General features: G+C 44.5%; 1 protein-coding gene, 10 non-coding genes and 9 pseudogenes across 11 annotated transcripts in view; all 20 read right to left on the bottom strand.

The window, feature by feature from the left end:
• Positions 1–35,523: 35,523 nt before the first annotated feature.
• On the bottom strand, positions 35,524–35,738 carry LOC130110873 (small nucleolar RNA U3). The gene has a single exon (XR_008810087.1). It is a non-coding gene; the product is annotated as a small nucleolar RNA U3 (small nucleolar RNA).
• A 5,092-nt stretch (positions 35,739–40,830) lies between these two features.
• On the bottom strand, positions 40,831–41,006 carry LOC130110898 (small nucleolar RNA U3; annotated as a pseudogene).
• A 935-nt stretch (positions 41,007–41,941) lies between these two features.
• Positions 41,942–42,163, bottom strand: LOC130110892 (small nucleolar RNA U3). The gene has a single exon (XR_008810105.1). It is a non-coding gene; the product is annotated as a small nucleolar RNA U3 (small nucleolar RNA).
• Positions 42,164–44,817: 2,654 nt separating this feature from the next.
• On the bottom strand, positions 44,818–45,035 carry LOC130110874 (small nucleolar RNA U3). Its single transcript, XR_008810088.1, has one exon. It is a non-coding gene; the product is annotated as a small nucleolar RNA U3 (small nucleolar RNA).
• Positions 45,036–54,929: 9,894 nt separating this feature from the next.
• LOC130110902 (small nucleolar RNA U3) lies at positions 54,930–55,141 on the bottom strand. The gene has a single exon (XR_008810111.1). It is a non-coding gene; the product is annotated as a small nucleolar RNA U3 (small nucleolar RNA).
• Positions 55,142–57,467: 2,326 nt separating this feature from the next.
• On the bottom strand, positions 57,468–57,643 carry LOC130110907 (small nucleolar RNA U3; annotated as a pseudogene).
• Positions 57,644–58,661: 1,018 nt separating this feature from the next.
• LOC130110895 (small nucleolar RNA U3) lies at positions 58,662–58,877 on the bottom strand. Its single transcript, XR_008810107.1, has one exon. It is a non-coding gene; the product is annotated as a small nucleolar RNA U3 (small nucleolar RNA).
• A 3,839-nt stretch (positions 58,878–62,716) lies between these two features.
• On the bottom strand, positions 62,717–62,892 carry LOC130110897 (small nucleolar RNA U3; annotated as a pseudogene).
• A 935-nt stretch (positions 62,893–63,827) lies between these two features.
• LOC130110899 (small nucleolar RNA U3) lies at positions 63,828–64,049 on the bottom strand. The gene has a single exon (XR_008810109.1). It is a non-coding gene; the product is annotated as a small nucleolar RNA U3 (small nucleolar RNA).
• A 7,480-nt stretch (positions 64,050–71,529) lies between these two features.
• LOC130110890 (small nucleolar RNA U3) lies at positions 71,530–71,741 on the bottom strand. The gene has a single exon (XR_008810103.1). It is a non-coding gene; the product is annotated as a small nucleolar RNA U3 (small nucleolar RNA).
• Positions 71,742–74,971: 3,230 nt separating this feature from the next.
• On the bottom strand, positions 74,972–75,187 carry LOC130110880 (small nucleolar RNA U3). Its single transcript, XR_008810093.1, has one exon. It is a non-coding gene; the product is annotated as a small nucleolar RNA U3 (small nucleolar RNA).
• Positions 75,188–79,490: 4,303 nt separating this feature from the next.
• On the bottom strand, positions 79,491–79,660 carry LOC130110912 (small nucleolar RNA U3; annotated as a pseudogene).
• A 396-nt stretch (positions 79,661–80,056) lies between these two features.
• Positions 80,057–80,183, bottom strand: LOC130110921 (small nucleolar RNA U3; annotated as a pseudogene).
• A 1,482-nt stretch (positions 80,184–81,665) lies between these two features.
• Positions 81,666–81,835, bottom strand: LOC130110917 (small nucleolar RNA U3; annotated as a pseudogene).
• A 391-nt stretch (positions 81,836–82,226) lies between these two features.
• LOC130110918 (small nucleolar RNA U3) lies at positions 82,227–82,414 on the bottom strand (annotated as a pseudogene).
• Positions 82,415–83,810: 1,396 nt separating this feature from the next.
• LOC130110916 (small nucleolar RNA U3) lies at positions 83,811–83,980 on the bottom strand (annotated as a pseudogene).
• Positions 83,981–84,379: 399 nt separating this feature from the next.
• Positions 84,380–84,585, bottom strand: LOC130110887 (small nucleolar RNA U3). Its single transcript, XR_008810100.1, has one exon. It is a non-coding gene; the product is annotated as a small nucleolar RNA U3 (small nucleolar RNA).
• A 5,781-nt stretch (positions 84,586–90,366) lies between these two features.
• On the bottom strand, positions 90,367–90,536 carry LOC130110914 (small nucleolar RNA U3; annotated as a pseudogene).
• A 397-nt stretch (positions 90,537–90,933) lies between these two features.
• Positions 90,934–91,139, bottom strand: LOC130110891 (small nucleolar RNA U3). The gene has a single exon (XR_008810104.1). It is a non-coding gene; the product is annotated as a small nucleolar RNA U3 (small nucleolar RNA).
• A 35,251-nt stretch (positions 91,140–126,390) lies between these two features.
• The window catches only part of cdc14ab (cell division cycle 14Ab), a 207,255-nt gene continuing 189,466 nt past the window's right edge, over positions 126,391–144,179 (bottom strand). The window contains exon 17 of the mRNA XM_056276949.1: positions 126,391–127,342. Coding sequence (XP_056132924.1) covers positions 127,313–127,342 — 30 coding nt within the window. The 3' untranslated portion in view covers positions 126,391–127,312. The remainder of the gene's footprint in view (positions 127,343–144,179) is intronic.

Below are 144,179 nucleotides of genomic sequence, written 5' to 3'. Positions count from 1 at the left end.
CCTTGCTGCCTGGCCACCCCGGTCCGCGGGCCGCGACACCAGAAATAGACAATCGGCTCCCCACACACCCGCCATCCCCTACCACACCGTTTGCCCGGGTGCTGGGCACACCCCCCCTCCGCCAATCTCCATTCAGACCCACCTGCCACATAGCGAGAGCGCACCTTAAAATAACAGCCTGGCATTTTAAACCCCGTAGACCCATCATTATCCTTGGTGATTCAAACATCAATAGGATCCCCCCTCACCACAACCCCGAAATACAACTCGACAGTTATCCGGGAGCCACGCTGTATACTTTTCTGAAAGTATGCGAAAAGGCACCGATTTACCCGGACACCAAAATCGCGGTATTCTCAATTGGCCTCAACAACAGGGACCGGGACGCAAAACAAACCTCCATAAAACAGCTCAGAGCACTTTATAGACAGGCCAAAATCACCTTCCCAAATGCAGACATTTACTTCCCCATTATAAATTACTCCTCACGGCTCCCGCCAACCCACCGGGACAATTTGAAAATCATTAACAACACCATAGCCACACACCTCCCCTTCCTGGCAGAAATCCCACATGACACCTTCACCACGGAAAAAGATAACCTCCACTGGACAGCGTCCACAGCCCGCAATATCTTCCAACATTGGTGCAAACAATTAAATTTAACGTCGGCCTGAAGCCTAACCGGGCACGGGACGAGCACACCCCAGAACCACGACCGGACACACACCGCAATCGGGACCTGGTCTGGAATTCAGAATCACAAATCTGTAATCTGGCAACATTGTTCACTCCCACCACACCACAACGCCATCTCCTGGAGAGGGGGCTCACCTTCATCCCACGCCCCACCAACTTTGACTGGGAGCAACTTCAAAGGGACCTACACAATTACCACAGACGATTAAAACTCAAAAATTATTTCCATCCCGACTCCCAACAACAACAACGACAACACAAACAATTCAGCCACCCGTCCACCTGGGAACCGGACAACACCACCCTAGACCCGGAAACACAACACCTCATCCTCCAAGATAGACTGACTCTACGCCGCTATCGTCCCCCGGCGGATGTCCCAGACAACCTACCGGGGGCCGAACGCGCAGCGCTCAAACAACTAATCCATCACCCCAACATCATTATCAAACCGGCAGACAAAGGCAGCAAAATTGTAATCATGGACAGACAACAATACTCACTGGAGGCGAACAGACAGCTAAACAACACCACCTACTATAGACCCCTGGACGATACAATACAACCCCAGACCCAAATTCAAATCCGGACCATTATTCAATCGCTACATAACAAAAAATACATTTCGGCCAAACAAAAACACTATCTATTCGGACCACAGAACCCACGACCCCGCTACTTTTATCTCCTACCAAAAATCCACAAAGAGCCACAAACTTGGACCGTTCCCTTTGAGGTTCCTCCCGGCCGCCCTATAGTCTCGGACTGCAATAGCGCCACCTACCACATTAGCCAATACATCGACCACTTCTTGGGCCCTCTCTCCACCCGACACCCCAGCTACATTAAAGACACATACCACTTCCTGGAAATCATCCGCTCCATGGCCGTCCCCGCCAACGCGTATTTATTCACAATTGACGTTGATAGCCTGTATACCAATATTAACACACAACTGGGTTTACAAGTCATCTCATCCGTTTTTTCTCGCAACCCGGACGACACACGACCGGATGCGGAAATCCTTCAACTCCTAGAGTTGTGCCTGAAAAACAACGACTTCCTATTCAATAATCAATATTATCTCCAGGTGACCGGGACGGCCATGGGCCAGAGATTCGCACCATCCTATGCCAACCTCTACATGAGTGAATGGGAGCGAGAGGCCTTGGACAAATGCCCCCTAAAACCCACCCTCTACCTTCGGTTTTTAGACGACATTTTCGGAATCTGGCCACACGACCTGGCACAATTCTCAGACTTTATCCACATTCTCAATAATCATCACCCCTCCATCAAAATCAAACACACCATAGAATCGGAACAAATCAACTTCCTGGACACCACAGTCTATTTCAGGCCACTCAACTCCACACAGAAAACACTCCAGACCAAAGTTTATTTCAAACCAACGGACACACACTCACTATTACACAAATATAGTTACCATCCAAGACACACGTTCAAAGGCATAGTCAAATCACAACTCATCCGTTTCCATCGCATTTGCTCAGACATCTCAGATTTCCACTCAGCCACCCACATTCTGTTCAAAAGCCTCCGTAAACGAGGCTACTCCAAACGCTTCCTCCGCACCATTAAAAGCAACACCTTGGCTCCTCCCGTTCCCATTCGCTCATCACCCCCCCATCGGCCCCAGCCCCCGCCAACCCAGGTTCCCAGATCCGAGCTGCCTCCACCCTCTTCCCCCTACCTGAACCAAGGCCGGGATCCTCTAAACCCCAGCCCTGACACCCCCTCCCACCCTTATCCTGATCTTAACCACCCCCAACCCCATCCTTATCCTAACCATAACCCTAACCATAACCCCAACCCTAACCATAACCCTAACCATAACCCCAACCCTAACCATAACCCCAACCCTAACCCTAAACTTAACCATGACCCTACCCCCGGTCCTTATCCTGAACCTAACTCTTCCCCCTTCCCCAATGAAGGCCTGCATCCCAACCCCCCTGTAGCGAGAGGCAGCTCGGGCCCACAACACACCGCCACAATTAGTTCACACCTCAACCCTACCCCGCCGCGGCACTTCATACCTCTCATCTCCACCTTTTCACACAAAATAACCGGTCTCCACCATGCCATAAAGAACAGTTTCTCCAGTCTACAGTCCCAGCACCCGGCTTTCCACAACAATAAAATCATATCCGCTTACAGAAAAAACAAGAGCCTCCACAACATACTGGTCAAATCACAATTCTCCGATCACAGACCCACACCCCAATTACAATATGCACACCACTACAGAAACAGAAAATACATCCACAACCCACACACCAACACAGCTATGCCCACCTTGGGCTCATTCTCCGTCAACACCACAAACGTCGTTTACATCATCACATGCACCCTCTGCGACAAACACTACATTGGGGAAACCCGACACTCGATACATACACGACTCTCACAACACATACACAACATCATGTTAGGCAAACTTCGTACCCCCCTAATCACACACTTCCAAACGCACCCCTCCTCCCACCTCATCATCTCTGGCCTTGAAAACAACGATCACTGGACCGTGGGGCAGAGGAAGAGAGCGGAAAAACAGTGGATCCACAAGCTCCGGACGACCGCACCGGGAGGCCTCAATGATGACGTTTAATTACGCCGGCCCCTGTTTGCTCATGTCCATGCATCCGCCAACAACCATCTTTATCCATTGGGGGGACTAGTTCAGACACCGTAGGCCAGTGCAAATAAAGTCAATTACCGACACCCCAAACCCCAACCCTAACCCAACCCTAATCCAGCCAGTGCCACGGATCTGGACTCCCCCCTGCAACTCAGATAATCCGGAAACCCTACGTAAAAACGACCTCCACATTCTCTCACCATATCAGATTCCTTCTGTATTCACCCTCTTTCCCCACTCCATTCCACCCCACACACACACACACACGGAAAAAATAAATAAAAAAATAAAAAAAAAAAAAAAAAAAAAAAAAAAAAAAAAAAATTATAATAAAATAAAAAAAATAAATTAATAATGGTTGTGATGTTTGGTTGGTGGGTGGCGCTCCGTTTGCTGCCGCCTGCGGGACTCGATCGCGGCCCGCTGGGCTGACGGGCGGGCGCGCTACCGCCACACCACATGGGCGTGGGAGTTTGCTCACACACATAGCTACACATAGTTACTTTGCCCCTCTGTCCTTCCGGGATCAATGACCAATCAGGGGGCTGCGTCTCCTGCCCCGTCGAGATTCAAAATACGAAGTGGCGTATGGGGTTGGCGCAGCGGTGTTGCCGCCGGGCTGATTGGACGCGTTTGTCCCGGAAGGGGGAGGGGGCTCCCGCGTCCACACACACTATATATACACCTTGGCTTGTCCTTTCTGCCTGTTCACCTCTGATGAAGCAACGTCTAGTTGCGAAACGTTGGGTGTTTGAACTCCAATGCGCTCGGGTATCGCTTCTTCTTTTTTTTAAAAAAATTTTCCGATTAGAGTTGTGCTCCCACTTCTTTGATCGGATGATTGGCTCTCGCAACATTATTAATTTCAAAACGGCGGTGGGGGACTCTTTTCCTCGGCCGCTTGTCCGGCCCGGGGCGTGCTGGGCCGCTCGCCCGGAGGCGTCCGCGTGGTCGGGGACTTCGGCGGGGGCCGGGGGACGTGGTTTCGGCGGCGGCCGGGCCCGGGGCGGCGACCGGGACACCGGGCCGACGCGTGCTGAGGACTCTTTTCCGCGGCCGCTCGCCCGGCCCGGGGCGTGCTGGGCCGCTCGCCCGGAGGCGTCCGCGCGGTCGGAGACTTCGTCGAAGGCCGGGGGACGTGGTTTCGACGGCGGCCGGGCCCGGGGCGGCGGCCGGGACGCCGGGCCGACGCGTGCTGAGGTAAGAGCCCGCCACCAGTCTAATTCTTCTTTTTTTCAGGAGCGGACCGACGCATTGGAGTTAACAGGTATGAACGGACAGCCAACACACAGAGCACACGCACGCGACTTCCATCCACGACCACACATGTCCATCGCCACACACCCAACACATAGATCACGACATGCGCGCGTACACGCGCACACGCACACACCGCCTCACATGCGGACCGGATACCCTTGCACACGCACACAATCTCGGCAGCCACTCACCTACAGACCCATCCAGCCGTCGACCCCAGAAACTAGACACAACAGCAAACGGTATTATAGGCTCATTCAGGCCACATACCACAAACGTGTCATAGATGAGGCCATAGCCACGAAAACATTTCCCCCCGGTATGATGAGACAAGTTAACAAACTCACGGCCTTCATCAAACCGGCAGCTCCCACACAACACACACACAACAGAGTGGCAGAAAACACCATCACCTGGATGGAAAACAACATGGCCATTTTACAGGAACATTACCGGGCCACTATGGCAACCTTCACTGACACACCCAAAGATGCCTTAGCCCTCCGGATTGCTATTGGTTGGGCTAGGAAGAAATATGGCCAAAAACTCAAACAGGACACCATTCACACAGTAGAACACATCTTAGACATTCACCCACACAATCGCACACCAGCCGACCCACAACCCTGCCCCCCCCCTCCTCCCCCTCCTCCTCCTCCCCCTCCCCGCGCTCATCACACACTCACCGCAAATACACAATCTCGGCCACTCATCCAAGGGGGGACAGAAGAAGACTTTCCACCCCTACCGAGGGCAAGGGCCCCATACAAACTATATTCACTTTACCTAGGTCCACGCACTTCCCTCTCCGAAGAAATCGCCCGCCCCACATCAATTGCCCCAACGAACCGACACTCACCACTCACACAGACGACGGCAACCTGCCAAACAGCAGACCAGCCAAAAAAGTCGTCACAGCCCTCCTCAGTCCCACTACCCATCACAACACACACAACACCCCAAGTAACCCCAACACCCACCACCCAACCCCGTAGCGGACCGCTAAAACCACTGACCGCCCTGCGGGACAGCCACGCTCAGGTCCATGCGCCACTCCGGGCAGTAACACCACCACACACCACCCCGGACTTTGCGACCACCACCTTGGACGGACCCCTCAGGGAGTCTAACGTGGCCGTAACGACGGTGGACTCAATTCTTCCCCTCTCTCTATCCCCCACAGATCTCCCCGGCGGGCGGACCGGCTCGGTCGGGCAGCAAACCTCTCCCAGCCATCTCAAAAAAACGCAGGGTGAAAAGGGTGAAACAACCATGATGAGCGGGACGCAGAAGGTCGATATGGCCGCAACAAGAGCCCATTCTGAACCCTCCACCCAACAAGATGGTGGGGCCTTGCTGCCTGGCCACCCCGGTCCGCGGGCCGCGACACCAGAAATAGACAATCGGCTCCCCACACACCCGCCATCCCCTACCACACCGTTTGCCCGGGTGCTGGGCACACCCCCCCTCCGCCAATCTCCATTCAGACCCACCTGCCACATAGCGAGAGCGCACCTTAAAATAACAGCCTGGCATTTTAAACCCCGTAGACCCATCATTATCCTTGGTGATTCAAACATCAATAGGATCCCCCCTCACCACAACCCCGAAATACAACTCGACAGTTATCCGGGAGCCACGCTGTATACTTTTCTGAAAGTATGCGAAAAGGCACCGATTTACCCGGACACCAAAATCGCGGTATTCTCAATTGGCCTCAACAACAGGGACCGGGACGCAAAACAAACCTCCATAAAACAGCTCAGAGCACTTTATAGACAGGCCAAAATCACCTTCCCAAATGCAGACATTTACTTCCCCATTATAAATTACTCCTCACGGCTCCCGCCAACCCACCGGGACAATTTGAAAATCATTAACAACACCATAGCCACACACCTCCCCTTCCTGGCAGAAATCCCACATGACACCTTCACCACGGAAAAAGATAACCTCCACTGGACAGCGTCCACAGCCCGCAATATCTTCCAACATTGGTGCAAACAATTAAATTTAACGTCGGCCTGAAGCCTAACCGGGCACGGGACGAGCACACCCCAGAACCACGACCGGACACACACCGCAATCGGGACCTGGTCTGGAATTCAGAATCACAAATCTGTAATCTGGCAACATTGTTCACTCCCACCACACCACAACGCCATCTCCTGGAGAGGGGGCTCACCTTCATCCCACGCCCCACCAACTTTGACTGGGAGCAACTTCAAAGGGACCTACACAATTACCACAGACGATTAAAACTCAAAAATTATTTCCATCCCGACTCCCAACAACAACAACGACAACACAAACAATTCAGCCACCCGTCCACCTGGGAACCGGACAACACCACCCTAGACCCGGAAACACAACACCTCATCCTCCAAGATAGACTGACTCTACGCCGCTATCGTCCCCCGGCGGATGTCCCAGACAACCTACCGGGGGCCGAACGCGCAGCGCTCAAACAACTAATCCATCACCCCAACATCATTATCAAACCGGCAGACAAAGGCAGCAAAATTGTAATCATGGACAGACAACAATACTCACTGGAGGCGAACAGACAGCTAAACAACACCACCTACTATAGACCCCTGGACGATACAATACAACCCCAGACCCAAATTCAAATCCGGACCATTATTCAATCGCTACATAACAAAAAATACATTTCGGCCAAACAAAAACACTATCTATTCGGACCACAGAACCCACGACCCCGCTACTTTTATCTCCTACCAAAAATCCACAAAGAGCCACAAACTTGGACCGTTCCCTTTGAGGTTCCTCCCGGCCGCCCTATAGTCTCGGACTGCAATAGCGCCACCTACCACATTAGCCAATACATCGACCACTTCTTGGGCCCTCTCTCCACCCGACACCCCAGCTACATTAAAGACACATACCACTTCCTGGAAATCATCCGCTCCATGGCCGTCCCCGCCAACGCGTATTTATTCACAATTGACGTTGATAGCCTGTATACCAATATTAACACACAACTGGGTTTACAAGTCATCTCATCCGTTTTTTCTCGCAACCCGGACGACACACGACCGGATGCGGAAATCCTTCAACTCCTAGAGTTGTGCCTGAAAAACAACGACTTCCTATTCAATAATCAATATTATCTCCAGGTGACCGGGACGGCCATGGGCCAGAGATTCGCACCATCCTATGCCAACCTCTACATGAGTGAATGGGAGCGAGAGGCCTTGGACAAATGCCCCCTAAAACCCACCCTCTACCTTCGGTTTTTAGACGACATTTTCGGAATCTGGCCACACGACCTGGCACAATTCTCAGACTTTATCCACATTCTCAATAATCATCACCCCTCCATCAAAATCAAACACACCATAGAATCGGAACAAATCAACTTCCTGGACACCACAGTCTATTTCAGGCCACTCAACTCCACACAGAAAACACTCCAGACCAAAGTTTATTTCAAACCAACGGACACACACTCACTATTACACAAATATAGTTACCATCCAAGACACACGTTCAAAGGCATAGTCAAATCACAACTCATCCGTTTCCATCGCATTTGCTCAGACATCTCAGATTTCCACTCAGCCACCCACATTCTGTTCAAAAGCCTCCGTAAACGAGGCTACTCCAAACGCTTCCTCCGCACCATTAAAAGCAACACCTTGGCTCCTCCCGTTCCCATTCGCTCATCACCCCCCCATCGGCCCCAGCCCCCGCCAACCCAGGTTCCCAGATCCGAGCTGCCTCCACCCTCTTCCCCCTACCTGAACCAAGGCCGGGATCCTCTAAACCCCAGCCCTGACACCCCCTCCCACCCTTATCCTGATCTTAACCACCCCCAACCCCATCCTTATCCTAACCATAACCCTAACCATAACCCCAACCCTAACCATAACCCTAACCATAACCCCAACCCTAACCATAACCCCAACCCTAACCCTAAACTTAACCATGACCCTACCCCCGGTCCTTATCCTGAACCTAACTCTTCCCCCTTCCCCAATGAAGGCCTGCATCCCAACCCCCCTGTAGCGAGAGGCAGCTCGGGCCCACAACACACCGCCACAATTAGTTCACACCTCAACCCTACCCCGCCGCGGCACTTCATACCTCTCATCTCCACCTTTTCACACAAAATAACCGGTCTCCACCATGCCATAAAGAACAGTTTCTCCAGTCTACAGTCCCAGCACCCGGCTTTCCACAACAATAAAATCATATCCGCTTACAGAAAAAACAAGAGCCTCCACAACATACTGGTCAAATCACAATTCTCCGATCACAGACCCACACCCCAATTACAATATGCACACCACTACAGAAACAGAAAATACATCCACAACCCACACACCAACACAGCTATGCCCACCTTGGGCTCATTCTCCGTCAACACCACAAACGTCGTTTACATCATCACATGCACCCTCTGCGACAAACACTACATTGGGGAAACCCGACACTCGATACATACACGACTCTCACAACACATACACAACATCATGTTAGGCAAACTTCGTACCCCCCTAATCACACACTTCCAAACGCACCCCTCCTCCCACCTCATCATCTCTGGCCTTGAAAACAACGATCACTGGACCGTGGGGCAGAGGAAGAGAGCGGAAAAACAGTGGATCCACAAGCTCCGGACGACCGCACCGGGAGGCCTCAATGATGACGTTTAATTACGCCGGCCCCTGTTTGCTCATGTCCATGCATCCGCCAACAACCATCTTTATCCATTGGGGGGACTAGTTCAGACACCGTAGGCCAGTGCAAATAAAGTCAATTACCGACACCCCAAACCCCAACCCTAACCCAACCCTAACCCTAACCCTAACCCCCTAACCCTAACCCTAACCCTAACCCTAACCCCCTAACCCTAACCCCTAACCCTAACCCTAACCCTAACCCTAACCCCTAACCCCTAACCCTAACCCTAACCCTAACCCTAACCCTAACCCCCTAACCCCCTAACCCCCTAACCCTAACCCTAACCCTAAACCCTAACCCTAACCCTAACCCTAACCCTAACCCTACGCCAACCTCTATATGAGCGAGTGGGAGCGAGAAGCCTTGGCCAAATGCCCCCTACAACCATCCCTTTATCTTAGGTATTTGGACGACATTTTTGGCATTTGGCCCCATGACATTACACAATTTCCTGCCTTCATCAACATTCTTAATAATCATCACCCCTCCATCAAAGTCAAACACACCATAGACCCAGACCACATCAACTTCCTAGACACCACAGTTTTTTTCAGGCCATCCAACACAACACACAAAACCCTACAGACCAAGGTATACTTCAAACCAACAGACACACACGCCCTACTCCATAAATCTAGTTATCACCCCAAACACACCTTTAAGGGCATTATCAAATCACAACTCACCCGCTTCCACCGTATCTGCTCCGACACCACAGACTTTCACGCCGCCACCAAAATATTATTCCACAGCCTCCGCTCCAGAGGCTATTCCAAACGATTTCTCCGTTCCATTAAAAACACCACCCTGGCATCTCTCGCTCCCGCTCGCTCATTGCACCCCCCTTCTCCACTCCGGGTCCCAGGGCCTGGGCCGCCTCAATTTCCTTCCCCCTACCCGAACCTGGGTCTGTATCCCCGGTCCAACCCCGACCCCCACCTCCTCCCCTACCTGAACCAAGGTTTGTATCCCCGACCCCTTGAGGATGGAGGCGACTCGGGCCCACCACCACACACATGCACACATCAGAACCCACCACAACTCATACCCCTGGTTTCTACCTTTTCACATAAGATCACAACACTCCATAGTACTATCAAACACAACTTTGCCATATTACAGTCTCAACACCCGGCTTTTCACAACCATAAAATCATCTCCGCCTATAGAAAAAACAAGAGCCTCCAATCACTACTCACTCGATCGCAATTTACAGACCATAGCCCCACACCCCAATTACAATACGCCCACCACTACAAAAATAGAAAATTTATCCATAATCCACACACCGGCACAGCTTTTCCCACCCTAGGCTCCCTTTCCATCACCACCACCAACGCAGTATACATCATCACATGCACATTCTGCCACAAACATTATATCGGTGAAACCAAGCACTCCATCCACACCCGCCTATCACAACACCTCTACAATATCGGGCAAGGTCGACTCAACACCCCCCTGGTCAAACATTTCCAACTTCACCCCCCCACGCACCTTACAGTTTCCGGTCTAGAGAGTAATGACCGGTGGACCATTGGGCAGAGAAAGAGAGCGGAGAGAATTTGGATCCACAGGCTGGGGACCGCGGTACCGGGAGGTCTCAATAAGGACTGAAGGAAGGCCGATCTGGCCAACCCACTCCTGGTGGGGTGGTCCCTGGACCTACGATCCGGCTGCGCGGATCCCCCTTTCCTAGGATCCCAATCACGTCTTAATCTTGGTGCGAGATGACAACCCCATTATCTATTTATTTTTTTTATTTATTTATTTATTATATGCATTTATTATTTATATTTATTATTATTAACTGTTATTTATTACTTTTACTGAATCTTAGACAATCTTATTAGACTGTTTGGAGGGGACAATTTTTTAATTTTGTTTGCTGTGATTTTACCCAGAGCACTTATTGCATGGTTTTTTGAATTTTTTTACTTGTATTTATGTGTTTTACTATGGCACTTTGTTTTTAATAGCACTTCTTTTATCGTATTTTAGCACTTAGAACTTTATAATTAGCACTTTCTCCTCCTCCAGCTTTTAGATTTTACCTAGATTTAACTCTATTAATTTATTATTTATTTATTTATTTACTTATTTATTATCTATCTTACTAATAATTTCATCTGGGGAGGCCGTCTCGCCCGGGGATCTGGGCAGCCTTCCTTGTTTAAATTAACTCTATTGAGTCGCTCCTCCTCCTCCTGCCCTTGTGCTCTCTCTGGGGATTGAACCCTCGTCCCTGGCGGGAGGGACCGCAGCCTTCTCCACCACACCACCCCTTAGATCAGTAGGCCAGCGCAAAATAAAAATAACTTATAAACCCATAACCCTAACCCAACCCCAAACCTAACCCTAACCCTAACCCCCTAACCCTAACCCTAACCCTAACCCTAACCCTAACCCCCTAACCCTAACCCTAACCCCCTAACCCTAACCCTAACCCTAACCCTAACCCTAACCCCCCCTAACCCCAACCCTAACCCAACCCTAACCCTAACCCACCCTAACCCTAACCCTAACCCCCTAACCCTAACCCTACCCTAACCCTAACCCTAACCCTAACCCCAACCCCCCTAACCCTAACCCTAACCCCTAACCCCTAACCCTAACCCCTAACCCTAACCCTAACCCTAACCCTAACCCCCCCCCAACCCTAACCCTAACCCTAACCCTAACCCCCTAACCCTAACCCTAACCCTAACCCTAACCCCCTAACCCTAACCCTAACCCTAACCCTAACCCTAACCCTAACCCTAACCCCCTAACCCTAACCCTAACCCTAACCCCCTAACCCTAACCCTACCCTAACCCTAACCCTAACCCTAACCCCCCCCCCTAACCCTAACCCCCCTAACCCTAACCCCTAACCCTAACCCTAACCCCCTAACCCCTAACCCTAACCCTAACCCCCTAACCCTAACCCCCCTAACCCCCTAACCCTAACCCCCTAACCCTAACCCTAACCCCCTAACCCTAACCCTAACCCTAACCCCCTAACCCTAACCCTAACCCCCCTAACCCTAACCCCCTAACCCTAACCCTAACCCTAACAGGCCAAAATCACCTTCCCAAATGCAGACATTTACTTCCCCATTATAAATTACTCCTCACGGCTCCCGCCAACCCACCGGGACAATTTGAAAATCATTAACAACACCATAGCCACACACCTCCCCTTCCTGGCAGAAATCCCGCATGACACCTTCACCACGGAGAAAGATAACCTCCACTGGACAGCGTCCACAGCCCGCAATATCTTCCAACATTGGTGCAAACAAATAAATTTAACGTCGGCCTGAAGCCTAACCGGGCACGGGACGAGCACACCCCAGAACCACGACCGGACACACACCGCAATCGGGACCTGGTCTGGAATTCAGAATCACAAATCTGTAATCTGGCAACATTGTTCACTCCCACCACACCACAACGCCATCTCCTGGAGAGGGGGCTCACCTTCATCCCACGCCCCACCAACTTTGACTGGGAGCAACTTCAAAGGGACCTACACAATTACCACAGACGATTAAAACTCAAAAATTATTTCCATCCCGACTCCCAACAACAACGACAACACAAACAATTCAGCCACCCGTCCACCTGGGAACCGGACAACACCACCCTAGACCCGGAAACACAACACCTCATCCTCCAAGATAGACTGACTCTACGCCGCTATCGTCCCCCGGCGGATGTCCCAGACAACCTACCGGGGGCCGAACGCGCAGCGCTCAAACAACTAATCCATCACCCCAACATCATTATCAAACCGGCAGACAAAGGCAGCAAAATTGTAATCATGGACAGACAACAATACTCACTGGAGGCGAACAGACAGCTAAACAACACCACCTACTATAGACCCCTGGACGATACAATACAACCCCAGACCCAAATTCAAATCCGGACCATTATTCAATCGCTACATAACAAAAAATACATTTCGGCCAAACAAAAACACTATCTATTCGGACCACAGAACCCACGACCCCGCTATTTTTATCTCCTACCAAAAATCCACAAAGAGCCACAAACTTGGACCGTTCCCTTTGAGGTTCCTCCCGGCCGCCCTATAGTCTCGGACTGCAATAGCGCCACCTACCACATTAGCCAATACATCGACCACTTCTTGGGCCCTCTCTCCACCCGACACCCCAGCTACATTAAAGACACATACCACTTCCTGGAAATCATCCGCTCCATGGCCGTCCCCGCCAACGCGTATTTATTCACAATTGACGTTGATAGCCTGTATACCAATATTAACACACAACTGGGTTTACAAGTCATCTCATCCGTTTTTTCTCGCAACCCGGACGACACACGACCGGATGCGGAAATCCTTCAACTCCTAGAGTTGTGCCTGAAAAACAACGACTTCCTATTCAATAATCAATATTATCTCCAGGTGACCGGGACGGCCATGGGCCAGAGATTCGCACCATCCTATGCCAACCTCTACATGAGTGAATGGGAGCGAGAGGCCTTGGACAAATGCCCCCTAAAACCCACCCTCTACCTTCGGTTTTTAGACGACATTTTCGGAATCTGGCCACACGACCTGGCACAATTCTCAGACTTTATCCACATTCTCAATAATCATCACCCCTCCATCAAAATCAAACACACCATAGAATCGGAACAAATCAACTTCCTGGACACCACAGTCTATTTCAGGCCACTCAACTCCACACAGAAAACACTCCAGACCAAAGTTTATTTCAAACCAACGGACACACACTCACTATTACACAAATATAGTTACCATCCAAGACACACGTTCAAAGGCATAGTCAAATCACAACTCATCCGTTTCCATCGCATTTGCTCAGACATCTCAGATTTCCACTCAGCCACCCACATTCTGTTCAAAAGCCTCCGTAAACGAGGCTACTCCAAACGCTTCCTCCGCACCATTAAAAGCAACACCTTGGCTCCTCCCGTTCCCATTCGCTCATCACCCCCCCATCGGCCCCAGCCCCCGCCAACCCAGGTTCCCAGATCCGAGCTGCCTCCACCCTCTTCCCCCTACCTGAACCAAGGCCGGGATCCTCTAAACCCCAGCCCTGACACCCCCTCCCACCCTTATCCTGATCTTAACCACCCCCAACCCCATCCTTATCCTAACCATAACCCTAACCATAACCCCAACCCTAACCATAACCCTAACCATAACCCCAACCCTAACCATAACCCCAACCATAACCCCAACCCTAAACTTAACCATGACCCTACCCCCGGTCCTTATCCTGAACCTAACTCCTCCCCCTTCCCCAATGAAGGCCTGCATCCCAACCCCCCTGTAGCGAGAGGCAGCTCGGGCCCACAACACACCGCCACAATTAGTTCACACCTCAACCCTACCCCGCCGCGGCACTTCATACCTCTCATCTCCACCTTTTCACACAAAATAACCGGTCTCCACCATGCCATAAAGAACAGTTTCTCCAGTCTACAGTCCCAGCACCCGGCTTTCCACAACAATAAAATCATATCCGCTTACAGAAAAAACAAGAGCCTCCACAACATACTGGTCAAATCACAATTCTCCGATCACAGACCCACACCCCAATTACAATATGCACACCACTACAGAAACAGAAAATACATCCACAACCCACACACCAACACAGCTATGCCCACCTTGGGCTCATTCTCCGTCAACACCACAAACGTCGTTTACATCATCACATGCACCCTCTGCGACAAACACTACATTGGGGAAACCCGACACTCGATACATACACGACTCTCACAACACATACACAACATCATGGTAGGCAAACTTCGTACCCCCCTAATCACACACTTCCAAACGCACCCCTCCTCCCACCTCATCATCTCTGGCCTTGAAAACAACGATCACTGGACCGTGGGGCAGAGGAAGAGAGCGGAAAAACAGTGGATCCACAAGCTCCGGACGACCGCACCGGGAGGCCTCAATGATGACGTTTAATTACGCCGGCCCCTGTTTGCTCATGTCCATGCATCCGCCAACAACCATCTTTATCCATTGGGGGGACTAGTTCAGACACCGTAGGCCAGTGCAAATAAAGTCAATTACCGACACCCCAAACCCCAACCCTAACCCAACCCTAACCCTAACCCTAACCCTAACCCTACCCTAACCCTAACCCTAACCCCTAACCCTAACCCTAACCCTAACCAGCTCCCACACAACACACACACAACAGAGTGGCAGAAAACACCATCACCTGGATGGAAAACAACATGGCCATTTTACAGGAACATTACCGGGCCACTATGGCAACCTTCACTGACACACCCAAAGATGCCTTAGCCCTCCGGATTGCTATTGGTTGGGCTAGGAAGAAATATGGCCAAAAACTCAAACAGGACACCATTCACACAGTAGAACACATCTTAGACATTCACCCACACAATCGCACACCAGCCGACCCACAACCCTGCCCCCCCCTCCTCCCCCTCCTCCTCCTCCCCCTCCCCGCGCTCATCACACACTCACCGCAAATACACAATCTCGGCCACTCATCCAAGGGGGGACAGAAGAAGACTTTCCACCCCTACCGAGGGCAAGGGCCCCATACAAACTATATTCACTTTACCTAGGTCCACGCACTTCCCTCTCCGAAGAAATCGCCCGCCCCACATCAATTGCCCCAACGAACCGACACTCACCACTCACACAGACGACGGCAACCTGCCAAACAGCAGACCAGCCAAAAAAGTCGTCACAGCCCTCCTCAGTCCCACTACCCATCACAACACACACAACACCCCAAGTAACCCCAACACCCACCACCCAACCCCGTAGCGGACCGCTAAAACCACTGACCGCCCTGCGGTACAGCCACGCTCAGGTCCATGCGCCACTCCGGGCAGTAACACCACCACACACCACCCCGGACTTTGTGACCACCACCTTGGACGGACCCCTCAGGGAGTCTAACGTGGCCGTAACGACGGTGGACTCAATTCTTCCCCTCTCTCTATCCCCCACAGATCTCCCCGGCGGGCGGACCGGCTCGGTTGGGCAGCAAACCTCTCCCAGCCATCTCAAAAAAACGCAGGGTGAAAAGGGTGAAACAACCATGATGAGCGGGACGCAGAAGGTCGATATGGCCGCAACAAGAGCCCATTCTGAACCCTCCACCCAACAAGATGGTGGGGCCTTGCTGCCTGGCCACCCCGGTCCGCGGGCCGCGACACCAGAAATAGACAATCGGCTCCCCACACACCCGCCATCCCCTACCACACCGTTTGCCCGGGTGCTGGGCACACCCCCCCTCCGCCAATCTCCATTCAGACCCACCTGCCACATAGCGAGAGCGCACCTTAAAATAACAGCCTGGCATTTTAAACCCCGTAGACCCATCATTATCCTTGGTGATTCAAACATCAATAGGATCCCCCCTCACCACAACCCCGAAATACAACTCGACAGTTATCCGGGAGCCACGCTGTATACTTTTCTGAAAGTATGCGAAAAGGCACCGATTTACCCGGACACCAAAATCGCGGTATTCTCAATTGGCCTCAACAACAGGGACCGGGACGCAAAACAAACCTCCATAAAACAGCTCAGAGCACTTTATAGACAGGCCAAAATCACCTTCCCAAATGCAGACATTTACTTCCCCATTATAAATTACTCCTCACGGCTCCCGCCAACCCACCAGGACAATTTGAAAATCATTAACAACACCATAGCCACACACCTCCCCTTCCTGGCAGAAATCCCACATGACACCTTCACCACGGAAAAAGATAACCTCCACTGGACAGCGTCCACAGCCCGCAATATCTTCCAACATTGGTGCAAACAATTAAATTTAACGTCGGCCTGAAGCCTAACCGGGCACGGGACGAGCACACCCCAGAACCACGACCGGACACACACCGCAATCGGGACCTGGTCTGGAATTCAGAATCACAAATCTGTAATCTGGCAACATTGTTCACTCCCACCACACCACAACGCCATCTCCTGGAGAGGGGGCTCACCTTCATCCCACGCCCCACCAACTTTGACTGGGAGCAACTTCAAAGGGACCTACACAATTACCACAGACGATTAAAACTCAAAAATTATTTCCATCCCGACTCCCAACAACAACGACAACACAAACAATTCAGCCACCCGTCCACCTGGGAACCGGACAACACCACCCTAGACCCGGAAACACAACACCTCATCCTCCAAGATAGACTGACTCTACGCCGCTATCGTCCCCCGGCGGATGTCCCAGACAACCTACCGGGGGCCGAACGCGCAGCGCTCAAACAACTAATCCATCACCCCAACATCATTATCAAACCGGCAGACAAAGGCAGCAAAATTGTAATCATGGACAGACAACAATACTCACTGGAGGCGAACAGACAGCTAAACAACACCACCTACTATAGACCCCTGGACGATACAATACAACCCCAGACCCAAATTCAAATCCGGACCATTATTCAATCGCTACATAACAAAAAATACATTTCGGCCAAACAAAAACACTATCTATTCGGACCACAGAACCCACGACCCCGCTATTTTTATCTCCTACCAAAAATCCACAAAGAGCCACAAACTTGGACCGTTCCCTTTGAGGTTCCTCCCGGCCGCCCTATAGTCTCGGACTGCAATAGCGCCACCTACCACATTAGCCAATACATCGACCACTTCTTGGGCCCTCTCTCCACCCGACACCCCAGCTACATTAAAGACACATACCACTTCCTGGAAATCATCCGCTCCATGGCCGTCCCCGCCAACGCGTATTTATTCACAATTGACGTTGATAGCCTGTATACCAATATTGACACACAACTGGGTTTACAAGTCATCTCATCCGTTTTTTCTCGCAACCCGGACGACACACGACCGGATGCGGAAATCCTTCAACTCCTAGAGTTGTGCCTGAAAAACAACGACTTCCTATTCAATAATCAATATTATCTCCAGGTGACCGGGACGGCCATGGGCCAGAGATTCGCACCATCCTATGCCAACCTCTACATGAGTGAATGGGAGCGAGAGGCCTTGGACAAATGCCCCCTAAAACCCACCCTCTACCTTCGGTTTTTAGACGACATTTTCGGAATCTGGCCACACGACCTGGCACAATTCTCAGACTTTATCCACATTCTCAATAATCATCACCCCTCCATCAAAATCAAACACACCATAGAATCGGAACAAATCAACTTCCTGGACACCACAGTCTATTTCAGGCCACTCGACTCCACACAGAAAACACTCCAGACCAAAGTTTATTTCAAACCAACGGACACACACTCACTATTACACAAATATAGTTACCATCCAAGACACACGTTCAAAGGCATAGTCAAATCACAACTCATCCGTTTCCATCGCATTTGCTCAGACATCTCAGATTTCCACTCAGCCACCCACATTCTGTTCAAAAGCCTCCGTAAACGAGGCTACTCCAAACGCTTCCTCCGCACCATTAAAAGCAACACCTTGGCTCCTCCCGTTCCCATTCGCTCATCACCCCCCCATCGGCCCCAGCCCCCGCCAACCCAGGTTCCCAGATCCGAGCTGCCTCCACCCTCTTCCCCCTACCTGAACCAAGGCCGGGATCCTCTAAACCCCAGCCCTGACACCCCCTCCCACCCTCATCCTGATCTTAACCACCCCCAACCCCATCCTTATCCTAACCATAACCCTAACCATAACCCCAACCCTAACCATAACCCTAACCATAACCCCAACCCTAACCCTAACCCCAACCCTAATCCTAACCCTAAACTTAACCATGACCCTACCCCCGGTCCTTATCCTGAACCTAACTCCTCCCCCTTCCCCAATGAAGGCCTGCATCCCAACCCCCCTGTAGCGAGAGGCAGCTCGGGCCCACAACACACCGCCACAATTAGTTCACACCTCAACCCTACCCCGCCGCGGCACTTCATACCTCTCATCTCCACCTTTTCACACAAAATAACCGGTCTCCACCATGCCATAAAGAACAGTTTCTCCAGTCTACAGTCCCAGCACCCGGCTTTCCACAACAATAAAATCATATCCGCTTACAGAAAAAACAAGAGCCTCCACAACATACTGGTCAAATCACAATTCTCCGATCACAGACCCACACCCCAATTACAATATGCACACCACTACAGAAACAGAAAATACATCCACAACCCACACACCAACACAGCTATGCCCACCTTGGGCTCATTCTCCGTCAACACCACAAACGTCGTTTACATCATCACATGCACCCTCTGCGACAAACACTACATTGGGGAAACCCGACACTCGATACATACACGACTCTCACAACACATACACAACATCATGTTAGGCAAACTTCGTACCCCCCTAATCACACACTTCCAAACGCACCCCTCCTCCCACCTCATCATCTCTGGCCTTGAAAACAACGATCACTGGACCGTGGGGCAGAGGAAGAGAGCGGAAAAACAGTGGATCCACAAGCTCCGGACGACCGCACCGGGAGGCCTCAATGATGACGTTTAATTACGCCGGCCCCTGTTTGCTCATGTCCATGCATCCGCCAACAACCATCTTTATCCATTGGGGGGACTAGTTCAGACACCGTAGGCCAGTGCAAATAAAGTCAATTACCGACACCCCAAACCCCAACCCTAACCCAACCCTACCCTAACCCTAACCCTAACCCCTAACCCTAACCCCTAACCCTAACCCTAACCCCTAACCCCTAACCCTAACCCTAACCCTAACCCCAACCCTAACCCTAACCCTAAAACCCAACCCCAACCCTAACCCCAACCCTAACCCTAACCCTAACCCCCTAACCCTAACCCCCTAACCCTAACCCTAACCCTGACACCCCCTCCCACCCTCATCCTGATCTTAACCACCCCCAACCCCATCCTTATCCTAACCATAACCCTAACCATAACCCCAACCCTAACCATAACCCTAACCATAACCCCAACCCTAACCATAACCCCAACCCTAATCCTAACCCTAAACTTAACCATGACCCTACCCCCGGTCCTTATCCTGAACCTAACTCCTCCCCCTTCCCCAATGAAGGCCTGCATCCCAACCCCCCTGTAGCGAGAGGCAGCTCGGGCCCACAACACACCGCCACAATTAGTTCACACCTCAACCCTACCCCGCCGCGGCACTTCATACCTCTCATCTCCACCTTTTCACACAAAATAACCGGTCTCCACCATGCCATAAAGAACAGTTTCTCCAGTCTACAGTCCCAGCACCCGGCTTTCCACAACAATAAAATCCTATCCGCTTACAGAAAAAACAAGAGCCTCCACAACATACTGGTCAAATCACAATTCTCCGATCACAGACCCACACCCCAATTACAATATGCACACCACTACAGAAACAGAAAATACATCCACAACCCACACACCAACACAGCTATGCCCACCTTGGGCTCATTCTCCGTCAACACCACAAACGTCGTTTACATCATCACATGCACCCTCTGCGACAAACACTACATTGGGGAAACCCGACACTCGATACATACACGACTCTCACAACACATACACAACATCATGGTAGGCCAACTTCGTACCCCCCTAATCACACACTTCCAAACGCACCCCTCCTCCCACCTCATCATCTCTGGCCTTGAAAACAACGATCACTGGACCGTGGGGCAGAGGAAGAGAGCGGAAAAACAGTGGATCCACAAGCTCCGGACGACCGCACCGGGAGGCCTCAATGATGACGTTTAATTACGCCGGCCCCTGTTTGCTCATGTCCATGCATCCGCCAACAACCATCTTTATCCATTGGGGGGACTAGTTCAGACACCGTAGGCCAGTGCAAATAAAGTCAATTACCGACACCCCAAACCCCAACCCTAACCCTAACCCTAACCCTAACCCTAACCCCTAACCCTAACCCCCAACCCTAACCCCCCAACCCTAAACCCCCCTAACCCTCCTCTTTATTAGTTATTTTTTACTATGCTAGCGAGTCTTCCAATAGCACTTTATTTTTAGCACTTATAATTTAACACTTAGCACTTACTCCTCCTCCAGCTTCTAGAGTTTACCTCAGTATTTAACTTACAAACTTATAACTTAACCCAGGGGACCTTCTCGTCCAGGGATCCATGTAGCCTCCCCTTTTAACCTAACTCTATTAGACCACTCCTTCCTCTGCTCTTGTACTCTTGTCTGGGAATTGAACCTTCGTCCCTAGCAGGAGGGACCGCAGCCTTCTCCATCACACCATCCCTCAGATCAGGAGGCCAGTGCTACATAAATACAAGGTATAACCCACAACCCCAACCCTTAAACCTGCCCAATCCCTCACTTAGAAAATAAATGTCACCCTACCTTAGTGGGAGTGCGGGCAGTGGAAGGAGGCGGATAGTTTCTTATTCATGGGTTTCACATCATTCGAGTGGTGCATCACACCACCATCTTCAGGACCAATGGATACCAGGATGCCTTCGATCTGTGGTGCTGTGGGTTGTGACCACAAGAGGTTACAAACAAATGGATTACAATTTTACAGAATCCCTAAAAACCACGATTGTCTAAATAAACTGATCACAGTAATCAAAAAGGACCACTGGATTCCCACAGAACACTCCAGGCTATGAACGTTAGCTAGCTGACTACCGCGTTAACTTCATGACCTTGTAACAAAACAGTCTTGTGGACGTAAACGTCGTGAAACGGAAAATTAGGAAGATCGATAGTGTCTGAAGTGGGGTTAATTGGTCTTTGGATAGAAGGATCCAATTCTCAAAACTCGATTTTTTTGCAGATAACACTGCATCTCCTCCGTGGTTAAGTGAACGATTCTGGACAGTCTTTCTAAACTTCCCGGGGACCGCGGTCCTCAAGATGGCGGTCATAGCAAAAAAAAACCACGTGATTGAAACCCATGAATAGGGTTGTAGCAGCTGGTTGCAAGCCTTACACAGGCCACTAGGTTGACATCTGTCATTGTGGATCTGTACCATCAAGCTGGCCTGTGTCGTTGCCCTGACGTTTAAGTCCAGCATGTCAGCAAAGTGTCACAGGTCACTGTGTTACAGCCTACTTGACAGCAGTTGGAGCTTGCTATTAAACGCCTTCACTGAGCTGATCATGTTTATCCTTTCCCTATTGTTCTAAATTTAGCTCATTTAGCGTGCTAGTGAGATCGATGAGGAATGCCAAATCCAAAAGCCACTTGTCCTCCAGTTGTGTATTATCGGCATGTTTAGCAAACCTGAGAAAATCTTTGATTTCAGGTAACAACTCATTTAATCTCCCCTAAAATTTGCCTCGGCTCAGCCACCTTACACCCGTGTGCAGTAACAGTCTGTGTTCTGCTACCATCTCCACCATGTGTGCACAAAATAGCCTCCTCGCCCTGAGCACACAATCTTCATAGCTACATCCATTACTTCTTTCATATTTAAGATCTTCCCACACAGCGCTTGTTGGTGAATTATGCAATGATAAAGAATCACTTTGCTTGCACAATTCCACGAACCCATTAGTACAGCCTACCATAGCAGGTGCGCCATCAGTTGCAAGGGAGAGGAGTTTAAAAAAGGGGAAGTATAGTCTGGTTAACGAATTCCATGAATGCTTGAAAAATATATTCGCCTCTAGTCTGCCCTTTAAGCGGCAAAATGGGGAGTAGATCTTTTGCGCTCATGTCGTCAAAGAACATTCTAGTGAAAATGCATAACTGTGCCACAACTACCACATCGGTCAACTCGTCAAACTAGAAGGAAAAACACTCGCATGCATCCATGTCATTCAGTTGCTCGTTAGCATTCTCGGCCATCTCCTCACAGCGCCGTGTAACAGTATTCCGGGATAGTTGAAGGTCTTTCATGGCAGTCAGTGTCCGTTTTATTCTTGAAATCACCTTAGAGTGCATCAGCAGCCACAACAAACGTCTTTTACAATTTCACCATCTTGAACGATTGTATGCTTAACAAGAACGTGGCTGATTGCGATACGATATCATCATTGCAGCCTTACGCTTGGAGTTGTCTCGTAAAAATTACTTGCGCTAATTGAGACTTCAATTCCTGCTATTTTCTGGTTCTTAGAGCCGTTTTCACTGGGAAATCTGTATCATTACTTTTGTGCACCATCTTAAAATGCCGCTCCAAATTACTCTTCGTCGGCACTAGTATTGCAGATCAGACATATGGATTTTGCGTTGGAATAAAAAATAAAAATCTTCCTCCCATTCATTGTGAATGATGTGTTTGATCTTTTGGCTTCTGCCGTTTTTGTTGTCGGTCATCTCCCAACACTCAGAAAATTAAAGACAAGCCAATCTTATTAACATTAGGCACAGCTCTCGTCTCCTCTTCTCCACTTACTCACCGACAGTGAATGTAAGGTTACGCCTTCATTCGTCAGAGCTTGCGAGGGAGATAATTCGCCAATAATATATTGACATTGAATCTGACTAATACAGAACTGATGCAGACCTTGCCACTTAATGGTTAGTCAGACCCATTCTTTCACAAATGTTTGTAAATGCAGGCTGCATGGCTAGCTGCTTAATTTTATACACCTATGGCAATGAATCTGAATGAAACACCTGAATTCAATGATTAGGTGGTGTGTCCCAGTACTTTTGTACATAGCGTATATTCGTTCCGAGGAATCTTCACTGGGATCGAAAAGACAAGACTAATTTATCCCAGGAAGAAATTGAAGCTCTTAAGCAACTTCAAAACAACACACACATTGTTATTGAACCCGCAGATAAAGGTAGTGGGGAGGTTATTTTGGATAGGGAATAATGTGTCAGACAGAATTCAGTAACACCAGACATTACACCAAACTTAGTAGCCCCATTTTCCCATACCAGTAGTACACAAAATATTGGAGGTTTGATTAATACTAAAAAGAACATATATACACACACACATATATATATACATATATATATATATATATATATACACACACACACACACACACACACACATATATATGCATATACATATATATATATATATATATATATATACATACACATATATATATATATACATACACATATATATATATATATATATATACACACATACATACATACATACATATATATTTGAAGGGTAGTGACAATCCCCCCCCCCCAAAAGATTTTATTTATTACCAAGATCCAAAATCCTGGAGTACACCCTATGAAATTCCTCCCGGTTACACAATTGTTTGACTGCAACAGTGATACTTAACAGCAGAATTTACTGAATGTTATCTTAATCCCATGTCTAACAAACATCCAACCTAAATCCAAGATACATAAGATTTCTTGGACAAAATGAAAAATCTTTCAATCCCGACATGCCAACCTGCTTTTCAAAGCCTTGAGGGACTATAAAAATAGATTAACAGAAGATAGGAGAGGAACGTTACATCAATGACGGATTTTTTTCCCCACGTAGCTACTTCAATTTGTTTTTACCATAACACGTCATATAGGCCGGCCTGAATGTCTCTTAAAAACCGAAACGTTGCAACATTCAGCCTGTCTAAGCAGAAAACAAGCCGATAGACGGCGCTCTGGTTTCTGGGCAAAATACCCCCCCCCTCTCTTATTTAGAAAAAGTTAAAAAAAAGTTTTGTTTTTTTTTTTTTTTAAGACAGAGCAACATCTCAATGGCCTGTCTAAACAGAAACCAAGCCAATTGACAACGCTTTGGTTTCTGGACAAAATACTTAAAAACCCCGAATTTATTTATTTTTTACCTTTTATCCGGACGAGTCAATCCACAGCATTATGGCGACCTAGGACAGAAGAAAAAAAAACACTAAGTGGATAAACATCAACTATCGACACGGGCGTCGACAGCAGCAACGACTACGGCTCGCCAGACCAAGACTTCGACGGCCGCGTTGGAAGGGAGTACCAACCACGCAACTACCAACACCGCCTTCACCAATTTAGCTACTTAAATCAGAGACGGAACACGTTTTCCTCAACGACAAACCAACACGGGACCCCCTTACAGACGAGACGCGACTAACCGAAATGAAGGAGCCACCTACACGTATGACAGACCACGTCTTTTCCACCACCGGCAAACCTACACGGAAGCCACCGAGTGGACGACAGTCAACTACCGGCACGGGCGCCCACACCAGCGCAACGGCTATGGCTCACCAGACCGAGACTCCGACGGACTTGTGCTTCGGGGACCAGAGACGGACGCGTTGGAAAGCAAGACCAACCACAAAGCTACCAACACCGCTCCCGCCAACGGAGCCACTTACGCCAACGACGGAACACGTTTTTTGTCGACGGACCAACGCAGGACCCAGGAGCAGACGGGATAGAGCTAGCATAAAGAAGGTGTAGGTGAGAGTATGTGGTCCAGGTGCGACAGCCGTCACCAATGTGTGTTGATCAAACAGAGGAGACAGAACTTCCCTTTACCCGTTTATTGGCAGGTATCAGAGTGGGTCGTCTACAGGAAACAAACGCATGCAAGCGCCATGGAGAATCAGGTTACATGTTGGAAGCATGAAATGTCACCCAAATAACAGTACTAACTTCACATTACCTGCATTCAATGACATACTCTTAACACCAAAGTATTCACTCATTTGATCCACGCAAACATGTAATCCAAGAGGAATTAACTGCCAATTTAACTAGTAAACTTAGCTTCACTTCCCGAGTTTTTCTTCACAAATTAGTTATGGTGCTATATGGTACTACCTACGAGACAAAGGCACATTGCAAATTTGGCAAAAGCGGCATTAGGGCTCATTTAAAAGACTTAAGATCACGGTGCAACCAGCAAACACAAGGTTCGTTGCCTGTCTAGTGTGAAACCCTTTACTGTGCCCATGACAAGCAACCAGAACATCAAAGACGACCAGAAACGCCACGAGCTCAGCATAGCAACGTCTATCGCTCGCCACACTTCTATTAACGCTGTGAACGACTTCTCAGATATACTGCAAGATGAGACCGGAGAATTTAAAACGCACAGAACCAAGTGTAAGACTGTAATCAAATCAGTACTGGCACCGCATTTCAGACAAGAGTTTAGAGAGGACATCGGTGAGTCCCCTTACTTTATCTGAATGAAACCACCAACATTTCTGTAAACAAACTGCTTTGCATTTACGTGAAATGTCGCTCCAAGAAACAACAACTTTGTCAGCAATTACCTCGGCCTGGCTGAACTTTCACGTTCAGATGCCAAAAGGGATTGTGGAAGCTATCATTAGGTTTTTGGAAGATAGCAGTCTAAAAATTAACAACATGGTGGGAATTGCTCCTGACGGAGCCAGGGTCATAGTTGATAAACAACAGTTTACACTACTCATAAAACAAGAACCCGGTTTACAGCCAATTAGCTGTGTGTGCGCCATTTCCTTGACATCGTTGCTCAAGGCGATGCAGCATCTCCCTAACAATCTGGATTACATACGAGTCCTACAACTGGTTCGCTCATTCAGCCAAGCGCCAGTCGAGCTATCTACAAGACCATTAACAATGGGGAATGTCCGCTGAAAATGTTTTCACCAAGTGCTACCCGTTGGTTAGTGACAGCTGACTGCATCGATAGAATACTTGAGCAAGAAAATAAGCTCAAGTTACACTTCACTCAGGCAACAAATGATGAGCACTGCTATGCTGTGCAACTCCTGAGTGAGATGTATAATGACTCGACAAAGTCTTTTCATGCATTTTCTACATCCAATTCTTCAGGAGATCAAAGTTGTGATCAAGTACTTTCAGCTGGAAACAGGAGACAGCTTAGGCGTTTTCAGGGACCTTAACAGGCTGTTCATGTCAACACAGACGAATAATCAAGCAGATCATACGTCGCATGAACACTGATCAACAGATCAGGTAACTGGACCTACAACACCCAAACATTCATTTCACCTCTTTGGAAATGCTGTGGAAACTGGAGCTACTGTGCCCGGCTTTTTTCCATGCTCACTTGAGACCCAGTGGAGAAATATGGCATCAACAAATTTCTCCCATGATCAGCCCATCGATGCCTTTTGGCTGAAGGTGGAAGCCTTTAAAGATGTCGGAGGAAACCAGTGCTTCCAGGATTTAGCACTAGGTGCAATAACATTTCTGACCCTGCCCATCTCAACTGCGCATGTGGAAAGAACATTTCCCAAGTAACACAAGGACGATACCAGAAATTGCATGGAATTACTGCTCCTTTCTGCTCTGATGGATGTGCGCACAGGTCTAACACAGATGTACCTCAGCCATGTTCCAACCTCCCCCACAGCTGTTGGGGAGGTTTGACTCATCCATGTACTACACAGCTGTGTCAAACTGTACATAGTTCTACAAAGTTAACACGTGTTTTTCACCAGTGTGTTCAAGTTGCAACTGACAGCCTGTTCTGCATCTAAAGGCCAGATATCACTCTCTCACACACACACACACACACACACACACACACACACACACGTCTGGAGTAAAAGCTAATATTGATTACTGTGTATGTTCACAGATAAACTCTATTTAAATCTACCCTGTAAAAGTGCAATGCCTGCGTGCGCTTGAGCACACTGACCGCGCTCTGTGCCTCTTTGTGCTTTTGCAAAGAGGGACATAGATTTGATCGCAACATATTGTTGCTGCATTGACATGAAAACGATAATTGTTTGGTTCAGCTCTGTCTGGCTTCCCAAGGAGTAGAGAGATGCGCAGCACCATGGCGAACCCATTTGATGACTCTCATACAGTATTTATATGTTGTCCAGAGGGTGGCAGTAGCACCCAAGATCGATATGCTGTGGTTTGCGGTGCTGTAATTTCTCATTATAAGAGTTAGGCTATTTTGTGCGTGCTTTGGCTGTTAGTGTACATTGTTTTTATGCTGGATAGTATGGCAATTAAATAACATTACTGAACTATATATTGATTTTACATTTTGGGCAGTTTTATGTGCATCCTGGCGGTTTTTGGACAGCTTTTAGGCTGGAAGCTATCAGCTGTATCTGGCAACCACGCATTCTCCACCGCCAAACCTAAGCACAGCCCGGCTACAAACGAGATAAGAATACGTGTGCTGAACAGAGAAATGTTACAAGACAATACAAAAATCAAAGTAAACCAATTTTACCTTCAGTTGCCCTTTCCACTTTTCAGTTTCAGCATTGTGAAGATTTCTCCCAAGTGGCTGAATCAACTGGGTCGCAAAAAAACGTATCATCCAAAGCACTGTCTGGTTGTGTGGTCAGTTCGTTCTCACTATCGGGCTGTCTTTTTTAGTAATGACTGGGGGGCTTTGGCGCTAACTATGGGCAATGCTGGTGTGGATCTGCAGCATTTAACAGAATGATTGAGTTTGCCACAATTATTGCATTGTTTATTGAATGCATAACATTTACTACGGTCAGGAGCGTGTGTTGTCCATTGCAGTTGCCACAGCGAGTTTTCTGAATAGCGTACATATCCGCTTCTTTCTTTAACTCCTTGGAGCTCTTTTCTGACTGTTCATGAAGCACACAGGTGCTTATCGCTAATTCCAGGGTGAGATTCTTTTCACGGAGTAGCTGCTTACAGACAAAGTCCCTTTCTATGCCACTGTGGTGATACACATTTGAGGGTAGATTCACCAGGGGCTGCTGCTCCTTTAAGGCCCTCTACAACAACAAATAGAGCTAAATGAAATTAAAGACAACGGTCTGATGACAGACTTCGGCTTAAAGACGGCGAATTTTCATAAACCGCTCACAGCAAACCATCACTCAAAAACTGCATCGGCCTCACAGCAGCCCCCAACCAACCAGTTAGTCTGGCCAACAATTTGACTACCACCATTAAACCAGCAGTCCTGAACGAAGACACGGAGAAAGATTGAGGACATTGCAAAAAAACTGGGCTGCCACAACCCTGAGAATAGTACAGCAACACTACAAAAACTTGATAAAAGGAGAAATGGATAAATTCACCAACCTATCCACACGGGACTAGGATGGCCCGTTCCAGGTAGCCTCATCCTCAGCAAGGAAAGGCCTGGGCTGCCACTTGCAGGAGGAGACGATTGACGACAGACAATATTCATCTCCAAATTGACAGACTTCGAGGCTGAGGACAGCCAATCGAAGCCACCAAACGCCCAAGTCAGTCACCAATGGCGGGGCCATCTGGTACAACGAAGCTTGTGGTCACCCAAGTCCATGTGCCGCCGAATCGCATCACGGGGGCAGAAAACAGCAAACAACCTCCCCCACGCAAACAATGAGTGATCGCCCACAGCCGTCTACGGCCCCACAGCTGCAACTGAGGACCAGCGAGGCCGCGGAGATCAGGGGAGACTGGTCAGCTGAAAAGCAGGACTATACTCCCCACACCACCACTGCAGGCACCATCCCCAAAAGAACAGAGACAGGGAAGGAACCACACTGGAATACCCACCCAACAGACTGATCCATATGGGAATCCAGACCAAATAAACACTCCTACAGGACGAGGCGGGACCGTCCCAACAACAACTCACCAAGCCTGACTGGTCTGACCCTCACACCAAATCACAAAACAGCTAAACAGAGCTGTCTGGAAGTGGACGCCGGACAAAAAATAAACCTGACCACTATACCCCAGACTATCTGGCAAACAAACAAAACAAATGCCAAGACTAGAGGTTTAACATAAGCACAAGCAAAACTATACTGATAATGGGAGACTCAAATGCTGCCAAATTCCCACCTTTCGACTTGACTAACCTTCAAATTGACAGTTATCCGGGAGCCACATTCAGACATGCGGAGAGCACAACCAACAAAGCCACCCACTCCAACACAATGGAAGAGGTGATTGTGTCCTTTAGGCGAAGTAATAGATCACAAAAACTGAAAAAGACCACCATCAAGCAGCTTCAGGGGGCATCAGAGCAGCAAAAAGCAAATTCCCACGGGCCAATGTGCAGATACCCATGATTAACTACTCCATAAGCCTCCTGCTGGGGGAATAAACAAACCTACAAAAACTGAATGAATACATCAAAGGCAACTCCAACCATGCCACCACTAAATAGGACTCTCTTCGAGACTTATAGAAGGACAACGTGCACTGGACTCCACAGACGGCAATATAATTACTGACAATACTGGTTGGAGTATTTAAATTAAAAGTCCCCGCAAGCCTGCCAATACAGGACGGGAATGAAAATGTAGTACTAGCGAAAAACTTTCTCCTAACTTCCCCACAATTAACCCTACTTAACAGAGGAATAAAATTCATTCCAACTAAGTAACAAAAAGCATAATAGAACAGATCAGAAGGGACATTCAACAATGCCACAGAAGACTGAAACTAGCAGTGTATTACAAGGACAGCACAGATGCAGAGCCCCTGCCATTCACTCCCAAGTCGGAATAGACTCCTAACAGCACGCTGCTGGCGGAACTCGCGACCCTCAGTGGCCAATTTGAATTATTTCGACAAATTCTTCCGCATACAGCATGTAGTAAAACCTAATAGTACAAAAGACAGCCTTATCAGAACTCCTCGATAACAGACGGATCATTAAACCGGCCGACAAGGAGTGCAATTGTCATGGCCAGAGAACAGTATCTGTGGAAAGCATAAAGACGACAATTACTACCTAAAACTGAGGAAACCCCATCTATCTGGACACAGTCCCATTAGTTTGAAGCAAGCAAAATTTTATTTACATCATTTGATTTATATCACTGTTAAACACCGTTACAAAGTGCTTTACATTACATACACAAAATGCGAACAAATACATAAAGTGAATGAAATCTTTTTATATATATATATATAGAACCGGTAGTAACAGACCAAGCTAAAAAAAACAAAACAGAAGTCAAACGTGGGAATCCATTAAAAAGTCATATTTTGTTTTGCAGTTGGAATAAGCAATAGATAAAAGACTGATGCCATCATGTTTAAATAATTTGTAATATTCGTCTACCTTTTCCAAGACCAATGTTGTGATTGAGAGTTCATTTGAACTGCATGTTATGTATATATCATTTCATTTATTACAAGTAATAGTACTATAATTTTGAAGTCTCAGCTTAAGGTTATGTACACATACGTATACATCAGGAAGACTTAAGCAGTACCGGCAAGCAATTATTGTATTACATGCAACTATGATTTGTATTGAGACTTATTTCGACAGCCGATTTTAATGTTGAGGGGCAAATCCTGTTGGGTTTCTTTCACATAAGTTAGATGAAGGGAAGATCTCCGCAAGCAAGCAACTAATAAGACTTCATGTGTAATGAAAGTTTGTCGTATATAGTGAACTTTGAGAAGTTAATATTTACAAACAAGATTTGACGACTTCCCTGTCGTAGCATGCAGCCAACGAGGTGTAACCCCCCTGATTTTAGCTGCCCTAGAAAGAGTTAATGCATGTCCATGCAGTCCCCTGTGGAGGGCGCTAGCAGCCTGTCCAAATGGAAAATTACCAGGCCTTGTCAGATCAGAACGAAAGTAAAAGATTGACTGCAGACCTTTCTTGAGCTGCAGACGAATGAACCAAAGTCCAACTCGCAGAAGCTGGAACAGAGATATAAAATGTATGCCTTTGTTACCCTTACTCATTTAAGTTTACCAGTTTAAATTAATTAATCCCGTTTGGATTGCAGAGGAATGCTTGCTTGGAAACTGGTTTTCTTTATTTGCCCGGATTCTTCAGTGAGTTTCTACACTAGCTAACCATGTGCTAGTTTAGCCATGTTTGTCTTTTTTCTATCCATGCACTGTAGTAGCATAGTAGTGGTCTTATAATGTGTAGGCCTGTTAGGGCTAGAACTGAAGAGAACCTAGAACATTTCATTACAAGAACCAATCAGAGGATTTTCAGATAGCCTATATCCTATAGCTTAATATGAAATTTATACAATTCCGCTGTGATTTGTACTTGTTAGCTGCAAGGACCTTCACTACCTTCGTTTTGTTTCCCAATTCCATTATTTGGGAATGTGAAAGATTGATTCAAATATTCTAGAACTGGTGCTTTAGAGAGTAGAGACTTATTTTCTACCCTGCGGTATGCAGGTTGGTTTTTTTGTGTACTGGATTCCTTCCCCAAGAGAAGGGAGCAGCAAGCCCTGTGACCCACGAGGCGTCGACAGCACGTGGAAGAGTGGCGTCTTGCTTCTCCATTGAGGACGACCAGGAGAGACAGACAAGACCGTTTTGGAGATCTCCATTTTTGTGAATGAACACTACACACACTACCCAGGTAGCTTCAGACTTTTATCTTTTCATATTTTCTCTTTTTGACCAGAGCTCTGAGTCTACACACTGAAAAGACATTACAGACAAACCAAAAGGGGTTTGACCCTTATTCTTTTCCTTATTGACCATTCAAAGTGCACTTATGTTGTTATTAATATGTTTAATAAATGCCGGCCATTTCTCTTTTATAATATTGTTGGTCTGAATAATATTCTTTTCCAATGCCTCCTTAGCCAAACCTATTTTAGATTTAGCCCAGTTTGCTTTCTAACCCATTTTCTGGGTCATAGGCATTTTCTTTGTCTGTATGTTACTTCAATATATGTTACGCAACATGGAGCGTATATCATTTTTTCCATGTGAAGCTATTATGGTCTTCATGGGTCATTAATACTGTCAGTTTTCATGGTGGATTTGGAGGCGAAGACAACTTTCAAATAAACCAGTAGCGAGAAAGCCACTTGTGTCTGTGCTTTGAGGGAAATATAACTGAGGTTTGAGGATCAGAGTGGTCTGAAAGTGAAATGAGAAGATCGCAAATATAACTGGGGGCAAGATCATGCAGTGCTTTAAATGTAATCAATAAACTCAAGATTATTCTGAACTTCACAGGAGGCCAATAAAGAGATGCAAGAATAGGGGTAATATGGGACCTACAACTAGTTCTAGTTAGTTTAGCAACTGCATTTTGAACCAACTGTAGATGATTTAAAGTAGCATAGTTGAGGCCAGAGTAGAGAAAGTTACATTAATCTAGAAGGGAGAAAGTGTGAATTAATTTTTCGATGTCTTTAAAAGGGATTTCTGCAATATTTTGTAGCTGAAGGAAACAGGATTGGACAACCTTAGTAACATGGTGATCAAAAGACACTGGTCAAAGATGACACCAAATTTTTAGCGGTAGGTTTCATGTTTGAATGAAGTGGACCAATAAACTGACTTCATATATGTCTGTATAACATTTTGATTGTAAAATTTCAATAAATAACATTTGTGAAAAAAGTACCGGATCAAACATCTACTGCTCGTCATTTTACTCAGCCATTACCCGAGTCCATCATAACATCTTCTATTACAGTATTACCGTATGGTACAGCAGCACAGACAGTCAAACACGAAAAAACTGCAGCGGATTATCAACAAGGCATCCAAAATCATAGGCAACCCATTCCCCTCAGTTGAATCTCTACATACTAACTGGACTGTAAAGCGAGCAAAGATCACCTGCGACCCCTCACATCCTGCTCATCACCTCTTCCAGCTCCTTCTCTCAGGGAAGCGCTACAGGTCACTGTCAACTAAGACTACACGCTTTGCAAACAGTTTTTTTCTCCCTATCCATCAAGACTCTGAATTCCTCCCTATAGTCCCATCCTCACACACCATTGGCATAAATACCACCATTCACCTGTTATACCGGATATGTTTATTTCTGCTATTGTGTAACTGTATTGTTCATGATTTGTGGAGTGTCTGTTGTTGTACATGTATATATTGTGCTGCAGAATCAAAATGTAGCAAAAACTAATTCCACCGGTTTTGCTCGTGTGGCTAATAAAATTATTTACCAAAAAGCATATCTTCAAATCAACTTGTCTCTGCCATGTTCTCTGCTCTATACTATTATATCCATCGATTATATCTAACTATACTATGTCCTATACTCTAGGTTCTCTGCTCTATACTATCTAATGATTATATTACATCTATACTATGTTCTATACTCTATGTTCTCTGCTCTATACTCTATTATATCTATCAAATACCATGTTGCGCGCGCACACACACACACACACACACACACACACACACACACACACACACACACACACACCCAATACAAGTTCCTCTCACAGCTGGGGAACACAGTTATTAAATAAAGGGGGGCACATCTTTGTTAGGACCTTGGTTTGGTATGGACCCAAGTACAGAAAAAAAATAAATCAGACAGAAACCAGGCTTCAAACAATAATCCAGTCTTTCACTTGACAAACTCACCAGGAACAAACAATAAACCAGTATTTATGACTTGACAAACTAAATCAGGGGAAAAAAAATAATCCAGCCTTTATGACTTGACAAACTAAATCAGGAGCAAATAACCCAGTCTTCATGACTTGAGACCCTAACTCAGGAACATGTGCTTGCACATTGTTTTTAATGACAATAAAACTGAAAATAATCCAGTCTTTATGACCTGACAAACTAAACCAAGTACAAACAATAATCCAGTCTTTATGACTTGAGAAACTAAATCAGGAACAAATAATAATCCAGTCTTTATGACTTGACAAACTAAACCAGGAACAAACAAACCAGTCTTTATGACGAGACAAACTAAATCAGGGACAAAATGTCCCCCCAATGTATTTTTGTTAAAATTTGTTTGGGCACTATTTGGGTATGTGTAGTGAGGGGAGCTTGTTGCTGGTGGGTATACTGTAAAATATCACAACAACAAAGACGAACTCTTAAGCTAACAATGGCAATGACATTTCTGATGGGAAGTACCAAGCTTCTCGGAGTGACAGTTTTGGATAAAGTGTACAGATGGCTCTTTCTATATGTTGCGGTTGAGGTATGTTTTGGGTTATAGTGGAGCGGATAAAAGCCAAACTCGAGTGGAATTGTGCAAATTATGATACAAGCGTGAAATTTGGTGAATTTCTTCTCCACAGGCTTCCAATCAAATCTGTCCGATTGGCCACTTGAAAATCCAAGATGGCCATTTTTCAAGATGGCTGTCAAATTAGCCTCCAAAAATGGCTTTTTTTTTTTAATATATATATTTTGTCGTTTTTTGGCTTGATTGATCTTGGTGTCAATTCCTATGTTTTCAAGCCTGTTGGGTTGGATTTTGGGATTTTTATATAGCAACACATTTTATATACCAAATTAATGAGTGGGTGTGTTTTTTTTTGTTTTTTTTTTTTAATTGTACTTTTCTGCAATTTAATGTTTTTAGGGTTAGGACTAAGGTTTAGATTTGGATAAAATTGACGAATTCTTGCATTTTTTTTCCCTTTTTACCACTCAGAACATGCTCCTTCCCTTGATGCTCCCATAAAATGAACACTGAACGGTCACCAAAAGCACAGAGCTTGTGATTAAACCACTTCTCTGTACCTGCTTCGCACTCAGGAAGAAGCACCCCAGCTCATCATTGTGGGTGGCGGGACTCGCACTTTAGAAAAACATTTCTCAATATGAAAACTAAAGAAATTATCCCCGAAATTAGGATGAGGTGTAGATAAACGTAACGGGTGGCTCTATATCTTTCAGTTAGCGTTGGGATAAGGGTTCTATCTGCTCTGGCAGACAATCCTACAGAGCCACAGCAATACAGACTAACTCGTCGCGATAGCCAAGCTATCCATGGCAATGGCATTTCTAAAGCAAAGAACCGAGCTTTTCAGAGTAAAAGTTTTGCATAAAATTAACAGACAGCGCTTTCTACATGTTTCACTTGAGGTAGGTTTGGGTTAGGGATTATCTGCTCAGTCAGACAATCCCACAAAAAAAATACAACAGAATAACTCTTGACAGTAGCCAAGCTATCCATGACAGTCATTTCTGAGGGAAAGTACTGACCTTTTCTGAGTGAAACATTTGGATAAAATTAAAAGATGGCTCACAGTCATGTTTTTTCTTCTTTTGTTTGTTTTTTCCTCTTTGTTTTCTTCTTTCATTATTTCAGGATGTCTCTCCTATCTTTTATTTATTTTCGGTCTGGTTGTGCTTGTTTCGTTCGTATTCTGATTTAATGTCCATGTTATTTCAAACTGAAATACTTGTTTGTATGTTTTATTATTGTGAAAAAAACTATTAATCATAAAAAAGAAAAAAAAGATGGCTCTTTCTACATCTTTCGGTTAGGGATGAGTTAGGCTAAGAGTTTTATCTGCTCAGGCAGACAATACCTCAGCAACATCGACTAACTCTTCACAGTTGCCAAACTAACCATGGCAAAGACATTTCTGATGGAAAGTACAGAGCTTCATGGAGTGATAGTTTTGGATAAAATTAACAGATGGCTCTTTCTACACGTTTCGGTTGGGTTAGGGTAAGTGTTTTATCGGTTCAGGCAGACCATCCCACAGAGAATACCACAGCAACAGAGATCAACTCTTTGCGAAAGCCAAACCAACCACAACAATGGCATTTCTGACAGAAAGTACTGAGCTTCACGGAGTGAAAAGAGAATAAAATTAACGGATGGCTCTTTCGACATGTTTTGCTTAGGGTAGGGGTTTATCAGCTCAGGCAGACAATCGCACAGAACACCACAGAGACCAACTAAGCAGTAGCCAGGCTATGCACAGCAATGTCATTTCTGATGAAAAGTGCCAAGCTTCTAGGAGTGATAGTTTCTGATAACATTAACGTATGCTTTCTCTACGCATTTCAGTTTGGTTAGGGTGAGGGTTTTACTTACTCAGGCAGAAAATCCCACAGAGAATACCACAGCAAAAGAGACTAACTCTTCATGGTAGCAAAGCTAACTACGGCAATGGCATTTCTGACGGAAGGTACCGAGCTTCTCAGAGTGATAATTTCGGATAAAATTAACATATGCTCTTTGTACATGTTTGGGTTGGGGTAGGGTACGGGTTTTACCTGTTCAGGCAGAAAATCCTACAGAGAATACCACTGCAAGAGAGAATAACTTCGCATACATAAGCCAACCATGGCAGTGGCATTTCAGAGGAAAAGTACAGCACTTCTCGGAGTAAAACTTTTGGATAAAATTAAGGGTTGGCTCTTTCTACATCTTTTGGTTAGGTTTGGGATAGCGTTACGGTAAGGGTTTTATCAGCTCAGGCAAATCGATCCCACAGAAAATACCACAGCAACAGACACCAACTCTTCGTGGTAGCCAAGCTAACCACGGCAATGGCATTTCTGATGAAAAGTACCAAGCTTCTCGGAGTGATAGTTTCAGTTAAAATTAACGGACAACTCTTTCTACAGGTTTCACTTAAGAGTAATGGGTTTTATCTGCTCAGGCCAAAAATCCTACAGAGAATACCACCGCAACAGAGAATAACTTCGCTAGACAAGCTAACCACGTAAATGGCATTTCAGATGGAAAGTACAGAGCTTCTCGGAGGAACAGTTTCAGATAAAATTAACGGACGGCTTTTTCTACATGTTTGTCTTAGTTGTAAGGGTTTTATCTGCTCTAGCAGACGATCCTACAAAGAACAATACAGCAATAGAGACAAACTCTTCGCAGTAGCCAAGCTAACCACGGCAATTGCATTTCTGAAGGAAAGAACCAGCTTTTCAAAGTAAAAGGTTTGCGTAAAATTAACGGACAGCGCTTTCTACATGTTTCGCTTGAGGTAGGGTTTGGGCTCATCTACTCATTCACACCATCTCACAACAAAATACCACAACAACAGAGAACAACTCTTAGCAGTAGCCAGGCTATCTATGGCAAAGTCATTTCTGAAAGAAAGAACCAAGCTTCTTAGAGTGAAAGTTTTGGATAAAATTAATGGAGGACTCTTTCTACATCTTTCGGTTAGGGATGAGTTAGGCTAAGATTTTTGTCTGCTCGGGCAAACAATCCAACACACAATACCACAGCTACAGAGAATAATTCTTCGCAGTAGCATTTCTGAACATGGAACGATAGTTTCAGATAAAACTAATGAATTGCTCTTTCTACATGTTTCGGTTGGGATAGGGTAAGGGTTTTACCTGCTCAGGCAGACAATCACAGCTACAGAGGCTAACTCTTCGCAGTAGCAAAGCTCACCATGGCCATGACATTTCTGATGGAAAGTACCAAGCTTCTTGGAGTGACAGTTTTTCGATCTTATTAATGTATGCACTTTCTACAATGTTTCGGTTTGGTTGACGCAAGGGATTTACCTGCTCAGGCAAACAATCCCACAGCAACAGAGAATTACTTCATCGTAGACAAGCTAACCACAGCAATGGCACTGCTCTTCTCAAGTACCAAGCTTCTGAGTGATACTTTCGGGGCAAAAAATTGACAGAGGCCGTTTCTACATGTTTCACTTAGGGTAAGGGTTTTATCAGCTCAGGCACACAATCGCACAGAGACTACCACAGCAACAGAGACTAACTCTTCGCAGTAGCCAAGCTCATTACGGCAATGGCATTTCTGATGAAAAGTACCAAGCTTCTCGGAGTGAAAGTTTTGGATAACATTAATGGACGGCACTGTCTACATGTTTCACTTATGGTAAGGGTTTCATCTGTTCAGTCGGACAATCCCGCAAAAATACAACAGCAACAGAGAGACTCTTCATGGTAGCCAAGCTAACTACGGCAATGGCATTCCTGATGGAATGTACCAAGCTTCTCGGAGTTAAAGTTTTGGAAAAAATTGCTGGACAGCTCTTTCTACATATTTCGCTTAGTGTAAGGGTTTTATCAGGCAGACAATCGCACAGAAAATACCACAGCAACAGAGACCAACTATTCGTAGTAGCCAAGCTAACTACGGCAATGGCATTCCTGATGGGAAGTATCAAGTTTCTTGCAGTGAAAGTTTTGGATAAAATTAATGGACAGCTATTCTACATATTTCACTTATAGTAAGGGTTTTATCTGTTCAGTCAGACAATCCCGCAGAAATACAATAGCAACAGAGACTAACTCTTCATGGTAGCCAAGCAAACCAGGGCAATGTCATTACGGAGGGTAAGTACCAAGATTCTCGGAGTGAAAGTTTTGGATAAAATTAATGGACGGCTCTTTCTACATGTTTCGCTTAGATCTAAGGGTTTAATCGGCTCAGACACACAATCGCACAGAGAATACCACAGCAACAGAGACTAACTCTTCGCAGTAGCCAAGCTAACTACGGCAACGGCATTTCTAATGGAAAGTACCAAGCTTCTCGGAGTGCAAGTTTTGGATAAAATTACTGGACAGCCATTTCTACATATTTCGCTTAGTGTAAGGATTTTATCAGCTCAGGCAGACAATCACACAGAACATCACAGCAACAGAGTCTAACTCTTCGTAGTAGCCAAGCTAACTACGGCAATGGTATTACTGATTGAAAGTACGAAGCTTCTCAGAGTGAAAGTTTTGGATAAAATTAATGGACGGCTCTTTGTACATGTTTCACTTAGCGTTTTATCAGCTCAGGCAGTCAATCGCACAGAGAACACCACAGCAACAAAGACTAACTCTTCATTGTAGCCAAGCCAACTACGAAAATGGAATTTCTGATGGAAAGTACCAAGCTACTCGTAAAAGTTTTGGATAAAATCGCTGGACGGCTTTTGCTATATATTTCGCTTAGTTGTAAGGGCATTATCTGCTCATGCAGACAAATCGCACAGAGAATACCACAGCAACAGAGACTAACTCTTTGCAGTAGCGAAGCTAACAACTGCAATGGCATTTCTGAAGGAAAGAACTGAGCTTCTCGGACTGAAAATGTTGGATGAAATTAACGGAGTGCTTTCTAAATGTTTCACTTAGAGTAAGGGGTTTATCTGTTTAGGCGGACAATCCCTCAGAAATACAACAGCGACAGAGACTAACTCTTCGTGGTAGCCAAGGTAACCACGGCAATGGCATTTTTGAAGGAAAAACCGAGCATCTTGGAGTGAAAGTTTTGGACAAAATTAACAGATGGCTCTTCTTACATGTTTTGGTTGGGTTAGGGTAAGTGTGTTACCTGTTTAAGCAGATAATCGCACAGAGAATACCATAGCAACAGAGACTAACTTCATTGTAGCCAAACTAACCACGCTAATGGCATTTATGATGGAAAGTAGAGGTACTCGTAGTCAACATTTTGAATAAAATTACCGAACGGCTCTTTCAACATATTTCACTTAGTATAAGGGTTTTATCAGCTCAGGCAGTCAATCGCACAGAGAATATCACAGCAATAGAGACCAACTCTTCGCAGTAGCCAAGCTAACCACGCCAATTGCATTCCTGAAGGAAAGAACCAAGCTTCTCGTAGTAAACGTTTTGGATAAAAATCAACGGATGGTCCTTGCTACATGTTTTGGTTGACGTAGTGTTTGAGTTTAGGGTCAAGTTTTTCTGCTCAGGCGGACAGTGCCCAACCGCTGGCTTAGCGATACCCCAATATAAGAGTTATGGAGAGCTTGATGGGTTCAATTTGGATGTTTTTTTCTGCTTTACAACTGATCTGCCACTGTCCTGTATCTTGATTAGTTTATCCCGTGTTAAACTTGAAAAATTGCTGGTGAGGTTTGGAGCATTATAAGAGTTTTTTTTTTAGTTGAAGTTCACTGCTATTGCAGTTTAATGTTTTTAGGGTTAGGTTTAAAATAAAAGTAATTGATGGCTTTCTCAATTTTTTTCTTTTACCACTCAGAGCACGCTCTTTGCCTCAAAAGGACAGAGCTTGTAATCAAATCACTTCTCTGTACCTGCTTCATGCTCAGGAAGAAGCACCGTAGCTCATCATCGTGGGTGGTGGACTCACACTTAAACATTTTTCAAACCAAGAACGACAGAAATGACCGCTGAAAGTGTAGTCTTCTGAATCTTTTGGATAAAATTAATGGCCGTCTCTTCCTACATCTTTTGGCCAGGGTTGGCGTAGGGTTACAGTGAGGGTTTTTCCTACTCAAAAGTAGTTCCACAAACAATACCACAGCAACAGACAGTCTGCCTGAGCAGATAAAACTCCTACACTAAACCTATCCCAACCCTTACAGAAAGATGTAGAAAGAGCCATCCGTTAATTATATCCAAACCTTAAGCTCCGTGACAGTATTATCCGTCAAATACCATTGCCGTGGTTAGCTTGACTTCTGCTAAGAATTAATCCCACAAAGAATACCATAGCAACAGAGACTGTCTTGGCAGTTGCCAAGCTAACCATTGCAATGGCATTTCTGATGGAAAGTACAGAGCTTCTCGGTGTGAAAGGTTTGGATAAAAATCAACATACGGCTCTTTCAACACGTAAGGGTAGGGTTTGTGTTAAGGTAAAAGTTTTACCTGCTCGGGCAGAAAATCCCACAGCAACAGATTTTCACTCTTCATGTTAGCCACGCCAACCATGGCAATGGCATTTTTGATGGGAGATACTAGGCTTCTCCGAGTGAAAGGTAAGGGTTAGAATTGAATGCCAGAGCCAACACATGTCAACCAGGCGCCTCAACAATGCCCAAATACTGGCTTACAGATACCCCCAGGTTTAGGGTTACGAATTTGGAGAGAGTTTGATGGATTGGGTATAGGATCTATTTGGAGGTTGTTTATTCTTTACACTTGATCCCCCATTGTCTTCCCTCTTGTTTATCCCGTTTTAAACTTGAAAAGTTGTTGGTGGGGTTTGCAGCAATACAAGTGGGTTTCTTTTATTGAATTGCACTTCTACAATCGTCATGTTTTTAGGGTTTGGACTAAGTTTTAGGGGTAGGTTTAAATAAAATTGATGAATTTCTACATTTTTGCCCCTCCTTTTTACCACACCGAACAGGCTCCTTCCTCTTGATAACTCCATAAAAGCAACACTGAACGGTCACCAAAAGCACAGAGTGAGTGATTAAACCACTTCTCTGTACCTGCTTCGCGGTCAGGGAGAAGCACCCCAGGCTCATCATGGTGAGTGGCGGGACTCGCACTTTAGAAAAACATTTCTCAAGATAAAAACTAAAGAAATTATCTCTGAAATTAGTATTAGGCTTTGATAAACTCAATGGATGGCTCTATATCTTTCGGTTACGGTTGGGGTAAGAGTTTTATCTGCTCTGGCAGACAATACCACAGCAATAGAGACCAACTCGTCGCAGTAGCCAAGCTAACCACGGCAATGGTATTTCTGATGGAAAGTAGAGAGCTTCTCAGAGTAAAAGCTTTGCATAAAATTAACGGACAGCGCTTTCTACATATTTCGCTTGAGGTAGGATTTGGGTTAGGGTTTTATCTGCTCAGCCACACAATCCCAAAGAAAACACCACAGTAACAGAGACCAAATCTTCATAGTAGCCAAACTAACCACAGCAAAGTCATTTCTGATGTTAAGTACCGAGCTTCTCGGAGTGATAGTTCCGGATGAAATTAACAAACGACTCTTTCTACATGTTTCACGTAAGAGTAAGGGTTTTATCTGCTCAGCCAGATAATCCCAAAAAATACCACAGCAACAGACAGTCTTGGTGGTAGCCAATGGCATTTCTGATGGAGAGTAGCAAGCTTCTCACAGCGATAGCTTTGGCTAAAATAAACGGATGGCTCTTTCTACATGTTTCAGTTGGTTTAGTGTAAGTGTTTTACCTGCTCAGGCAGACAATCCCACACAAAATAGCACAGCAACAGAGACTAACACTTCACGGTAGCCAAGCTAAACACAGCAAGGAAAATTCAGAAATTAAGTACCGACTTATTCGTACTCGAAATTTTAGATCAAACTAACTGACTTTCTTCATGTTTTGGTTGAGGGTTTTATCAGCTCAGGAAAACTATCTCACAGCAACAGAGACTAACCCTTCGCAGTAGCAAAGCTCGCCACGGCAATGGCATTTCTGATGGAAAGTACCCAGCTTCTCGGAGTGACAGTTTTGGATCTTACTGACGTAAGCTCTTTCTACAACGTTTCGTTTTAGTTAGCATAAGTGTTTTACCTCCTCAGGCAGACAATCCCACAGCAACAGAGACTAACTTCATCGTAACCAAGCTAAATACAGCAATGGCACTGCTCTTCTCAAGTACCGACTTTCTGAGTGACAGTTTCGGAAAAAAATTTCACGGAGGCTGTTTCTACATGTTTCACTTAGCGTAAGGGTTTTATCAGCTCAGGCACACAATCGCACAGAGAATACCACAGCAACAGAGACTAACTCTTCGTAGTAGCCAAGCTAACTACAGCAAATGGCATTACTGATGGAAATTATCAAGCTTCTCGGAGTGAAAGTTTTGGATAACATTAATGGATGGCTCTTTCTAAATGTTTCATTTATAGTAAGGATTCTATCTGTTCAGGCGGACAATCCTGCAGATATTACAATAGCAACAGAGACCAACTCTTCGTGGTAGCCAAGCTAACCACGGCAATGGCATTTCTGATGGAAAGTACCAAACCTCTCAGAGTATACGTTTTAGATAAAATTAATGGACGGCTCTTTCTACATTTTTCGCTTAGTTGTAAGGGTTTTATCAGCCAAACAATCACACAGAGAATACCAGAGCAACAAAGTCAAACTCTTCATTGTAGCCATAGAGTAATAGTTTTGGATGAAATTAATGGACGACTCCGTCTACATATTTCGCTTAATTGTAAGGGTTTTATCAGCTCAGGCAGTCAATTGCACAGAACATACCACAGCAACAGAGAAAAACTCTTTGTAGTAGCCAAGCTAACTACGGCAATGGCATTCCTGATGGAAAGTACCAAGCTTCTCGGAGTGAAAGTTTTGGTTAACATTAATGGACGCGTCTTTCTACATGTTTCACTTATGGTAAGGGTTTTATCTGTTCAGGCGGACAATCTCGCAGAAATACAACAGCAACAGAGACTGTCTGCCTAAGCAGATAAAACCCTTATACTAAACCTATCCCAACCCTTACAAAAACATGTAGAAAGAGCCAGCCGCCTATTATATCCGAACCACAAGCTCCGAAACACTCCATATCTTCCACCAGAAATACCATTGCCGTGGTTAGCTTGGCTCCTGCTAAGAATTAATCCCACAAATAATACCATAGCAACAGAGACTGTCTTGGCGGTTGCCAAACTAAATCACTGCAGTGGCATTTCTGATGCGAAGTACAGAGCTTCTCGGAATGCAAAATTTGGATAAAATTAACAGACGGCTCTTTCAACACGTTTGGGTTGGGGTTTGTATTAGGGTAGAGGTTCTACCTGCTCAGGCAGCAAATCCCACAGAAAACCCCACAGCAAGAGACCAACTCTTCGTGGTAGCCAAGCTAACCACGGCTCCGGCATTTCACACTGAACATACTAGGTTAGCTTTATGGTTAGGGTTGAATGCCAGAGCCAACACATGTCAACTGAGCACCTCCGCCAATGCCCAAGTGCTGGATTAGAAATACCCCCAGGATTCGGGTTAGGGATTTGGATAGAGTTTGATTGGTTAAGTCTGGGGGCAATTTGGGTGTTTATTCATTACAACTGATCTCCCAGTCTTATATCTTGATTACTTTATCCCGTTTTAAACTTGAAAAGTTGTTGGTGGGGTTTGGAACAATACAAGTGTTTGTTTGTTTGTTTTTTTTTTTTTCAAATTGAACTTTTCTGCAATTACAATTTAATGTTTTAAGAGTTAAGAGTAAGGTTTAGGGTTAGGTCAAATTGATGAATTTCTGCACTTTTTTCCTTTTTACCACTCAGAACATGCCCCTTCTCTTGATGCTCCCATAAAAGGAACATTGAACGTCATCTAAAGCACAGAGCTTGTGATTAAACAACTTCTCTGTACCCGCTTAGCGCTCAGGAAGAAGCACCCCAGCTCATCATGGTGGGTGGCGGGACTCGCACATTAGAAAAACCTTTCTCAAGATAAAAACTAAAGAAATTATCCCCGAACTTAGTATTAGATTTTGATAAACTCAATGGATGGCTCCATATCTTTCGGTTACGGTTGGGGTAAGAGTTTTATCTGCTCTGGCAGACAATACCACAGCAATAGAGACCAACTCGTCGCAGTAGCCAAGCTAACCACAGCAATGGTATTTCTGATGGAAAGTAGAGAGCTTCTCAGAGTAAAAGCTTTGCATAAAATTAACGGACAGTGCTTTCTACATGTTTCGCTTGAGGTAGGATTTGGGTTAGGTTAAGGGTTTTATCTGCTCAGCCACACAATCCCAAAGAAAATACCACACCAACAGAGACAAACTCTTCATAGTAGCCAAACTAACCACAGCAAAGTCATGTCTGATGGAAAGTACCGAGCTTCTCGGAGTGATAGTTCCGGATGAAATTAACAGACGACTCTTTCTACATGTTTCACGTAAGAGTAAGGGTTTTATCTGCTCAGCCAGATAATCCCAAAGAAATACCACGGCAACAGACAGTCTTGCTGGTAGCCAAGTCAACCATGGCAATGGCATTTCTGATGGAGAGTAGCAAGCTTCTCGCAGCAATAGTTTTGGGTAAAATAAACGGATGGCTCTTTCTACATGTTTCGCTTAGCGTTTTATCAGCTCAGGCAGTCAATCACACAGAGAACACCACAGCAACAGAGACTAACTCTTCGTAGTAGCCAAGCTAACTACGGCAATGGCATTCCTGATGGAAAGTACCAAGTTTCTTGCAGTGAAAGTTTTGGATACAATTAATGAAAGGCTATTCTACATATTTCACTTATAGTAAGGGTTTTATCTATTCAGTCGGACAATCCCGCAGAAACACAATAGAAACAGAGACTAACTCTTCATGGTAGCGAAGCAAACAAAGGCAATGTCATTACTGAGGGAAGGTACCAAGATTCTCGGAGTGAAAGTTTTGGATAAAATTACTGGACAGTTCTTTCCACATATTTCGCTTAGTGTAAGGGTTATATCAGCTTAGGCAGACAATTACACAGAGAACACCACAGCAACAGAGACTAACTCTTCGTAGTTGCCAAGCTCGACACAGCAATGGCATTACTGATGGAAAGTACCAAGCTTCTCAGAGTCTAAGTTTTGGATAAAATTAATGGACGGCTCTTTCTACATGTTTCGCTTAGCGTAAGGGTTTCATCAGCTCAGGCAGTCAATCGCACAGAGAATACCATAGCAACAGACACCAACTCTTCGCAGTAGCCAAGCTAACCATGGGAATGGCATTTCAGATGGAAAGTACCAAGCTTCTCGGAGTGAAAGTTTTGGATAACATTAATGGACAGCTCTTTGTACATGTTTCGCTTAGCATTAGTGTTTTATCAGCTCAGGCAGTCAATCGCACAGAACACCACAGCAACAGAGACTAAATCTTCGTAGTTGTTAGGGCTCGGTCTGTTGACCAACCTGGCAACCAGCAATGAGAGCGGGGGAAGGGCGCGTCTGAAACACCTGCAGCCTATCTACTCGTTAACCACTCTAGTATAAGTTTGTTTGCTTTCCAGAACTCGTCGCGAGTTCGTCCTGAACAGTCCCGTGAGTAAATTCTTCGTCTCGAGTTTTGTGACATTTCTGTGTCTCCCGGTGGAGTACAGATTGTAGTATTCTCCGTGTTTTTGCTTGTTTGATTATTCCCTTGTGTCAGTTCTCCTTGAGAGCTTGTTCGGAGAAGAACTCTGTGTTTTCCCCATTGGATTTTCCCATCGTGATTTTCTAGTTGAGATCAAGTTTTTGATATTCTAATTTCTCCTCTCTCACTGTGGATCTTATTACTCGGTTGGACTTCTACCTTAAAGGAGCAGTTTGTGTTTTTTCCCTTTCGGACTTTAAAGGAGCAGTTTACGTTTTTTTCCCTTTCGGACTTTAAAGGAGCAGTTTACGTTTTTTTCCCTTTCAGACTTTAAAGGAGCAGTTTACGTTTTTTCCTTTTCGGATTAAGGGGGCAGTTTACGTTTTCCCATTTTTAAGAAGCTATTCTCAAGTTCCGCCTGAAGCGCCTTCCCCTTCTGTCCAGGCCCGGCCGGCTCTCCTCTACGAGTCCTGCCAGGTTGGTGCTTTACTTTGTCTTGTGTTGTCGCTATTGGGTTCGTTCTACAAACCATAACAGTACGAACTCGCGACCACTATGAACCCAGACAACCCAGACGCCAATCCTGTCCAGGCTGCTCTCTATAAGCAGATTCAGCTTACAGCCTCCCACGGCCAGCAACTACAAGAGGCCGCTGTTGCCATGCAGGGCCTCCGGGCTCAGGTGCAACCCCTCCAGGCTTCGGTGGATTCTCTTTCGGCCCAGCAAGCGGCGCTCGCGAGCCAACAAGAGGAGGTTCTTAAGCAGTTGCAAACTCTCACAGCGGCTATCACCATCCAGCCAGCTGTCCCACCAGTTCCGGCCGCCCCTCCTCCAGCAGTGCCCGCAGCCGTTGCCTTAGACAATCCTACCGTTTATGTTTCGGATTTCCGGGAGCCCAGTATCTCCAATCCCAAGCCTTTTGATGGCAACTTTGAGACCTGTGCCACGTTCATCATGCAGTGTGAGCTTGTCTTCGCCCACCATTCCAGGGGGTTCACCACAGATGCTGCAAAAGTTGCTTACGTGACTAACCTACTGACTGGCCGCGCTGCTCAGTGGGCCACTGCTTCCTTGTCCATGGGGGCCAGTTTCTGCTCTTCCTACGATGACTTTGTGGCTGAGCTTCGGAAGGTATTCCATCATCCAGTGTACGGTCAGGATCCGGGTGTCCGATTGAGCAGGATCCAGCAGGGCAGTGGCAGTGTCACTGACTACTCAGTCGAGTTCAGGCTGGCTGCGGCTGAGAGTGGCTGGAACGACCAGTCACTTCGGGTAACCTTCCGTAGGGGCCTCAGTGATGCCGTCAAGGATCAGCTAGCCACCCGGGAGGATCCTACCTCTCTCGACGACCTTATCAGCCTTGCCACCCGCATCGACGGACGTCTCCGCGAGAGAAGGCGCGAGCGAGGTCTACGGGGAACCGTTTCTACCTCTCAGCCATCCAGAGCTTCCGAAGGGGGCTCTTCTTCGTCGCACTCCACTTCCCCTGTGGCAAGCCTCTCCTCCTCCCAGACAGTGACAGAGGAGGAACCTATGCAGCTCGGGCGTACACGACTGACTCCCGCTGAACGTGAGGCCCGGTTCAAGGCAGGTCTCTGTCTTTACTGCGGTCTTAAGGGACACCGGATCAGTGAGGGTCCTACGCGGCCAAAAGATTAGGCTCACTGGGACCCCGGGAGATCCTAGTGAGCCGTCTTTCCTGTTCCCGCCATCCTGCTCCGGCTAACCATCTTGTGAGCGTTACCCTGGCTTGGGCAGACCAGCGGCTCACTGTAGGCGCACTCATCGATTCGGGAGCTGATGGGTGTTTCTTGGACTCTACGTTTGCTGCTCAAGCTAACATTCCATGTGAGGAATTGGAGAGGCCAATAGAGGCCTTTGCTCTGGATGAGCGCCGCCTGGCCAGTGTTACCCGACAGTCCTGTCCCGTGTCTCTCACTATTGCTGGAAACCATGTGGAGAGCCTTCAGTTCTTCATCATCCAGTCTCCCTTAGTTCCTGTGATCTTGGGGCGTCCCTGGTTGGCTCAGCATGAGCCACACATTGCTTGGTCGTCTGGTAACATTTTGGAGTGGAGCTCCTCCTGTCACACCCGGTGTCTTCAGGCCGCACCTGGTCCAGCAGTCCAGACTGTTCCGATTGCCCCTCCTCCCGATCTTTCCTCTGTTCCTCCCGAGTATCATGATCTCGGGGAGGTCTTCAGCAAGACGCGGGCTCAGTCTCTCCCTCCGCATCGGCCATGATTGTGCTATCAACCTCCGTCCTGGGGCCTCTCTCCCTAGCAGTCGTCTTTACAGCCTTTCCATCCCCGAGAAGGCTGCTATGGACGATTACATTTCAGAATCGTTGGCGGCAGGGCTCATCCGACCCTCATCCTCCCAGGTGGCAGCTGGTTTCTTTTTCGTTAAGAAGGATGGTGGTCTCCGACCCTGCATTGATTATCGCCAACTCAACGACATCACCAAGAATAAATACCCCCTGCCTCTGATGAGCTCCACCCTCGAACCCCTGACCCAGGCGACTGTCTTCACTAAGCTGGATCTCCGGAACGCCTACCATCTCGTTCGGATCCGGAAAGGGGACGAGTGGAAGACAGCCTTTAAGACTCCCCGTGGTCATTATGAGTACCTGGTAATGCCGTTCGGCCTCACCAACGCCCCGGCGGTGTTCCAGGCACTCATGAATGACATCCTTCGCGACATGCTCGACCAATTCGTTGTCGTCTACCTTGATGACATCCTCATCTTCTCCAGGTCCCTCGAGGAGCATGTCCAGCACGTGCGGCAGGTTCTCGAACGCCTCCTTCGTAACCGGCTGTTCGTCAAGGCTGAGAAATGCCTGTTCCATTCTGAGTCAGTGGACTACTTAGGTTTTATCGTGGAGGGAGGCAAGACTCGAGCTGATCCTCGCAAGATCAAAGCGGTGGTGGAATGGCCGGATCCTAAGTCACGTAAGGAACTGCAGAGCTTCCTCGGGTTCGCGAACTTTTACAGGAGGTTCGTCTGAAACTACAGCTCTGTAGCAGAACCCCTCACCCGTCTAACCTCCCCCTCTCAGCCGTTCGTCTGGTCCCCAGCTGCTCGCTCTGCATTTCTGTCGCTCAAGGAGAGGTTCACCAGTGCCCCCGTCCTACTCCATCCCGATCCCAAGAGGCAGTTCATAGTTGAGGTGGACGCTTCGGACACCGGATTGGGGGCTGTGCTCTCCCAACGATCAGAGGCCGACCAGAAGGTTCATCCTTGCGCGTTCTTCTCCCGCCGGTTCCTTCCCGCCGAGGAGAACTACGATGTTGGTAATCGGGAGCTTCTCGCTGTAGTGGCTGCACTTGAGGAATGGCGCCATTGGCTGGAGGGGGCAGAGCATCCATTTACCATCTGGACTGATCATAAGAACCTGACGTTCATCCGGGCAACCAAACGTCTCAATGGTCGGCAGGCACGGTGGGCCAGTTTCCTCAGTCGGTTCGACTTCACACTGACTTATCGTCCTGGCTCCCGCAACACCAAGGCAGATGCTCTGTCTCGTCAACACCTTAAGGAACCTGTAACGGTGGAGCCAAGTCCCGTCCTCCCTGAGACCAAGGTCGTTGGCGTGGTGACCTGGGGCCTTGAAACAGTGGTCAAGCGCGCCTTGCGCTCCAGTCCAGCCCCGAGCAACGTGCCGCCTCGCCGACTGTTTGTTCCGGACTCAGTGAGGTCTCGGGTCCTCAAATGGGGCCACACCAGTCAGCTCGCTTGCCACCCTGGAGTCCACCGCACTTTCACAGCTCGACGGTTCTGGTGGCCCACTATGAGGAGGGACGTCGAGGAGTTCGTCATGGCCTGCACCATCTGTGCCCGCAGCAAGGCCTCTCACCAGGCACCGGCTGGTCTGCTGCAGCCCCTTCCTATTCCCAGTCGGCCCTGGTCCCATGTGGCGTTGGATTTTGTCTCTGGACTTCCTCCGTCTCAGGGCAACACAGTGATCCTGACGGTGGTGGATCGCTTCAGCAAGGGTGTTCACCTGGTGGCTTTGCCTAAGCTTCCTTCTGCTTCAGAAACCGCTGACCTCCTGATGAGCCACGTCTTCCGTTTGCATGGACTTCCCAAGGACATTTTGTCAGACAGAGGGCCCCAGTTTGTTTCCCGTGTGTGGCGTGCTTTCTGCAAGGGGTTGGGCGCCTCGGTCAGCCTTTCGTCGGGATATCATCCGCAGACTAACGGACAGACAGAGGATGAACCAGAGTGTGGAATCTGCTCTCCGTTGCGTCGCTGCCAAGAAGCTAACCTCCTGGAGTCAGTTTCTCCCCTGGGTCGAGTATGCGGTCAACTCCTTGGTCAGCTCCGCCATCGGCCTCTCGCCCTTTCAGGCATCCCTGGGTTACCAGCCGCCCGTCTTCTCTGCACAGGAGTCCGAAGTGGAGGTTCCCTCCGTGCAGACTCATCTGGACCGCTGTCGTCGTGTCTGGGAGATCACCAGGGCTGCGCTGCTCCGTGCTACGGAACGTGCCAGACGAGGAGCTAACCGTCGCCGATCCACAGCACCAGCTTACCAACCCGGACAGAGAGTCTGGCTGTCCACCAAGGATCTCGCCCTTCAGTCCTCTGCCAAGAAGCTGAATCCCCGGTTCGTTGGACCCTTCGAGATCCAGGAAGTACCCAGTCCTGCAGTTGTGCGTCTTAAGCTCCCGGCCTCCATGAAGACCCATCCGGTTTTTCATGTGTCCCGAGTAAAGCCTGTCTCCGAGAGCCCCCTTATGCTTCCGGCCCCAGCTCCGCCTCCCCCTGAGATTGTGGATGGGCATCCACAGTGGAAGGTCCGTCGGCTGATGGACGTCCGACGCAGGGGACGGGGGTTCCAGTATTTGGTTGACTGGGAGGGCTATGGGGTGGAGGAATGAAGCTGGGTATCCCGCCAGCTCATCATGGACCCTGGTCTGCTCGCTGAGTTCTATCGCCGTCACCCTGACAAGCCTGGCAGGTCGCCTGGTGGCTCCCGTAGAGGGGGGGGTACTGTTAGGGCTCGGTCTGTTGACCAACCTGGCAACCAGCAATGAGAGCGGGGGAAGGGCGCGTCTGAAACACCTGCAGCCTATCTACTCGTTAACCACTCTAGTATAAGTTTGTTTGCTTTCCAGAACTCGTCGCGAGTTCGTCCTGAACAGTCCCGTGAGTAAATTCTTCGTCTCGAGTTTTGTGACATTTCTGTGTCTCCCGGTGGAGTACAGATTGTAGTATTCTCCGTGTTTTTGCTTGTTTGATTATTCCCTTGTGTCAGTTCTCCTTGAGAGCTTGTTCGGAGAAGAACTCTCTTTGTGTTTTCCCCATTGGATTTTCCCATCGTGATTTTCTAGTTGAGATCAAGTTTTTGATATTCTAATTTCTCCTCTCTCACTGTGGATCTTATTACTCGGTTGGACTTCTACCTTAAAGGAGCAGTTTGTGTTTTTTCCCCTTTCGTACTTTAAAGGAGCAGTTTGTGTTTTTTCCCTTTCGGACTTTAAAGGAGCAGTTTACGTTTTTTCCCTTTCGGACTTTAAAGGAGCAGTTTACGTTTTTTCCTTTTCGGATTAAGGGGGCAGTTTACGTTTTCCCATTTTTAAGAAGCTATTCTCAAGTTCCGCCTGAAGCGCCTTCCCCTTCTGTCCAGGCCCGGCCGGCTCTCCTCTACGAGTCCTGCCAGGTTGGTGCTTTACTTTGTCTTGTGTTGTCGCTATTGGGTTCGTTCTACAAACCATAACAGTAGTAGCCAAGCTTACTACGGAAATGGCATTCCTGATGGGAAGTACCAAGCTTCTCGAAGTGAAAGTTTTGGATAACATTATTGGACGGCTCTTTCTTCATGTTTCACTTATGGTAAGGGTTTTATCTGTTCAGTCGGACAATCGCGCAGAAATACAACAGCAACAGAGACTAACTCTTTGTGGTAGCCAAGCAAACCAGGACAATGGCATTACTGAAGAAAAGTACCAAGATTCTCGGAGTGAAAGCTTTGGATAAAATTACTGGACAGCTCTTTCTACATGTGTCGCATAGTATAAGGGTTTTTATCAGCTCAGACAGACAATCGCACAGAGAACACCACAGCAACAGAGACTAACTCTTCGTAGTAGCCAAGCTAACTACAGCAATGGCATTCCTGATGGAAAGTACCAAGCTTCTCGGAGTGAAAGTTTTGTATAACATTAATGGACGGCTCTTTCTACATGTTTCACTTACGGTAAGGGTTTTATCTGTTCAGGCAGACAAACCCACAGAAATAAAACAACAACAGAGACTAACTCTCTTCGTGGTAGCCAAGCTAACCACAGCAACGGCATTTCTGATGGAAAGTACCAAGCTTTTTGGAGGGAAAAATTTGGGTAAAATTAATGCCCGGCGTTTTTACATATTTCGCTTAGTGTAAGCGTTTTATCCATTTAGGCGGACAATCCCTCAGAAATACAACAGCAACAGAGACCAACTCTTCGTGGTAGCCAAGCTAACCACGGCAATGGAATTTCTGAAGCAAAGAACCGAGCTTCTTGGACTGAATGTTTTGCATAAAATTAACGGACGGCTCTTCCTACATGTTTTGGTTGGGTTAGGGCAGGTATGTTACCTGTGTAAGCAGACAATCGCAGAAATACAACAGCAACAGAGACTAACTCTTCATTGTAGCCAAGCTAACTACGAAAATGGAATTTCTGATGGAAAGTACCAAGCTACTCGTAGTAAAAGTTTTGGATAAAATTACTGGACGGCTTTTTCTATATATTTCGCTTAGTTGTAAGGGCATTATCTGCTCAGGCAGACAATCGCACAGAGAATACCACAGCAACAGAGACCAACTCTTCGCAGTAGCGAAGCTAACCACCGCAATGGCATTTCTGAAGGAAAGAACCGACCTTCGACTGAAAATTTTGGATGAAATAAACGGAGTGCTTTCTATATGTTTCGCTTAGAGTAATGGGTTTATCCGTTTAGGCGGACAATCCCTCAGAAATAGAACAGCGACAGAGACTTAACTCTTCGTGGTAGCCAAGGTAACCATGGCAATGGCATTTTTGAAGGAAAAACCGAGCATCTTGGAGTGAAAGTTTTGGACAAAATTAACGGATGGCTCTTACATGTTTTGGTTGGGTTAGGGCAAGTGTGTTACCTGTTTAAGCAGATAATCGCACAGAGAATACCATAGCAACAGAGACTAACTCTTCATTGTAGCCAAGCTAACCACAGCAATGGCATTTATGATGGAAATTAGAGGTACTCGTAGTAAAAATTTTGAATAAAATTACTGAACGGCTCTCTCAACATATTTCAGTTAGTATAAGGGTTTTATCAGCTCAGGCAGTCAATCACACAGAGAACACCACAGCAACAGAGACTAACTCTTTGTCGTACCCAAGCTAACTACGGCAATGGCATTCCTGATGGAAAGTACCAAGCTTCTCGGAGTGACAGTTTTGGATAACATTAATGGACGGCTCTTTCTAAATGTTTCACTTATGGTAAGGGTTTTATCTGTTCAGGCAGACAATCCCGCAGAAATACAACAGCAATAGAGACTGTCTGCCTAAGCAGATAAAACCCTTATACAAAACCTATCCCAACCCTTACAAAAACATGTAGAAAGAGCCAGCCGCTAATTATGTCTGAACCAAACGCTCCGAAACACTCAGAATATTCCACCAGAAATACCATTGCCGTGGTTAGCTTGGCTCCTGCTAAGAATTAATCCCACAAATAATACCATAGCAACAGAGACTGTCTTGGAGGTTGCCAAGCCAACAATAGCATTTCTGATGGAAAGTACAGAGCTTCTCGGTATGCAAGATTTGGATAAAACTAACAGACGGCTCTTTCAACACATTTGGGTTGGGTTTGTATTAGGGTAAAGGCTTTATCTGCTCAGGCAGCAAATCCCACAGAAAACCCCTCAGCAACAGAGACCAACTCTTGGCAGTAGCCAAGCTAACCACAGCAACAGCATTTCAGATTGAAAATACTAGGTTAACTTTATGGTTAGGATTGAATGCCAGAGCCAACACATGTCAACTGAGCACCTCTGCCAATGCCCAAGTGCTGGATTAGAAATACACCCAGGATTAGGGATATGGATAGATTGGTTAAGTCTAGGAGCAAATTGGGTGTTTATTCGTTATAACTGATCTCCCTTTGTCTTATATCTTGATTACTTTATCCCATTTTAAACTTGAAAAGTTGTTGGTGGGGTTTGAAACAATGCAAGTGTTTTTTTTGTTTTTTTTTAATTGAACTTTTCTGCAATTACAATTTAATGTTTTAAGAGTTAAGACTAAGGTTTAGATCAAATTGATGATTTTCTGCACTTTTTTCCTTTTTACCATTCAGAACATGCCCCTTCTCTTGATGCTCCCATGAAAGGAACATTGAACATCATCTAAAGCACAGAGCTTGTGACTAAACCACGTCTCTGTACCCGCTTAGCGCTCAGGAAGAAGTACCCCAGCTCATCGTCGTGGGTGGCGGGACTCACTTTAGAAAAACATTTCTCACGATAAAACTAAAGAACCTATCCCTGAAAATAGGATTAGGTTTGGCTAAACGTAACGGATGGCTCTATATCTTTGGGTTAGGGTAAGGGTTTCATCTGCTCTGGCACACAATCCTACAGAGAATACCACAGGAAGACACCAACTCGTCGCAGTAGCCAAGCTAACCATGGCAATGGCATTTCTGAGCTTTTCAGAGTAAAAGATTTGCATAAAATGAACAAAGAGAGCTTTCTACATGTTTCACTTGAGATAAGGTTTGGGTTAGGGCTTATCTGCTCAGTCAGACAATCCCACAAAAAAATACGACAACAGAGAATAACTCTTAGCAGTAGCCAAGCTATCCATGACAGTCATTTCTGATGGAAATACTGAGATTTTCCAACTGAAAGGTTTGGATAAAATTAACAGATTGCCCTTTCTACATCTTTCGTTTAGGGATGAGTTAGGCTAAGAGTATTGTCTGCTCAGGCAAACAATACAACAGACAATACCACATCAACAGCGACTACCTCTTCGCAGTAGCATTTCTGAACATGGAGTGATAGTTTCAGATAAAATTAATGGATTGCTCTTTCTAGATGTTTCGGTTGGGATAGGGTTAGGGTTTCACCTGCTAAAGCAGAAAATCTTAGAGAATACCACTGCAACAGAGAATAACTTCGATAGACAAGCTAACCACGGTAATGGTATTTCTGATGGAATGTAACAAGCTGCTCAGAATAAAATCTTGTGATAAAATTAATGGACGGCTCCTTCTACATGTTTCGCTTAGGGTAAGTGTTTTATCAGCTCAGGTAGACAATCAAACAGAGAATACCACAGCAACAGAGTCTAACTCTTCATAGTAGCCAAACTAACCACAACAAAGTCATTTCTGATGTAAAGTACCGAGCTTCTCGGAGTGATAGTTCCGGATGAAATTAACAGATGACTCTTTCTACATGTTTCACTTAAGAGAAAGGGTTTTATCTGCTCAGCCGGATAATCCCATAGAAGTACCACAGTACCAGACAGTGTTGGTGGTAGCCAAGCCAACCACGGCAATGGCATTTCTGACGGAGAGCAGCGAGCTTGTCGCAGCGATAGTTTTGGGTAAAATAAACGGATGGTTCTTTCTACATACATGTTTGGGTTGGGTTAGGGTCAGTGTTTTACCTGCTCAGGCAGACAATCCCACACCGACAGAGACTACCACTTCGCAGTAGCCAAGCTAAACACAGAAATGACAATTTTGAAATAAAGTACCGAATTCTCGTAGTCAATTTTGGATCAAATTAACTGATGACTTTCTTCATGTTTTGGTTGACGTAGGGTTTGGGATTGGTTAAGGGTTTTATCTACTCAGGCAAACAATCTCAGAGCAACAGAGACTAACTCTTCGCAGTAGCCAGGCTAACCACGGCAATCGGATTTCTGATGGAAAGTACCAAGCTTCTCGGAGTGAAAGTCTTGGATAAAATTAACGGACGGCTCCTTCCATGTTTCGCTTAGTTTAAGGGTTTTATCAGCTCAGGCAGACAATCGCACAGAGAATACCACAGCAACAGAGACTAACTCTTCGCAGTAGCCAAGGTAACCACGGCAATGGCATTTCTGACAGAAAGTACCAAGCTTCTCGGAGTGAAAGTCTTGGATAAAATTAACTGACAGCTCTTTCTATATCTTTCGCTTAGTGTAAGGGTTTTATCAGCTCAGGCAGACAATCGCACAGAGAATACCACAGCAATACAGACTAACTCTTCGCAGTAGCCAAGCTAACCACGCCAATTGCATTCCTGAAGGAAAGAACCAAGCTTCTCGTAGTAAAAGTTTTGGAAATAAATCAACGGATGGTCCTTGCTACATGTTTCGGTTGACATAGTGTTTGAGTTTAGTGTCAAGTGTTTCTGCTCAGGCGGACAGTGCCCAAGCACTGGCTCAGCGATACCCCAATATGAGAGTTATGGAGAGATTGATGGGTTCAATTTGGATATTTTTTGTTCTTTACAACTGATCTGCCACTGTCCTGTATTTTGATTAGTTTATCCTGTGTTAAACTTGAAAAATTGCTGGTGAGGTTTGGAGCATTATAAATCTTTTTTTTTTTTTAAATTGAAGTTCTCTGCTATGGCAGTTTGTTGTTAGAGTTATGTTTCAATAGATAGATTTCTCCATTTTACCAATCAGAGGATGCATCTTGCCTCAAAAGCACACAGCTTGAAATTATCCACCGTTTATCCTGATTTAAACTTGAAAAGTTGTTGATGGGGTTTGGAGCATAAGTGATTTTTTTTTTTAATTGAAATTCACTGCTATTGCAGGTTAATGTTTTTAGAGTTAGGTTTAAAATAAAAGTAATTGATGGCTTTCTCAATTTTTTTCTTTTACCACTCAGAGCACACTCTGCCTCAAAAGCACAGAGCTTGTAATCAAATCACTTCGCTGTACCTGCTTCATGCTCGGGAAGAAGCACCGCAGCTCATCATCGTGGGTGGCGGACTCACACTTAGAAACATTTTTCAAGCCAAGAACGACAGAAATGACCGCTGAAAGTGTAGTCTTCTGAATCTTTTGGTTAGGATTAGGTTGGCATAATTTGATGGAAATGGCATTTCTGATGGAAAGTACCGAGCTTCTCAAAATGAAAGTTTTGGATAAAATTAATGGAGGTCTCTTTCTACATCTTTTGGCCAGGGTTGGCGTAGGGTTACAATGAGGGTTTTTCCTACTCAAAAGTAGTTCCACAAACAATACCACAGCAACAGACAGTCTGCCTGAGCAGATAAAACTCTTATACTAAACCTATCCCAACCCTTACAGAAAGATGTAGAAAGAGCCATCCGTTAATTATATCCAAACCTTAAGCTCCGTGACAGTATTTTCCGTCAAATACAATTGCCGTGGTTAGCTTGACTTCTGCTAAGAATTAATCCCACAAAGAATACCATAGCAACAGAGACTGTCTTGGCAGTTGCCAAGCTAACCATTGCAATGGCATTTCTGATGGAAAGTACAGAGCTTCTCAGTGTGAAAGGTTTGGATAAAAATCAACATACGGCTCTTTCAACACGTAAGGGTAGGGTTTGTGTTAAGGTAAAGGTTTTACCTGCTCGGGCAGAAAATCCCACAGCAACAGAGATTAACTCTTCATGTTAGCCACGCCAACCATGGCAATGGCATTTTTGATGGGAGATACTAGGCTTCTCCGAGTGAAAGGTAAGGGTTAGAATTGAATGCCAGAGCCAACACATGTCAACCACGCGCCTCAACAATGCCCAAATACTGGCTTACAGATACCCCCAGGTTTAGGGTTACGAATTTGGAGAGCGTTTGATGGATTGGGTATAGAATCTATTTGGAGGTTGTTTATTCTTTACACTTGATCCCCCATTGTCTTCCCTCTTGATTAGTTTATCCCGTTTTAAACTTGAAAAGTTGTTGGTGGGGTTTGCAGCAATACAAGTGGTTTTTTTTTATTGAATTGCACTTCTACAATCGTCATGTTTTTAGGGTTTGGACTAAGTTTTAGGGGTAGGTTTAGATAAAATTGATGAATTTCTACATTTTGCCCCTCCTTTTTACCACACCGAACAGGCTCCTTCCTCTTGATAACTCCTTAAAAGCAACACTGAACGGTCACCAAAAGCCCAGAGTGAGTGATTAAACCACTTCTCTGTACCTGCTTCGCGGTCAGGGAGAAGCACCCCAGGCTCATCATGGTGAGTGGTGAGACTCGCACTTTAGAAAAACATTTCTCAAGATAAAAACTAAAGAAATTATCCCCGAAATTACTGTTGGGTTTTGATAAACTCAATGGATGGCTCTATATCTTTCGGTTACGGTTGGGGTAAGAGTTTTATATGCTCTGGCAGACAATCCTACAGACAATACCACAGCAATAGAGACCAACTCGTCGCAGTAGCCAAGCTAACCACGACAATGGTATTTCTGATGGAAAGTAGAGAGCTTCTCAGAGTAAAAGTTTCGCATAAAATTAACGGACAGCGCTTTCTACATGTTTGCTTGAGGTAGGATTTGGGTTAGGTTAAGGGTTTTATCTGCTCAGCCACACAAACCCAAAGAAAATACCACACCAACAGAGACTAACTCTTCAGAGTAGCCTAACTAACCACAGCAAAGTCATTTCTGATGGAAAGTACCGAGCTTCTCGGAGTGATAGTTCCGGATGAAATTAACAGACGACTCTTTCTACATGTTTCACGTAAGAGTAAGGGTTTTATCTGCTCAGCGAGATAATCCCAAAGAAATACCACAGCAACAGACAGTCTTGGTGGTAGCCAAGCCAACCATGGCAATGGCATTTCTGATGGAGTGTAGCAAGCTTCTCGCAGCGATAGTTTTGGGTAAAATAAACGGATGGCTCTTTCTACACGTTTCGGTTGGTTTAGGGTAATTGTTTTACCTGCTCAGGCAGACAATCCCACACAGAATATCAAAGCAACAGAGACTAACACTTCACGGCAGCCAAGCTAAACAGCAAACCAGGGCAATGGCATTACTGAAGGAAAGTACCAAGATTCTCGGAGTGAAAGTTAGATAAAATTACTGGACAGCTCTTTCTACATGTTTCGCTTAGGGTAAGGGTTTTATCAGCTCAGGCAGACAATCGCACAGAGAATACCACAGCAATAGAGACTAACTCTTCGTAGTAGCCAAGCCAACTACGGCAACAGCATTCCTGATGGAAAGTACCAAGCTTGTTGGAGTGAAAGTTTTGGATAACATTAATGAAAGGCTATTCTACATATTTCACTTATAGTAAGGGTTTTATCTGTTCAGTCGGACAATCCCGCAGAAACACAATAGCAACAGAGACTAACTCTTCATGGTAGCCAAGCAAACCCGGGCAATTGCATTACTGAAGTAAAGTACCAAGATTCTCGGAGTGAAAGTTTTGGATAAAATTACTGGACAGCTCTTTCTACATGTTTCGCTTAGTGTAAGGGTTTTATCAGCTCAGGCAGACAATCACACAGAGAATACCACAGCAACAGAGACTAACTCTTCGCAGTAGCCAAGCTAACCATGGCAATGGCATTTCTGATGGAAAGTACCAAGCTTCTCGGAGTGAAAGTTTTGCATAAAATTAACGGACGGCTTTTTCTACATGTTTCACTTAGTGTAAGGGTTTTATCAACTCAGGCAGACAATCACACAGACAACACCACAGCAACAAAGACTAACTCTTCGTAGTTGCCAAGCTTAACACAGCAATGGCAATACTGATGGAAACTACCAAGCTTCTCAGAGTGAAAGTTTTGGATAAAATTAATGGACGGCTCTTTCTACATGTTTCGCTTAGCGTAAGGGTTTCATCAGCTCAGGCAGTCAATCGCACAGAGAATACCACAGCAACAGACACCAACTCTTCGTAGTAGCCAAGCTAACCATGGCAATGGCATTTCAGATGGAAAGTACCAAGCTTCTCGGAGTGAAAGTTTTGCATAAAATTACTGGACGGCTCTTTCTACATGTTTCACTTAGTGTAAGGGTTTTATCTGTCGAGTCGGACAATCCCGCAGAAACACAATAGAAACAGAGACCAACTCTTCATGGTAGCGAAGCAAACCAAGGCAATGTCATTACTGAGGGAAAGTACCAAGCTTCTCGAAGTGAAAGTTTTGGATAACATTATTGGACGGCTCTTTCTACATGTTTCACTTATGGTAAGGGTTTTATCTGTTCAGTCGGACAATCGCGCAGAAAGACAACAGCAACAGAGACTTACTCTTTGTGCTAGCCAAGCAAACCAGGGCAATGGCATTACTTAAGAAAAATACCAATATTCTCGGAGAGAAAGTTTTGGATAAAATTACTGGGCAGCTCTTTCTACATGTTTCGCTTAGTGTAAGGGTTTTATCAGCTCAGGCAGACAATCACACAGAGAACACCACAGCAACAGAGTAACTCTTCGTAGTAGCCAAGCTAACTACGGCAATGGCATTCCTGATGCAAAGTACCAAGCTTCTCGGAGTGAAAGTTTTGTATAACATTAATGGACGGCTCTTTCTACATGTTTCACTTACGGTAAGGGTTTTATCTGTTCAGGCGGACAAACCCACAGAAAAACAACAACAACAGAGACTAACTCTTCGTGGTAGCCATGCTAACCACAGCAATGGCATTTCTGATGGAAAGTACCAAGCTTTTTGGAGGGAAAGATTTGGGTAAAATTAATGCCCGACGTTTTTACATATTTCGCTTAGTGTAAGCGTTTTATCCATTTAGGCGGACAATCCCTCAGAAATACAACAGCAACAGAGACCAACTCTTCGTGGTAACCAAGCTAACCACGGCAATGGAATTTCTGAAGCAAAGAACCGAGCTTCTTGGACTGAATGTTTTGCATAAAATTAACGGACGGCTCTTCCTACATGTTTTGGTTGGGTTAGGGCAAGTGTGTTACCTGTTTAAGCAGACAATCGCAGAAATACAACAGCAACAGAGACCAACTCTTAATTGTAACCAAGCTAACTACGAAAATGGAATTTCTGATGGAAAGTGCCAAGCTACTCGTAGTAAAAGTTTGACAAAATTACTGGACGGCTTTTGCTATATATTTCGCTTAGTTGTAAGGGCATTATCTGCTCAGGCAGACAATCGCACAGAGAATACCACAGCAACAGAGACTAACTCTTCGCAGTAGCGAAGCTAACCACAGCAATGGCATTTTTGAAGGAAAGAACCGAGCTTGTTCGACTGAAAATTTTGGATGAAATAAACGGAGTGCTTTCTAAATGTTTCGCTTAGAGTAAGGGGTTTATCTGTTTAGGCGGACAATCCCTCAGAAATACAACAGCGACAGAGACTAACTCTTCGTGGTAGCCAAGGTAACCACGGCAATGGCATTTTTGAAGGAAAAACCGAGCATCTTGGAGTGAAAGTTTTGGACAAAATTAACGGATGGCTCTTCTTACATGTTTTGGTTGGGTTAGGGTAAGTGTGTTACCTGTTTAAGCAGATAATCGCACAGAGAATACCATAGCAACAGAGATCAACTTCATTGTAGCCAAACTAACCACGGCAATGGCAGTTATGATGGAAAGTAGAGGTACTCGTAGTAAACATTTTGAATAAAATTACCGAACGGCTCTTTCAACATATTTCACTTAGTATAAGGGTTTTATCAGCTCATGCAGTCAATCGCACAGAGAATATCACAGCAATAGAGACTAACTCTTCACAGTAGCCAAGCTAACCACGCCAATTGCATTCCTGAAGGAAAGAACCAAGCTTCTCGTAGTAAACGTTTTGGATAAAAATCAACGGATGGTCCTTGCTACATGTTTTGGTTGACAGTGTTTGAGTTTAGGGTCAAGTTTTTCTGCTCAGGCGGACAGTGCCCAACCGCTGGCTTAGCGATACCCCAATATGAGAGTTATGGAGAGATTGATGGGTTCAATTTGGATATTTTTTGTTCTTTACAACTGATCTGCCACTGTCCTGTATTTTGATTAGTTTATCCCGTGTTAAACTTGAAAAATTGCTGGTGAGGTTTGGAGCATTATAAGAGTTTTTTTTTTCTAGTTGAAGTTCACTGCTATTGCAGTTTAATGTTTTTAGGGTTAGGTTTAAAATAAAAGTAATTGATGGCTTTCTCAATTTTTTTCTTTTACCACTCAGAGCACGCTCTTTGCCTCAAAAGGACAGAGCTTGTAATCAAATCACTTCTCTGTACCTGCTTCATGCTCAGGAAGAAGCACCGTAGCTCATCATCGTGGGTGGTGGACTCACACTTAAACATTTTTCAAACCAAGAACGACAGAAATGACCGCTGAAAGTGTAGTCTTCTGAATCTTTTGGATAAAATTAATGGCCGTCTCTTCCTACATCTTTTGGCCAGGGTTGGCGTAGGGTTACAGTGAGGGTTTTTCCTACTCAAAAGTAGTTCCACAAACAATACCACAGCAACAGACAGTCTGCCTGAGCAGATAAAACTCCTACACTAAACCTATCCCAACCCTTACAGAAAGATGTAGAAAGAGCCATCCGTTAATTATATCCAAACCGTAAGCTCCGTGACAGTATTTTCCGTCAAATACCATTGCCGTGGTTAGCTTGACTTCTGCTAAGAATTAATCCCACAAAGAATACCATAGCAACAGAGACTGTCTTGGCAGTTGCCAAGCTAACCATTGCAATGGCATTTCTGATGGAAAGTACAGAGCTTCTCGGTGTGAAAGGTTTGGATAAAAATCAACATACGGCTCTTTCAACACGTAAGGGTAGGGTTTGTGTTAAGGTAAAGGTTTTACCTGCTCGGGCAGAAAATCCCACAGCAACAGATTTTAACTCTTCATGTTAGCCACGCCAACCATGGCAATGGCATTTTTGATGGGAGATACTAGGCTTCTCCGAGTGAAAGGTAAGGGTTAGAATTGAATGCCAGAGCCAACACATGTCAACCAGGCGCCTCAACAATGCCCAAATACTGGCTTACAGATACCCCCAGGTTTAGGGTTACGAATTTGGAGAGAGTTTGATGGATTGGGTATAGGATCTATTTGGAGGTTGTTTATTCTTTACACTTGATCCCCCATTGTCTTCCCTCTTGTTTATCCCGTTTTAAACTTGAAAAGTTGTTGGTGGGGTTTGCAGCAATACAAGTGGGTTTCTTTTATTGAATTGCACTTCTACAATCGTCATGTTTTTAGGGTTTGGACTAAGTTTTAGGGGTAGGTTTAAATAAAATTGATGAATTTCTACATTTTTGCCCCTCCTTTTTACCACACCGAACAGGCTCCTTCCTCTTGATAACTCCATAAAAGCAACACTGAACGGTCACGAAAAGCCCAGAGTGAGTGATTAAACCACTTCTCTGTACCTGCTTCGCGGTCAGGGAGAAGCACCCCAGGCTCATCATGGTGAGTGGCGAGACTCGCACTTTAGAAAAACATTTCTCAAGATAAAAACTAAAGAAATTATCTCTGAAATTAGTATTAGGCTTTGATAAACTCAATGGATGGCTCTATATCTTTCGGTTACGGTTGGGGTAAGAGTTTTATCTGCTCTGGCAGACAATACCACAGCAATAGAGACCAACTCGTCGCAGTAGCCAAGCTAACCACGGCAATGGTATTTCTGATGGAAAGTAGAGAGCTTCTCAGAGTAAAAGCTTTGCATAAAATTAACGGACAGCGCTTTCTACATATTTCGCTTGAGGTAGGATTTGGGTTAGGGTAAGGGTTTTATCTGCTTAGCCACACAATCCCAAAGAAAACACTACAGTAACAGAGACAAACTCTTCATAGTAGCCAAACTAACCACAGCAAAGTCATTTCTGATGTTAAGTACCGAGCTTCTCGGAGTGATAGTTCCGGATGAAATTAACAAACGACTCTTTCTACATGTTTCACGTAAGAGTTTTATCTGCTCAGCCAGATAATCCCAAAAAATACCACAGCAACAGACAGTCTTGGTGGTAGCCAATGGCATTTCTGATGGAGAGTAGCAAGCTTCTCACAGCGATAGCTTTGGCTAAAATAAACTGATGGCTCTTTCTACATGTTTCAGTTGGTTTAGTGTAAGTGTTTTACCTGCTCAGGCAGACAATCCCACACAAAATAGCACAGCAACAGAGACTAACACTTCACGGTAGCCAAGCTAAAAACAGCAAGGAAAATTCAGAAATTAAGTACCGACTTATTCGTACTCGAAATTTTAGATCAAACTAACTGACTTTCTTCATGTTTTGGTTGAGGGTTTTATCAGCTCAGGAAAACTCACAGCAACAGAGACTAACCCTTCGCAGTAGCAAAGCTCGCCACGGCAATGGCATTTCTGATGGAAAGTACCCAGCTTCTCGGAGTGACAGTTTTGGATCTTACTGACGTAAGCTCTTTCTACAACGTTTCGTTTTAGTTAGCATAAGTGTTTTACCTCCTCAGGCAGACAATCCCACAGCAACAGAGACTAACTTCATCGTAACCAAGCTAAATACAGCAATGGCACTGCTCTTCTCAAGTACCGACTTTCTGAGTGACAGTTTCGGAAAAAAATTTCACGGAGGCTGTTTCTACGTTTCACTTAGCGTAAGGGTTTTATCAGCTCAGGCACACAATCGCACAGAGAATACCACAGCAACAGAGACTAACTCTTCGTAGTAGCCAAGCTAACTACAGCAAATGGCATTACTGATGGAAATTACCAAGCTTCTCGGAGTGAAAGTCTTGGATAAAATTAATGGACGGCTCTTTATGTTTTGCTTAGTGTAAGGGTTTTATCAGCTCAGGCAGACAATCGCACAGAGAATACCACAGCAACAGAGACAAACTCTTCGCAGTAGCCAAGCTAACCACGGCAATGGCATTTCTGATGGAAAGTACCAAGCTTCTCGGAGTGAAAGTTTTGGATAAAATTAATGGACGTTTCTTTCTATACGTTTCGCTTAGTGTAAGGGTTTTATCAGCTCAGGCAGACAATCACACAGAGAATACCGCCGCAACAGAGACGAACTCTTCACAGTAGCCAAGCTAACCACGGCAATGGCATTTCTGATGGAAAGTACCAAGCTTCTCGGAGTGAAAGTCTTGGATAAAATTATTGGACGGCTCTTTATGTTTCACTTCGTGTAAGGGTTTTATCAGCTCAGGCAGACAATCGCACAGAGAATACCACAGCAACAGACCAACTCTTCGCAGTAGCCAAGCTAACCACGGCAATGGCATTTCTGATGGAAAGTACCAAACTTCTCACAGTAAAAGTTTTGGATAAAATTACTGGACGTTTCTTTCTATACGTTTCGCTTAGTGTAAGGGTTTTATAAGCTCAGACAGACAATCGCACAGAGAATACCACAGCAACAGAGACCAACTCTTTGTAGTAGCCAAGCTAACTATTGCAATAGCATTCCTGATGGAAAGTATCAAGTTTCTTGCAGTAAAAGTTTTGGATAAAATTAATGAACGGCTATTCTACATATTTCACTTACAGTAAGGGTTTTATATGTTCAGTCGGACAATCCCGCAGAAATACAATAGCAACAGAAACTAACTCTTCGTGGAAGCGAAGCAAACCAAGACAATGTCATTACTGAGGAAAAGTATAAAGATTCTCTGAGTGAAAGTTTTGGATAAAATTACTGGACAGCTCTTTCCACATATTTCGCTTAGTGTAAGGGTTTTATCAGCTCAGGCAGACAATACCATAGGAACAGAGACGAACTCTTCGCAGTAGCCAAGCTAACCACGGCAATGGCATTTCTGATGGAAAGTACCAAGCTACTCGGAGTGAAAGTTTTGGATAAAATTAATGGACAGCTCTTTCTACATATTTCGCTTAGCGTTAGGGTTTTATCAGCTCAGGCAGACAATCACACAGAGAATACCACAGCAACAGAGACGAACTCTTCGCAGTAGCCAAGCTAACCACGGCAATGGCATTTCTGATGGAAAGTACCAAGCTTCTCGGAGTGAAAGTTTTGGATAAAATTAATGGACGTTTCTTTCTATACGTTTCGCTTAGTGTAAGGGTTTTATCAGCTCAGGCAGACAATCACACAGAGAATACCGCCGCAACAGAGACGAACTCTTCGCAGTAGCCAAGCTAACCACGGCAATGGCATTTCTGATGGAAAGTACCACGCTTCTCGGAGTGAAAGTCTTGGATAAAATTATTGGACGGCTCTTTATGTTTCGCTTAGTGTAAGGGTTTTATCAGCTCAGGCAGACAATCGCACAGAGAATACCACAGCAACAGAGACGAACTCTTCGCAGTAGCCAAGCTAACCACGGCAATGGCATTTCTGATGGAAAGTACCAAGCTTCTCGGAGTGAAAGTCTTGGATATAATTAATGGACGGCTCTTTATGTTTCACTTCGTGTAAGGGTTTTATCAGCTCAGGCAGAGAATCGCACAGAGAATACCACAGCAACAGACCAACTCTTCGCAGTAGCCAAGCTAACCACGGCAATGGCATTTCTGATGGAAAGTACCAAACTTCTCACAGTAAAAGTTTTGGATAAAATTACTGGACGTTTCTTTCTATACGTTTCGCTTAGTGTAAGGGTTTTATAAGCTCAGACAGACAATCGCACAGAGAATACCACAGCAACAGAGACCAACTCTTTGTAGTAGCCAAGCTAACTATTGCAATAGCATTCCTGATGGAAAGTATCAAGTTTCTTGCAGTAAAAGTTTTGGATAAAATTAATGAACGGCTATTCTACATATTTCACTTACAGTAAGGGTTTTATATGTTCAGTCGGACAATCCCGCAGAAATACAATAGCAACAGAAACTAACTCTTCGTGGAAGCGAAGCAAACCAAGACAATGTCATTACTGAGGAAACGTATAAAGATTCTCTGAGTGAAAGTTTTGGATAAAATTACTGGACAGCTCTTTCCACATATTTCGCTTAGTGTAAGGGTTTTATCAGCTCAGGCAGACAATCGCACAGAGAATACCATAGGAACAGAGACGAACTCTTCGCAGTAGCCAAGCTAACCACGGCAATGGCATTTCTGATGGAAAGTACCAAGCTACTCGGAGTGAAAGTTTTGGATAAAATTAATGGACAGCTCTTTCTACATATTTCGCTTAGCGTTAGGGTTTTATCAGCTCAGGCAGACAATCACACAGAGAATACAACCGCAACAGAGACGAACTCTTCGCAGTAGCCAAGCTAACCACGGCAATGGCATTTCAGATGGAAAGTACCAAGCTTCTCGGAGTGAAAGTTTTGGATAAAATTAATGGACGTTTCTTTCTATACGTTTCGCTTAGTGTAAGGGTTTTATCAGCTCAGGCAGACAATCACACAGAGAATACCACCGCAACAGAGACGAACTCTTCGCAGTAGCCAAGCTAACCACGGCAATGGCATTTCTGATGGAAAGTACCAAGCTTCTCGGAGTGAAAGTCTTGGATAAAATTATTGGACGGCTCTTTATGTTTCGCTTAGTGTAAGGGTTTTATCAGCTCAGGCAGACAATCGCACAGAGAATACCACAGCAACAGAGACGAACTCTTCGCAGTAGCCAAGCTAACCACGGCAATGGCATTTCTGATGGAAAGTACCAAGCTTCTCGGAGTGAAAGTCTTGGATATAATTAATGGACGGCTCTTTATGTTTCACTTCGTGTAAGGGTTTTATCAGCTCAGGCAGAGAATCGCACAGAGAATACCACAGCAACAGACCAACTCTTCGCAGTAGCCAAGCTAACCACGGCAATGGCATTTCTGATGGAAAGTACCAAACTTCTCACAGTAAAAGTTTTGGATAAAATTACTGGACGTTTCTTTCTATACGTTTCGCTTAGTGTAAGGGTTTTATAAGCTCAGACAGACAATCGCACAGAGAATACCACAGCAACAGAGACCAACCCTTTGTAGTAGCCAAGCTAACTATTGCAATAGCATTCCTGATGGAAAGTATCAAGTTTCTTGCAGTAAAAGTTTTGGATAAAATTAATGAACGGCTATTCTACATATTTCACTTACAGTAAGGGTTTTATATGTTCAGTCAGACAATCCCGCAGAAATTCAATAGCAACAGAAACTAACTCTTCGTGGAAGCGAAGCAAACCAAGACAATGTCATTACTGAGGAAAAGTATAAAGATTCTCTGAGTGAAAGTTTTGGATAAAATTACTGGACAGCTCTTTCCACATATTTCGCTTAGTGTAAGGGTTTTATCAGCTCAGGCAGACAATCGCACAGAGAATACCATAGGAACAGAGACGAACTCTTCGCAGTAGCCAAGCTAACCACGGCAATGGCATTTCTGATGGAAAGTACCAAGCTACTCGGAGTGAAAGTTTTGGATAAAATTAATGGACAGCTCTTTCTACATATTTCGCTTAGCGTTAGGGTTTTATCAGCTCAGGCAGACAATCACACAGAGAATACCACCGCAACAGAGACTAACCCTTCGCAGTAGCCAAGCTAACCACGGCAATGGCATTTCAGATGGAAAGTACCAAGCTTCTCGGAGTGAAAGTCTTGGATAATATTAATGGACGGCTCTTTATGTTTCGCTTAGTGTAAGGGTTTTATCAGCTGAGGCAGACAATCGCACAGAGAATACCACAGCAACAGAGACGAACTCTTCGCAGTAGCCAAGCTAACCACGGCAATGGCATTTCTGGTGGAAAGTACGAAGCTTCTCGGAGAGAAAGACTTGGATAAAATTAATAGACGGCTCTTTCTAGGTTTCGCTTAGTGTAAGGGTTTTATCAGCTCAGGCAGACAATCGCACAGAGAATACCACAGCAACAGAGATGAACTCTTCGCAGTAGCCAAGCTAACCACGGCAATGGCATTTCTGATGGAAAGTACCAAGCTTCTCGGAGTGAAAGTCTTGGATAAAATTAATGGACGTTTCTTTCTATACGTTTCGCTTAGTGTAAGGGTTTTATCAGCTCAGGCAGAAAATCACACAGAATACCACAGCAACAGAGACGAACTCTTCGCAGTAGCCAAGCTAACCACGGCAATGGCATTTCTGATGGAAAGTACCAAGCTTCTCGGAGTGAAAGTCTTGGATAAAATTAATGGACGGCTCTTTATGTTTCGCTTAGTGTAAGGGTTTTATCAGCTCAGGCAGACAATCGCACAGAGAATACCACCGCAACTGAGACGAACTCTTCGCAGTAGCCAAGCTAACCACGGCAATGGCATTTCTGATGGAAAGTACCAAGCTTCTCGGAGTGAAAGTCTTGGATAAAATTAATGGACGGCTCTTTATGTTTCGCTTAGTGCAAGGGTTTTATCAGCTCAGGCAGACAATCGCACAGAGAATACCACAGCAACAGAGACGAACTCTTCGCAGTAGCCAAGCTAACCACGGCAATGGCATTTCAGATGGAAAGTACCAAGCTTCTCGGAGTGAAAGTCTTGGATAATATTAATGGACGGCTCTTTATGTTTCGCTTAGTGTAAGGGTTTTATCAGCTCAGGCAGACAATCGCACAGAGAATACCACAGCAACAGAGACGAACTCTTCGCAGTAGCCAAGCTAACCACGGCAATGGCATTTCTGATGGAAAGTACCAAGCTTCTCGGAGTGAAAGTCTTGGATAAAATTAATGGACGGCTCTTTATGTTTCGCTTAGTGTAAGGGTTTTATCAGCTCAGGCAGACAATCGCACAGAGAATACCACCGCAACAGAGACGAACTCTTCGCAGTAGCCAAGCTAACCACGGCAATGGCATTTCTGATGGAAAGTACCAAGCTTCTCGGAGTGAAAGTCTTGGATAAAATTAATGGACGTTTCTTTCTATACGTTTCGCTTAGTGTAAGGGTTTTATCAGCTCAGGCAGACAATCACACAGAGAATACCACCGCAACAGAGACGAACTCTTCGCAGTAGCCAAGCTAACCACGGCAATGGCATTTCTGATGGAAAGTACCAAGCTTCTCGGAGTGAAAGTCTTGGATATAATTAATGGACGGCTTTTTATGTTTCGCTTCGTGTAAGGGTTTTATCAGCTCAGGCAGACAATCGCACAGAGAATACCACAGCAACAGACCAACTCTTCGCAGTAGCCAGGCTAACCACGGCAATGGCATTTCTGATGGAAAGTACCAAACTTCTCACAGTAAAAGTTTTGGATAAAATTACTGGACGTTTCTTTCTATACGTTTCGCTTAGTGTAAGGGTTTTATAAGCTCAGACAGACAATCGCACAGAGAATACCACAGCAACAGAGACCAACTCTTTGTAGTAGCCAAGCTAACTATTGCAATGGCATTCCTGATGGAAAGTATCAAGTTTCTTGCAGTAAAAGTTTTGGATAAAATTAATGAACGGCTATTCTACATATTTCACTTACAGTAAGGGTTTTATATGTTCAGTCGGACAATCCCGCAGAAATACAATAGCAACAGAAACTAACTCTTCGTGGAAGCGAAGCAAACCAAGGCAATGTCATTACTGAGGAAAAGTATAAAGATTCTCTGAGTGAAAGTTTTGGATAAAATTACTGGACAGCTCTTTCCACATATTTCGCTTAGTGTAAGGGTTTTATCAGCTCAGGCAGACAATCGCACAGAGAATACCACAGGAACAGAGACGAACTCTTCGCAGTAGCCAAGCTAACCACGGCAAGGGCATTTCAGATTGAAAATACTAGGTTAACTTTATGGTTAGAGTTGAATGCCAGAGCCAACACATGTCAACTGAGCACCTCCGCCAATGCCCAAGTGCTGGATTAGAAATACCCCAAAGATTACGGTTAGGGATAGAGTTTGATTGGTCAAATCTAGGGACAATTTGGGTGTTTATTCGTTACAACTGATCTCCCATTGTCTTATATCTTGATTACTTTATCCCGTTTTAAACTTGAAATGTTGTTGGTGGGGTTTGGAACAATACAAGTGTTTTTTTTTTAAATTCAACTTTTCTGCAATTGCAATTTAATGTTTTAAGAGTTAAGACTAAGGTTTAGATCAAATTGATGAATTTCTGCAATTTTTTCCTTTTTACCACTCAGAACATGCCCCTTCTCTTGATGCTCCCATGAAAGGAACATTGAACATCATCTAAGGCACAGAGCTTGTGATTAAACCTCTTCTCTGTACCAGCTTAGCGCTGAGGAAGAAGCACCCCAGCTCATCATCGTGGGTGGTGGAACTCACTTTAGTTTTATCGTGAGAAATGTTTTTCTAAAGAACTTATCCCCGAAAGTAGGATTAGGTTTTGCTAAACGTAACGGATGGCTCTATATCTTTCAGTTACGGTTGGGGTAAGGGTTTCATCTGCTCTGGCACACAATCCTAGAGAGAATACCACAGCAAGACACCAACTCGTCGCAGTAGCCAAGCTAACCACGGCAATGACATTTCTGATGGAAAGTACCAAGCTTCTCGGAGTGAAAGACTTGGATAAAATTAATGGACGGCGCTTTCTAGGTTTCGCTTAGTGTAAGGGTTTTATCAGCTCAGTCAGACAATCGCACAGAGAATTCCACAGCAACAGAGACTAACTCTTCGCAGTAGCCAAGCTAACCACGGCAATGGCATTTCTGATGGAAAGTACCAAGCTTCTCGGAGTGAAAGTTTTGGATAAAATTAATGGAAAGCTCTTTCTACATGTTTCGCTTAGCGTTAGGGTTTTATCAGCTCAGGCAGTCAATCGCACAGAGAATACCACAGCAACAGAGACGAACTCTTCGCAGTAGCCAAGCTAACCACGGCAATGGCATTTCTGATGGAAAGTACCAAGCTTCTCGGAGTGAAAGGCTTAGATAAAATTAATAGACGGCTCTTTCTAGGTTTTGCTTAGCGTAAGGGTTTTATCAGCTCAGGCAGACAATCGCACAGAGAATACCACAGCAACAGAGACGAACTCTTCGCAGTAGCCAAGCTAACCATGGCAATGGCATTTCTGATGGAAAGTACCAAGCTTCTCGGAGTGAAAGTCTTGGATAAAATTAATGTACGTTTCTTTCTATACGTTTTGCTTAGTGTAAGGGTTTTATCAGCTCAGGCAGACAATCACACAGAGAATACCACCGCAACAGAGACGAACTCTTCGCAGTAGCCAAACTAACCACGGCAATGGCATTTCTGATGGAAAGTACCAAGCTTCTCGGAGTGAAAGTCTTGGATAAAATTAATGGACGGCTCTTCATGTTTCGCTTAGTGTAAGGGTTTTATCAGCTCAGGCAGACAATCGCACAGAGAATACCACAGCAACAGAGACGAACTCTTCGCAGTAGCCTAGCTAACCATGGCAATGGCATTTCTGATGGAAAGTACCAAGCTTCTCGGAGTGAAAGACTTGGATAAAATTAATGGATGGCTCTTTCTAGGTTTCGCTTAGTGTAAGGGTTTTATCAGCTCAGTCAGACAGTCGCACAGAGAATACCACCGCAACAGAGACGAACTCTTCGCAGTAGTCAAACTAACCACGGCAATGGCATTTCTGATGGAAAGTACCAAGCTTCTCGGAGTGAAAGTCTTGGATAAAATTAATGGACGGCTCTTTATGTTTCGCTTAGTGTAAGGGTTTTATCAGCTCAGGCAGACAATCGCACAGAGAATACCACAGCAACAGAGACGAACTCTTCGCAGTAGCCAAGCTAACCACGGCAATGGCATTTCTGATGGAAAGTACCAAGCTTCTCGGGGAGAAAGACTTGGATAAAATTAATAGACGGTTCTTTCTAGGTTTCGCTTAGTGTAAGGGTTTTATCAGCTCAGGCAGTCAATCGCACAGAGAATACCACAGCAACAGAGACGAACTCTTCGCAGTAGCCTAGCTAACCATGGCAATGGCATTTCTGATGGAAAGTACCAAGCTTCTCGGAGTGAAAGACTTGGATAAAATTAATGGATGGCTCTTTCTAGGTTTCGCTTAGTGTAAGGGTTTTATCAGCTCAGTCAGACAGTCGCACAGAGAATACCATAGCAACAGAGATGAACTCTTCGCAGTAGCCAAGCTAACCACGGCAATGGCATTTCTGATGGAAAGTAGCAAGCTTCTCGGAGTGAAAGTCTTGGATATAATTAATGGACGGCTCCTTATATTTCGCTTAGTGTAAGAGTTTTATCAGCTCAGGCAGACAATCGCACAGAGAATACCACAGCAACAGAGACGAACTCTTCGCAGTAGCCAAGCTAACCACGGCAATGGCATTTCTGATGGAAAGTACCAAGCTTCTCGGGGAGAAAGACTTGGATAAAATTAATAGACGGTTCTTTCTAGGTTTCGCTTAGTGTAAGGGTTTTATCAGCTCAGGCAGTCAATCGTACAGAGAATACCACAGCAACAGAGACGAACTCTTCGCAGTAGCCTAGCTAACCATGGCAATGGCATTTCTGATGGAAAGTACCAAGCTTCTCGGAGTGAAAGACTTGGATAAAATTAATGGACGGCTCTTTCTAGGTTTCGCTTAGTGTAAGGGTTTTATCAGCTCAGTCAGACAATCGCACAGAGAATACCATAGCAACAGAGATGAACTCTTCGCAGTAGCCAAGCTAACCACGGCAATGGCATTTCTGATGGAAAGTAGCAAGCTTCTCGGAGTGAAAGTCTTGGATATAATTAATGGACGGCTCCTTATGTTTCGCTTAGTGTAAGAGTTTTATCAGCTCAGGCAGACAATCGCACAGAGAATACCACAGCAACAGACTAACTCTTCGCAGTAGCCAAGCTAACCACGGCAATGGCATTTCTGATGGAAAGTACCAAACTTCTCACAGTAAAAGTTTTGGATAAAATTACTGGACGTTTCTTTCTATACGTTTTGCTTAGTGTAAGGGTTTTATCAGCTCAGGCAGACAATCGCACAGAGAATACCACAGCAACAGAGACGAATTCTTCGCAGTATCCAAGCTAACCACGGCAATGGCATTTCTGATGGAAAGTACCAAGCTTCTCGGAGTGAAAGACTTAGATAAAATTAATAGACGGCTCTTTCTAGGTTTTGCTTAGTGTAAGGGTTTTATTAGCTCAGGCAGACAATCGCACAGAGAATACCACAGCAACAGAGATGAACTCTTCGCAGTAGCCAAGCTAACCACGGCAATGGCATTTCTGATGGGAAATATTAGGCCTCTCCTAGTGAAAGGTAAGAGTTAGAATTGAATGCCAGAGCCAACACATGTCAACCAGGCGCCTCAACAATGCCCAAATACTGGCTTACAGATACCCCCAGGTTTAGGGTTACGAATTTGGAGAGTTTGATGGATTGGGTATAGGATCTATTTGGAGGTTGTTTATTCTTTACACTTGATCCCCCATTGTCTTCCCTCTTGATTAGTTTATCCTGTTTTAAACTTGAGAAGTTGCTGGTGGGGTTTGCAGCAATACAAGTGGGTTTCTTTTATTGAATTGCACTTCTACAATCGTCATGTTTTTAGAGTTTGGACTAAGGTTTAGATAAAATTGATGAATTTCTACATTTTTGCCCCTCCTTTTTAACCACACAGAACATGCTCCTTCCTCTTGATAACTCCATAAAAGCAACACTGAACGGTCACCAAAAGCACAGAGTGAGTGATTAAACCACTTCTCTGTACCTGCTTCGCGGTTAGGGAGAAGCACCCCAGGCTCATCATGGTGGGTGGCGGGACTCGCACTTTAGAAAAACATTTCTCAAGATAAAAACTAAAGAAATTATCTCTGAAATTAATATTAGGTTTTGATAAACTCAATGGATGGCTCTATATCTTTCGGTTACGGTTGGGGTAAGAGTTTTATCTGCTCTGGCAGACAATACCACAGCAATAGAGACCAACTCGTCACAATAGCCAAGCTAACCACGGCAACGGTATTTCTGATGCAAAGTAGAGATTTTCTCAGAGTAAAAGCTTTGCATAAAATTAACGGACAGCGCTTTCTAGGATTTGGGTTAGGGTAAGGGTTTTATCTGCTCAGCCACACAATCCCAAAGAAAATACGACAGTAACAGAGACCAACTCTTCATAGTAGCCAAACTAACCACAGCAAAGTCATTTCTGATGGAAAGTACCGAGCTTCTCGGAGTGATAGTTCTGGATGAAATTAACAGATGACTCTTTCTACATGTTTCACGTAAGAGTTTTATCTGCTCATACAGATAATCCCAAAGAAATACCACAGCAACAGACAGTCTTGGTGGTAGCCAAGCCAACCATGGCATTTCTGATGGAGAGTAGCAAGCTTCTCGCAGCGATAGTTTTGGCTAAAATAAACGGATGGCTCTTTCTACATGTTTCAGTTTCTTTAGTCTAAGTGTTTTACCTGCTCAGGCAGACAATCCCACACAAAATAGCACAGCAACAGAGACTAACACTTCACGGTAGCCAAGCTAAACACAGCAATGAAAATTCTGAAATAAAGTACCGACTTTCTCGTACTCGAAATTTTGGATCAAACTAAATGACTTTCTTCATGTTTTGGTTGAGGTAGGGGTTGGTTAAGGGTTTTATCTGCTCAGGAAAACTATCTCACAGCAACAGAGACTAACCCTTCGCAGTAGCAAAGCTCACCACGGCAATGGCATTTCTGATGGAAAGTACCCAGCTTCTCTGAGTGACAGCTTTGGATCGTATTGACGTATGCTCTTTCTACAATGTTTCGTTTTGGTTAGCTTAAGTGTTTTACCTGCTCAGGCAGACACAGCAACAGAGACTAACTTCGTCATAGCCAAGCTAAACACAGCAATGGCACTGCTCTTCTCACGTACCGACTTTCTGAGTGACAGTTTCAGAAAAAAATGTCACGGAGGCTGTTTCTACATGTTTCACTTAGAGTAAGGGTTTTATCAGCTCAGGCAGACAATCGCACAGAGAATACCACAGCAACAGAGACGAACTCTTCGCAGTAGCCAAGCCAACTACGGCAATGGCATTTCTGATGGAAAGTACCAAACTTCTCGGGGTAAAAGTTTTGGATAAAATCAACGGACGGCTGATTCTACATGTTTCACTTAGTTGTAAGGGTTTTATCTGTTCAGGCGGACAATCCCGCAGAAATACAACGGCAACAGAGACTGTCTGCCCAACCCTTACAAAAAGATGTATAAAGAGCCAGCCGCTAATTATATCCGAACCACAAGCTCCGAAACACTCAGTATCTTCCACCAGAAATACCATTGCCGTGGTTAGCTTGGCTCCTGCTAAGAATTAATACCATAGCAACAGAGACTGTCTTGGAGGTTGCCAAGCTAACAATAGCATTTCTGATGGAAAGTACAGAGCTTCTCGGTATGCAAGATTTGGATAAAATTAACAGACGGCTCTTTCAACACGTTTGGGCTGGGTTAGGGTTTGTATTAGGGTAAAGGTTTTACCTGCTCAGGCAGCAAATCCCACAGTAAACCCCACAGCAACAGAGACCAACTCTTCGCGGTAGCCAAACTAAACACAGAAATGACAATTTTGAAATAAAGTACCGACTTTCTCGTAGACACAATTTTGGATCAAATTAACTGATGACTTTCTTCATGTTTTGGTTGAGGTAGGGTTTGCGTAAGGGTTTTATCTGCTCAGGCAAACAATCTCACAGCAACAGAGACTAACTCTTCGCAATAGCAAAGCTCACCATGGCAATGGCATTTCTGATGGAAAGTACTAGGCTTCTCGGAGTGACAGTTTTGGATCTTATTTAAATATGCTCTTACAACAATGTTTTGATTTGGTTAGCGTAAGGGTTTTACCTGCTCAGGCAGACAATCCCACAGCAACAGAGGCTAACTTTGCCATAGCCAAGCTAAACACAGCAATGGCACTGCTCTTCTCAAGTACCGAGCTTCTGAGTGATAGTTTTGGGAAAAAATTCACGGAGGCTGTTTCTACATGTTTCAATTAGGGTAAGGGTTTTATCAGCTCAGGCAGACAATCGCACGGAGAATACAACAGCAACAGAGACTAACTCTTCGCAGTAGCCAAGCTAACCACGGCAACGGCATTTCTGATGGAAAGGACTGAGCTTTTCCAACTGAAAGGTTTGGATAAAATTAACAGATTGCTCTTTCTACATCTTTCGGTTAGGGATGAGTTTGGCTAAGAGTTTTATCTGCTCAGGCAAACAATACCACAGCAACAGCGACTACCTCTTCGCAGTAGCATTTCTGAACATAGATAGTTTCAGATAAAACTAACAGATTGTTCTTTCTACATGTTTCGGTTGGGATAGGGTAAGGGTTTTACCTGCTCAGGCAGACAATCCCACACAGAATAGCACAACAACAGAGACCAACACTTCGCAGTAGGCAAGCTAAACACAGCAATGGTATTTCTGATGGAAAGTACTGAACTTTTCAGAGTAAGAGTTCTGCATAAAACGAACGGAGAGCGCTTTCTACATGTTTCACTTGAGGTAAGGTTTGGGTTAGGGCTTATCTGCTCAGTCAGACAATCCCACAAAAAAAAAAAAAATACCACAACAGAGAATAACTTAGCAGTAGCCAAGCTATCCATGACAGTCATTTCTGATGGAAAGTACTGATATTTTCCAACTGAAAGGTTTGGATAAAATTAATAGATTGCTCTTTCTACATCTTTCGGTTGGGGATGAGTTAGGCTAAGAGTTTTGTCTGCTCAGGCCAACAATACCACATCAACAGGGACTACCTCTTCACAGTAGCATTTCTTAACATGGAGTGATAGTTTCAGATAAAATTAACGGATTGCTCTTTCTAGATGTTTCGGTTGGGATAGGGTTAGGGTTTTACCTGCTAAGGCAGAAAATCCTATAGAGAATACCACTGCAACAGAGAATAACTTCGATAGACAAGCTAACCACAGTAATTGCATTTCAGATGGAATGTACCGAGCTGCTCGGAATAAAATCTTTGGATAAAATTAAGGGTTGGGTCGTTCCAGAGACTAACTCTTCATAGTAGCCAAACTAACCACAGCAAAGTCATTTCTGATGTTAAGTACCGAGCTTCTCGGAGTGATAGTTCCGGATGAAATTAACAGATGACTCTTTCTACATGTTTCACTTAAGAGTAAGGGTTTTATCTGCTCAGCCAGATAATCCCATAGAAATACCAAAGCAACAGGCAGTCTTGGTGGTAGCCGAAGCCGACCACGGCAATGGCATTTCTGCAGGAAAGAACAGAGCTTCTCGGAATGAAAATTTTGGATGAAATTAACGGAGTGCTTTCTACATGTTTCGCTTAGAGCAAGGGTTTTATCCGTTTAGGCGGACAATCCCTCAGAAATCCCACAGCAACAGAGACCAACTCTTCATCGTAGCCAAGCTAACCATGGCAATGGCACTGCGGATGGAACGTACCGAGCTTCTCGGCGCGATAGTTTTGGATGAAATAAACAGATGGCTCTTTCTACATGTTTCGGTTGAGTTAGGTTAAGTGTTTTACCTGCTCAGGCAGACAATCCCACAGCAACAGAGACTAACTCTTCATGGTAGCAAAGCTCACTATGACAATGGCATTTCTGATGGAAAATACAGCGCTTCTCAGAGTAAAATTTTTGGATCCAGTTAAAAGAAGACTTTGTACATTTCGGTTTGGGTAAAGCTCTATCTGCTCAGGCAGATAATCCCACAGAATGTGACTAACTCTTCGCGGTCGCCAAACTAAGCACAGCAATGTCATTTCTGAAGGAGAGTACTGAGCTTCTCGTAGTCAAAGTTTTGGATCAAATTAACAGATGGTTCTTTCTACATGTTTCGGTTTAGGGAGGGTTTGGGTAAAGTTTTAACTGCTCAGGTGGACAGTGCCTAAGCGCTGGCTTGGAGAAACCCTCAGGATAAGGGTTATGGAGAGAGTTTGATGGGTTAATGGTAGGTTCAATTCGGATGATTTTTCTTCTTTACAATTGATCTCCCACTGTCTTGTATCTTGATTGGTTTACCCCGTTTAAACTTGAAAAATTGATGGTGGGGGTTGGAGCATTATAAATGATTTTTTTTTTTAAGTTCACTGCTACGGCAGTTTGTTTTTAGGGTTAGGTTTAAATGAAATTAATTGATGGCTCGCTGCTTTTTACCACTCAGAGCATGCTTCTTTCCACAAAAGCACAGAAATTGGGATTAAGCCACTTCTCTGTACCTGCTTTATGCTCAGGAAGAAGCATCACACCTCATCATCGTGGGTAGCAGGACTCACTTTAGAAACACATTTCTCTAGAACAGCACAGCAACAGAGACTAACTCTTCGCAATAGGCAAGCGAACCATGGCAATGGTATTTCTGATGGATAATACTGACCTTCTCGGAGTGAAAGTTTAGGGTTGAATGCCCGGGTCAGCGCGTCACCAGAGTGCCGGCTTGGAGATACCCCCAGAATTAGGGTTAGAGATGTGGATAGAATTTGATGGATTAAGGATACGGTAAATTTGGATGTTTCTTCCTTACAATTCACCTCCCATTGTCTTCCATCTTGATTAGTTTACCCTGCTTTAAGCTTCAAAAGTTGTTGGTGGGGTTTAGAGTAATATAAGCTTTTTTTTTTGAAGTTGTCTGCTATTGCAATTTAATGTTTTTAGGGTAAGGATTAGGAATAAGGTTTAGGTCTGGATAAAACTGGTGGATTTCCCCCCCTCTTTAACCCATCAGAATGTGCTCCTTCCTCGAAGCTCCCATAAAGGAGCACTCAACGATCATAAAAGCAAAGTTCGTCATTAAACAACTTCCCTGTACCCGCTTTGCGCTCAGGAAGATTCATGACAGCCCATTATCGTGCTGGCGGGAATCACTTTCTACTCATAGGTTTTCGTAATGTGTGTGTGCGCGTATATGTCTGTTAGTGTAAATAGCGGGACCGGAAATTAAAGCATTTATGATCCTAATTCTTTTTGGAGGTGGTAGGTATTGTCTGAGAGTAAAGGAAAAATCCCAGAAAATTAAAATTATGCATAAATATGCATTTTTCTAAAAATGGCTAAAAACCACTTTTATCTGCACTTCAGATGATTGAGCATCTTTCATTTTTTCCACCTATGTAAAAAAAAAAAAATCTGGGACTTAGAAATGTTTGGCATTATGCAAAATAAATGCATTTTTGCAAAAATGCACTTATGATCCTAATTTTTTTTGGAGGTGGTAGCTATTGTTCCAGAGAGGACCAGAAAAATAGCAGAAAATTAAAACAATTTTAATAATTATACATAATTATGCAAAATATGCATTTTTTAAAAATGGCTAAAACCACTTTTCTCGGAATTTCGGATGATTCTGAGCATTTGGGGGGAGGGAGTTGGAGTAGGGGGGTAAACCACTTTTCTCGGCATTTCAGATGATTCTGAGCATTGGGGGGGAGGGAGTTGGAGTGGGGGGTTTAGGGGCAGGCGGTTAACTGGCAGGATGAAGAGGAAGATTTAGATGGGTGGATAACCAAACCGCTACATTGCAGCAGGGTTCCTCTAGTAGAAACATATTTCAAGTTAAGAATGGCAGAAATGAGCACTGAAAATAGTCTTCTGCAGCTTTTAGTTAGCGTTAGGTTTGGATAAACTTAACGGATGGATCTTACAGTTAGGGCTGGGGTTTGATCTGCTAGGGCAGACAATCCTACAGCAGAGACTTGGTGCCTGAGCAAAAAAAAAAAAAAAAAAAAAAAAAAAAAACCTCTTACCCTAGTTCTACCGCCAAGTCTAACAGAAAAACGTAGACTGAGCTATCCATTAATTTTATCCAAACCTTTGACACCGAGAAGCTCTGTACTTTCCATCAGAAATGCCACTGCAGTGGTTAGCTTGGCAACCACCAAGACAGTGTGTTACCATGGTACTCTGTGGGATTAATTCTTAGCAGGAGCCAAACTAACCACAGCAATGTCATTTCTGAAGGAGAATACCAAGCTTCTCAGTCAAAGTTTTGGATCAAATTAACAGATGGTTCTTTCTACATGTTTCGGTTTAGGTAGGGTTTGGGTAAAGTTTTATCTGCTCAGGTGGACAGTGCCTAAGCGCCGGCTTGGAGAAACCCTCAGGATTAGGGTTATGGAGAGAGTTTAATGGGAGGTTCAATTTTGATGTTTTTTCTTCTTTACAATTGATCGCCCACTGTCTTGTATCTTGATTGGTTTACCCCGTTTAAACTTGAAAAATTGATGGTGGGGGTTGGAGCATTATAAATGATTTTTTTTTGAAGTTCACTGCTACGGCAGTTTGTTTTTAGGGTTAGGTTTAAATGACATTAATTGATGGCTCTCTGCATTTTACCATGCAGAGCATGCTTCTTTCCACAAAAGCACAGAAATTGGGATTAAGCCACTTCTCTGTACCTGCTTTATGCTCAGGAAGAAGCATCACACCTCATCATCGTGGGTAGCAGGACTCACTTTAGAAACACATTTCTCTAGAACAGCACAGCAACAGAGACTAACTCTTCGCAATAGGCAAGCGAACCATGGCAATGGTATTTCTGATGGATAATACTGACCTTCTCGGAGTGAAAGTTTAGGGTTGAATGCCCGGGTCAGCGCGTGTCACCAGAGTGCCGGCTTGGAGATACCCCCAGAATTAGGGTTAGAGATGTGGATAGAGTTTGATGGATTAAGGATACGGTAAATTTGGATGTTTCTTCCTTACAATTCACCTCCCATTGTCTTCCATCTTGATTAGTTTACCCTGCTTTAAGCTTCAAAAGTTGTTGGTGGGGTTTAGAGTAATAAGCTTTTTTTTTTGAAGTTGTCTGCTATTGCAATTTAATGTTTTTAGGGTAAGGATTAGGAATAAGGTTTAGGTCTGGATAAAACTGGTGGATTTCCCCCCCTCTTTAACCCATCAGAATGTGCTCCTTCCTCGAAGCTCCCATAAAGGAGCACTTAACGGTCATAAAAGCAGAGTTTGTCATTAAACAACTTCCCAGTACCCGCTTTGCGCTCAGGAAGATTCATGACAGCCCATTATCGTGGCTGGCGGGAATCACTTTCTACTCATAGGTTTTCGTAATGTGTGTGTGCGCGTATAGGCCTGTTAGTGTAAATAGCGGGACCGGAAACTAAAGCATTTATGATCCTAATTCTTTTTGGAGGTGGTAGGTATTGTCTGAGAGTAAAAGGAAAAATCCCCGAAAGTTAAAATTATGCATAAATATGCATTTTTCTAAAATTGGCTAAAAACCACTTTTATCTGCATTTCAGATGATTGAGCATCTTTCATTTTTTCACCTATGTAAAAAAAAAAATCTGGGACTTAGAAATGTTTGGCATTATGCAAAATAAATGCATTTTTGCAAAAATGCACTTATGATCCTAATTTTTTTTGGAGGTGGTAGCTATTGTTCCAGAGAGGACCAGAAAAATAGCAGAAAATTAAAACAATTTTAATAATTATATACAATTATGCAAAATATGCATTTTCTAAAAATGGCTAAAAACCACTTTTCTTGGCATTTCAGATGATTCTGAGCATTTGGGGGGAGGGAGTTGGAGTAGGGGGGTAAACCACTTTTCTCGGCATTTCAGATGATTCTGAGCATTTGGGGGGGAGGGAGTTGGAGTGGGGGGTTTAGGGGCAGGCGGTTAGCTGGCAGGATGAAGAGGAAGATTTAGATGGGTGGATAACCAAACCGCAACATTGCAGCAGGGTTCCTCTAGTAGAAACATATTTCAAGTTAAGAACGGCAGAAATGAGCACTGAAAATACAGTCTTCTGCAGGTTTTGGTTAGCGTTGGGTTTGGATAAACTTAACGGATGGATCTTACGGTTAGGGCAGACAATCCTACAGCAGAGACTGGCTGCCTGAGCAAAAAAAAAACCTCTTACCCTAGTTCTACCGCCAAGTCCAACAGAAAAATGTAGACTGACCTATCCGTTAATTTTATCCAAACCTTTGACACAGAGAAGCTCTGTACTTTCTATCAGAAATGCCACTGTAGTGGTGAGCTTGGCAACCGCCAAGACAGTCTGTTACTATGGTATTCTTTGTGGGATTAATTCTTAGCAGGAGCCAAACTAACCACAGCAATGTCATTTCTGAAGGAGAATACCAAGCTTCTCGTAGTCCAAGTTTTGGATCAAATTAACAGATGGTTCTTTCTACATGTTTCGGTTTAGGTAGGGTTTGGGTAAAGTTTTATCTGCTCAGGTGGACAGTGCCTAAGCGCCGGCTTGGAGAAACCCTCAAGATTAGGGTTATGGAGAGAGTTTGATGGGTTAATGGTAGGTTCAATTTGGATGATTTTTCTTCTTTACAATTGATCTCCCACTGTCTTGTATCTTGGTTTACCCCGTTTAAACTTGAAAAATTGATGGTGGGGGTTGGAGCATTATAAATGATTTTTTTTTTAAGTTCACTGCTATGGCAGTTTGTTTTTAGGGTTAGGTTTAAATAAAATTAATTGATGGCTCTCTGCATTTTATCACTCAGCGCATGCTTCTTTCCACAAAAGCACAGAACTTGTGATTAAACCACTTCTCTGTACCTGCTTTATGCTCAGGAAGAAGCATCACACCTCATCATCGTGGGTAGCAGGACTCACTTTAGAAACACATTTCTCTAGAACAGCACAGCAACAGAGACTAACTCTTCGCAATAGGCAAGCGAACCATGGCAATGGTATTTCTGATGGATAATACTGACCTTCTCGGAGGGAAAGTTTAGGGTTGAATGCCCGGGTCAGCGCGTGTCACCAGAGTGCCGGCTTGGAGATACCCCCAGAATTAGGGTTAGAGATGTGGATAGAGTTTGATGGATTAAGGATACGGTAAATTTGGATGTTTCTTCCTTACAATTCACCTCCCATTGTCTTCCATCTTGATTAGTTTACCCTGCTTTAAGCTTCAAAAGTTGTTGGTGGGGTTTAGAGTAATATAAGCTTCTTTTTTTTTTTGAAGTTGTCTGCTATTGCAATTTAATGTTTTTAGGGTAAGGATTAGGAATAAGGTTTAGGTCTGGATAAAACTGGTGGATTTCCCCCCCCCCCTTTAACCCATCAGAATGTGCTCCTTCCTCGAAGCTCCCATAAAGGAGCACTCAACGATCATAAAAGCAAAGTTTGTCATTAAACAACTTCGCTGTACCCGCTTTGCGCTCAGGAAGATTCACGACAGCCCATAATCGTGGCTGGCGGAATCACTTTAGAAACATATTTCAAGTTAAGAACGGCAGAAATGATTGCTGAAAATACAGTCTTCTGCAGATTTTGGTTAGAGTTAGGTTTGGATAAACTTAACGGATGGATCTTACGGTTAGGGCTGGGGTTTGATCTGCTAGGGCAGACAATCCTACAGCAGAGACTGGCTGCCTGAGCAAACAAAAAACAAACCTCTTACCCTAGTTCTACCCCCAAGTCTAACAAAAAAAAAAAATGTAGAATGAGCTATCCGTTAATTTTATCGAAACCTTTCACACCGAGAAGCTCTGTACTTTCCATCAGAAACGCCACTGCAGTGATTAGCTTTGCAACCGCCAAGACAGTCAATCTTACTATGGTATTCTTTGTGGGATTAATTCTTAGCAGGAGTCAAGCTAACCACGGCAATGGCATTTCTGATGGGAAATACCGAGGGTCTTGGAGCTTTAGGTTTGTATACAATTAATGACTGGCTCATTCTACATTTTTAAGGGTTGGGATAGGTTTAGTATAAGGGTTTTATCTGCACAGGCAGACAGTCTCTGTTGCTGACCATAACCCTACACCAACCCTGACTGAAAGATGTAGAACAACATGGCTCTTTCTACATGTTTTGCTTAGGGTATGGGTTTTATCAGCCAAGGTAGACAATCGCACAGAGAATACCACAGCAACAGAGTCCAACTCTTCGCAGTAGCCAAGCTAACCACGGCAATGGCATTTCTGATGGAAAGTACCAAGCTTCTCGAAGCAAAAGTTTTAGATAAAATTACTGGACGGCTCTTTCAACATATTTTGCTTAGGGTAAGGGGTTTTATCAGCTCAGGTAGACAATTGCACAGAGAATACCACAGCAACAGACACTACCTCTTCGCAGTAGCCAAGCTAACCACTCCAATGGAATGTACCAAGCTTCTCCGAGTGAAAGTTTTGGATAAAATTACTGGACTGCTTTCTACATGTTTCGCTTACGGTAAGGGTTTTATCCATTTCGTCGAACAATCACTCAGAAATCCCACAGCAACAGAGACCAACTCTTCATCGTAGCCAAGCTAATTACGGCAATGGCACTGCGGATGGAACGTACAGAGCTTCTCGGCGCGATAGTTTTGGATAAAATAAACAGATGGCTCTTTCTACATGTTTCGGTTGGGTTAGGGTAAGTGTTTTATCTGCTCAGGCAAACAATGAAACAGAGAATACCACAGCAACAGAGTCCAACTCTTCACAATAGCCATGCTAACCACAGCAATGGCATTTTTGATGGAAAGTACCAAGCTTCTCGGAGTGAAAGTTTTGGATAAAATTACTGGACAGCTCTTTCTACATATTTCGCTTAGTGTAAGGGTTTTATCAGCTCAGGCAGACAGTCACATAGAGAACACCACAGCAACGAAGTCTAAGTCTTCGTAGTAGCCAAGGTAACTACGGCAATGGCATTACTGATGGAAAGCACCAAGCTTCTCGGAGTGAAAGTTTTGGGTAAAATTACTGGACAGCTTTTTTGACATATTTTGCTTAGTGTAAGGGTTTTATCAGCTCAGGCAGTCAATCGCACAGAGAACAACAGCAACAGAGACTAACTCTTCGTAGTAGCCAAGCTAACTACAGCAATGGCATTCCTGATGGAAACTACCAAGCTTCTCGGAGTGAAAGCTTTGGATAAAATTAATGGATGGCTCCTTCTACATGTTTCGCTTAGGGTAAGGGTTTTATCAGCTCAGGTAGACAATCAAACAGAGAATACCACAGCAACAGAGTCCAACTCTTCGCAGTAGCCAAGCTAACCACGGCAATGGCATTTCTGATGGAAAGTACCAAGCTTCTCGGAGTGAAAGTTTTGGATAAAATTACTGGACGGCTCTTTCTACATATTTCGCTAAGCGTAGGGGTTTAATCTGCTCAGTCAAACCATCTCACAGCAACAGAGAGTAAATCTCAGTAGCAAAGCTCACCATGTGAATGGGAGTGACAGTTTTGGATCTTATTAACGTATGCTCTTTCGACAATGTTTCGGTTTGGTTAGCTTAAGGGTTTTTTCAGCTCAGGCAGATAATCGCACATAGATTACCACAGCAAAACAGACCAACTCTTCGCAGTAGCCAAGCTAACCACGGCAACGGCATTTCTGATGGAAAGTACCAAGTTTCTCGGAGTGAAAGTTTTGGATAAAATTACTGGACGGCTCTTTCTACATGTTTCGCTTAGTGTAAGGGTTTTATCTGTTCAGTCGGACAATCCCGCAGAAATACAATAGCAACAGATACCAACTCTTTGTGGTAGCCAAGCAAACCAGGACAATGGTATTACTGAAGTACCAAGATTCTCGGAGTGAAAGTTTTGGATAAAATTACTGGACAGCTCTTTCTACATATTTCGCTTAGTGTAAGGGTTTTATCAGCTCAGGCAGACAATCACACAGAGAACACCACGGCAACAGAGACTAACTCTTCGTAGTAGCCAAGCTAACCACGGCAATGGCATTACTGATGGAAAGTACCAAGCTTCTCGGAGTGAAAGTTTTGGATAAAATTAATGGACGGCTCCTTCTACATGTTTTGCTTAGGGTAAGGGTTTTATCAGCTCAGGTAGACAATCAAACAGAGAATACCACAGCAACAGAGTCTAACTCTTCATAGTAGCTAAACTAACCACAGCAAAGTCATTTCTGATGGAAAGTACCAAGCTTCTCCGAGTGATAGTTCCGGATGAAGTTAACAGATGACTCTTTCTACATGTTTCACTAAAGAGTAAGGGTTTTATCTGCTCAGCCAGATAATCCTGTAGAAATACCACAGCAACAGACAGTCTTGGTGGTAGCCAAGCCAACCACGGCATTTCTGATGGAGAGCAGTGAGCTTGTCGCAGCGATAGTTTTGGGTAAAATAAACGGATGGTTCTTTCTACATGTTTCGGTTGGGTTAGGGTAAGTGTTTTACCTGCTGAGGCAGACAATCTCACAGCGACGGAGACTACCACTTCGCAGTAGCCAAGCTAAACACAGAAATGACCATTTTGAAAAAGTACCGACTTTCTCGTAGACAATTTTGGATCAAATCAACCAATGACTTTCTTCATGTTTTCGTTGAGGTAGGGTTTGCCTAAGGGTTTTATCTGCTCAGGCAAACAATCTCACAGCAACAGAGACTAACTCTTCGCAATAGCAAAGCTCACCATGGCAATGGCATTTCTGATGGAAAGTACTAGCCTTCTCGGAGTGACAGTTTTGGATCTCATTAAAATATGCTCTTACAACAATGTTTCGATTTGGTTAGCCTAAGGGTTTTACCTGCTCAGGCAGACAATCCCACAGCAACAGAGGCTAACTTCGCTGTAGCCAAGCTAAACACAGCAATGGCACTGGTCTTCTCAAGTACCGAGCTTCTGAGTGATAGTTTCGGGAAAAAATTCACGGAGGCCGTTTCTACATGTTTCAATTAGGGTAAGGGTTTTATCAGCTCAGGCAGACAATCGCACGGAGAATACAACAGCAACAGAGACCAACTCTTCGCAGTAGCCAAGCTAACCACGGCAATGGCATTTCTGATTGAAAGTACCAAGCTTCTCGGAGTGGAAATTTTGGATAAAATTACTGGACGGTTCTTTCCACATATTTCGCTAAGCGTAAGGGTTTTATCTGCTCAGTCAAACAATCCCACAAAAAAATACCACACCAGAGAATAACTCTTAGCAGTAGCCAAGCTATCCATGACAGTCATTTCTGATGGAAAGTACTGAGCTTTTCCAACTGAAAGGGTTTGGATAAAATTAACAGATTGCTCTTCCTACATCTTTCGGTTAGGGATGAGTTTGGCTAAGAGTTTTATATGCTCAGGCAAACAATACCACAGCAACTACCTCCGCAGTAGCATTTCTGAACAGATAGTTTCAGATAAAACTAACAGATTGCTCTTTCTACATGTTTCGGTTGGGATAGGGTAAGGGTTTTACCTGCTCAGGCAGACAATCCCACACAGAATAGCATAACAACCGAGACTAGCACTTCGCAGTAGGCAAGCTAAACACAGCAATGACAATTCTGAAATAAAGTACCTAGTTTCTCGTAGTCAGCATTTTGCATCAAATTAACTGATGACTTTCTTCATGTTTTGGTTGAGGTAGGGTTTGGGATTCGGTAAGGGTTTTATCTGCTCAGGCAAACAATCTCACAGCAACAGAGAGTAAATCTCAGTAGCAAAGCTCCCCATGTGAATGGGAGTGACAGTTTTGGATCTTATTAACGTATGCTCTTTCTACAATGTTTCGGTTTGGTTAGCCTAAGGGTTTTATCAGCTCAGGCAGACAATCGCACATAGATTACCACAGCAAAAGAGACAAACTCTTAGCAGTAGCAGAATGCGCTCCTTCCTCGAAGCTCCCATAAAGGAGCACTCAAGAGTCATAAAAGCAGAGTTTGTCATTAAACAACTTTCCTGTACCCGCTTTGCGCTCAGGAAGATTCATGACAGCCCATTATCGTGGCTGGCGGGAATCACTTTCTACTCATATGTTTTCGTAATGTGTGTGTGTGTGCGCATATGTCTGTTATTCAGCGGAACCGGAAAACTAAAGCATTTAAGATCCCAATTCTTTTTGGAGGTGGTAGGTATTGACTCAGAGTAAAGGAAAAATCCCAGAAAATTAAAATTATGCATAAATATGCATTTTTCTAGAAATGGCTAAAAACCACTTTTATCTGCACTTCAGATGATTGAGCATCTTTCATTTTTTCACCTATGTAAAAAAAAAAAAATGTGGGACTTAGAAATGTTTGGCATTACGCAAAATAAATGCACCTATGATCCTAATTTTTTTTGGAGTTGGTAGCTATTGTTCCAGAGAGGACCAGAAAAATAGCAGAAAATTAAAACAATTTTAATAATTATACATACTTATGCAAAATATGCATTTTCTAAAAATGGCTAAAAACCACTTTTCTCGGCATTTCAGATGATTCTGAGTATTTGGGGGGATGGAGTTGGAGGGTAAACCACTTTTCTCGGCATTTCAGATGATACTGAGCATTTTGGGGGGAGGGAGTTGGAGTGGGGGGTTTAGGGGCAGGCGGCTAGCTGGCAGGATGAAGATTTAGACGGGTGGATAACCAAACCGCTACATTGCAGCAGGGTTCCTCTAGTAGAAACATATTTCAAGTTAAGAACGGCAGAAATGATAGCTGAAAATACAGTCTTCTGAAGCTTTTGGTTAGCGAGACTGGCCGCTTGAGCAAAAAAACAAAACAAAAACCTCTTACCCTAGTTCTACCGCTAAGTCCAACAGAAAAACGTAGACTGAGCTATCCGTTAATTTTATCCAAACCTTTGACACCGAGAAGCTCTGTACTTTCCATCAGAAATGCCACTGCAGTGGTTAGCTGGGCAACTGCCAAGACAGTCTGTTACTATGGTATTCTTTGTGGGATTAATTCTTAGCAGGAGCCAAACTAACCACAGCAATGTCATTTCTGAAGGAGAATACCAAGCTTCTCGTAGTCCATGTTTTGGATCAAATTAACAGATGGTTCTTTCTACATGTTTCGGTTTAGGGAGGGTTTTATCTGCTCAGGTGGACAGTGCCTAAGCACTGGCTTGGAGAAACCCTCAGGATTAGGGTTATGGAGAGAGTTTGATGGGTTAACGGTAGGTTCAATTAGGATGATTTTTCTTCTTTACAATTGATCTCCCACTGTCTTGTATCTTGATTGGTTTACCCCGTTTAAACTTGAAAAATTGATGGTGGGGGTTGGAGCATTATAATTTTTTTTTTTTTAAGTTCACTGCTACAGCAGTTTGTTTTTAGGGTTAGGTTTAAATAAAATTAATTGATGGCTCTCTGCATTTTACCACTCAGCGCATGCTTCTTTCCACAAAAGCACAGAAATTGGGATTAAGCCACTTCTCTGTACCTGCTTTATGCTCAGGAAGAAGCATCACACCTCATCATCGTGGGTAGCAGGACTCACTTTAGAAACACATTTCTCTAGAACAGCACAGCAACAGAGACTAACTCTTCGCAATAGGCAAGCGAACCATGGCAATGGTATTTCTGATGGATAATACTGACCTTCTCGGAGTGAAAGTTTAGGGTTGAATGCCCGGGTCAGCGCATGTCACCAGAGTGCCGGCTTGGAGATACCCCCAGAATTAGGGTTAGAGAGGTGGATAGAGTTTGATGGATTAAGGATACGGTAAATTTGGATGTTTCTTCCTTACAATTCACCTCCCATTGTCTTCCATCTTATTTAGTTTACCCTGCTTTAAGCTTCAAAAGTTGTTGGTGGGGTTTAGAGTAATATAAGCTTCTTTTTTTTTTTGAAGTTGTCTGCTATTGCAATTTAATGTTTTTAGGGTAAGGATTAGGAATTAGGTTTAGGTCTGGATAAAACTGGTGGATTTCCCCCCCTCTTTAACCCATCAGAATGTGCTCCTTCCTCGAAGCTCCCATAAAGGAGCACTCAACGGTCATAAAAGCAGAGTTTGTCATTAAACAACTTCGCTGTACCCGCTTTGCGCTCAGGAAGATTCACAACAGCCCATAATCGTGGCTGGCGGGAATCACTTAGAAACATATTTCAAGTTAAGTAAGTCAGAAATGATCGCTGAAAATACAGTCTTCTGCAGCTTTTGGTTAGCATTAGGTTTGGATAAACTTAACGGATGGATCTTGCGGTTAGGGCTGGGGTTTGATCTGCTAGGGTAGACAATACTACAGCAGAGACTGGCTGCCCGAGAAAAAAAAAAAACTATTACCCTAGTTCTACCCCCAAGTCTAACAAAAAAAGTGTAGAATGAGCTATCCGTTAATTTTATCGAAACCTTTCACACCGAGAAGCTCTGTACTTTCCATCAGAAACGCCACTGCAGTGGTTAGCTTGGCAACCGCCAAGACAGTCTCTTAATATGGTATTCTTTGTGGGATTAATTCTTTACAGGAGTCAAGCTAACCACAGCAATGGCATTTCTGATGGGAAATACGGAGTCTTGGAGCTTTAGGTTTGTATACAATTAACGGATGGCTCTTCCTACATTTTTAAGGGTTGGGATAGGTTTAGTATAAGGGTTTTATCTGCAAAGGCAGACAGTCTCTGTTGCTGACCATAACCCTAACCGAAAGATGTAGAACGAGATGGCTCTTTCTACATGTTTCGCTTAGGGTAAGGGTTTTATCAGCTCAGGTAGACAATCGCACAGAGAATACCACAGCAACAGACACTACCTCTTCGCAGTAGCCAAGCTAACCACTGCAATGGCATTTGTGATGGAAAGTACCAAGCTTCTCAGAGTGAAAGTTTTGGATAAAATTACTGGACTGCTTTCTACATGTTTCGCTTACGTTAAGGGTTTTATCCATTTAGTCGAACAATCCCTCAGAAATCCCACAGCAACAGAGACCAACTCTTCATCGTAGCCAAGCTAATTATGGCAATGCGGATGGAAAGTACCAAGCTTCTCGGAATGAAAGTTTTGGATAAAATTAACGGACGGCTCTTTCTACATATTTCGATTAGTGCAAGCGTTTTATCGGCTTGGGCAGTCAATTGCACAGACAATACCACAGCAACAGAGGCTAACTCTTCATGGTAGCCAAGCTAACCACGGTAACGGCATTTATAATGGAAAGCACCGAGCTTCTCAGAGTGATAGTTTTGGATAAAATTAACGGATGCCTCCTACATGATTCGGTTGGGTTAGGGTACGGGATTTATCTGCTCAGGCAGACAATACCACAGCAAAAGAGACTAACTTCGCAGTAGCCAAGCTAACGACGGCAATGGCATTTCTTATGTAAAGTCTTGAACTTCTCAGAGTGAGTTTTGGATAAAATTGCCAGATCTTTCCACACCTTTGGGTTGGGTAAGATTTTACTTGCTCAGGTGGACAATCCCACAAAGAACACCACAGCAACAGAGACTAACTCTTCACAGTAGGCAAGGGAACCATGGCAATGGCATTTCTGATGGATAATACTGACCTTTTCGGAGTGAAAGTTAAGGGTTTAATTCCCGGGCCAGCGTGTGTCACCAGAGGGCCTCCGCCAGTGCTGGCTTGGAGATACCCCCAGAATTAGGGTTAGGGATGCGGATAGAGTTTGATGGATTAAGGATACGGTAAATTTGGATGTTTCTTCTTTACAATTCACCTCCCATCTTGATTATTTACTGACCCGTTTGATGCATCTGTATAAATCTGGATGCAACTGTGTAATTATCAATGTAAGCCTGTATTTTATGTCAATCAGAATTCAAATCCTTACATTTGTTCTTTTCTAATAATGGGAAATCTACTGAGGAATCTGGAAGTATCCGAGGTGGTATTGCTGGCAAAGGCACTGTTGGCTCAATGTTTAATTGATCTACTTCAAATTCTATTGCTTTCCGTGTCATTGTCCATCCAAAGCTTTTTGTTTCCCTTCTCTCCTTTTCCCAACAAGGGACTGAAGGGTCTAGTGTTGGATGATCCTGACTATGGCCCTGTAAATTAGCCCAGTAGTTCAAGGATAACTATCCTTCTCATTTCTAGTGGCATGTCTCCCATTTCTACCTGTAATGCTGCTGTTGGGCTTGTTTTAAATGCACCTTTGCATTATCTCAAAGCCTGATATTGTACCTTCTCATTTTTTTTCCCCAATGTTGGCTGCTGACCCATACACTACACAGCCATAATCTAATACTGACCAAAGTAAACCATTCTATATGGCCTTCAAAGCAGTTCCATCTGCCCCATTCACTTCCAACTAAACACCATTACATTTAGTATCTTCTTACATTTGTCCACTACTTTCTGAACAGATAAGCATGTAATTCTTTCATCGAACCATATCCTTAAAAACTGAAAGGGTTCAACTTTTCCAACTCGATTACATAATTTGTTTTATTTCATTATCAGTTCTTTTCCTTGTAAAGAACATTGTTTTTGTCTTAACTGAAAATTTAAAACTCCATATATGACAACTCTACTTTCATAATAGCCCCCTGCAGTTTCTGAAGGCAGCAATCATCGTCAGTTTACGTGCCATTGGGAGGGCTGTCCTGCTCATTACCGATTGGCTCTCTGGTGTGTCTCCAGGCAGATTTGGAGTTTGGGTGTGTTTTTTTTTGGAAAAAGAAAAAAAATTCTGTAACTAAACATTATCGCTCTCCTACAGACTATGCGATTTGGGCCATCTCAGATGACTAAACGTGGCGATATGTTTGGTCGGGGTTCTAAAAGTGGTCTTACGTTGCACTGCGAGACAGGTTCAAAGATGGCCATAATTCCAGTCTTACGACCGAAGATAGTCTGGGACAAAAGTCTGACAGTGTCAAAGTTAGGATGACCATCTCACAATGGGACCGTTAGTACGAGCTACGTCTACTAACCAACCAACGGAAATAATGCACTGATCAACGCGACGCAAAATCTGAAGAGGTGGCACGTTGGCTCTCTGCATGATTTAGACTCGTCTCGTTAAGCTAGCTGGCTAGCTAGTATAGCTAATGTTAGTGTTAAAAGCCATGTTACTCCACGTTATGAGCTGTAACATTTTCTGTTTTGAAATACATTTCTCTTGATCAATCAATTATTAATGACATTGGACATATTCACAACCATCCTGTTCACATTCCATATGTGCCCTAACTTTACAATGTTAAACCAGAGCCTGTCTGCCATTTGGAAATTCTTTGCTTAAACGTCGCATTGTTGTCATGGTGACATGTATGGCTGGAGATAGTGTTGCTGCCGAATACAAAAGTTTGGAGAACACCGGAGGATTTGATACTTGAATTTGTGAAAGATTTCTACAACTTGTTTATGCGTGCATGCCCAATGTGGGTCGCATTCAAATTAATTGGAACAAGTTGTGGGTTTGTTGGATCTTGTAATGCTACCATGGATAGCTTTCTTCACAGGAAGCAGACTTGTACACCCCAGCAAGCAACTGCCCTCACTGAACTAGTCCTAGTTAACCATTCATTAAAAAATACATTTTTGAATGAAGGTCTCATCTTTATCGTTACCGCATGCCTAAAACAACCTCAAGCTACATTTGAAAGCAGATAGATAAATAAGAGCCATTGAGTAACTGTGCGATTCATAATCTGAATAATCGATTATTTGTATCAATAATCGATAAGTTATTTGACTGTCAAAATAGTTGTTAGTTGCAGCCCTAAATGAGACAACTGTTAAGTTTGTTAAGTTAACTTTTGTTGGTGCCTATAATACAGTAGCCTGTTTTGTTAGTCACTTCTACTGCAGTCTTTACAGTAACCCTCCAATTAGGAGGAAGGTGCGCTGCTAGTGAAAGGCACTTGTTGAAATGTTCGGTAGGCTGTGGCCACTTGCTGTTGAGCGCACAAATAAAGTTCAGTTAAATAAGTACAGTTGTCTTATTTGAAACTAACAACTACATCACCCAAATAAGAACAACAAGTACTTGTACATTTAATAGCTGTCTGCTGCAGGGGTAGCGAGCTGTATGTGGCCATATGAAATAAGTCACTCATCTCTATACCATGAACAGAAAAGATGGAGCAAATGGAATGTAGGCATAAACCGGTATCAAAAATACAAATAGTTTAATCATAGAAAACAAGCCTTAAAAAGAGCTGTAATTGCTTATGTGAGATGTTTTCACTTAATTATATTCAAATTCATACCCAACTGAAAGTGAATTAGTAAATTGTGCAAAGTGTGTTCAGATGAAGTTTGTAGGTTATTGCTAAGGTAGGACTACATGACAGGCTAAATCTGGCATATTTATGATTTAATTAATGTGCACTCTCCCAAAAAAATAAAAACAATTAAAGAGTACTACAACTACTTACATGTCTTGGTGACTGATTGTTGAGATCCATGACAGAGTGTGTCAAAGAGGTGGCCTGTGTTTGGATCTGGGTCTTTGGGCCTCCGTCCAAGTTCTTCTTTAAGAGAATGTACCATATATTTTGCTGCCTGTTTTGACAAGACCTAATCGCAAGGAACAAGACAAGGCTTACATTAATGCAAGGATATGTCAATGCATGAATTCTTTTGTTATCCATGCATCGATTATCCAAACCGCTTATCCGGCTCTCAGGGTCGCGGGGATGCCGGAGCCTATAAATTAGATATGTACATTGGCATTTTTATAGTGCTTCCCTTTTGTACACATCAACCATACAATCATAAAACCAAACGCTAAATAACTGAACAATTGCAGCTCAAAACTCAGGAACATTTATTCATACAGAGAGCAGTTTTTAAATTACCTTTCTTGTGGGCTGTCCCTTCTGTGAGGGTGTTGAGTCCATCAATTCCGGTGCCTGCAAATTAAATACAACCATCTTTATGCAGGAGCATTAGCAATTTGCTAGTCCAGGTAGGCTGACACTCGGATGGAAACATATTGCACCAAGAAAACCTCATCGACTACATTTCAGCACATACAGATAGTGTGCACTCCATCCTCCCCCAATACTCACAGCAGCATTAAAGTTTTCCTTGCTTCCCTGCCATTTATATTAGCGATCTCTCAGTGCGTGCTGCATCAGGTTGGATGAAATATAAAACTACTTTAAAAATGTTTAGCAGGTAGTGAGTGCTGCTCACAGTGCTTGCTAGGTCAAGAAATTAAAGCATAATAAAAAAAACGGTTGTTAGCCAGTTTAGACATCTGACAACAATTTGCTCCTTGGCAATCACAAAACTTCCACTCAACCAAGGTGGAGCCAGAGGGGTGGAACTGGACACCCCTGACATCTGATTGGCCAGCCCAGATGCCATCCTAAAACTTGATTCGCTATCACTTGCAGTTTGATGCCGATTGACATCTCATTTCACCTCTTCTTGAAAGAAGTGTTTATTTTGACATCCAACACTGCTTTTCAAAAATCGAGGATGAGAAAATATTTCCACAGCTCACGAGTTACACAAGCAACTGACAACTATGGCAGACCTACGGCGAAAGCACCATTTTGAAGTTTATCATCGAGTTTCAGTTTCCTGAACAACTTTTATGAAAGTTGAGTGGCTGTGTAGATGCATACTGGCCATTTGACTCCATAACAGAGTTAATCAGCTGAGAGAGCTAGGTTCCCAGTTTAGCCTAACATTATGTTTACATCTGCGCAAGTAATACACACCACGCATAGACAGTGAACTGTTGTAAGTTACAATATACAAGTGTTTCGATAATTAATACAATTAAGTGTTCAGCAAGTTAACATTTAACAACCTGAAATCCATCAACTCAGATTTTTGTTCTTGAACTCGAAACGAACAATTCTTATTATCAATCTGTTAACATTACCACAATTTGCAGATGGCCTGTTCGCCATCGTAAGGTATAGGAAATTATAGCTACTTGTTGAGAAATTATGTTTTTGAATAAAAACAAACCTTGCAATAATTGCAGAGAACATTGTAACCTTGGTGGGCACCAAAATTATTTTTCTTTTTCCAAGTCCATTTCTGCTTGATAATATTTTGTGCAAGCATATCTTGCGTTTTCACAAAACAAAAAACATTGTTTGACTTGGGAATCAGAGGTCTGTACAAGTTGGTCATACCTGGTACATCAAATTGCAGTGTTTATTTGTAAATTTACTTCCATAAATAAACTATGCAAATTATGTCACACACAAATGCCATCTTATCTCCTTGAGCTTTATTTCATGAAAATATTTTGGATGTTCAACACTTAGACCCAGATTATATATTCATGAAAACAGAGTGACCCCAGTCTCTCCAGTATAGTATAGCACAGTGTGTGTGACAAAGAAATTGAGCTGCAGTTCTGGAGGTAGAGACACTGGCTACTCATAGTATGTTAAAGAATTCTAGCGAAGTAACCCTAGTGGACCACACTATGTGCCACATTGAAGCACTCCGAGCTAAGTGAATTATCACTTCAACCTCAGGATTCATTCATACTCGTTAAATGCCAGGTTAGGGTTATACACTAGTTTTCTGTCATTGTCTGTGGACCTCCTGAATTAGCCTTGGCCAATCCCTGTATAAAACTCTAGCTCCACTACTGGGTGGATCTTCTACATTTCATGAAACAAAAGTGCCTGTAGCAACAAGAACTACCTTTGCCGATTTTTTTTAGGGTTGATACGAAGGGTAGTAGTGGTGCTTGACTCAGGACTAGATGTCGCAGCCCTACATGGAACATTAAAAGGGGGCGGGGAGACAGAAGAAGTTATTTTAAAGGAAAACAATAAGATAGTCCCTGGCTGTACCATGCTTTAAACACTAACAAAGCTAGGAGATTTATTCGATGGCCAGACTTTACCATCCTTTCAGTGTTACAGACACAAAATGATGCTTGGGGCTCAGTTTGGTTTAACACATGTAATTTAGTAGGGAAACTATAGAAAAGTAGAGAATACAAAATATTATCAGAGCACTGAATCTTTCTGCAGTGGTCTTATCACTCGCATCATGTACTGACAAAGTTTCTAGAATCAGCAACCTACTGATGATTCTCAAACAATACAATCAACCATCATTTAACTGATACAATAATACACAATTGTACCTTCCTAGTACAAAGTTTACTACTCTTCAATTACAATTTCCTTATTAACCCATATTTCGTTTACAGATTTCAAGATCTTTCTTACAGGACTCCAGTTGAGTATAAAGGTTAAGTTTCCCTCCCCTTAGAAGTTGAGGTAAAATAACGTTCATTGTTCGTTAACTAATTTATACTGTATAGTTTACAAAACAAGTATTCTAAAGTTACATACACACACAAACATACATCTATATATAATGTATTGTTCATTACAGACTGTATACCCGTTGTACTGTTCCAACATATGACCCTGAAATATCTTAGAAGGTTGGTACTATTGCGTTGAAGAGGTAGATTAAACATACGCCAACATTTACCAATCAAACGATTCTTATTTTGAAAACCAGTATACTTCTCTTTTAAGAATAGCAGATAAACTCTTAAGAATAACATGTCTATTTAAAAAGAGCTGTGTTTACTTCATCCGATACACCTTGCGTTCTTTCTGCATGAACACCATACTATGCCTGCACTCTAACGAGGTTGTACTAACGTCCGGAGTAGTTCACAGAATTAGAAAGGCTACGTTCATCGACCCATTACTACACAGTCACATTAATCCATTACGTGTTTTATCTATTATCACATTAATAGATTCCATTTATTGTTAATCCCCATTAGTCTAAAGATGACACGCTGATTCGCTAGCTGCCGATATGTTAAGATTAAGTCGCCATTCTACTAGCACCAGTACGTATAGCACGCGCAGTGTCTCCCACCTCGTGGTGACCGTAAACTAGGCTAGCTACAGCAGTGTATTACTGTAGTCCAAGCTAGAACGACAAATCGTCTTCGGATAATTAAGCTAATCAGCGATCTAGCACCGATTATAATAAGACACACAAAGGCTTCTATCATATTGACATCTCGTCTTTTGTGAATACAACATTTACGTGACTCGCTCCGTCGGCGGTCACCATTTTACTGCTGTTGCTAGTCTAACGTCGTCATGCTAAACTACGGTCCAACTCGACATTTCCTTGCTTAATGATTACCGTTACTATCCACTCGAGTGTACAACGTCATTACATCTATTAGACTGATAATCATGATCAACCTACCTGCAGAAAAGTGGAGAATACAAAATATTACCCGAGTGCTGAACCTTTCTATCGTGGGCTCAGCACTCACATGACGTACTGACGAAGCTTCTAGAATCACCAACCTACAGATGCTTCGGGAATACTCGACTCACTGCGCCCTCTGTTGGCCAAGCGTACCTTGATCACAGTGACCAGTAATAATGCAAGGACACGATGTAGATCAGTTATCAGTAATATGACATTAACTAGAAGAACCCCGCTACAATGTAGCGGTTTGGTCATCCACTGTCTAAATCTTCCTCTTCATCCTGCCAGCTAACCCTCTTCCCCCTGCCCCTAACCCCCCCCCCCACTCCAACTCCCTCCCCCCTAATGCTCAGAATCATATGAAATGCCGAGAAGTGGTTTTTAGCCATTTTTAGAAAAAGCATATTTTGCATAATTATTATAATTTCTGGTCCTCTCCGGAACAATACATACCTCCCAAAAAAAAAATTAGGATCATAAGTGCATTTTTGCAAAAATGCATATTTTGCATAATGCCAAAACATTTCTAAGTCCCAGAATTTTTTTTTTTTTTATATAGCTGAAAAAAAAAAAAGATGCTCAGAATCATCTGAAATGCCGAGAAGTGGTTTTTAGCCATTTTTAGAAAAATGCACAATTTTAATTTTCTGGGATTTTTCCCTTACTCTCAGACAATACCCATCACCTCCAAAAAGAATTAGGATCATAAATGCTTTAGTTTTTGGTCCCGCTATCTACACTAACGAAAATATATGAGTAGATTTCTGTACTTTGACAAGCATGTGTTTTTTTCCTGTACATTTACAACAAAATATAAAATGGGGGGGGCATCCGTTTACATTAACCAATTTTAAAATGGGGAGCCTCTGTTTGCATTAAACAGTTTTAACCAAGCGCCACATCAGCAGTTGCAGCAACAATATCGCTTGCAGAGGTTTTTTTTTTTTTTAATTAAAGATACTTGCAAATCCGACACTTCTTCACTCAAGATTACATATTAAGAACCATGAATGCCACCTCACCATCTCCCTCAACTCCACTCTGAGGGAGACGGCATTGGACAGGTAGGTCACCAGTGCCTCTGGCTGGTTAGAATGGTTAAGATCGTCTGTCAGGGTCGCTGCGTCTCCAGCCTGGACTTTGCAGACATTCAACACCTTGGACTTGCTCACTACAGTTCCAGTCTGATCTGGACCCAGATAGTTGCAGAAAACCAAGTAACACTATTGTCACTCTGTTTCTAGCTGCACCATGAGTCAGTTTGGTCATATTTGAACATTTTACTTGCCTCACAACCAGACCCAACTGTTTGGTGACAGAGATGCATGTCCGTTGTCTCCTCAACCATTATGTCCCATGCTGGAGACTTGGACACCTCTGTCACCAGTTGGCGGTCGAGCATCTTGCTGATTAGCTTCCAGCATCTCTACATGGTTTAGCACCCTCATACCGATCTGACTGCGTATCCGATTATGTTCCGAGCCGGTCTCTTAGATCCTCTGGTGCTGGCCTGCTCAATGTCCCTAGAATGAACTACAAAAAGTATGGCGAAGCAGCATTTTGTTTTTATGCACCGACAGCTTGGAATAGACTCCCAACAAATAAGAGAAACAACATCCATAGATAGTTTTGAGAATCATCTCAAGACCCATTTTTATGCTCTTGCTTTGAATAAATTCCATTTTATTTCTTTTACCTTATACTGTGGTTTCATTTCTTGCCTTGGTCTGTGTTTTATTACTTTTAACTTATCTGTAGTGTTGTTGAGTTTTATCATTTCCCTTATTTTTAATGTGAAGCACTTTAAGCTGCATTTTATGTATGAAAGGTGCTATACAAATAAAGTTTATTATCTATGATGTGACTGCTGGTGTAGGAGCCAGCTTTAAAGTCAATTGTAATCGTCACTCTTAATAGCTTTTTGAAAACAGATTGTCGTATAAGAGCTATCAAAATATTGACAACTTACAATGACAGTATTACCAAACTTTTTATATTTCATCCAAAACATCCACATCCTAATTAAAAGAAATATTTTTTTAAAAACCCTTGATAAAAGTATGTCGTTCATATGAGGGAATACGTCTTGCCGAATCAGAAAAACCCATCTCCAAAGACCAATGCACTCAGGAGGCCTGGCTTTGCCCAATTTCCTTTATGATTGGGCATGCAATATTCAGAAAATAATTCACTGGTTTGAAGAAAAACCAATTGCAGGAGAGGCAAACTGGGTATGATTAGAGTTCTCATCATGCCAACACCATTTGGGCTCAGTGGTTGGTGCAGCCTTGACCCTTCTTAGCAATAACCTGAGTTCGAATATAATAGTCAATCACTCAATAGTAATATGGACTCAGTTTAGAAGGCATTTTGGGCTGCAAGGAACTTTTATTCTCTGCCCGATTAAGTCTAATCATTCCTCTTGTACAGACACTGCATTTACTTTATGGTTTAACAAAGGAATTAGATCAATCCATAAAAGACATATTTGCATCTTTTCCTCAATTACCCAAAGTCTGTGACTTACCCGAGAACCACTTTTTGTTATTTACAGATCAGGAGTTTTGTACAAAAGACATTCATCTCATTTCCATACAAACCCATTTAGAAAAAAAAAAAAACACGTCGACCATTTCCTGGAATTAACTAGACCATAGAGGTACGACATCCCAGATTTATGAGTTCATTAACATTCCATGGAAAATTTAAAACTGGCCTGGAACACCTTTAACGGATGACCAATGGGACTTCATTTTAGATTTGATAAACACATTGCTAAACATGGCTTAATGCAACTGAAAGTTGTACAGATGTAGGCAAAGTACATTTTACTAATGCTAGACTGGCAAAGACTTATCCAAACATTGAGCCTTAATGCAGATCATCAAGGCAGCCCAGCATATCACCGGTACCCAGCCATAAAAGACATTTATCAAAAACGCTGCCTTCGAAGGGGTCTGAGCATCAGCAGAGATCCCACCCACCCCAACCATGGACTGTTCTCCCCCCTGCGCTCCGCTACAGGAGCCTCAGAGCCCACACTACCAGGCTCAAAAACAGCTCCTTTCCACAAGCTGTTGCCCACCTGAACTTGGCTACCCACTGAATGTCTGTAGATATTTTTAAATATTTTGTACTCCAGCTCTTTTTAACTTAGTCTTCATGTGTGTGTATATATATATATATATATATATACACATACACACACACACACACACACACACACACACACTATTGTGTTCGCTGTGTTTGTCTGTCTTGCACCGTTTGGTGAAGCCACAGCCCTCATTTCATTTTTAAACATGTGCCTGCACATTGTTTTTAATGACAATAAATTGAATTATGCCCTCGATGTAGAAGCCACCCGGCAGATTTAATGCACAAGTTTTGGCTGTGTCCGAATCTCTCCACCTTTTGGATAAGAATTTTCGGTAACGCTTTCTATGAAGCTTGCATCTATAATGCCTCGACTCCTATGTGACTAGAGCGCACTCGTGCCAACATTTGGAGGCGGAGTAATGCCTTTCACCTTTGAATAATACCCCATTTTGACTACCGAGCTCCTCCTTAAATGCCAGTATTCCCTTGCTGCAAGTGGAGCTTCATCTCCGTTTTCAGGGCAGCCGCAGAGTCAGATTTCACAGTGTGGGGTGCTCGTCATTGTCCGTGTGTTGCCGGATCTGTACGAGTCACCCATCTGTGACATTGCGGTAGTCAGCCCGGTTGATGAGCTCCACATCCAGCTGCTGTCTCTAAACTACTGACAGTGTGATCGTTGTGCATGGACCCTGCACGTGTGTTTGACAGTGGCTCTTCTGAGGGTCTCACGTGTATCACTGGTCCCAGCTTCTACACTGTACTGATGTGTCGTAGGTTAGTTTACATTATTACGACAGTGACCCCCAGAGGGGTCACCATAAACCGATTTACCGTAGTGCCTAGCGGAGCACGAATAAAGTACTGTAGCGACTTTGGGGGCAGCCCAGGAACTGTCACCACAGCCGGGACGCGAACCCGTGTCTCCCACTCCGCAAGCGACAACGTTAACCAGTCGACTAAAGGGTCCGACCCGTTAGTCAAGGACCAACGTGTCTACTTATCCATGCATGTTAAATGGCCCTGTAGGACCTGCCATGACTACATAGTCATAGCTTAGTTAGAGGACCACAACTACCAGTGTTCATTGTTTTAGGTAGTTAATGTTAACATCCAGACTGAGACAGTTAGGTTAGTTCTGATAGCATGCCTAGTCGACAGCCACGAGTGCCTCACTTGTAACTTTTATTCTTTAATTAAACGGCACAAGAAGCTTGGTTATTATGGTTAAGAAGACACTCCTACGGGCTCTTCTGCGTTAAATCATTTATGGTTATTTTAGCCAACCAATATACACACCACCCGAGGTTGTAGCTCTGCAGAGCCAGCAGCATACCCTGCCGACGCTTTGGGGCACTCAAAAGGGGCTTGCTTAATATGACGATGAGGGGCTTGTGATTGGTCTCTGCTGTAATGCTGTAGCGTCCATACTGATAATGGCGAAAACGCTGGCGCGCAAACAATGCTGAGGCACTCCTTTTCGATTGGAGCATAATTCTGCTGTGTTAGTGTGAGGGCCCTCGAAGCAAATGCGACAGAGCGACCCTCCTGAATCTGGCAGCAGCCCAGGTCATGCCAATGGAATCACTCCGAATAATGACCCCCTTGCCACGTCGTAGTAACATGCGTTGGCGTCAGCCGTCTTATCTCTCACCACTATCATGCTTTGTGACCCAGTGCCAGACTGCGTCCTTGTCCACCAGTCTTCTCAACGGCTCGCACACTTCCGAAAACGGTGGCAGGAATTTGGTGAGGTAGGTGACAAATGAAACCGCTGCTCAGCCTTCACATTTGATGGGGGTGGCATTTCCAATTGATTTCACCTTCTCCGGATCTGCCTTCAAGCCCATGGAAGACGGTGTGCCCATGGAAGCAGACCTCTGGCACCTTCAATTGGAGCTTTAAGCCAAGTCGCCACTTGACCTGCCTGCATCCGTCCATTAGGGCCGACAGCTTGGTATTATAGTACCGGTCTGCCTTTTCGTCACAGCCCACGACGAGAACGTTGTCAGCTATATGCTCCGCCCCACTGAACCTAACCAGCAGCTCGTGCCATTTCCGTTGGTACACTTCTGGGGCCACAGACACACCAAAGGGAAGAGTCAACCAGCGTTCGACCATAGGGCGTCCAAAAAGTTGTCGTCGGGTAGCTGCTGGGCTCATCAAGCTGGCATTGAAGGAAGCCATCCCTGGCGTCCACGAAAGTGAGAACCCTCCCCTTAGGAAGCTTGTAGAGTACATCCTCTAGCGTGGGCATGAAGTAATGTGATCGCCCCAGCGCTTGGCATCAACGCATGCCCGCAGCTTGTTAGGTCGTTTAACAATCACCATATTGCCAATCCTAATCTGTTGGCTCCAACTGGAGTAATAGCCCCCCCGCTTTGTATTGATCACGCCGTGACTTAACCGCTTTCTGCGTAGCGAGGTGGACTGGCCGAATCACTGCATCCAACTCAAAATGCACCTCATCTGGCACGGAGTCAACTGGGGAAGTGAAAACACCTTGGTATTTGCTAACCAGCGTGTTCTCAGTCAGATGGAATGGTGAAATGCATGAGCCCAACGCACTCACAGATGGACCGTCAGAGCAATGGCTGCTGGCTGGCCTCAACCAGAGCCCTAGAAAGAGAGTTACGTTAACTCCGTAGACGTCAATGGGCCAATTATTTAACAGCAATGGCGGATCGTGGGAGCCCCGGATAGTTCCAAACAGTGCGCATAGAATAAAAAAAAAATCATCGCGGCTAAGCAGTTCATTTAAATGACCCGCCAAGCTTCGTTTGGAACTATTCGGCGGCTACATGAACCACGTGACCCTCGCGTTCTGACCCCTCATTGACGTAACTCTCTTTCTAGGGCTCTGGCCTCAACTACCTCGAACTCTAGAGCGCATCTGTGGTAGCGCACAACACACGGTCACCAACAGGCCCATGGAGGGCATCAACTGGTCTGAGTAGAGTCTGGTGCTACTTGGCGTGAGATGGTCTGGGAGCAATCCGCATTTTGTGCTTGAAACTCATGACATTACACATGTGGCTCCTGAATCGAGTTGACATTGCTGCTTCTAGTTGAAGAGTGACAAACGACTGTTCCCTTTCCTCCCCCTTACATTGCCCGTCAAAAGGTCCAGGGGAAGTAACAAAGAAAAAGTATCCCGGGGTAATAAGAAAGGTGGTAGGCAGAACCAAGGTTAAAAACAAACAAGTTTCTTAAGAAAACAAATACTAACCATAAGCAAATATATGCAACAAAAGATCAACTTAAGACGCTGTCTTAATTAACCAGGGTTAGGTAGCAAATAGAATAACGCAGATTCCGCTGTCCCGGAATTGAATTGTCCACGGAATGAACTCCTGCCCCCGGCTATTGGGTTTGATGCACACTTGCAAAATGGTTAGCCGTGCCACAGGCTCTGCACACCTTGCCACCCCCCCCCCAGTCTGTTGGATTTACATTTAAAATAAAAAAAGTATATCGATTGCGCATAAAGTTGTTTTCTAAAATGTTCCAAAAAATTAAATTCTTATTCGCCTAACAAACTTGACTGTTTATTGAAAGCATTTTTCATGTTTTGTTTAAGAACATGTTTTGTCGTTTTCTGGGTCTCGAGACCATGTAAATAATTGCGATGGAGGCCTCATTTAGCTTTTGTTGGTGTTAATGAATCACCGTTGTCCACTGCTTCTCGCAGGATTAGCTTTTATCATCCACAAACTGAATTAGCTCTGCATACTCCGCGGCATGTCTCTCCTCGTCTTCCACCGGTTCCGCTTCCTCATCGTCGGCTGGCTCGGTTAAAACGGTGTCTTTTAGAACTTGCAGCCGAAGATCGCCTGAAGTGTTCGTCTCTCACGGTTCAAAATTCTTGGCACCTCCGTCAAATACGAGCGCCGAGACCAGCGGCTACTCGACCCGGCGGCTCGCCTGCTCATGACACGGTGCTAGCATAGCATGCTAACTCTCACCAGACACGCTGTACGACGCCACATGTGTCTCGGTGGTAATGGCCTCGGTGGCAACTCCGGAGCCGGCCGTTCGTGACAAGTCTAACCCCTAACCGGCCCGGCAGACCTCACTTCATGGGATATTTCGCGGGGAACCCGGGAGTTAATCATAAAATATGGACACAAACTCCAGGCCCTGACTAACACCACTTAAATAATGTTTTTCCCCCCGTAACCACAGAAGACCCGGGTGCCTCTCTTGGGAGTGGTGGTTATTCGCTGTGTGGTAGAAGGCAATATGTGCAGGTATTAGTGGGAGACTTTTATATACGACCACCGGCTAGCGAGTCTACTCACACTCCTACTGCACAAGCAATAAAACAGCAAGTGAAATTGTTTCTGTTGTACAACATTAATTACCAAACGTGTTTGACAGGAAAAGAAAACTTACCAAGGTCACACGGCGATGTAGCGTCCGATTTATGCATCACTTCTAGCATTGCGGTCGCTGGTCCTAGCTTGCAGAGCAGTACGAACCGGTGGTTTGCGGAGCTCATATTGTGGCCAGTTCGCAGGCTCACAATGACGAAGGACCCACAAAGCAGACTGACACAGGCAGCAAACGGTCCAAAAAGGTTTAACCGGGCAAAAGGTCGGTACGCAGCAACCAGTCAGCTCAGGCAGAGGGGTGAGGCTCTTCACCGGGGTAAAGACGAACTAGCAGCATGAGGGAGAAACGCATGGCTTAAATACACACATGGGGGAGATGATGACACACAGGTGCAACACATTAGGGCGGGGCCGGTAATCACACAGGAGGGAAACTTGACAGGAAGTGGCATCTAAAAACGAGACAAACGTGAATACCACTATAAAACATGAAACACTGGGAAATATGAAAAACTCATAAAACATGAGCTAGGATGTGGAGCGGGTCTTGACAGTCTGAAATGTTGCTTTGGATGTGCTGTGACAGTTGTAGACCACAATGATCATGTACTGCTTGATAACTGGATTTATAATGCGATGCTTTAAAACAGGTAATGTACCAGTGGTGTGAGATCAAATGCGCTTGTTACGTCTCCACTTCCGCTAACTGCTGCGCCGCGTGCGAATATCCGAAGTGCAGGTGGCAGGGGAAGGCTAATTAATATTCATAAAAGCGCTACCTGATTGGCCGCTGAAAAGTCAACGATCTGACGTTCGCGTTGCTCCTCTCAAAGCACATGATTCCTTCCTTGCTCTGACAATGCTTGGCTAGTGAGCTACGTTAGCTAGCATAAGTTATAACCGATCTTCGCCATTACATCAATATATTGTAACGTACACGAGTAAGTAGACACGTTAGCCCTTGGATAACGGGTCGAACCCTTTAGTCGACTGGTGTTGAGAATCACCTTCGTGGTCCTCATCCCCGAGTCCGTTGATGTGAAGAAAACAGCCACCACGTCTTAGGAGATTAAAATGATTTTATTGAGTACAGATCTGGAGACACACTCTGCCAATCCGTCGTGTGTGTCTGACTTTCTTTGTGTGTGAGCTTCTTTATATGCTAAACCTCCCTTGTTCATTCATCACACATGACCTTGATTTTCCTGTCCACTATGTTTGGTCAATGCTCCCTTTCATGGTTGAGCTTTAGGGAGTGCTCATCCTGTCTGGACCTGCAACTCTTATCGGGGGCCCTCCTTGCACCAGACACGGTATCTCTCCCAAGGCCCCAGGGGAGGGGAACCCACATTCAGTGTGAGGCGTGCAATATATTTCATCTACGTGAATGTGTCTTTCTTCACCCTCTGTTCTGGTTGCATACATTGGTTACAGAGTAATACAAATACACTCGGGTTATATTTAATATCACTTAACAATTCCCCCTTTTGATCTCCTCTAAGGAGATCACTAACTACGTTTAATATCTTCATCTAGGTCCCTTTCCACAGGTGTCGGTACCGGAAGGGGCATCATGGGAGGTGGAAAATCCCCCTCTCGACGTTCAATTGCTGTAACTATTAGTCGGTTAATGAGAGATCTGAAGCATGGTATGAAACAGCAGCCACAGGTAACCAAAATTCCCATAAAAACGGCTAGGGATACAACTAATGACATGATCAGTCCCTTCCATTTTCCAAAGAAGCGAGTCATCGTTTTTTCAAAAGGATTGCTAATACCCGAATGATCGTGCATAGTTTTTGAAAGGGTACGTAGACCCTCTAGGGCCCTGGTCACTGAACCGTCGGGGGCTGTGTTATTGGGGATAACGGTGCACCACTGATCTCCGAACATTGAGCATATGCCCCCTTTTTCAGCCAGTGACATATCTAAAGCCATTCTATTTTGTATAGTCATCAAAGAAGTGGCCTCCAATTGTTCCGACAACCCGGCCACTGCATCTCGCGTCAAGTTGGCCAGGTGGAGTATATTGTAATGTATGTAATTGATCCGGTCAACGTTTTTATTAGGAGAGATGGGAAAAAGGGCACTGATGATGGGCATACTCTCAAATCCGGCAGCGACTTGGTCGGCTAGCTTATATTCATCCGGCACTCCTCGGGGGACGCCTATTGCGTCAACATACGTGGGGCCCCCTTGTGATAAGTCAAAACTATGGGCCGTTGCTTGCCTCCGTCACCTCCCCCACCATCCCCTCTATTGCCTCGGCCCAATCAGGGTCACAGGTAGAGAGAGAGACGGGCAAGGGCGCATTGTCCAACCCAATCGGCTGGGAGTTGGGGCCTAAGCACGGTGCCTCCACAATACCAAAACAAATCGGCCCGGTGATAGTGCATGTTGGTGACGTTGGTCCATCCCGTCATATTAATGAGGCGTTTACACCAGTCTATCGGGATCTCGCCGACATTAGTGCCTGAGTCATTGTGATTTAGAAAACAGGTGAAGTTACTTTTTACCGGAACGAAGGCGGGTGGTATGACATCCTGATTGCCTTTCGCCTGGACCAACGTGTACACACGGTTCAGGCTAGAACAATTGTCAGGGGCTGCATTCATCATTTATGGCAATCAGACAATAGAAACCCATGGCATCATGGATATAAGTTGGCGTGGGAACCACAATCAGCACAGGACGGGCCGAAGAGCAGGCCACGCAACCCTCCATCCCTCTTTCTGCTGCTGTTGCGGCCAGCCATTCCAACCACATATTTTTACCCGTGTACCCCGTGGCGTAGTAGACTATGTCGGACGGGTCTATCTTTTCGGGGTCGACCCTTTTTACTACATCATATTGGTCTGGCCCCGCCGGCTTTCCTGGGGAGCGACCCATGTGACACGGAAAAAACTCTGTCCACCCCTGCTTGGTCTAGGCCTATGGTATACAGGGTGTCATTGACTCCTTTACGCGGACACATTTTTAATAGGCCAGGCCCTTCGTTATACCCTGAACTGGCAGTGTGCCCCGCCAATCCGAACTCGATCCCTTTCTTTTGGTCAACTGTTTTTTCTATCGAGACCATAATGGTCTTACCATCTCCTCCTAATTGAACTTTCATATATTTGCCGTAATCTTCTTTGCGGTGACTCCCTATGTCCCCTGTGTATGCGTCTACATAAGACCATTTATAACAGCTGGGCCACAACACCTTCCGGCATATGTAGACTGGCTGTTTTTTCCAATAATCTTCCTGACCTTGTGGACACGGGAACAGGTTGCAAAGCCTTACCTGATATGTGGCTGTGGTGCCTACTGGATGGGTCCAATTAACCCACAAGTTGTACCACCCCCTTTTCCCGCCTGGTCCCTGACTGCACCTGAACTCTTCCCCCCTTTTCACTTCATCTCTTTTGGCTCTTAGAAGGGACTGATCCAGGGCCCACAACCCTAAACAAAGGCATACCATCATAGTCATTATCCCCATTATAACCCTTGTTCCCCTTGTCTTCATGACTGTCATTCGTAGTTATATCTGTTAATACGTTGGTCTGTCTAGTCGTCCGCCCCTCGGTTCTCCGTCTACGTCTACTTCTGGCCGGGAATTGTGATCATCCGGCTAGTTCATCTATGACCTAGGGGAGAGGTTACCAGCACTTTCACCCTGACTTCTGCTAACAGTGTCGGCTTTGGGGAGGATCGGTGAACCTTCGAGTCCATCCGAAGAGGTGGACGCTTCTTGTAGATCGTCCTATATGTCTTGCAGGTGTAGCGCGTGTCCTAATCAGATTTATGTGCATGGCGTTCCTGCTCCAAGGCCGTCCTAATGAGGTGGGTGCACATAGTGTTTCTACTCCAAGGCCGTCTCTATCAGGCCGGCGTACAATGTTCCTACTCTCAGGCCCAGCTCCTTTAGTCCCCCTGTTGAGGTGATTTATCACCTCACATAATATTTTAAGTGTGGTGCGTGGGTATCTATATCAGTATTCGGTCATTGATTCCACCCCAGGGTGGGATGTCCCCCAGGCATCCTTGCAAGGCACCACTGTGGCTTCCTCAATGACCTGCAAGGCCTATGTGTAGCGTGAGGGTACATAGGTGCAAAATACAAGCAGCAAGCATTTATTCATTGCACACAGCAGAGTTGTATATAACTAAACAAAGTGTAGTTAACTGAGGGAGGCTAGGCCGTTTCTACAAGCATAGAGACACAAACGCAGAATGCATGCTTTACGGATCCTCTTTCAGACAGGGCTGTCCAGTGGGCTGTCTGGGTCATCCGAATCCAACTCGCTGAGGTCCGGTCCCTCTAGGCCCCCTTCGTCTCGTTGGGGATGGCCCATACCGAGCATTCCAGAATGGTAACTGTTGAGAGAGTGGTTATCCTCCCTAAAAGTCCCTATCTCACCTTTTAACAGGCTCTCTCTGTCTGGGTTGAGAGGCCTGAGCAATTCTACTTCTGTCATCTGGTAGGGCAGGGGGAGGGATGTTATACTAGATTTCATGTGTTTGTCCATGCATCGAATGCATAAGGCCTTGTACATAGGTATACAGAAACAAACTCCAATAATCAACCAATACCCTGGTAAGTGTGCCATCAGGCATCGTGTTATTTGGGATAAAAGTACAACACTGAGAGCCGAACATTGCACACACACCTCCCGAATGTCGGGTGCCGCCCCGTCATTCCACAGAGGTATATGTCATAACCCCTCCATGCCTGGGGATTCCCCCCACAGTTAATTACATCGCATAGGTCGAATTGGAAAGTGTAGCTTTTCCCTGTAGTATAATTTAGTTCTATTCCCCCGTAAATTGATAAACATTTGTCCCTTAGAGCTGTGTTGACTGCTCTTTTAGTTATGTGATGGTGTAATTGGGTCAGATTGGTATCGTTAGCGATATTAGCTAGTGGGGTTCCAGTTCTCTCAATATGAATTGACTCTATGTTAGATCGTTCTCGTGAGGCCTGAGCCATTTTCCACCACAACAGTGGTCCTGCTATCATCAGTGAGAGACACCATAGGGTGATCAGTCCTTGGAGTCTGTCACATCCGAGTAGCCTAAATGGATTTCCTGTCTCATGTCTAGGTCTCCTTGGGATTGTCGTAGTCACTGTCAAGGTCCTTCAGGTTTTTTCTAATGTCAGTCAGTGTCCGCTCGGTCGGAGCGTCTGTTTTGCAGCACTGAGTCTTGTGCCACCAGTTGCTTAGTCTGTCTGTTTGCAACCAGACTTTCAGGGAGTAGTCTGTAGCTTGGGCCACTTGGAATGGTCCGAGCCAACGTGGTTCACTCCAATTTCGTTGGTGTTGTTTCCTCAACACCCATTCCCCTATTTCCACCGGTGGTGGGACGACGTCGTCTGGATCATGCAGAAGTGTTTCCTGTACCTGTGAGGACAAACACTTCACCGCTATGTTAAGCATTGTTACATAATCACCAATCTCTTTTCTTTGTCCTATAAGAGTGTGCCCGTCTGTGGTAGGGCAAGTGGTGAATGGACATGGCACTTTTCTACCCGTTAGCACCTCATGAGGGGTTAACCCATGTGCTGCATTTGGTTGAGATCTCATGTTGAACAGTACCCATGGTATGGCGTCTAGCCATTTCAGGTTTAGTTCGCTACATATTTTCCCCCAATTGTTCCTTGATTGTCCTATTTGCTCTTTCCACCAGTCCCTGGGAGGCAGGGTGATAGACTGAGCCGTATTTGTGTTTGATCCCAAACATTTCCTCAACCTTCTGAAGGTCCTCACTTGTGAAGTCAGTACCATTATCTGATCTGATGGTTCTTGGCAACCCATATCTGGGTATGAGTTCTTTAACCAGCCATTTAATTACGTCCTGTGCTGTTTCCTTCTGAATCACTTGTATTATCCTCACTCTTACCGTCTATATTTTGTACAACTTTCTTTTTCCCAGTCTTAGCTTTAGTTGCTGTTTCTTGCTTTATCTTCTTTCCCTCATCCATCTCTTTCCACTCTTCGTCCCCTCTATTCCTACTGTCTGGTTTTTGCATTACGTTCTCGTTCATGTGTTTGCTTATCAGCGCGAGTTTCTGCTCCAGGTCTGCTTTAGTGACGGGAGCGTCTTCGGCATTGTCTGGGGCGATGCTTACACCTATGACCCCGCTTTTAACAGTCATTAGAGGGGCCTGCATATCTTGTCCCCTAGTTTGGGCCCCCCTTTTTCAGCTTCTTCCTCCTTTACTTTGGTTGCTTTATCCTGCTCTTTTCTGCTTTTCTGCTTTGTTTCTGGCTGAGTTGGTTTTGGCGTTTTCGGCATAGTCTGTAACATTTTGAAAAACCAGACGGCCATGGTGGCCTGTCTGTCTGCCTCTCGTTCTGCTTTTCGTATCTGTGATTTCTTTGTTAGACATCCCGTCTGTCCTACTTTTTCTCCCGCCTTAGCCGCTTTAACGCGGGCTTGTGCCTCATATTGTTCTAGTAGTTGTGCGCTGGGTGGTGGATCAGTCCATGCCCCTAGCAGGCCTTCTTCCTGCATTTAATGTGCCCAAATCACTAATTAATTTTCTTTGCCAATTTATTTATTTCTCCGGGCAGAGTCCTGTATGCTCTTAACATTAGGGCTTTGTGCAGGACCCTGCCTAATGTGTAATGGGGTAGTTTTTGCCAGCCATCTATCACTGCTTTAATTTTATCAGACATTTTCAAGACACACTTTGTTCACATACACTGATGCACCAACCAAGTGGACTCTAGGTCCGGGGGAGGGCGGGGAACTCAGCCACGGAAGAGGTTGGGGCCCCGCCGGGTCACCCAATGTCAACCGCCGGTTTTCTGATCACCTCGAGCGAGAACGATACAGCAGGCTTCTACCCACACGGGGCGGCTGTACCTTCACTTCAAATCTCGCTCAGGTATCACTCCCCGAGTGTCCCCTTTTACTCTGGAGGCGCTATACAGTGTTCTAGGTCCCTGACCTTAACTCTTATCCCTTATATTCTGCTAGCCCTTCCCCATTTGACAAGCAAACACACTGGTTTCGGAGCCTGGTGTGTGTGTGTGTTTTTTTTTGTTTTTTTTTCAAACTTCCACACAGGCAAAAAAGTCTCGAAAACCAGGAAACCACCCCACAGTTTGTGAAAAACAACAAATATTTCCCTGTGTCCTTATTCTTTCTCTTACTTATTTCTTCCTAAATTTGCGACAACTCTGTTTTTACAGGAAAGAAAAAGACGGTCCCAGACTCGTTCTTTTGATTACGTCTTATTTTGTCCAAATGGTTTTGCTGTACTAAACTAGGACACTTATTTTCTTTCCCTCATGGTGTTTCTCTATGTGTTTTAAACATTACATGTGAAACACATTCATTGCATGGTATGCCACAATACAATTATATTTTCTCATACTTCTTAGTAGCCAATGTCTTTCCCTGTGTGAGTTTATCCAACTCTCCCAACCATATGCCCCCTCCCTCAGTTTTCGGGGGCATCTTATCCACTAGGGCTTGTACGTCACCCAAATTCCATGGTTTATATCGGCTCCCCTGACCCCTATGCGACTGCACGAGTGGACACTGCAATCGGGACCGAGCCCGTGTCTGTGGAGGGGGCACTGCCCCCCCCTCTCTCTTTCCCTGGGGATAACAACAACTCTGCTTCTCTCATTGCTTCAGCGGCGGAGGTTAGTAAAGCCCCCGCCACACACTCCTCTCTCTCTCTACCTCTCTCTCTACCTCTCTCTCCCTCGTCTTCCCAGCTTCCCTGGGCTACGCCCATTGCTTCCACATGGTAGGTATCTGATATCTCATTATCATCTTCACACACCCCCGTCAATGAGCCTGTGATGACCACTGGCCTCTCCCCCTTTTCCCGCTGTTTCGGCTTCGGCCGCGCCCCTCTGGCTCCCTGTTGTCTGGCTAATCTCTGTTTAAACGGGACTTCTTCCTCTTCCTCCTCCTCCTCCTCCTCCTCCTCCTCCGGGGAGCTAGGCCCTTCATTCACAGTCTCTATTCTCCCCCGTGATCGGATTGCAATCTTGGGGGCGCTGGGCACCGGAGCTGTTTCAATTTGAAATGTACCATCCGTAATGTTTAATACCGGATATAATCCGCCCTCACACTGTCCTTGTGGCTGTGGGCTACATCTTCCCACCTCGTATGGAGGAGGATCATTTTTTTTCTATCTGGGGTCCCCCTGTCTTTTTCTCTTTTTCCTCTTTCATGCAATGAACAAGCCCTTGCCACATGATGGCATAATTATACCATCTTAGTCGATCTTCCTCAGCTTGCCTTATAGTCTTATTCCATTTCCTCTGTGACATCACCCCACATGTCTGTCTCCTTTTCTCTGCCTCTACTCACTTTTCCTTACACATTTTTTCCTGCTTCCACAAATACCTGCCCAACGGAACAGCGTCCTCCGCCTTTCTCCCTCCCCTTATAATAGCTTCTTCTAACCTCCTTTGTTCTTCCTCCCTTCGTCTCGCCTTTGCCTTGGCACCCTCATTTTTTTGGTTCGTCATCATTTGTATCAGTATGTCGCTCTGCTTCTGCAGGGACTTCCACTGCGGTCCGCCACCGCTTTTTTCTCCTTCTTCTTTTTCCATTCTACCTTTTACGTCTCCTGTCTATCTGTTAGGGACTCCAACCCTCTATTTTATTTAATCTATCCTTTAGGGACTCCAACCCTTACTCTATTTAATCTATTGTTCAGGGACTCCAACCCTTACTCTATTTAACCTATTGTTCAGGGACTCCAACCCTTACTCTATTTAACCTATTGTTCAGAGACTCCAACCCTTACTCTATTTAACCTATTGTTCAGGGACTCCAACCCTTACTCTATTTAATCTATTGTTCAGGGACTCCAACCCTTACTCTATTTAACCAATTGTTCAGGGACTCCAACCCTTACTGTATTTAACCAATTGTTCAGAGACTCCAACCCTTACTCTATTTAACCAATTGTTCAGGGACTCCAACCCTTACTCTATTTAACCAATTGTTCAGGGACTCCAACCCTTACTGAGCTCTAAGCTTCCCTCCTTTGGGGGTCCTCAATTCCCCGGGAGAGTTTTTCCAGCCTTAACCTCACCCCCTCATCAGAGAGTGAGTGGGTGCGCCACTACCTAGGATCTTAGACAGAGGACTCCAACCTCTTCTACCGATTATCTCCTTTTTACTCTTACCGTAGGGGACTCCAACCCCTCCTCTTTTGTTAAACTGGCCGCCTTCTCCTTCCCGAGCTTAGTACAATTTAGTAATTCAGTCCAATATGCAGATTTCGTTAAAACAGGTTCTGCTTACCTTATTCGTGTTGTGGATCGACCCCAAGCTCGGGAGGTGTCGGCGGGCAGCCACACTGTCCAATTAGGACTGCTTCTTCACATCCCGGACGAGCCCCCAATTTGTTGACAATCACCTTCGTGGTCCTCATCCTCGAGTCCGTTGATGTGAAGAAAACAGCCACCACGTCTTAGGAGATTAAAATGATTTTATTGAGTACAGATCTGGAGACACACTCTGCCAATCCGTCGTGTGTGTCTGACTTTCTTTGTGTGTGAGCTTCTTTATATGCTAAACCTCCCTTGTTCATTCATCACACATGCCCTTGATTTTCCTGTCCACTATGTTTGGTCAATGCTCCCTTTCATGGTTGAGCTTTAGGGAGTGCTCATCCTGTCTGGACCTGCAACTCTTATCGGGGGCCCTCCTTGCACCAGACACGGTATCTCTCCCAAGGCCCCAGGGAAGGGGAACCCACATTCAGTGTGAGGCATGCAATATATTTCATCTACGTGAATGTGTCTTTCTTCACCCTCTGTTCTGGTTGCATACATTGGTTACAGAGTAACCAATGGACTACCAACAGGGCTGGTGAGTGGTAAAAACCGGTTTGTAGTCGGGAGAGGTGACTGCAGACCAGGCCACACGACCGATGGCTTGCTCTTTTGAGCCTTCCCACGCCGGTAAACAGAGACAAACTCCGCCGCATCTGCCGATGAAGCTTAGCTAGTGCTAACAATAGCAGGTCTGCTGTCAGGCCCGGGGCTACTGAGCTGGTGCTAACAATAGCAGGCCTGCTGTCAGGCCCGGGGCTACTGAGCTAGTGCTAACAATAGCAGGTCTGCTGTCAGGCCCGGGGCTACTGAGCTAGTGCTAACAATAGCAGGCCTGCTGTCAGGCCCGGGGCTACTGAGCTAGTGCTAACAATAGCAGGTCTGCTGTCAGGCCCGGGGCTAAGGCTATCTGGAGTGCCCGTCACGTCTAATGTAATCCTAGCCGAAAGCAGCTGCTCTAACTCACGGACACGTCTCTCTAGTAGAGACAACCTGTCTGTAACTACGGAGCAGTCACCACAAACCATCGTTTTAACGAGGCTGCTTTGACTGCGAATGTAATAGAGCTAACTGCTAAGCTAGTGTAAACTACTAATAAGACACATTAGTCCCTAGCTAACGGGTCTGACCCTTTAGTCGAGCGGTTAGTGATGTCGCCTTGTGGTGCAGTACACCCCGTATCGAATCCCGCACCGAGCAAGAAAATAACCGGTTACACTAGGCTAAGCGCAAAGCTAGTAACAAACAGGTAACAAGAAGCTACCTAGTAAACACAAAATTCGTATAAGAAAGAAACTAGATAATCTAGCGATAAGTGAACTAAGCACAGAAAATAGCTAAATCCGAACAAAATGAGGATGTTAGGGCAGTGTGGTGACCCACATCTATATAACTAGAGACATTCACCTAAGAGGACGGTGTACCTTTAAGGGAAGAGGCGAGGGGTCAGATAATGCACTTCCGCTTCCGGTTCACAGTTCAGTGTCGTTGTCGAATGTATGACATGCTAAGTTGGAGCTAGTAAACTACCTCGACTACGTCTACTCTCACATCTCCTGTCTCGTTGTTTTCTAACTCCACATTGGTGACCCCGACGTGATCGAACTACTAAAACGAGTATGTCTGACAACGACGACGCCGGTGCCTTCGCTCCCGTTCCGATGTCTCAACACTGCCTCCCCCGGTCCTACGTCCCCAAGGATCTGCCATCGGCGAGGTACATCTTCATTAGGCACGACAGCCATCGGTCCCCGCTGCAGCCCCCATACGACGGGCCCTTCCGCGTCCTGGAGGCGGGGGATAAGAACTTTGTGGTGGACATGGGGGGCAGGCCGGAGCGGGTCGCTATAGACCGTCTCAAGCCCGCTCACTTGGACATTGGGGAGCCAATGCAACTGGCCCTACCCCCGCGGCGGGGACAATTGGAAATATGTAGTGTTCAGGCAAAGGTCCAGTAGTTGGCAAATCTGGTCTGGGCTGAGGTTGGTCCTATTGTGGAGGGTGTCGTCCCATAGCAAACGTTGCCTCACAGTTTCCAAAGCCTCCATGGTTGGGATGCAGGTGAATAACGAGGTCACGTCGTAGGATACCATGGTTTCTTCCGGTTCCAGTTTTACACCTTGGACCTTGTCCACGAAGTCAATGGAGTTTTGGATATGGTGAGGTGTTTCGCTCACTGAAGGGGTCAAGATGTTGGCTATATGTTTGGCAATGTTGTACATGACCGAGTTTATGCTGCTGACGATGGGCCTGAGGGGGGTTCCATCTTTATGGATCTTAGGGAGTCCATATATGCATGGAATGTTATCTTGTGGGTAGAGACGGTGGTATTGTATCCGATCAATGGTTCCTCCTTTCTGTAGTTTCTGTAAGTACTCTATTATTCTCCTCTTGTAACCACTAGTAGGATCGCGTCTCAGAGGTTCATAGGTGTCGGTGTCGCTGAGTAATGACGTGATCTTGGCGTGGTAGTCTGTTGTGTTGAGGATAACCGTGCATCTCCCCTTATCTGCTGGAAGGATAGTGATGTTTTCATCCTTGCTCAGGGCTGTCACGGCTTTCCTTTCCTCCATGGTTAGGTTGGAAGGAGGGAGTTTCGCATTGGACAGAGCTTTAACCTAAGCTCTTCCGCCTCGGTTTCCATAACTTGTTTTTCCTTATGGCTGATTCTGTGGATGTGATGAGGTCAACTATAGGTAGTTGTTTGGGTGTCATGGCGAAGTTCAGTCCTTTGGCTAAGACCTCCTTCTCTGATTGTGAAAGTACCTTGTCCGACAGATTCTTGATCCATCTGTTCTGCGTTCTGTTTCGTGTGGGATGTTCTGTCTTTTGTCTCCAGGTAAGTATATCTGCATGGCTAGTGTTGTTGGTTCGTCGCTGTAAGTTCTGAAACTTCCTTGTCTGCCTTTCTTTGGTTTTGTGGTGTTGAGATAGCTCAGCTTGGTGAACTCAGTGATCCTCTCCAAGACTGCACCAGGCAAGTGGGATGTTATTTGCTGGAGTAGTTGGTCAGATTTCTCCTTCAGCCCTTCAATAGTGAAATGGACCTGTCTCACTCGTTCATTCAGGAGTTGATTCTGTGCCTTCTCTATGATTCTGTCTGCTCTATGTCCTTTCATTGTGGTACACATGCGCAGGCTAGTGGGTACGAGCCTGTGTTGTCTGCATCTCAAATTGAATTGCAAGTGGTTTCTGTAGTCTGCAAGCTTCCGAGCCATCCTTTCATATTCCCTCACCATTTTAAGGGTGTCAGACCCAAATTGTTCCGCAACATGTCTGTGAGAGAACATTCACAGACGAGTCGGGAAGGCTTCGTTATGGAAACAGAATGGCCTCGTTGTGACAACAGTAACAGTCTAACGTGTTTTAACTGTTGCCTTGATCAAGTTAAGTTGGCGGAGATGATTTGTGAACCGTTACTCAGCCATGTTCCTTTGGCAAAGATTGGATTACTGAACTGTTGCCATGTCAAGTTATTCGGTGGGTGACGTTTCGCTGCTTTACTGGAACTGCTGCGAACAGGTAAGATGAAAAAGTGGTTTATTATTGTACTGCTGTGTTGTTCTGATGGCCGCCGTGCCTAGCAGTGTGTAGGCTACTACGAGCCTATGTGTTGCTGATTTGGACCACTGTGCGTCAGAAGTAGCCTAATTAGTTGGTTTGGTTCTCTGTGATTTGTTTTTATTTCTGTATGTTAACCAGTTAGTCGAGCGGTCAGCGATGTCTCTCGCGGTGCGGGCGATACGGGTTCGCGTCCCGGCCGCGGCAGTTCCTGTGGTTGCCCCCCGAAGTCGCCACAGAATTTCAATATATGACTGTAGTACGGGTCAAATGTTATGGTTTTGGTCTATTTAATGGAGCTTGTGAGCGCTCCGCAAGGTATAATTCTTCACCGATTTGAATAAATGTGGCAAGAAAAAATACAGTGGTATATAACTATAATGCATCGAGTTATATTGCACAAATACTTGCATCAGAACTTCTGATATAACCCTATGATGTAATACTCTTAGAAGCTGTAATGTCTGTAATCCCGCCTAGGAATTTCACTCTACATATCATAACCTGGGTCTATGTTGGAATCATGGGCGTAGTTTGGCTAGGGCAAGTGGGGTCACTGCCCCCTAGCGTCCACAGGCGCAAACTGCAACTCGTCCAAAACATGTATTCTGTATAAGATTGACGTTTGTTGACTCTTTCGCAAGTAAGTTCTAAAATGTGTCAATGTCAAATGTTGACGATTCCTGTGTTCCGGTGCTTGCTTATATACTATGTTATAAACACAAGGCACACAACATTGTGCTCAAAGAGGCCAGGTGACTGTGGTAAGCCAGTTTTATCATGGCTGTTGGTCGTGGCCATATTTGTTGTTAGTGGTTAGTTTACCCTCAGTGAGAAATAAAGTTTTTTGAATCTAACTGAATGGACGATTATTCATAGAAGCCATGCTTCCTCCAGAAGAAGGGACCGGTAAAAAATGAAATGAAATTGTGAGCAAGTCTTAATTCTTGTTTCTTTGTGTTTTTTATTTCCAATGCGGGAATCTCTCTCCTGTCCTGGAAGAAGGAATCGAGCGAGCGAAACTGCGGCTGCCCCCCCCCCAATCTTGCTATGCCCCTGATCGTAGACAGTATCTGCGTTGTCTTGAAAGTTTTTAAACAGCCAAGAGCGAGCCATAATCCTAAAAATTGACATTTTTAATTTGGTTATTATAATGTGTTGATTATACATGTTATTACTGAGAATGATATTTGGTTTATTATTGACGTAGCCGTTTTAGTTGGTGAAGGAGGATGGGCTTTGCACATAGCAACATAGCTTTTGACCGAGCTTCATTACCGTGATTTATCTGAACATTTCTTGTTTATATTTCTTTATGATTATAGGACCATAGGCTACAGCAGCTCCATATTGATAGGAAGCTATGTTTACCATGTAAGAAACTCGCAGAATCAATTAATTGGATAGCTTTAGTAGTCCCTTTGTTTTTATTTATGTAATTAATGTAGGTTGATAAGTAAAACGTAGCCTATTATTCGCCTATAAACTGTTATGAGAGTGTTCAAGAGGATGCAATAAACTAACATTACACTGCTCTTTCTTTATTTAATGCAAACAATAATACTGTAGCCTAATTGCGGGGGCAATCGCAGAAGGAAAATACTTCCGTAATTGCCATTAGCATGCCTAATGGAAACAAAGTGTGGTTAAAATGTTAAAACATAATCTGTGAACGTTATTGGACATCTTAATTGTAACAGAATAGGCGGAGGAGCACAACAGAATGTTCGTGCAGGCCATGTATTTTCACTCACTATAGCATCTATTTTTGGCAACTGCCCCCCCCCCCATCAGAAAGTCAAACTACGTGGTTGGAATTCCCAGTGGCATAGCTTTATAACCACAGGCCTTACTCCAAAGCAATTTTGAAAGATTCATAATCTTGGGAAAATAAATGGTTGACTGTGTGGGTTTCTCCGGTGGGGTTTTGTCCATTTACTGGTGACCGTTTTTAATTTTGAGTAGCCATCTTTGATTTTGTGAAAAAAGTTTCACTTTGAAAACATGAAGAAAAAAACCCATCCTTGCCATATCATAATCTGTAGCAGGGCCGAGGCGTCCCACCTGTGGCGGGGGATACAGATTCCGTTGCGGGCAATGAGGAACGTCGAGGTGAATCAGTCAAGGCTCTGACTGTATTAGGGTGACAAGATTGTATAAATGAAATAAATGGTTGTAGCTAACTACCGGCACAGAGCCACATGCTTGAGCTGGAATGAGTATTTGAGGGACTTGATTTGATGTCACGTGATGTCAGATGTGACGTTATCTAACTTTGCCGTACCTTGGCTTCTGGTGAATTGATGCCCCTGGATTGCTCCCCCCGGGTTGGGGATGAGTTGTCGCCTCAAGTGAAGGAGTTCAAGTATCTGGGGTCTTGTTCACGAGTGAGGGTAGGATGGATCGGGAGATTGACAGGCGGATTGGTGCAGCATCAGCAGTAATGCGGACGTTGTACTGGACCGTTGTGGTGAAGAGGGAGCTGAGATGGAAGACAAAGCTCTCAATTTACCAGTCAGTCTTGGTTCCAACCCTCACCTATGGTCATGAGCTTTGGGTAGTGACCAAAGGGTGAGATCGTGGATACAAGCAGCTGAAATGAGTTACCTCCGTAGGGTGTCTGGGCTCAGCCTTAGAGATGGGGTGAGGAGCTCAGCCATCTGGAGGGAGCTCGGAGTTGAGCCGCTGCTCCTTCGCATCGAAAGGAGCCAGTTGAGGTGGTTCGGACATCTGATTAGGATGCCTCCTGGGCGCCTTCCTTTAGAGGTTTTCTGGGCACTGCCAGCTGGGAGAGACCCTTGGGTAGACCCAGAACTTGCTGGAGGGACTACATGTCCAATCTGGCCTGGGAACACCTTGGGATCCCCCAGGAGGAGCTGGGGAGAATTTCTGAGGGGAGGGACGTCTGGAGTGCCCTACTGCTGCCACCACGACCCGACCCCGGAGAAGCGGCTGAAAATTAATGAATGAAAAACCAAAACTGAAATGGAAGGTCTGCAGTGTTAGGGGGTACATAAAGAAGTATACTCTGTTTTTTAGGTTGTTGTTGGCATTGGGGGGAAGTGGGGGTGCTTCTCTTTCTCTTCTATTTCGTAGTGTCATACTCTGCTGTAATGGTACTGTTGTGTGTCTTTTGCACTCATTTAATTGGTTGCCTGTTAAGTTGAAGATCTCAGAAATGTACTTACTCCACTGCACTTACATTTACAGACGATATACATGGACCAAAACGATCAGTAGTTTGCTTGAGCTTTTTCCTTATGACTTGTCTTCCCAATTTAAGTTGAAGTCATCCATTACAATCTCTTTCTTGAACTGTATTATTATTGAGTCTGTATGACCACATAAACCTCAATAAGAAATGACAGCAACTGCAAAACAAGGACAGTGAAAGAGGAATTAGACTTTTATTATATTAATTGTGTAAAATCAATGTAGTCTACATGTTACTTCCAGTGACATGGAAAGTTTTACACATTCTGTCTTAATGGTTTCTTCAGCTCAGACTACACAAACAGGATCATGACACAGGCGTGAAAAAAACAAAAATATTTCAAACACCTTCTATGAGGTAACACTATTTCCATAAAAGTTTCAGATGAAAAGTCCCTTGTGTCAGTTGTATGTGGTGATGAAGCAAGGACATGTGGTGACGAAGCGAGGACATGTGGTGATGGACATGTGGTGATGCAGTGGGGACATGTGGTGATGAAGCGGGGACATGTGGTGATGAAGCGGGGACATGTGGTGATGAAGCGGGGACATGTGGTGATGAAGCGGGGACATGTGGTGATGGACATGTGGTGATGCAGTGGGGACATGTGGTGATGAAGCGAGGACATGTGGTGATGGACATGTGGTGATGAAGTGGGGACATGTGGTGATGAGGAGAGGATATGTGGTGATGGACATGTGGTGATGAAGTGGGGACATGTGGTGAGGAAGCGGGGACATGTGGTGATGGACATGTGGTGATGCAATGGGGACATGTGGTGATGAAGCGAGGACATGTGGTGATGGAGTGGGGACATGTGGTGATGAAGAGAGGACATGTGGTGATGGACATGTGGTGATGAAGTGGGGACATGTGGTGATGAAGCAAGGACATGTGGTGACGAAGCGAGGACATGTGGTGATGCAGTGGGGACATGTGGTGATGAAGCAGGGACATGTGGTGATGAAGCGAGGACATGTGGTGATGAAGTGGGGACATGTGGTGATGAAGTGGGGACATGTGGTGATGAAGCGAGGACATGTGGTGATGAAGTGGGGACATGTGGTGATGAACATGTGGTGATGAAGCAGGGACGTGTTCAGTGGAACTAACACTGCAGGAGACCATCCTGGAAGGAACAACACTTCATGTCAGCAAGACTGCTTTTAATGGACATCAGTATCACTCTTGTTTTGATTTTGGACAAACGTGTAATTTTGTCAGTTAATAAAGCATGTATGACTGGTTTTTCCAACACGGTTAAATTTGTATCGATGGAGGACATCCTATTTAGGAATATGGGACTGACTCTGAAGTGCTACTGTAACGTTCTTACACAGTGACATGAAGGAAGACACATTTTCACAGAAATAATACCAGGTCTCAGAAAGAGCAGTCCATTAAACCTGAGAATGAAACTCCATTTCTATTTGACCCTCTGCTCACAGAGGTCAGGCTGGCTATAGACCAGCTGAAGGGATTCAATGTCTTGTTCGGTGGGGCTTTGAGCCGGCAGCATCCAGGGTGAAGTTGTGTCATGCATGCATGACACAACTTCACCCTGATGTGTCTTCAGGCTCAATATACCAGGTAAGGACGTCACACAAAGTCGAGCCAGTTCATCTGGACACCACCTTTACTGACAGAAACGTTTCATCATCATCTAAGTGTCCTCTTCAGTCTCACCTGACTGCAGGTATTCCCGCCCTTATAAACAATACCGTGTCTCACCTGACTGCAGGTGTCCCCACCCTTATAAACAATACAGCGTCTCACCTGACTGCAGGTGTCCCCACCCTTATAAACAATACAGCGTCTCACCTGACTGAGGGTGTCCCCACCCTTATAAACAATACAGCGTCTCACCTGACTGCAGGTACCCCCACCCTTATAAACAATACAGCATCTCACCTGACTGCAGGTGTCCCCACCCTTATAAACAATACAGTGTCTCACCTGACTGCAGGTGTCCCCACCCTTATAAACAATACCGTGTCTCACCTGACTGCAGGTATCCCCACCCTTATAAACAATCCCGTGTCTCACCTGACTGCAGGTGTCCCCACCCTTATAAACAATACAGCATCTCACCTGACTGCAGGTGTCCCCACCCTTATAAACAATACAGCGTCTCACCTGACTGCAGGTACCCCCACCCTTATAAACAATACCGTGTCTCACCTGACTGCAGGTGTCCCCACCCTTATAAACAATACAGTGGCATAACGACCCAAACCAACCACCAGTTTCATATGCAGATATGGGCGTGACCATTAACTAGAGTTACAGTGGTCATGTGTACTGTTCACAGAGGGTTGGGGAATAGTTGCAGTCACAGCATTGTAAGATTGTGACAGATGTACTCTTAGCCCCCCCCCCCCTTGTTTCGGGACGGTCGTTTGACTCCCAAGTCAAAGACACCATTTGTGTGAAGAGGGAACAACCATCCCAGAACCATTCATGAGAGAAATTTTGTGTCCAGATGAACTGATTCAACTTTCTGTGATTAACGTTGACGTGTCTGCTTGATTTCTCAGCGACCTTAATTTGAAAATGTGCAATGAAAACCCCTTACAGGACACGTGATATTAATTCATGAAGGTCACAGACTCTTATGAGGAAGATTCTTCTCGGAAATATTTACTGGAACAAGTTCCCAGCTCTCTTGTGCTGTTTATTCAGAGGAGGTAGACGTCTGGTCTCCTTCCCCTTTGTGAAACACTTCATATTTACAGTCTACCTTCTACTTCCATGAAGATGATTTGTGAAAAAAGCAGCTCTAGAAGACAAACATTCAGCTGGTCCTGTTACCTGCACCTCACAGTGCAGAAGACCTTCATGTCCACCAGTTGGCTGGTGTGGAGAGGTGAAGGTAAGCCCTGTGTAACACGCTCAGGGTCCAGAGTCTGTCCATCTGGACAAGACTGATTATATCTTCATTAACAGTCTGGACGAAAATTACATTCAGTCTTCAAATCCAGTCATGCCCTCTGCAGACACCTGATGCCAGGGCATTGGCGACACCTAGTTTTCACTTCTCCAGGCTGAAGAGAACTTGTCGTTTACAATGTTTTACAGGGAGGTGACATGATCTGCACACAGTAACACAACTGAATCCTGTCCAGTGTAGAACAATGAGTTTTATCTCCGCATCCCACTGGCTAGAACATGAACACACACACACACACACACACACACACACACACACACACACACACACACACACACACACACACACACCGGAATGGAGGTGAGGTTGTGTTTGTGAGGATGGATGCTGGGTGGGGGCAGACATCCATCACATGACTGTCAGACACTGACAGGACAGCATGTCAGATGCCAGTTTTTGTCTTTTTTAAAGTTAAACATTATTTTTGATCTGTAAGTGTGTACCTTTAGGAATGTGACGTTCATTTTGAACCATGACAGAGTCCTGGATAAACCACAAGTCCTTCAGAGATTCAGAGAGATATGAACTCTCACTGTGAAGGCTGCTGCTGCTTCACCTACTGCTGCTCCAGCTTCTGCAGCGTCAGCTGCTGTTGCTTCAGCTTCAGCTTCTGCTGCAGCTGCTGTTGCTTCAGTTGCTGCTGCTTCAGCTTCTGCTGCTGCTTCAGCTTCTGCTGCTTCAGCTGCTGTTGCTTCAGCTTTTCAGCTGCTGCTTCAGTTGCTGCTGCTTCAGTTGCTGTTGCTTCAGCTTCTGCTGCTGCAGCTACTGCTTCAGTTGCTGCTGCTGCTTCAGCTGCTGCTGCTTCAGTTGCTGCGGCTTCAGCTGCTGTTGCTTCAGCTTCTGCTGCTGCAGCTGCTGCTTCAGTTGCTGCTGCTTCAGCTTCTGCTGATTCAGCTGCTGCTTCAGCTGCTGCTGCTTCAGCACCTTCAGCTGAAGGTTTGGCTTCATACGACAGGACAGGCCAATTAAACCAATCAATTGATCAGATGACTTGGTTAGAGCATTCTATTGCATGGTGTTCATTACTGCACCCGTTGTTTCCACATGAGACTGTGAACCGATTTCTTTATGTAGAGCTCACTCTACAAACTTAACTCAAACACTAACCAGCACTGTTTTAGTGCTGGTTAGTGCCGTTTTCAACACTGAAGTATCGTCAATCCAAAAATATGTAACCCTTTATTATTATGTAGAGAAATATAAAACCCTTTTGGCTAAATATATCCTTTTTTCAAACTAAACTCATGAGTGTAGACTAAAGATTATTTACAGACACGTAAATGACCTACAATAGCAGTAAAAAGTAAAATATAAATAAAAAGTGAGGAAACGGTGAGTAAGCAAGGTTACTGCTGGTGTTATTGTGGCTCCACAAACCATTTAGTCATATATATGGTGTGGGACCCCAGTGGTCTGCTAGAAAACAACACACAGTGTAGCAGCCAAAACTGACAGAGCAGCAGTTTTCTGTCGGCAGCGACTCCAAGAAATAATAAGACCTGGAATCTGCCTTCAGAAAATACCCATGAGCCCTTGGGAGCTTCTACATAGATGTCAGATACCAATACAGTCCGGACACCACCACTGTGTTCCAGGTGATAAACCAACCTGACAAACATATTTTGGCAGGTTCGCTTCCCTTTTGTTCCCTTGTTGCATCCAATGAGAGTAGAGGGGAGGTGCAGAGGAGGTCCCTCGTAGTGTTTCAGGGCAGCTAGACAGCTTTAGTACTCAATGTAGTCTGCCTGAAGTGACTGAAAGAGAAATAGAAAATTATCAAATTTCTGAAGAAAAAAATCATTTTATGCTATGTCCACTTTCTTAAACAAATTTGATATTTTTAAACTCTTGAAACTGATAACAACGAACATAGTGAAATGTTCTCTAAAAAAAAACCCCATCAAATATCCCCCCCCCCTCCAAATACAAAATTTTAAACAATGAAGCGTATAATATAGGTAGCATAATTTCTGGTTTGTTTCGAGACTTCCTGGGTTCACCACAATGAACAATGAGAATAGATAACTAGAATTACAGCACGTATTTGAAAGTCAACCGAGTTGATTTTTCTCTAGTTTTAAATGTACCTGCCATCATCTGACCGGTGCTGCTGTGCATTCCACGATTCTGGAGCTCATAGGCTCTAAAAACAAATGCTACTAAATAAACAAAAATCCTTTTTATCACGATGACTTGATTCTGTGAGACAGGTTGCTGAACTTAGTCCTGAAATCTTCTGAAAATATCTATCTAGTATCTCGGGGTCTTGTTCACAAGTGAGGGTAGGATGGAGCAGGAGATTGACAGGTGGATTGGTGCAGCATCAGCAGTAACGCGGACATTGTACCGGACCGTTGCGGTGAAGAGGGAGCTGAGCCGGGAGGCAAAGCTCTCAATTTACCAGTCAATCTTCATTCCAACCCTCACCTATGGCCACGAGCTTTGGGTAGTGACTGCAAGGGTGAGATCGTGGATACAAGCGGCTGAAATGAGTTTCCTTCGTAGGGTGTCTGGGCTCAGCCTTAGAGATAGGGTGAGGAGCTCGGACATCCGCAGTGAACTCAGAGTATTTTTTTTCCATGTATTTGAAAAAAAAAAATTTACCTCTAAAGGAGCCAGTTACTTTAAATATGACAGAGACACATAAGTGAACATACAAGACACGATGATCACTCACACAAATCCAGAGTTTTTCCACTGGGACCCCCAGCTCGCAACCGCGGGGGAACCAAATTACAACAATGGCGCTACCATGGAGACGAAGGAAGCGTCGCCGGTGACCAGGACATCGAGCCGGAGTGCTGGTGAGACTGAGGCAGCGAGCAAACCGGCCCCCACTCCCCAGTATTTTACTGGCCAACGTGCAATCCCTGGACAACAAGCTGGACGAGTTAAGAGCAAGGATCTCCTCCCAACGAGAAACAAGGGATTGTAACATCATCTGCCTTACAGAGACTTGGTTGTCGGAGGACATCCGTAATCGCCCCAATGGGTTTTTCCCGTGTTTTGAGCGGACAGGTTGAAAGAACTCTCCAGTGGGGAAAGCAAGGGAGGGGGTGTATGTTTCATGATCAATAATGCTTGGTGTGTCCCTAGGAACATACATTCTCTCAAGTCTTTCTCTTCCCCGGACCTTGAATATCTCTCGCACCTGTGTCGGCAATTTTGGCTGCCCACAGAGTTCACAGCTGTGTACATCCCACCTGATGCCAACTCGGACCTGGCACTTAAGGAACTGTACAGGACAATCAGGAACATGGAAAATGTGCACCTGGAAGCTATTTTTATCGTGATTGGGGATTTCAACAAAGCATCTCTTCGGAAAGTATTACCGAAATACTTACAACATATCAATGTTAACACACAGGGAGATAGCTTACTTGATCATTGCTATTCTCCTTTCCACAATGCCTACAAACCCCTCCTCCGTCCACTGTTTGGCAAATCGGATCACTCCTCTATCCTGCTTCTGCCTGCCTATAGGCAGAAGTTGAAGCAAGCAGCACCTACCGTGAGGACGATACGTTGCTGGTCTGACCAATCGGATGCCGTATTACAGGACCGTTTTGATCGAGTGGACTGGGACATGTTCCGTGATTCGTCGGATGGAAACATTGACAAGTACACGGCAGGAGTTATTGGATTCATCCAGAAGAGCATTGAGGTGGTGTCCACTAAAACAGTCCGGGTGTATCCAAACTAGAAACCATGGATAAACAGTTCCGTTCGGTCTGCTCTTGCAGCACGAGGCACCGCCTTCGCCACGGGAGATGCAGCGGAGAAGAAGAAAGCCTTCTCTGATCTCCGGAAAGCGATCAAAGCAGCCAAACAAGAATACGGGAAAATTGAGGAACAACTTACTGCTAATGACCCAAGTAGCATGTGGCAGGGATTACACACAATATCGGACTTCAAAGGGAGACCCAGCATCTTAGCCAATGCCGCTGCCTCCCTCCCGAATGAGCTTAATAGTTTTTTTGTTCGGTTTGAGGTTTTTGACACCAACCTCCCGGGGGAAGACTCCCCCGCTGCCAATATGGACAGCGTGCTGGCCATCGGTGAGTCCGACGTGCGCAAGTCATTCATGCGCGTGAACACCTGCAAAGCAGCCGGCCCGGACGGCATTCAAGGCGGGGTGATCAGAGCGTGCACAGTGCAGCTGGCGAGTGTCTTCATGGATATTTTCAACCTCTCCATTTCCCTGTGTGTAGTCCCCTCCTGCTTTAAATCGTCAGTCATTGTACCAGTGCTGAAGAAGACCAAGGTTACATGCTTGAATGACTGGCGCCCTGTTGCTCTCACTCCCATAGTGAGTAAATACTTTAAGAGGCTTGTTAAGGGACTAATCTGTAGCATGTTACCGCCTACCCTTGACCCCCACCCATTTGCCAACCGACAAAATAGATCCACTGATGATGCAATAGCCACTAGACTCCATACCACCCTCACCCACCTGGACAAAAGGAACTCCTATGTGAGAATGCTTTTTGTAGACTACAGCGCAGCATTCAACACCATAGTCCCCTCCAGACTCTACACCAAGCTCAGGGACTTAGGACTCAGCCCCAGTCTGTGCAGCTGGATCCTGAAGTTCCTGTTGAGCCGACACCAGGTGGTGAGGATGGGCTCCAACACCTCTGTCGCTCTGACCCTCAATTCAGGAGCCCCCCAGGGCTGCGTCCTGAGTCCCCTCCTCTACTCCATGTACACCCATGACTGCATGGCCACACATAGCTCCAACTTGGTGATAACGTTTTCTGACGACACGACGGTGATGGGCCTGATCACCGATGATGACAAGACAGCATACAGGAGAGATGATAACAATCTAATAAAATGGTGCCAGGAGAATAACCTCTCTCTCAACGTCGACAAAACCGAGGAGCTGATTGTGGACTACAGGAAGAGAGGGAGGAGGCTGGACCCCATCACCATCAATGGGACTGCTGTAGAGAGGGTCAAGAGCTTCAAGTTCATCGGTGTCCACATTACCAAGGACCTCACTTGGGATGAACACACCAGCCGTGTTGTGAAAAAGGCACAGCAATGCCTTTTTCAGCTCAGGCGACTGAAGAAGTTCAGCATGGGGCCCAAGATTCTACGGACCTTCTGTAGAGGCACAACTGAGAGCATCCTGACTGGACGCATCACCTCCTGGCATGGGAACTGTATTGCCCACAACCGCCAAACACTGCAGAGTTGTGCGGATGGCCCAGGACATCAGTGGAAGAGATTTTCCCTCCATCCAGGACATATACAATAGATGTTGTGTGAGCAAAGCCCGTAGGATTATCAAAGACCCCAGCTACCCAAACTACAGACTGTTCCAGCTACTACTGTAAGGCAAACGGTACTGCAGCCTCAAAGCCCAGACCAGTAGGCCCCGAAACAGTTTTTTCCACCAAGCAACCAGATTTTTGAACAAAGAACAATCTTGAGTAGAACTGCTGCTCCTTTGCGTGGAAAGGAACCAGTTGAGGTGGTTCAGGTATTTGATTAGGATGCCTCCTGGGTGCCTTCCTTTGGAGGTTTTCCGGGCATGTCCAACTGGTAGGAGATTCCAGGGTAGACCCAGAACTCACTGGAGGGACTACGTGTTCCATCTGGCCTGGGAATGCCTTGGGATCCCCCAGGAGGAGCTGGAGGGCGTTGCTGGGGAGAGGGACGTCTGGAGTGCCTTACTTAGCTTGCTGCCACTGTGACCTGACCCCGCAGAAGCAGCTGATGATGAGATGAGATGAGATCTTCTGAATCAGTGTGGATCTAATTGGATGTGGACACAGTGAACAGTGGACTAGTGTAGGACTAATGTAGAATGTGTGTAGGACATGTGTAATGTAATGTAGAACAAGTATAGGACTAATGAAGGACACGTGTAATGTGATGTAGATGTAGATGTAAATGTGATGTTGGTGTGCCACAGGGCTCAGTTCTTGGCCCTCTACTTTTCTCTCTTTACATTACACCTCTTGGCCAAATTATACGCAGTTATGGAATAAATTTCCATTGCTATGCTGATGATACTCAGCTGTATGTACCTATAAGGGCTGATGATCAAACTCAAATCACTAACTTAGAGGCCTGCTTGGCTACTGTGAAAAACCGGATGTCACTTAAATTTCTGCTTTTAAATTCAGATAAAACCGAGATGCTAGTCATTGGCCCTGCTAGACACAGACAACAATTTGATCAAGTAACGATAACAATCAACAACTCTGTGGTTTCACAAAGTGTGGCAGCCAAAAATCTTGGTGTTACGTTTGATTCCAGCCTTTCCTTTGATAAGCACATTAAAGAAATCACCAAGACTGCCTTTTTTCACTTATGTAACATAGCTAAAATTTGGTATTTTCTGTCCATGGCTGACGCAGAGACTCTAATACATGCATTTGTTTCATCCAGACTTGATTACTGTAATGTTCTGTTTTCAGGTCTGCCACATTCTAGTACTAAAAGTCTTCAGATGGTTCAGAATGCTGCTGCTAGAATCCTAACTAAAACTAGGAAATTTGACCATATTACACAAATTTTTGCCTACCTTCATTGGCTTCCTATCCACGTTAGATCAGAATACAAGGTGCTTCTGCTGACTTATAAAATCCTAAATGGGCTTGCCCCATCCTACCTATCTGATCTCCTTAAACCTTACATGCCATCTCGAGCACTTTGTTCTCAAAATACAGGGCCCCTGTGTGTACCCAAAGTTAAAAAGAAGTCAGCTGGTGGCAGGGCCTTTTCCTATCGGGCTCCATTCTTGTGGAATAACCTGTCTGCTGCCATCAGATAATCAGAGTCTGTTGAGTCCTTTAAATCCAAACTTAAAACTCATCTTTTTGCCTTAGCTTACAATTAGTTGCCTTTAATTGAGTGCTTCACAACCTGTACTGCTTGGCAGGTCAGTTTTCTGTCTCAATGAATTAGCCAACCACTGTTCTGCTGACGAGATTATAGAGTATAGATTATGACTAATTGATGACTTAATTGATTATGGCTAATGACTATTGCAAATTGTTCTCTTCTCCCACATGTCTTTTATCTCTCTTTGAATGATGTCTTCTCCTTTCTCTTTTTCTGTGTGTGAATGGTGTCATGTGAGTCTCCCTTGTGTGCACATGCAGTCGGTTCTCCTCCCAGGTTTCCGTGGTGATGGTGGTCACCACTTGGACGCTGCCTGGCATTCCCCTCATCACATGTTCTTTTTATAAATCCATATAAATTTTTTTTTTACATGATGATGCTGGTAGCATGGCTTGGGTTCTGGTTCCGCTGGCATCTGGACACTGCTTGGCATCTTGCGCATCATATTCTTCATAAATTTTACAAGTCCATTATAATTCTGTTATCCTCTTTCAATGTTGTATTGTGTAAATTGTGTAAACACAACATCATTGCACATCGTCTGTCTTGGGAGAGAGACCCTCCTCTGGTGCTCTCCCTGAGGTTTCTTCCTATTTTTTCTCCCTGTTAAATAAAATTGATCTGATTTGATTTAGAACAAGAGTAGGATAATGTAGGACAGGTGTAATGTAACACTCTTCTCTATGGATTGTCACCTTGTCATGATGGAGAAGCTTGCATGGCCCTGAGATTCTGAGAGCAATGCTGTCTGGAGCTATTGTCCTGGTAGGGTCACCCATGGAGGTAAGGTCAAGGGGAGGTCCCTGAAAAAGAGCAATCCAACCAAGACCTCAACGGTGGAACAAGCGGAGGATGATGGCTGGCTTTAGGGAAGCACCACAACGGCTGGGAAGGCGGATGAAGGCTGCAGCAGAAATGGGCCCCCCATTCATCTTGGACTCCATGCCACTGGATGATGACCCAGATCTGTCATGGACCTTGTGGTGCCTGTCTGTGCATCACTCTCCCTACATTAAACAAGTCAAACACAGGTATCCTCCATAAAGGGAATCCACCCGAACATCCCAGATTAAGTCCTATGGTGACCAGCAAGTGGTAATGGGGGCAGGATTGTGAGATCTGGAAGTCTGTAGTCATGAGCTGGCACATCAGGTGGTGGGTGCTAGATTCAGTCACTGGGCTCTTGGAACGAGGTACAAAGAGCCCTTCGGTAGCTGCACCCACGACTGAGCAGCCCTCTTTAGGATCCATTCTGCTTACCTCAACTGGGGGAGAGGCTAGAAAATGTGCCCTAAAAATAGCCTACCCCAAACCTCCTTACTGGATTACCGCATCCGGGGGGATCACCACATGTGGTCACAAACATAGAAACATGAACTTTGGACCCTGGAATGTGTGCACACTGATGGATAGTGCAACCAGTGACAGACCGGAGAGAACCGTGATCATTGCTAGAGAACTGAAGAGACGCCGAATTGACATAGCTGCCCTTTCTGAAACCCGATGAGCAGACGAAGGATAACTGAAGGAGGAGAAGGGTGGCTACACATTCCTCTGGAAAGGAAAAGCTGCTGATGAGCCCAGGATCCATGGTGTTGGACTTGCCATCAGGAACCAGATCATTAGCCATCTGTCTGAACTTCCTGTGGGGATCAGTAAGTGTCTCATCACCATCTGTCTGGTGCTTGCCAACAACCAGATGGCAACAGTTGTGAGCGCCTATGTCCCTACTTTAGACTCTGAAGAAGAAGTAAAAGAGACCTCCTATGCCTGCTTAGATGAGACACTGTCAAGAATCCCTAAGGAAGATAAGATTATTCTCCTAGGACACTTCAACACCAGGGTCAGCTGGGATCAACTCCTCTGGAAGGGCACTATAGGAGAGGAAGGCATCGGGAACCTCAACTCTAATGGAGTTCTGCATCTTAGCAAATGTGCCTCACCATCACTAACACTCTGTTTCACCAGAAAAACAAATTTAAGGCATCTTAGAGACACTCCTGCTCCAAACAGTGGCATCTCCTTGACTATGTCCAGGGACCGCCATGATGTGAACATCACAAAGGCCATGATGGATGCAAATGATGGATGCACCTGTGCACCAGTTATGTCCACCTCTGCTTATATATTATATTCATCATTGGTTGTCACTCAGGGTCAAGTATGACCGTCCTCCCTCTGGGTCCCCCAGGGTCCTCGGGTTGGCAAAGAGGCCAATCCTGGAGCCAAATAATGGGAGGACACCTGCACATGACGGCTTTTTACGTGGAAAGGGTGATGCACCTGCAGCCAACCACAGAGTCCTTGGCAGGGGGTGGCCAGAGCCCAATCGCATGGAGAACCAAGATGATTGGGGACCACCCTCTGTTGCAGCCTTCACTGCCGTTGTAACCTGGGGACATCTTGTGCCAGTTTCGCCATTGGGGTCTCTGTTGGATCGCGCTTCATCTGGAACCTGCCCCTCGAGCAATCCGCCTTTGGTGACCCTACCAGAAGCCAAGATCTGGACGGCATAGCTCTAGGGATCATTAGTACTCACAAGCTTCTCCATCCCGGCAAGGTGGTGATTCAGGAGAAGAAATGTTATGAAATAATATTATATTCTACTACTACTACCACTTTTGGCTGCTCCTGTTAGGAGTCGCCACAGCAGATCATCCATATCCATCTCTTCCTGTCCTCTGCATCTTCCTGTCATGCCAACCACCTGCATGTCCTCCCTCACCACATCTATAAACCTCCTTTTAGGCCTTCCTCTTTTCCTCTTGCATGGCTATCCCGTTTTCAGCATCCTTCTCCCAATATACCCAGCATTTCTCCTCCACACATGTCCAAACCATCTCAATCTTGCCTCTCTTGGTTTATCTCCAAACCGTCCAACATGAGCTGTACCTTTAATATACTCATTCCTAATACTGTCCGTCCTCGTTACTCCCAAGGAAAATCATACTATCTTCAACTCTGCCACCTCCAGCTCCACTTTCTGTCTTTTTGTCAGTGCCACCATCTCCAAACCATATAACATAGCTGGTCTCATGACCATCTTGTAAACCTTCCCTTTAAGGTGGAATACAAACAAACAGGCCATCTATGTGAAGAGGGAACGACCATCCCTGAACCGAGGAAGGCTAAGAGTACGTCTGTCGCCATCTTATAATGCTGTGATTGCAAAAATTCCCAAATCCTCTGAGAGTAGTACACATGGCCATTGTAACTCTAGTTAATGGTCACACCCATATTTGCATATGAAACTGGTCGTTGGTTTCGGTCGTTGTGCAACTGTATAGTTTATAAGGGTGGGGACACCTGCAGTCAGTTTAGACTGAAGATGTCACTTAGATGACGATGAAACATATCTGTTAATAGACGTTGTGTCCAGATGAACTGATTCAACCTTCTTTGATTTTCTTACCTGGATTATTGAGCATGCATGAAGACATTTTGAGAGAGAAATGTTTCATCATCATCTAAGTGACCTCCTCAGTCTCAACGAACTGCAGGTATCCCCACCCTTATAAACAATACAGTGGCATAACGACTGAAAACGATCGGTTTCATATGTAAATTGCCGTAAGCATCAACCAGTGCTACAATGGCCATGTGTACTATTCACAGAGGATTTGGGAGTGGTTGCAATTACAGCATCATAAGATCAAATCAAATCAAATCAATATTATTTGTATAGCCCAATATCATAAATTACAAATTTGCCTCAGTGTGCTTAACAACAACACAACATCCTGTCCTTAGACCCTCTCATCGGATGAGGAAAAACTCCCTAAAAAAAACCCTTTAACAGGGAGAAAAAATAGGAAGAAACCTCAGGGAGAGCAGCAGAGGAGGGGTCTCTCTCCCAAGACGGACAGCGTGCAATGGATGATGTGTTTACGCAATTTACACAATACAACATTGAAATAAGATAACAGAATTATGATGGACATAAAATTTATGAAGAATATGACGCACAGGATGCCAAGCAGTGTCCAGACGCCATCAGAACAGTTCAGGACCCAAGCCACGCGACCAGCATCATCATGTAAAAAACAAAAAATTATATGGATTTATAAAAAGAAACTGATGAGGGGAAGGGCAGGCAGCGTCCAAGAGGTGACCACCATCACCACAGAGGCCTGGAAGGAGAACCGACTGCACGTGCACACAAGGGAGACTCACATGACACCATTCAAACACAGAAAAGGAGAAAGGAAAAGACATGTGAGAGAAGAGAACAGTTTGCAATAGTCATTAGTCATAATCAATTAAGTCATCAACTAGTCATAATCTATACTCTATAATCTCGTCGGCAGAACAAGATGGTGACAGATGGACACTTAGTCCCCCCCCCCCCCCCCCCCGGTTTAGGGATGGTCGTTCCCTCTTCACATAGATGGCTACTTGTTTGTATTCCACCTTAAAGGGAAGGTTTACAAGATGGTCGTGACACCAGTTATGTTTTTTGATAAATCATAACATTGTGATAGATTTACATATCTATAATATTATGATAGATTTATAGATCCATAACATTATAACATTATGATAGATTTATAACTATATAACATTAAGATATTTATTGATCTATAATATTATGATAGATTTATAGATCTAAAACATTATGATAGATTTATGATCTGTAACATTATGATAGATTTATAGATCTGTAACATTATGATAGTTATAGAGCCATAACATTATAACATTGATAGATTTATAGATCCATAACATTATAACATTATGATAGATTTATAACTATATAACATTATATTTATGATCTGTAACATTATGATAGATTTATAGATCTGTAACATTATGATAGAGTTATAGAGCCATAACATTATAATATTATGATAGAATTATAGAGCCATAACATTATAACATTATGATAGATTTATAGCTCTATAACATTATGATAGATTTATAGATCTATAATATTATGATTTATAGATCTGTAATATTATGATAGATTTATAGATCCATAACATTATAACATTATGATAGATTTATAACATTATAACATTGTGATAGATTTATATATCTATAATATTATGATAGATTTATAGATCCATAACATTATAACATTATGATAGATTTATAACTATATAACATTATAATAGATTTATAGATCTATAATATTATGATAGATTTATAGATCTAAAACATTATGATAGATTTATAGATCTGTAACATTATGATAGATTTATAGAGCCATAACATTATAACAATATGATAGATTTATAGAGCCACAACATTATGACATTATGATAGATTTATAGAGCCATAACATTATAACAGTATGATAGCTTTATAGATCTATATTAATGATAGATTTATAGAGCCATAACATTATAACATTATGATAGATTTATAACTCTATAATATTATGATAGATTTATAGATCTGTAATATTATGATAGTTATAGATCCATAACATTATAATATTATGATAGATTTATAACATTATAACATTGTGATAGATTTATAACTCTATAACATTATGATAGATTTATAACATTATAACATTATGATAGATTTATAGATTTATAACATTATAACATTATGATAGATTTATAACTCTATAATATTATGATAGATTTATATATCTATAATATTATGATAGATTTATAGATCCATAACATTATAACATTATGATAGATTTATAGATCTATAATATTATGAAAGATTTATAGATCTATAATATTATGATAGATTTATAGATCTGTGACATTATGATAGATTTACAGATCTATAATATTATGAGATTTACAGATCTATAACATTATGATAGATTTATAGATCTGTAACATTATGATAGATTTATAGATCCATAACATTATAACATTATGATAGATTTATAGCACTATAACATTGTTAGATTTATAGATCTATAATATTATGATAGATTTATAGATCCATAACATTATAACATTATGATAGATTTATAACTCTATAACATTATGATAGATTTATAGAGCTGTAATATTGTGATAGATTTATAGATCCATAACATTATAACATTACTAGAAGAACGCCGCTACAATGTAGCGGTTTGGTTCTCCACCTGTCTAAATCTCCCTCCTCTTCATCCAGCCAGCTAACCGCCTTCCCCTAACCCCCCCCCCACTCCAACTCCCTCCCCCCAAATGCTCAGAATCATCTGAAATGCCGAGAAAAGTGGTTTTTTGCCATTTTTAGAAAATGCATATTTTGCATAATTATGCATAATTATTATAATTATTTTAATTTCCTGCTATTTTTCTGGTCCTCTCTGGAACAATACCTACCACCTCCAAAAAAAATAAGGATTATAAGTGCATTTTTGCAAAAATGCATTTATTTTGCATAATGCCAAAACATTTAAGTCCCAGAAATTTTTTTTTATATAGGTGAAAAAAATCAAAGACGCTCAGAATCATCTGAAATGCCGAGAAAAGCGGTTTTCAGCCATTTTTAGAAAAATGCATATTTTGCATAATTATGCATAATTTAAATTTTCTGGGATTTTCCCGTACTCTCTGGAACAATACCTACCACCTCCAAAAAGAATTAGGATCATAAATGCTTTAGTTTTCGGTCCCGCTATCTACACTAACTAACACACACACACTAACACCACACACACACACACATTACGAAAATATATGAGTGATGATAGATTTATAGATCTATAACATTAATTTAGATTTATAGCTCTATAACATTGATAGATTTATAGATCTATAATATTATGAAAGATGTATAGATCTATAACATTATGATAGATTTATAGATTTGTAACATTATGATAGATTTATAGATCTATAACATTATGATAGATTTAGAATATCACATTATGATAAATTTATAGATCTATAACATTATCACAGATTTATAACTCTACATAACATTATAATAAATTTATAGATCTATAACAATATAACAGATTTATAACTCTATAACATTATGATAGATTTATAGATCTAGATAACATTATAACAGATTTATAACTATAATATTGTAATAACTTTTCGATCTATAACATTATAATAGTTTTATAGATCTATAACATTATAACAGATTTATAACTCTATAACATTATGATAGATTTATAGCACTATAGCTATTTTTTATAGCAGCTGCAACAGGGCAAACAGGCAAGGCTGTAACTGGGTGAACACTGTGTTCTGACTTCTGCTGGTCAGAGATTCAGAACCAAGGCTTTGAACCGGTTCAATACAGCAGCTGTAACAGGGCAAACAGGTGAGGCTTTAACTGGGTGAACACTGTGTTCTGACTACTGCTGGTCAGAAAGTCAGAACCAAGGCTTTGAACCGGTTCAATACAGCAGCTGCAACAGGGCAAACAGGTGAGGCTGTAACTGGGTGAACACTGTGTTCTGACTACTGCTGGTCAGAGAGTCAGAGCCAAGGCTTTGAACCGGTTCAATACAGCAGCTGCAACAGGTTAAACAGGTGAGGCTTTAACTGAGTGAACACTGTGTTCTGACTACTGCTGGTCAGAGAGTCAGAACCAAGGCCTTGAACCGGTTCAATACAGCAGCTGCAACAGGGCAAACAGGCGAGGCTGTAACTGTATGAACACTGTGTTCTGACTACTGCTGGTCACAGAGTCAGAACCAAGGCCTTGAACCGGTTCAATACAGCAGCTGCAACAGGGCAAACAGGCGAGGCTGTAACTGTATGAACACTGTGTTCTGACTACTGCTGGTCACAGAGTCAGAACCAAGGCCTTGAACCGGTTCAATACAGCAGCTGCAACAGGGCAAACAGGCAAAGCTGTAACAGTATGAACACTGTGTTCTGACTACTGCTGGTCAGAGAGTCAGAACCAAGGCCTTGAACCGGTTCAATACAGCAGCTGCAACAGGGCAAACAGGCGAGGCTGTAACTGGGTGAACACTGTGTTCTGACTACTGCTGGTCACAGAGTCAGAACCAAGGCCTTGAACCGGTTCAATACAGCAGCTGCAACAGGGCAAACAGGTGAGGCTGTAACTGGGTGAACACTGTGTTCTGACTACTGCTGGTCACAGAGTCAGAACCAAGACCTTGAACCGGTTCAATACAGCAGCTGCAACAGGGCAAATAGGTGAGGCTGTAACTGGGTGAACACTGTGTACTGACTACTGCTGGTCACAGAGTCAGAACCAAGGCCATGAACTGGTTCAATACAGCAGCTGCAACAGGGCAAACAGGCGAGGCTGTAACTGGGTGAACACTGTGTTCTGACTACTGCTGGTCACAGAGTCAGAACCAAGACCTTGAACCGGTTCAATACAGCAGCTGCAACAGGCAAGGCTGTAACTGGGTGAACACTGTGTTCTGACTACTGCTGGTCACAGAGTCAGAACCAAGACCTTGAACCGGTTCAATACAGCAGCTGCAACAGGGCAAACAGGCAAGGCTGTAACTGGGTGAACACTGTGTTCTGACTACTGCTGGTCAGAGATTCAGAACCAAGACCTTGAACCGGTTCAATACAGCAGCTGCAACAGGCAAGGCTGTAACTGGGTGAACACTGTGTTCTGACTACTGCTGGTCACAGAGTCAGAACCAAGACCTTGAACCGGTTCAATACAGCAGCAGCAACAGGGCAAACAGGTGAGGCTGTAACTGGGTGAACACTGTGTACTGACTACTGCTGGTCACAGAGCCAGAACCAAGACCTTGAACCGGTTCAATACAGCAGCTGCAACAGGGCAAACAGGTGAGGCTTTAACTGGGTGAACACTGTGTTCTGACTACTGCTGGTCACAGAGTCAGAACCAAGACCTTGAACCGGTTCAATACAGCAGCAGCAACAGGGCAAACAGGTGAGGCTTTAACTGGGTGAACACTGTGTTCTGACTACTGCTGGTCACAGAGTCAGAACCAAGACCTTGAACCGGTTCAATACAGCAGCTGCAACAGGGCAAACAGGTGAGGCTGTAACTGGGTGAACACTGTGTACTGACTACTGCTGGTCACAGAGTCAGAACCAAGACCTTGAACCGGTTCAATACAGCAGCTGCAACAGGCAAGGCTGTAACTGGGTGAACACTGTGTTCTGACTACTGCTGGTCACAGAGTCAGAACCAAGACCTTGAACCGGTTCAATACAGCAGCTGCAACAGGGCAAACAGGCAAGGCTGTAACTGGGTGAACACTGTGTTCTGACTACTGCTGGTCACAGAGTCAGAACCAAGACCTTGAACCGGTTCAATACAGCAGCAGCAACAGGGCAAACAGGTGAGGCTGTAACTGGGTGAACACTGTGTACTGACTACTGCTGGTCAGAGAGCCAGAACCAAGACCTTGAACCGGTTCAATACAGCAGCTGCAACAGGGCAAACAGGCAAGGCTGTAACTGGGTGAACACTGTGTTCTGACTGCTGCTGGTCAGAGATTCAGAACCAAAGCTTTGAACCGGTTCAATACAGCAGCTGTAACAGGGCAAACAGGTGAGGCTTTAACTGGGTGAACACTGTGTTCTGACTACTGCTGGTCAGAAAGTCAGAACCAAGGCTTTGAACCGGTTCAATACAGCAGCTGCAACAGGGCAAACAGGTGAGGCTGTAATTGGGTGAACACTGTGTTCTGACTACTGCTGGTCAGAGAGTCAGAACCAAGGCCTTGAACCGGTTCAATACAGCAGCTGCAACAGGGCAAACAGGCGAGGCTGTAAGTGGGTGAACACTGTGTACTGACTACTGCTGGTCAGAGAGTCAGAACCAAGGCTTTGGACCGGTTCAAGGAACGAAAATGAAAACCAGAAACAATCGATATATTGCTAGGAACAAAAACGAAACCAAAAACTTTATATTTTTTAATGTTCTGGAACAGAAACATTTAATTGAAATAATGGTAACCGGTTAATAACGTTATTTTCCCGTTCTTTTATTTATTACAACAAATTAAAATATTTTCTGCTTGCAATGACTTTGGTGCAGTTTACTTCCTCTCCTCCCCTGAATGTCACGCATGTCTTTGGAAGGCAGACGTAAATGGCGGCAGTGATGATGCTGTTTTACTGTCTATGGACTTAAGTGTGAAAGTGAAATGTGTAGTCTCCCTATTTACAATTAGAGAAGGTATATATTATGCTATGTACCTATAAATGTTGGTCCTAAGACATCAACTTCATCAATTTTTATATAGGCTACCATGTAAAGAGAACTAATGTTGGAAATAGCTAGCTAGTTCCAGTTAAGCTAAACATAAAGTGTCCCGCATAGATATTAAGAAGCTTGCTAAGCTCATCATTAAAATGACATAGTTTCTCATATCTGCCATTTAAACGTTTGTGTTTAGATGGGAAGGCATCAAGAAAATCCAGTGCGGCAGCATTATACGTTTGACCCTGCAACGAAAAAGTCAATATGCAAAACTGAGGGATGCAGAGCTGAAATTGCGGGAAATCATGGAGGCAATCTTCAAAAGCACATTTAATGAAAGCACCCGGACATCTTCAACAACACAGCAACCCATGTTGCCCAAAAGAGACCAGCTGATACAGTGCGAACTACATTGGACACCGTTGTTGTTAAAATGCCCAAAATCAGGGGTCCGCGGTGGTGTAGCGGTCTAAGCATTGGCTTAGTGTCGATCCAATTGCCCACTTGGGACCGGGGTTCACGCTCTGGTCTTGTCAGATCCAACTATGGCCGGACTCGATGAAGCAGCAATAATTGGCAATGCTGTCTTTGGGAGGGGGGCGGAGTCTACTTGTGTTCATCACATAAATGCGTCTGTGTGTGTGTTGGAAAAAGCAGTGGTTCGGCCTGGATTCACCTTGTCATGAAAGTGGCGAGGCATCTCCTTCGACGCTGCGGCCGGAGAGATGCATTTGGCGAACACATGCAGTACGAGGGTGGGTGTTTGAACTAAAATAGGGATCGATTGGCCACCAAATTGGGAGAAAAAGGGAAAAATCAGAAATAAATTTAGAAAAAAAAAAGGCCCACAGTCGTCCAAGTGCCACTCACACGTGACACTTTAGTAGACACTTGCTTGGAGCTTGTGACTGTTAATGGCAGGCCGTTTTCATTAATGGAGGACTCTGGCTTCAGAAACATAATTGACCCATTACAAGCTATTGGAAATGGTTTTACAATCAATTTGGCTAAGGTACACGAAAAGGTATCAATTGTTGCCCAGAGCGAAAGACAAAAGCTCATTAATGAAATAAGTGCAAGACTTCTGACAGTGCTGTGTAGAGACCGCTCTGTGCTAGGCCTCAATGTGCAATACGCTAATGGAGAGCGTGTAGAGACCGCTCTGTGCTAGGCTTCAATGTGCAATACGCTAATGGAGAGTGTGTAGAGACCGCTTTGTGCTAGGCCTCAATGTGCAATACGCTAATGGAGAGCGTGTAGAGACCGCTCTGTGCTAGGCCTCAATGTGCAATACGCTAATGGAGAGCGTGTAGAGACCGCTCTGTGCTAGGCCTAAATGTGCAATACGCTAATGGAGAGCATGTAGAGACTGCTCTGTGCTAGGCCTCAATGTGCAATACGCTAATGGAGAGCGTGTAGAGACTGCTCTGTGCTAGGCCTCAATGTGCAATACGCAAATGGAGAGCGCATTGTGTTGAGAACATTGGCTATGAGGGAACTTACAGAAAGACATATGGGCACCTACATCCCATCATCTGTTGTACGGGAAGTGTTGAATGGGTATAATGTCAGCTTAAAACAGGTATACTCAATTACTGCGGATAACGGCGCCAACACGCAAAAAGCAGTGAGTGTATTATCTGA

This window comes from Lampris incognitus, chromosome 3 (assembly GCF_029633865.1).
Source record: "Lampris incognitus isolate fLamInc1 chromosome 3, fLamInc1.hap2, whole genome shotgun sequence".
Lineage (NCBI taxonomy): Eukaryota > Metazoa > Chordata > Actinopteri > Lampriformes > Lampridae > Lampris > Lampris incognitus.
The sequence above is the reverse complement of the archived record's forward strand: the minus strand, read 5'-3'. Positions and strand labels throughout refer to the sequence as shown.